This window comes from Candoia aspera, chromosome 5 (genome assembly GCF_035149785.1).
Source record: "Candoia aspera isolate rCanAsp1 chromosome 5, rCanAsp1.hap2, whole genome shotgun sequence".
Classification (NCBI taxonomy): domain Eukaryota; kingdom Metazoa; phylum Chordata; class Lepidosauria; order Squamata; family Boidae; genus Candoia; species Candoia aspera.
In genome coordinates, this window is record NC_086157.1 from 35364134 (window position 1) to 35467455 (window position 103322).

The 103322-nt window shown below is 38.6% G+C and overlaps 3 protein-coding genes across 4 annotated transcripts; all 3 read right to left on the reverse strand.

The window, feature by feature from the left end:
• Positions 1–7744: 7744 nt before the first annotated feature.
• SLC9A4 (solute carrier family 9 member A4) lies at positions 7745–35812 on the reverse strand. The gene is made up of 12 exons (XM_063304357.1): positions 35219–35812; positions 32528–32991; positions 29627–29886; positions 27091–27308; positions 24051–24253; positions 23588–23674; positions 22766–22836; positions 21231–21392; positions 17505–17601; positions 14751–14882; positions 10448–10541; positions 7745–8243 (listed from the first exon to the last, which is right to left on the reverse strand). The coding sequence occupies exons 1-12, from the start codon at positions 35478–35480 to the stop codon at positions 7864–7866; spliced, it is 2430 nt and encodes an 809-aa protein (XP_063160427.1). The 5' UTR covers positions 35481–35812; the 3' UTR covers positions 7745–7863.
• A 1089-nt stretch (positions 35813–36901) lies between these two features.
• IL18RAP (interleukin 18 receptor accessory protein) lies at positions 36902–56611 on the reverse strand. Its single transcript, XM_063304959.1, has 10 exons — positions 56425–56611; positions 54837–55107; positions 53740–53917; positions 51112–51286; positions 49128–49196; positions 47412–47526; positions 45531–45688; positions 43744–43884; positions 38385–38555; positions 36902–37895 (listed from the first exon to the last, which is right to left on the reverse strand). The coding sequence occupies exons 1-10, from the start codon at positions 56492–56494 to the stop codon at positions 37528–37530; spliced, it is 1716 nt and encodes a 571-aa protein (XP_063161029.1). The 5' UTR covers positions 56495–56611; the 3' UTR covers positions 36902–37527.
• An 8629-nt stretch (positions 56612–65240) lies between these two features.
• LOC134498712 (interleukin-18 receptor 1-like) lies at positions 65241–84365 on the reverse strand. Of its 2 annotated transcripts, XM_063304938.1 has the most exons (10): positions 84274–84365; positions 82506–82740; positions 76590–76773; positions 75267–75420; positions 73433–73498; positions 70067–70217; positions 69067–69200; positions 67394–67555; positions 66783–66941; positions 65241–66026 (listed from the first exon to the last, which is right to left on the reverse strand). In XM_063304938.1, the coding sequence occupies exons 1-10, from the start codon at positions 84329–84331 to the stop codon at positions 65626–65628; spliced, it is 1704 nt and encodes a 567-aa protein (XP_063161008.1). In that variant the 5' UTR covers positions 84332–84365; the 3' UTR covers positions 65241–65625. The 2 variants fall into 2 exon arrangements, with proteins under 2 accessions (XP_063161008.1, XP_063161009.1); XM_063304939.1 differs by lacking the exon at positions 84274–84365 and having other exon boundaries at positions 82506–82759.
• Positions 84366–103322: the final 18957 nt, after the last annotated feature.

Consider the following 103322-nt stretch of genomic DNA (forward strand, 5'->3'; position numbering starts at 1 on the left):
AATAGAGTATAAGCCATTAACCTAAATACAGAAAATTGTAAGAGAAATATATAATCATTCAGACATGGCTAGGAAAAGTGACTTGTGTCTTAGTCTATGTGTGTCTATGTGTGATTGAGTGAAACTAAAGTCACTATGAAGCCATAGTAATAAAATGCAGCCTTGGAAATTATTTGTATAATTTGCCACTGTCCATCTGAAGTATTTATTGTATAACTCAGCAGTTTTATGTGCTCATTTTTATTTGTTTTTTATAGTTTTTAACAGTTAGTCACCCAAAATCATCAATTTGAGATGGGCGACCATATAAACTGTACAAACAAACAAACAAACAAACAATCTACCTAGCCTGGTTGCAGAAAGAAACTTACTCACCAGCAAATGAATAAATATGTGATGTCAAGTAGCATTTGAAAGGAAAAAAAAAAGTTCCAATTCTGATTTCATACAGCAGTAGCTCTGGACACATAGAATCACTACAAGATTTAGAGAAAATTCATAGGACAGAATTAAGGTAGTATTCTTTGTTAGGCAGTTGGTGGAGTGAGTTCATGTCACAGCACCTGAGAAAATCCTGACCAAGACAGATTTTGATTTAATACATTTGTTATATGTAACTGGAGCCATACACAATTGACACTGGAGATCTTGAGCAACTCTTGCTTGAGGAAGAACCAATAAAATTCAATGTAATTGTTGCCTATCCCAAATACTCAAACTCACAAGAGGTTGCTAAATGAAATCTGATTTATTAAGGATCTTAAGGCAGATACAGAGAAAGCTGAGAATGATCAAAAGCACGCCAAATACAAACTAAAAACCCTCGGCTACAAACGTAATCCCTTCCCCCTGCCAGCCATAGCAACCACCCCCCTCCCAGGTGCCAGCAACTGTTTTCTGCCCATCCTGGGAAAGCAACCTTGAACACAAGAGATAACCCAAATACATTCCGATCCGGCAGCCAACAGATAAGAACTTCCCAACGAGGAATCTTCCTCCCTTCTGAGATCAAACACGTATCTGGCTAATGACATGCGAAACGTTACGATGTACCAGGCACATTGAAATGGTGAACATGACATACTGCCCCCCCAAAAAAATTAAGGCCCCGGTTTGGAAGGGTAAGCATTATGGAAGCGAGTAACAAGTACAGGGGAAGCGACATCATGAGCGGCCACCCATTCAGGGTGGGGAAAGTGTTTCCAGCAAACCAGGTACTGCAGCGTGTTGCGAAGACAGCGTGAGTCAAGAATTTCTTTTACTTCAAAGTGTTGTTGACCGTCAATCATGATGGGAGGAGGTGGTGGAGGTTGATCATGCCAGCGGTCAGAACGAGTAAGGGGTTTGAGCAAACTGCAATGAAAGACAGGATGTAAGCGCTTTAAGTTATGCGGCAAATCAAGTTTAAAAGTCACAGGGTTGATTTTTGCGACAATAGGAAAAGGACCCACAAACTTAGGAGCCAATTTCTTTGAAGGTTGAGAGGACTTGATGAACTTAGTAGACAGATATACCATGTCCCCCACTTGAAACGCAGGGTGAGGAGCACATTTTTTATCAGCGTGCTGCTTGTAAGCAGACTGGGCATCCGCTAGTGCCTGTTGGATGACCGGCCAAGAGTCCGCCAGCTGTGTTGACCATTTGGACGGCGAGGCCGGCGAAATGGATGGCAGCGGCAAGTCAGGGATAGGGACAAAATCCCTGCCATGTACGGTGCGAAAAGGGGTTTGACCGGTGCTTTGATGAACCGCGTTGTTGTAGGCCACCTCAGCAAAAGGAAGGAGATCAACCCAGTTGTCTTGTTGATAATTGACGAAAGCCCGCAAATATTGCTCCAATGTGGAATTGAGCGCCTCCGTGGCTCCATCAGTCTCAGGATGCCACGCCGTGGACAATGCCTGTTTAGTGCCCAACAGTTTCAAGAATGCCCGCCAAAATTGAGAGGTGAACTGTGTGCCCCTGTCTGAAATCAAGCGGGAGGGACATCCGTGTAACCTGTACACATGTACAAGGAATAGGTCGGCTAATTGGCGTGCAGAAGGAATGGACACGCATGGAATAAAATGAGCTTGCTTAGAGAAATAGTCTTTAATGACCCAAATGACAGTTTTCCATTGACTAGGGGGTAACTCCACTATAAAGTCCATAGAAACCTCTTCCCAGGGGCAAGCAGGACCAGCCACTGGTTGCAACAGTCCTTGAGGTTTGCCCACTTTGCGTTTCGACATAGCACACACAGGACATGAGGCCACATACTCCTTCACATCCTTGCGCAGTGTGGGCCACCAAAACTGTCTGCGCACCAGGTGCAACATTTTCACAAACCCAAAATGCCCTGCAACCTTATCATCGTGCGAACGGAGTAAAACGTCTTTTCGCAAACTGTCAGGGACATAGAGATGGTTGGATTTCCAAGCGAATCCCCGATCAAAAGTAACATTGTCTTTATTAGCTAGCAACCAAGTATCAGTCTTTTGCTCTTTTAGAAACTTTTGTTGCAATTGAGAGGAAATGGACAAAGTTCCTGGCGGCGCTGAATCACTGCCAGCTGGCCGCTGCGCATGGGCTTGGCTGCGAGTCACAGCCACCATCCCCAACTGGGGCTGTGTCCACAGCGTGCTGACCACTTCTGGCACTGAGCAAGAGTCCTGGGGTTGCCGGGACAATGCATCTGCTAAAAAGTTCTTTTTGCCCAGGATAAACTTCAGTTTGAAATTAAATCGATTAAAGAACTGAGCCCAGCGCACTTGTTTAGGGCTCAGTTTGCGGGGGGTGCTAAGAGCTTCCAGGTTCTTATGGTCAGTCCACACCTCGAATGGATGATTAGCCCCTTCGAGCAGGTGGCGCCAAGAGTCCAAAGCCGCTTTGACTGCAAACGCCTCCTTTTCCCAGACGTGCCAACGTCTCTCAGTTTCAGAGAATTTACGGGACAGATAGGCACATGGCTTTAAGCACCCCGCCCCATCAGCTTGCATCAATAAGGCTCCAATAGAATAATCAGAGGCATCTACCTGGACCACAAAAGGCTTGGAGGGGTCAGGGTGTTGTAAAATAGGCTCCTGTGTAAAGGACTCCTTCAGCTTCTCGAACGCTGCCTGACAAGCCGGCATCCATCTCAGCAGCGCGCCGGGGTTTTTTACCCTGCGGGTCTCCCCCACCCCTTTTGTCTGAAGCAACTCAGTTAGTGGCAAGGCTATTTCAGCGAACCCCCTTATGAATAATCTGTAGTAATTGCTGAATCCCAGGAAACTTTGAAGTTGCTGACGGGTGCGGGGTCTTTCCCATTCCAAGATAGCCTGAATTTTAGCAGGATCCATTTCAATGCCCTTATCTGAAATCCTGTACCCCAAATAATCAATTTGTGTTTGATGGAAGGCACATTTGGACAGTTTGGCATACAACTCAGCTTTCCTGAGCTTGCGAAGCACCTGCTTAACCAAGTGTACATGTTCTTCCAGAGGTTCAGTATAAATCAATACATCATCCAAGTACACCAATACCCCTTTAAACAGATGTTCATGGAGTACCTCATTGATCAATTGCATAAACACTCCAGGAGCCCCAGCCAACCCAAAGGGTAAAACCTTATATTGAAACGCTCCCAATGGGCAATTGAATGCCATTTTCCATTCATCCCCCTCCCGGATTCTTACACAGTAATAGGCTTCCCTTAAATCCAGTTTCGAGAAGATTTTCCCCTTAGCCAGATGTGATAACATGTCTTTTATCAAAGGCAGGGGATATTTATTGGAAATTGAGACTGCATTGAGCCCACGGAAATCGGTACAGAGTCTTAATGTCCTATCCTTCTTTGGACGGAAAAGAATGGGTGCTCCCACTGGTGAGCTGGCTGGTTCGATGAACCCTCGTGCCAGGTTTTTGTCCACAAACTCCCATAACAAAGTTAGTTCCTTCTGAGTCATCGAATAAATCTTTGGCTTAGGTAACTGGGTGTTAGGCACCAGCTCGATGGCACAGTCAGTTTTCCGATGGGGGGGCAGTTGATCTGCTTCTTTCTCCCCAAACACATCAGCAAACGCCTGGTACTCCTCTGGTAGACCCTCCAGAGGAGGGACTGGGTACTGCGGAGTCGCAGCTGCCGCTACCCCCACCTCCTCCTCTGGGGCTTCATTTCCCTCTGGTGCTTGGTAAAATCCGTCCCTAAAGGTTACAGTTCGATAGACCCAATTTATTTGAGGATTCTGCTGGACCAACCATGGAACACCTAGAACCACCAATGGACCCCCCACCAGAGCCACTACAAATGACAGGCCTTCCCGATGGCTACCCATTTGTAAGGCCACTGAACTGGTGAAATGCGTGACCGGTTTGCCCCCAGCCATGGATCCGTCCAGTTGGGTGAAAGCAATGGGTCTTTGCAATGGAAAGTTGGGTAGCTCCAAGGCAGCTACCACGTCGGGATGCATTAAGCACCGTGAACACCCCGAATCAATCATTGCCCATACTTCTATCGTCTTCAAACGGGATCCCAATTTTAATTCCACAGTGAGAATGCGATATTTGCCACTCACCGACACAGGCTCACGCCCCTCTTCCACCACCTGCCCTGCGGTGCCCTTTAGAGCAGGTGGCTGGCGTTTCCCGCCGGCTGAAGCAAATCGGGTTCCCCCTCGTCCCTGTAGAACGGCACGCTGTCCAACTCACTGTCAGCCACAGCTGCTTTCATTTTCCTCGGTAGTGAAGGGGACTTTGCAGTCGACTTCCCCTGCCAGTCGTCACCCTTCACCCTCGGGCATGCTGCCGCGCGGTGCCCCTCCTTTCCGCAGCGCAGGCACTGCCCCTTCGCATACCGTCACTCCTTCTCCTCTTCCCAGGAACGTTGTCCGGATCTTCCCAAGGAGCCCGACGGGCGAGTGGGTTTTCCATCTCACCCCGACTTCGTTGCTCGTCTCTGCGCAAACACCTCATGGGCATGCTCAGCCTTTCCAGCGAGCTGGATCCACTCGTACAAGCTGTCAGGGTCATCTCGTCCCAACGACCAGCACAGCACTTCGGTGTTTAAACCATCCTTGAACAACTCTATGACAGTTGCCTGTGACCAATCTTCCACCTTCCCCGCCAGCGCTTTAAACTCCAGCCGGTAGTCAGCCACAGTTCTCGATCCCTGCTTGAGTTCTCTTAGGGCACGCTTCGCCCGCTCCTTGGCTAAGGGATCCTTGAAATGATGCTGTAGAGCCCAGAGGAATTCATCGAATTTCTCCAGTTCAGGGGCTTCCGACTGGCACATCTGTACATACCAGTCCGCTGCCCTCCCCTTAAGCTTGGTGGCAATGGTGATGATCCTCGCTTTTTCCGATCGAAAAAGCGACCCCCACTCCTCCATGTACGCCTTGGCATTCGTTAGGAAGAACGAGAGTTTTGTCGGGTCCCCGTCAAACTTGACAGGAAAGTCCCTCAATCCTCCGCCCGACGGGCTGCGCCCCCCCACTGGGGTTTCAGCTGCTCTGACAGCTCCCGCCCGCCTCCGCTCGGGAATGGGCAGCGACGCTAGTTCCACTCAGTGAGCCCGGTCCCCCTCTCGCAGCCGGGCTGCCCTCCTCCGTTCCGGGGACTGCACCTGGGAGGAAGGGGTCGAATGCCGCTGGCTTGACCCCTCCCGCACTTCCTTCAGCGAACTCAAGTCCATGCTCATTTTCTGCAGGATAAGTTCCAGAGAGTCCATCTTCGACTCCAGCACCCGGATTCGGTCTGGAGTGGGGGAGTCCCCCCTCGGTGGCACCTGAACTACCGTGGGTGACAGCAGGTACCTCTGCCTCCAGGATGAACCCCTCACCTCCGAGAAGTCCCCCCTACTGTCGTCCCAGGTGACCAGTTCACCCGGGGTGGTTACCGTGGTCTCTGGCACGATTTTCATGCCCACAGCTTCGCCTTCTGACCCCGAACTCGCCTCCTCCTGAATTGCTGAAAGTTCGCCCAGGGGGGGTCTGTCGGGGTGCACCACGGTAGAATCGGGCTCTCCCTCACTCGACCCCTCACTCTCCGCCAGTAGCACATCGGGATCGGTCATCACCGGCACTCTCCCTCACAGGATCGGACAAACCTGTCTTTACCTGGAAAGGGGCCCACGGGGTTTGAAGTTTTAGATTCTCAGCTTTATGTAATGGTTGCCTATCCCAAATACTCAAACTCACAAGAGGTTGCTAAATGAAATCTGATTTATTAAGGATCTTAAGGCAGATACAGAGAAAGCTGAGAATGATCAAAAGCGCACCAAATACAAACTAAAAACCCTCGGCTACAAACGTAATCCCTTGCCCCTGCCAGCCATAACAATCACCCCCTCCCAGGTCCCAGCAACCGTTTTCTGCCCATCCTGGGAAAGCAACCTTGAACACATGAGATAACCCAAATACATTCCGACCCAGCAGCCAACAGATAAGAACTTCCCAACGAGGAATCTTCCTCCCTTCTGAGATCAAACACGTATCTGGCTAATGACATGTGAAACGTTACGATGTACCAGGCACATTGAAACGGTGAACATGACATTCAAGCTTATTTCACTGTGCATTGAAACAGTGGTTCAACTTATGCAGTATAACAAGTGCAAGTCAACTAATGCTACTACTCAACAAATATTGCAAAGCAATAGAGTTACAGTTCAGTATATAATGCAAGACAAATTAAATAATACCCTTAAGCAAGTGCTATAAAATTATATGCATTTTCACAGATCAAGCACATAGAGCTACTTCTGTTAACATTAGGACTTTGCAAAGTTCTGAAAGTCTAACTATTCCAAAATGTTCAAGAGAAGTACCCCATCAGAGTTATTTCATGAAGCAATGAAGAATAACATTCAACCAGTTAGTGGAGCTTGACACTCCCAATCAGCTATTGGAAGTATCAAAATAGGCTTCTGCACAAGTACAATGCATGCATTGAAGCCTCTTCCAGCTACTGGAACTGCTGAATGAAGATTTGAGTATGTATGGCATCCTCTTAAAGAGAATTGGAAAGTGTCTGTGTCTCAATGAACTTCATTCTGGCAAATTTTATTTAATAGCTCATTCCTGTTATTTTCATGATCATTGTAGACCAGTGTTTCTCCACCTTGGCATCTTTAAGATGTTTGGACTTCTGTTGGCTGGGGAATTCTGGGAGTTAAAGTCCAGACATCTTAAAATTGTCAAGGTTGAGAAACACTGGTATAGACATTTATAATACAAATATGAGATTTTAGGCCATACAAAGAAAAGTACAAATCTGCATTTAGAAGTAAACTTTGCCAATCTGGTCACAAAGATTTATTCATTTCCCCCACCCTGCAAAGGAGAAAATGTGAAATGCTCATGTGTTCAATGGGACTCTTGCACTTACTTTACTTACAAGATGGCAGACGTAAGTGTATGTGTATGTGTGTGTTCTGTGATAAAGCAAAGACTTCATGAGTTTATTTCACTAGGGCTTTCCAAACTGCTATATATAGTGGCCAGAACGAGTGCAGAGTAAGGAAAGGGTGTGTAGCCAATATAATATTACCAGTACCATCCACCAACTTACAATAATACTATAAGCTAAAAAAAAAACTTTTCCTAAGATTTAAAGAGATTATATCTAAGCACCTGAGATGAGGTAGAAGAAGGGAAATGCCTCTTTTTAAAGAGAAGAACATGTTCTAGAACTTGGAATATATATTTGAACATAATATTGGGACTGGGTTTGTTTTTTACTGAAAACAGTAGATTTAAGATAGCAAGGGACAGATTAAAGGTAATCCTGATTTGAACCTTTTATTTTGCCAAGAGCATCTGAGAATACAGAAATTATCCAGTTATGCCAACAAGTTCTGAAACATTTGGAATGCAAATTGTCATCATGGTGTATGGAGAGGGTGGGAATTCACTTTTTTCTTTGGGAGAAATGTCTTTTGGATCGATAAACATGGTTTTTGCCTCTGCCTTCTGCTGTCCATACAACAACAGGTGCTGTAGGGCATGAGGCCCTGTTGACCTCATCCTCTGGCTCAAGTTCCTGAGTATCAGTTTCAGTCACTGCATTCAGTTGAGACTTTGGAGCTAAGAGCGGTTTTTCTATTCTGGCTCGTTTATCCTGTTGATTTATTCTTTTCTGCCTTGTAAAACTGGCTGGTTTAGTTTGTGAATGTATCTGCTGCATTGGAAGAAATTCTGCTGGCTGCTGGTGTTTCCTTTGAGGTGACCTTGGTCCAGTCTCTGAATTATGCATCATGAAGACAGACTCGGAGTCACTGCTACCATACCCTGAATTCAGGAAGAAATAGCTATTATTGGAGGAGAAGAAGTTGAAGTCAATTATATGGTGGCCACATGTCCTATTTGCGGAGGACAGTCATTGGTTTTCAAGAGCTATCAATCTTCTGCTGGAACATCAGAACTTCTATTTCAGGGATGCACAATTTTTTTTTTGGCAGAGGGACAACACCCCCAAAAGGGATCCAAAAAGAGTGGACAAAGCCAGACAAAACCCTCACTGAGTTTAATTTAGTATAATATAAAGAGAGTTAAGAAGTTATACTTTTAATATTTTTCTTGTGTCTTCATTAAAACTTGCATTAAAAGAGGGCCTTGAGTTGTTAGCCCTGCCCTATTTGAATGCCTGTCCATCCAGGTCTGATTTAAAGGTTGATTATTTATTTATTTATTTATTTAATTTATATGCTGCCCAACTCACAGTGACTCTGGGCAGTTTACAGAGTTTACAGTTTACAGTTTAAAAAGAAAACAACAATGCAAAAAACACAAAAACAACACAAAAGAAACAAAGACAGCAGAGAAAACAAACTCAGATGGGAACAAAGGAAAAGAAGAAAAGGGTGTCAATCATCCTCACCAAAGGCCTGGGCAAAGAGCCGCATCTTCAGGGCCATTTGAAATACCAGTAGGGTGGGGCCACTTGAATCTTGGGGGCCAACTCATTCCAGATGCAGGTGCTGCTACAGAGTAGGTGCACTTCCAGGGTCCCAATGAAGGCATTGCTTAATCAAAGGAACCAGAGTGCACCAACTCTGCCAGATGGAATCCACCAGGCAGATACTATGGGAGGCAGGTGGTCCCTCAAGTAACCAGGCCTTAGGCCATATAGTGTTTTATAGGTAGTGACCAGCACCTTGAATTGCACCCGGAAGCACACTAGCAACCAGTGCATTTCATGAAGCAGAGATGATACATGAGCATACCAAGGCATGCCCATCACTGCCCATACCATTGCATTCTGAACCAGTTGAAGTTTCCAAGTGGTCTTCAAGCACAGTTCCATGTACCAGGGCATGAGTGACTGTCTGATGTATTATGAGAAAGGAAAACAGGAGCTCTAGAAAAGCACTTCAACCATTGGAACCAACAATTGTACAGCAGGTTGAATGAAAGAACAGGTTACCTAGTCACAGTCTTATCATAGTGAAACCCAGTATATTTCTATTAAAACTATAATTATTATACCTTTGCCTTTATGAATATAACTTAGCCATACAGATCTATCTCTGCCTTTGCCCTATGTTTTGTGGAGGCATCTCCTCTTCTTTGGTACCATGTAAACCAAGTTTTACATTTCCACCTCCTATCCATATTTTCCAAGTTTCTTTTTTAACCCAAAGGAATCTTTATTAATGAATGGACAAAACTAGTGTAATGAAGAAGCTATGGTTCCTCATGGATATTTGTTAAAATAGTAACATTTGGTCCAAGTGAAATTGGGCTCGGCTAAGATTCTTTAACTTCAAGTTTAAGAGGAGCACCAACACTGGAGAAAGCCATCAATAGATATCTTCTGATAAACTTCAGCCCAACTCTACTGTATGCATTTCCAGTGTCAAGTCTAGCATTATTCCTTATCTTAACATTCTCTACATTTGCTCAGGCATTTGGGCAATTTGGGAGGTTATGCAAGCTCTTCTATGATGTGGTTTTTATGATTGGGATGCATTGTTTACCTGGGTCATTGCTTCTGGCTGTTGTATGCCACCCAGAGTCACTGATGTGAGATCAGAGTCACAGAAATTATTTAAATAAATACATAATAAATTATCTTTTTCACTAAATCAGGTTGTGCAAAACTTTGGCTATACTGAGTCCAGTGATTCAAGCTAGGGTTCACCTATTTTATTTGTATTATTACCATTTTGGGGCATTGAGCCAACTGCTGGACCATGCAAGATAAAACCTCCAAGATGAGCAGGTCTGAAATTAGTGAATAATTTTGGTTGCCAATGAAAAACAGGATGGGTTTTCGGACATCTTTAATTATCAGGTTCAAAGAAATTTAGCTTTAGGGCTCTTTGAAAAAAAATGTTGGTTGGAGTAAATCTTTCATTTTCATTATATGATCAAGCTAGCATCTTTCAAAGAAATGTACATATCATTTGGCACATTAAATGGATAATAGCAAAATTAGTAAGAATTAGCAGTAATTTCCCATTTTCTTTTATTGTTTTAATTAAAAACCTTACCTGCTGGATCAATATCACCAGTCCTAGTTGCTCTTCTAACTGGTTGAGAATTACCAAAGGGAAGGGACAAATAACGCATGTTTTTAATAGCAGCCTATAGACAAAGAGAAAAAGAAGAAGAGGAGATACTGATTTGCAGAAATGTGTGTGTGGGTTCCATTTTGAATGATCTGACCTCTGGTTATAGGAAAAAATGTGAAAAGAAAAGAAATTTGAAATTAGTGCAATTAACACTAACATTTTTTTTTTAAATCTGTTCAGTCATGTCCGATTCTCAGAGACTGCCTGGAAAAGTCCCTGCAGTTTTCTTAGCAAGGTTTTTCAGAAGTGGTTTGCCATTGCTTCCTTCCCAGGGCTGAGAGAGAGTGCCTGGCCCAAGGTCACCTAGCTGGCTTTGTGCCCAAAGTGGGGCTAGAACTCCCAGTCTCCTGGTTTCTAGCCTGATGCCTTAATCGCTACACCAAACTGGCTCTCTTTTGCTATTAGCATAATAAAAAAATAATTCCAATGGTTCTGATTAACTGTTCTTTCCTATCTATATCTCATAATCATGCTGCATTCTTTCCAGTTCTGAAGATATTAATTCCTCCTAAAGGCAAAATGACTCAACAGATTTAAAAAAGACTCACCTGGCCTAGGCAGGCAAATCAATCAAATCATAGGAGGAGAACTAAATTCTCTTCTGGATTTGTCTCAACTCCCCTGGCTATGTGATCTCTAACCTAAGGCTGCATCTGATCTCCAAAGGAGATGAAAGCAAAGGAATATCCATATCAGCAAGATACAACTCCTCTTTAGCTGCATGCTCTACTTTTTCATTATTCAAAGTACCTACTGTAACTACACTCAGACCCAACAGAGGTGAATAAACAAATCCAGTATCTACAATGTGTTTAGAAACTAAATTACATTTATTCACCAGATCGTTTTTACATCCCGCTCTTCCTTTGTAGATTGCCATCAATCCCAATTTTAAAAAAATCAGTATCACTGGTTTGTCAATCTGGACATCCCAATCCATTCCAAAGTTAACAATCCAGCTGTCATAATCAAAAGACAACCTGACAAACAAAAAACTCTTTCAAACTCTAAAGACAGGACATAAAAGAAATTGGAACTTTATACCATATGTGGTGGACCTGTAAAAAAGTGAAAAAAAATTGGTCATCTATACATAATATAATTTGTAAAATGTTGGCAGTAAACATTGATACATCACCGGATTGGGCTCTATGAACAAAGATTTGGAAAAAAAACTATGGAAAACTTCTACTGTATTTGATTACTTCAGCCCAAATTACTTATGCCGCAAAGTGGAAAGAAGAATTAATCCCATCTGTGGAAGAATGGATACTTAAATCCCTAAACTTGGCACAAATGGCAAAACTAATGGACCAACTAAACGATAAAAATATGGAAGACTTTCAAAAGGACTGGACACCCTTTTTTAAATATGTGGAATGGACTCAAAAAGTTAATATGAACATATAGTATGTAAATAGCAAATTATTTCAATTATATAATCTCTTATTAGAATTAATGAAGGCAATTTAGAGAATTAAGGAAATAATAATAATACGCTAGGATATTAAACTGTACCATCTAGAAAGTTGGAAACCCAAATCTTTCTATTTATTTATTTTTCATTTTATTCTTTTTAAATTTTATATATATATATTTCATTTTCTCTCTTTTCTTTTTCTCCTCCTCCCTTTTTTTCTTTTTCTTCTCTCTTTTTCTCTTTTTTGTATTGTAAGATATTATTAAATAAATAAAGATTCATTTAAAAAAAAATAAAGACAGGACATAAACAGTTTCATTCACTTTCACAACTACTGCTTCCAATGAACCATCATAAACAAAATGACTTAATGACTGCCCTGGTTAGCAACTGTTTGAAGTTACAACAGCACTGAAAAGCTTTACAACTTATCCTCGCACTTAAGACCGTTGTGGTGTCCCCACAGTCATGTGATCAAGATTCGGGTACTTCGCAACTGCTGGGCGTTTATTACCATTGCAGCATTCCACAGTCACGTGATCACCGTTTGCACACTTCACAGCCAGCTTCCAACAAGCAGAGTCAATGGAAAAGCTGGCAGTAAAATTGCAAGTCATGGTCACATGACATCATGCTTAACGACTGTGGGTGATTTGCTTAACGACTGCAGCAGAAGTGAGGTTGTAAGTCTGTTGCAGTCACATGGTGTCTCATTTAACAACCGTGTTGCTTAGTGATGAAGTTGCTGGTCCCAATTATGGTAGCTTGGCAAGGACTATCTGTATGTCTCCATTGATCAGATTTATACTCAAGAGCCTCTGTTGTAGACTCTACAACTAAAGATATGTTCTCCTGCCCTCCAAAGAGTTCATATCCACTATTAGAGATATTCATCCAGCAAACCCAAAGCAAATAATCAAGGCTGACTGAAGTCTTTATTGATACAGTGAGCACCGGAGGGGTCCTCACCGAGATCCTGGGTGCCTCCCTTGCAGACAAAAGAAATGCACTGATATTTATACATTACAGAAAAGGAAATAATATAAGCATACATATTCATATGATGATGCAGACATACATACACATTCATAAGCAATAGATCTCAAGTTACTGCCTGTCCTACTTATCTACTCTGAAGAAAGCCATTGTCTTAGTGTGAAGAAGGGAGGGAGCAAACTTCTTGAATACAGAGATTCATGGGTTGCTGTGGGAATGTCCTGATAAGACTGGGGTGAGAAGCCTGCTTCAAGGCTATAGCACATTCCTTATGTTGCAATTTGGTTTAAGCGAGACCATTCCTGAAAACTCTGAAAACTTATTTTCCTCACACTACTTTCCTATAAAGAAGATGCCCACCAAACTTAGTAGCACTTAACCAATAAAAAATTATTCATACATGGGAATCACACATATTGCAGAAGCATCTCTTCCAGAGGATTAAATTCCTAACATATACAATTGTTCCTTAACTTCTTTGACTATTCCTCAACCTATATCTTGAAGACTAATCTAGAAATGTCTTCCTCAAAGATGCAGGCCCAAAACAATTAAATGAAATTAATTATTAAATGCTGGGATACTGCAACCACCATTAGTATGTGTGCGGGGAGGGTAATATACACCAAGGTACCTGCAAACACTGCTTTGCCAATCTCTGGTTTAGATGGTGGTCCTCAATATTTCACTGATTATGTAACTGTAGACATACAAGAAAGGTTGGGAATCCCAGAAGTATTGGATTTGACACTTCTGCAAACAATATGCTTTGAACTATTGGAATAATACCAATGATTAAATCCAATTCCTCACAACTTTTCTAATGGCAGAACTTCTACTGCTGATTCTACTGTGAGTGAAAGAAAGCATGTAGAAGTACAGATAGAAAACACTATAGAAGCTTCATTTCCTCTTTAATTGGTTATTTCAAAGCAAAATGGAGCAGCTATGAACCTCTAAGGATTGAACTATAGCAGCTCCAGTATCTGGAGAGTCACAAGTCCCATGCCTGGTTAAAGTTCCAGATGGCAAAAGATAACACTCCTTTCCAACAGTATTGTGTTCTACATTGTTGCAAACTTGGTTTCCTATTTACTGAAGATGAGATTTTTAAGAAGAAATGCCATTTTATAACATTTTGAGAATTTTAAAAAAAAAATCTATTAAAATGCTTTCTGACTGAACATTCCTTACTATGACACTAATATTATTGTGTTAATTCCTTTTTAAAAAACCAAGGAGAATTCTCATAGAACAGCCTATATCATCTCTGCCACCCAAAGCTGGATTGGTGCACAGTAATAGGACTGCAGAGGAGGAGAGAAACATTCCTTGGCTACGCCAAGTGCTAAGAAACAGTAGTATACAGGATACTTCGATATGTTGTCTCCATAGCATCTCCTTTGAGGGCAAGCAAAATCATGCAGAACAAAGAAAAAGAGTTAGAAATATAAGCCAAGAAGTTCAAGGGCTGAGTTAAGAAACAAAGGGGAAACATAGCTGACAGTAGTTTATACTAGCTCCATTCTCTCTCCAAACCTTTAAAGCCTTGCTCTCACTCATGTCCGTACACCATTCCATACATTGCCTTGTATACGTTAGCCTAGTGTTTCTCAACCTTGGGGACTTTAAGACGTGTGGCCTCCACCTCTCAGAATTCCCTAGCCAGCATGGGTTCCCCAGCCAGCATGGGTCCAATTCCTAGAATTTCCCATGCTGTATTGTTATTTTGATATTTTTATCCAGTCATTAGATAGCTTCTCTCAAGTTCAATTTATTTTTGCAGAAGCTTCAGCAAAGTAGTACCTGCCCTCCCCAAGGTAAGCTGTAACCTTTCCTCGTGGCCTGCCGCATGCTGTGTTGATGTCGGATGAGGATTTCTTTGGCCTGCTCTTCACTTCTTTCTGAGGCAAGGTTGTATCTGTTGTACGATAGTGTCTGAAATGAGAAATGCATCACTTGATCTTCCTCACTGTTAACTCCCAAACAGTGCATGTAAAATGGCCACCTTCTAATAATGTGCTTTTAGAAAATAGGTACCCTTGTCCAAGTGTGAATTCCATTGTAGCCAACATGGCATGGTGTCTTTGCAAGAAAGGGTGTTGGTTCTCTAATTCTTCCATGAATGCTTCCAGCCACCCAACCCACACTCAAAGAATAATTAAATCGTTCGATTGTGTTCTCTGCCATCGAAGCAATGCATGGGGAGAGATGCTGAGGGTGAGAAAGAATTATGTTTCATATAATGGTAGGGTCCAAGGTCGTACTAGGCGGAGATGGGTAGAGTTGGAATGCTGAACTGTTGAGGGAAAGGGAGGATGAAATATGAAGGGGGTTCTGACATGTCTGTGTGCTTTTTATTTGATAGCCTGTGTGAGAATTGTTTTTAGTCATGGATTTTTGCTTTAATCTGTACACATCATCAATAAATCTGAAATCTGCATTTCATCTGGATGCATGAGTCAGAACTTTATTGAGTCAACTGTGTCAGAACTTTACACCTTGGAGGAAATTCCCACATTAGCCAAAGTCTAAACACCCAGAATTAAAAGGACACATTTGGGACAGAGATTAACTCCAGGGACAATTGACCATACCCAGAGGTTTTAGCATACTGGAGAGCAGACAGGGGAAAAACAGGGGAGTGGAAGTGGATGGACAATCTTGGAACATGGCAGTGTAAAATCCTGGACAGAAACAAAAAATTATGTGTATGGGTAGGTGTGCATTAAAATATTGCTATTTTTACTTTACTCTGACTTCATCTTGGTAGTTACAGAAATACACTACTTCTTAAATCCAGAACTCATAAATAAAATATTGCAGCCTTCTTAAATGGGTGCTCTTGTCTCTGTTGTTACACCTGTATAATATACTAATGATAATCAGGTCTGGCCAGAGAAGCATGTTGCGGGTCCCGTCAGCCAGGGAGTTTAGTTGGGTGGGACCTAGGAGGAAAGGCTTTTCTGCCCTGGCACCCTCTCTGTGGAATATTCCCCCTGAGGTGAGGCTGGCCCCAACCCCATTGGCCTTCCAAAAGGCCCTTAAAACATGGTTCTGTCAACTACTTAGGGGTCCCTTGATAGTGTGGAGCCTGCTAAATGGCTGTCTGAGAGTTAATTAAATGCTGTGTCTGTGTGGCCATTTTGTTTTGTTTTTTAATTTTGTTTTTATCTTAATTTAAATTGGTTGTTTTAATGATTTTTTTAACGTATTTGTTTTATTACCTATGCCACCCAGAGTCACTATGTGAGATGAGTGGATATACAAACATGATTAAATAAATAAATACATCATCATCATCATTGTCCATTAGCTTCATGTCCTGGGACATTTACTATCACATGAGTTTAAGGCTGAGCCTATTTCTTCAGATTCTTGTTGTGATCTTGAAAGATGGGTGGGCAAAACCAGATCTTGGAAGATCTGGTCTGCAGCGAATGGCTCCTCTGGGCAACATAATGCTCGAACAAGTGTGGAAGCAATTATACATGCAGTGAACAATAGTAACTATGTTCCTGTAGGAATAGTTCTCCATTTTTGCTGTCCATTTGTACGGAATACAGGATTACACCCCAAAAGACTCCTTTTTTTTAAATTGCAAATTGACAAACTCAAATTATGATAAAAGAGTTGTATGGCCCCTTACATATTAACAGATGTATTTAAACAGAATAATACAGTCACTTCTATTCATTAAATATAACTCTTTCAGGAAAGATTTTACATCACCGCTCACAAAAATTTGTGCCACAGTAATGTATTGGACAGTTCTCTTTTAATTTTTTTTTCTTGCACATCAGTGATTGTTACAGCTACTGCCAGTGCCAATTTCTACATATTTAAAATCAAGTTTTAAGTGTTGAAACTACTTGGCAATTCTGTTTTAATGCATTTTAACAAAGACAGTAATTAAGGAGTCATGTGTTACTTCAAAAGCTAACCAATGTGTTATAGTTGAGTCTTTGGGGCTAATGCATGCTGTAAAATCCATGTTAGTCTTTAACGTGCAACCAGACCCAACCAGATTCTTTGCTGCCACAGTCTACCATATAATACATACAGCTACCACCTAGAAACTAAACCAAATGACTCTTTTATCATTGAAGGGTTTAAAATAAGGGGCGCCTGCCACCTAGTGCTCACCTTTAGATCATGTTCCATTTCTTTTCCTTTCCAGCCCCTTTTTTCCTAACTCACTTGCCTGATACAATAAAGGCCATGCATTAAAGTTCATTAAAAGATAATTCACGACTGACTTCTGGTGGGGACATGGCAGACTGAACTCTCCCTTTTTGCTATGAAGTATGTTCTGCAAGTTCAGGTTTCAGTGACAGTGATTATGACTGTCCTACAAAGACACACCAGAAGTGTTAGAATGAATTCATTAAAAAAAACCGACCTAATCTTTCCTTAATGTTATTTTGTGCTTCAGCTACAATAACTCACAGCTAGTACTGAGTTCTGCCTTTGCTGACTTTTGCTAAGGTTTGAAATAGTTCAAACATGATCTTTTGTTACGTAACTATGGAACATGTTATCAGAATTAAAAACACACACCCTTTGCCGCACTTGATACAGATTATGTGCCAGCATATTCTGCATAGATTCCACATCTTTAGGGGAAAGTTTCTGAACTCTTTGATTCCTGTACCTCCTGCAAACAGATATAAAGACGAACATTATTTTGACTAAGCTAAAAGTCCAACCATTATTTCACCACAGTAGTTTCACATACATTCTATTATCAGTGATTGTTAACTGTGAGTTAGTTGCCTTATAACAAAGGATGGCAAGAAGTCATTTGTAAATCAGTGGAACAAACTGCTCAATTTCTTTGCAAGCTGCATATGTAAATATATGAGTATTATTAGTATCAGCGACAGCAATCTTCCTAGTAAAAAATAAAACACTTTTAAAGAATTGTAAAGTGTTAAGAAGAAATTCATATAAAATCAACATACTGTATTAATGCCTGTAGAACACACAGAAATGTTTCTTGAAGGGTGTATGTCAACATATTAGAATTACTAAATGTTGAGCAAATTTTAAATGCAGCTCATTTAATTGGTGATTCAGCCTGAGGGATCAGTGGTGCAAATAAAGGGGGGGAAAAACCTTAAACTCAATTTTTAAAAAATCTACTGAATTAATAAAATTCAAATTACACCACCAGATATCTTGGACATTATAAGCAAATACAAAATGTTTCATAGCTCTTCTAGATCCAAGATTTTCAGCCAATGCTACTTATACCACAAATGTAATTTAGAAGTAGTCTAATTGGGAAATAAAGTAACTCGCTGAAACTTTGAATGTTTAAAACTTATATAATAACAGAATGCCTCTAAACAGATATGTTTATATCTACCATGGTAAGACCCAAGTTCTTAAAGCAACTTGGTAGAACCTAAGATATGACTGGTTGACAACCAAAGTTCTAGATAGTGTCCAGGTTCATTTATTTTTCAAGAAAAACAAATTAGTCTACCATTTTAGTCTTGTTATCTCAAACCTACCATTTCATATGCTAAAGAATAAAACTTCAAACTTTTTCTTTAAACAGGGCCAGCCTTGCCACTAAGTAGAGATGGAGAGATATTGGACAACATAGAGAAGCAGCAAGATACTAGATAGCATCATGAGTTAGCCTATACTGTGTCCTCTATTCCTGCTGTCTCAAATGTTGAAGTTGAATAACTCTGCCAGTCCAGAATGGTATATTTGGGATAAGAAGGAAAGCACCATATTGTCCTTTGTTTCAGTGAGCAAAACTTTCTAGCTTAGGCCAACCTTCAAGGTAGAATACTATTACTGTATAGTATTCTTACAATGCTTCTAGACAGGAGTTTCCTGGAAGTATTTTTGATTCTTTAATAGATATTTAGCAGTACAAAAAACTGGAAGGTGACAAATAGAAGTTGTCAACATCAGGGATTCACAAAATGTGTTTGAATCAATGTAATTGTGAAGGCTTGTCTGGAAACAAAGTTTCGGGTGAGCAGTGAGTACAACTCTGCTATCATTATATGAAACTCATGTGTCAGTTGGCTAAAACACAAAGACAAAAAGAGGAAATCCATTCATGAGGTTAGCTATTAACCAAGGAACTTGATAAGAGTTCCTTAAGGGAAAAAAGGCATAGTTTCTGTCCACTCCTTTTACAGATATGCTTATGTGTTATGCAACTTATAATACAAATCTACTTCCAAGTAAAACAAAGGAAATCAGCTAACAAGCCTTTTTTTTTTATTGAAAAGCTTTCCTGGTCATTATGCTCTACAGTTTAAATGCCAGGTGTAGTGGAGATCTTATAGCTATATAAAAATGATTACTTCAGTGATATTTTCTTTTAAAGTGGACTCTAATTTTTCTCTAGCAATCTATTCTTACCATGACAATTTCAAATGTATTATGTATTCTTTTAAAAGGAGATTGAGTGTGTGTATAAGCATGTACATACATGGCTGTGTAATCTTCAGAGTACAAAAGCAACTCAGTTATTAAGGACTGTTACAGATTTTCAGATTTTATTGTACTATATTGCTTGAAAAATGAATTTAATATATGTTCATGGAAACATCCGTTCAATCAACATCATGCACTTTGTGTTCAGATAAAATCTGCAAGCCAGCAGTATAATGTGGGCCTGTGTAAACTGAATTGTGCGTCTCCGTGTCATGTGCAAGCTTATTCCATTCAAATAGGTCAGAGATTATGCAAATACAGGAATGTATGCCACCTCTCTAACTTCTCACCACACTCTGAAGAACTGGACAAAGTTTTGTTCATTCTACTTAATCTAAGATAGGGCTACCAGGTCTAGGCTGCATAAACCCAGTTAACCTTGAGATAGAAGCAAAGAGCTAATATTTTCTTATTTCTCCTTGCTGCCATGTCTAGTAGGCATCTGTATTTTTGCAGCCTAAATCTGATAGACCTCAGCTTTCTACTTCTTTCTGTATGGTACTTTAAAAAAAAAATTAGTAGTGCATCTTCATTCCAAAAAGGAAAAGTCTCAAACACATAAATTCATCAGAGTTTGCTGATAGAAGCAAATGCCTTTTTCCCAGATCCTGTAATCTGGGAAAGATAAAAAATCATTAGCTGGAGTGATCCTGATGCAGTTCTCTATTGCCATTAGCTTTGGAGAAGCAGCACATTTCAGGACAATAGGGGAGGGGGCCGAAAAGGAAGAGAGGAGATTCCTCACCTCACCTGTCAGCAACCAGTTTAGACAATACCGAAATATGGACAAGATTATCACAGATGGACCACCTTAGTCTAAAGCAGTTTTAAATGTTTGCAACGCTTTCAATAAAGGGCTGTTTGCTATTTCTCATACATCAAACACAGAATAAATTAAACCTCTCTCCAAAAACACTTCTTTGATTTGAATGCATTCCAGTTTTATTTGCATTTTCTAAATTGTGTTTTATTATGTAATAGTCTTTTTCTATGGATATCTACTCTAGACTGTGTAAAAGATATTACTCATACTAATCACTTGCTTCCTTGAAAAGGACCATAATGCAATCAGCTCAGAGAAAGAAGGATTTGCTCTGTCTTTCATTGCACATTACTGGTGTGGCTTTTAACAAAGAATTTATTAGAATCCAGAACTATTTTGCCTCAAAGTTCTTTGGGAGACATGGATCACACAGGTCTCTCATTTTGTCCTGAGTTGGGAGATGATGGGAATTGTCTGTGTCTGCAGGGAGTTAGACAAAAGCAATGTCATGATGCAGGCCCCACTCATTCTGTTGCAATGTCACATGAATGTCCCAAAGGGCTGGAACTTGCAGCATGATGCCACAACATCGTTATCATTCTGCTGGTCCTCCCTGCAGATACCTACTGATGGTAATTGTGCATCAACATCTGAAGTGTACCAGGCTGGGAATAACTGGTTTATGGAGGCTTGCAAAAGGCTTAATATAAATACTAATGAAGGCTCTCACTTTGGTCTAAGGACAATATCTTAGCACCATCAAGTTCTATAATCGGAATATAATTTCAGACACTGATCTTTTTCAGTAGCATCAATTCACATATTCAGCTACAAATTACTGTTTGTTTATCAGTTATCTATCAAATGTGCCGTCCAGATGTGGTCTTCAGTTGCTAAACTGCCACAAAAGCCATTATTCCTCACCAACAGCCATGTTGACTGGGATTAATGGAGTTAAAAATATCTGGAGAGCCATATGCTGCCCATTCTCAATATATCCCTTCATTAATCAAAATATTTGCAATGTTCTGACAAATGGCTCTTAACATACTCACAGAGAAGATGATTTAGAAGTCCTAGGTGTCATGGCCCCACTTTCTACCATTTCAACAACTTGTTTGATTTCCAGTTTCTTGTATAAAGAAACAAGGCTGGATTTAGGCTGATGTTTGTGCAGTAGGATCTTCTTTAGAAAATTATTGTCAAACTTCTTAAATCTGGTTAAGAGCAATAATCAAAATGTCATGCATTGTTCCTGTATTAATTACTTTATAAATCGAAAGAATCCCTACATTTTTCAAAAACCAAAAAGCAGCAGCATAAAGGGTGTGGTCTGCTACAATATATCTTGTGTTAAACTGATAAGAAAATGGCAATCTGCTGTTATGGGAGAAAAAGGGTGAAAGAGTGAGCACGCTTTTGACTGTGAGGAAAAGGTAAAATCCAGAATTCTTTTACACAAATTCAGTATATTGACAGGTCATAACAGCCATTGTCATTCAATAATATGACAATAAACTTCTGCTTATTGATCAATACATGAAAATCAAAGAAAAATAAATAAAAAAGAAATATAGTTTAATAATTTAAATAGAGGATTTGGAAGAACTGAAAAATGACATATTCACATGCTGAATGACAATATATTCCAACCCATTCTGCTTTAAATTAAATCAACGTTGCTTATGCCTTCTTTAGTTTTCCCAGTTTCTTTATCTCTGACTAGTGATTTTATAAAGTTTTAGAACACAGCTGTGTTATACTTATGAATACAATTCAGAGACAATTCCCACTAATTCTCACTCATTCTGAAGCAAAACAGATTTATTTGGGTGTGATTTTTCAATGAACTGAGATTTAAGTCTGGATAAATCTGAATAAGTGTGCACTTTCTAGCTTCAGATGTTTAAACTCATCTAGTAAGCTCAGTGCAAAGTGTTTATTGGTTCAATTTTACTTCCTGTGGGCAATAGGAAATATTTAGTCTTATGTATAATCAAATTGGCAGAAGAAGCAAAAATGTGTGGATGAGTCTTGCTCTGTGGGTGAGAAAGCAGCCCTAAAGGCAGATGAACCAACCATATCTGGTCAGTGGCATAGAATGTGAAGAGACTGGGGCCTCATCACATCTTATTATCCCATAGTCAATCATGAGTCAAAGCAGTGGAGCATCATGGTCATCAGCATCCTGGCAGGAGAACACACTTGAATGGAATGGGTAGAGGAAAGTTTAAATGTGGGAATAAGAAATGATTGCTAAGATTTAATGTATAAAATGGGGGAGGGGTGGACCTACAAGAGGTAACAAAGGCCTGAAGAAAAGAAGCTTTAAGGTAAAAACAGCACACTTTATAAGTTGACTGCACACAGAATATTAGGAGAACGCCAGCAGAAATAGCCAGCCCATCCAACCAGTAATTGTCACTGGTTGGGAAATAGCGGGAAGACAGCATATCAAAATGAATTCACAACAAAGAAAATAGGGCAGATTCTTAGTAGGAAGAAGAAAATAAACTTAAGCCATTTCATTATATCCTCATAACAACCATATTTATTTTATTTTGCCTAACAGTGATAGACATATACTTACTTGTCTCTCAGTTGATAATGACTCCAGTGTCCACACATATCTTCAATTCCAGCTTTTAAATGATCCATCAACTATAGATATATAAGATTTTATTATGAATTAAAATATTTCTTGTGTCCTAATATAAGGATAAGACAGTTTATTTCAAAACAGAATGGTGCAAATAGAAATAATGGAAACTCTTAGCATTTATCTTATATTACCTTGATTATAATGTTGGATATACTAAATCAAAACCCACAAATAATAATTATTCTGAAGTGCTGTGTTCCATACAGCATTCCCTAAATATGTATGCATACGAACATAACCTCAGGGTAATAAACAAAAGTATTTATCCTATGATATTCTTTGACTATCATATGGGTAAAAGTCAGAATCAAGCATGACCCTTAGCACTGTGGTTTTCTTTGGCATCAGCATGATCAAATCATAATTCTTCCAAAATCTCAACATATTAAACATTGCATGAGCTGAAATAGCCCTTTCCTATCCCTTGCTTCTGCCCCCAAACACTAAATCAAAATAAAATGGGAGAAAGGTCCTGAAAGACTACATTAAATCAAGGCTGCAGCTGTTCCCATCAGCCATGAAGAAACAGAGGGAATCCTAAAGGTCAAAAGAACCATTAGTTTATCAAGACTCAAGTTTTTAAAATAGTAGAGCACATGTTTCGAGGTAGCTGATCCCAGCTGCAAACACAAAATTAGGAATGGATAGCTATCCCTAGAACTCTGGAGACCCAAAACCAGTAATAGCAGGCAATAATTTATAATCTTCCTATGTTCCTACTGTCAATTAATATTTTAAAATTCATCTTACTCGAACATGAATTTCTTCATTGATGGATTCTTTTTTATTGGTCTTCTTAACATCTAGGTATTTTACCAGTGGTCTAATGGTGATGCCCTTCATTTGAAATAAAGATAGAAGAAAGTGATACAAAGTTAATCCAACCATTAAACTGTGTAACTAAACAGTATAATCTTAGATAAATGGAGATGCCTGTACCATTTGAGAGCTAGTGTAATTCTACCTCCTGACTACTTGACATGCCAAAATAGCTTCTCGGAAGAAAAAGGACCTGGTATTTAAAGAAGCCATTTTTTACCAGTATGATGCATTTACTTATGTGCACAAATTCAGGATGCCACATTTGTAAGAACACCAGAACAAGTTAGATGAATGAATGAGGAAGATCTCCAGGGGAAACACCCATCCAATGAAAATCTGTTTTAAGGTCCACAAGACCCACTGATGCTTTGTGATTAAATATTCTCCTTACCTGAATGAAAACAGTAAAATATATCACCACAATAGTAGAGGTGATAAACATCTTCTTTCTAGGGAAGAGAGTTGTAGGAAGCAAAAATGCAAGGGAGAAGCTGCTGGCTCCTCTTAGCCCACTGTAAATAACAATAAGTTGATCCTTAAGAGTAAATTTGTAAGTCCGGAACTTGTTGCAAATGGAGAACAGTAAGAACACACCTAGGAAACAAATAAAAAACTTAACCACTAATAAAACAGAAATGGAAACATTTATGTTGTACAAACTATCCTAGCTAAACAAAGAGTACTATACAGTGGTACAGTACCTGAACATAGGGAATATATTAGTAGAATAGCTTAGGTGGGAAAGCTAGTTCTATAGTATTGACTTCACACTTTTTTTTTTGTTTTTTGTTTTTTTGGTACCTTTGAGTCTGTCTTGACTCCTGGCCACTGCCTGGACAAGTCCCTGCAGTTTTCTTGGCAAGATTTCAGAAGTGGTTTGCCATTGCCTGCTTCCTAGGGCTGAGACAGAATGACTGGCCCAAGGTCACCCAGTTGGCTTGTGCCTGAGGTAGGACTAGAACTCACAGTCTCCCAGTTTCTAGCCTTGTGCCTTAACCACTAGGCCAAACTGGCTCTCATGACACTTAGATCTGTTTAAATCCTCGAAAAGAAGTCTGAGAACTTCGTGTTAAGATAGCTCAGCATCTTCAAAAATATTGACCATAATGTCTAAAGATTCTATCTTTTCAATATCAGAATATGTGTCCTGTTCAGACTATGAGATGGCTGGACAGATTTACTAATAAAATTCTTCATTGAATTAACTATTTACAATAACAAAAGTCTTTGCAATAGATTAGATTGTAAATCAATCAAGTCCACCCAGGTGGCAAGGGACACTCAGGCAACACTGCAGGGTCAGACCATGGCAAGACAGCGAGGCAGAACTTGGCCAATCCTCCGATTGAAGCTATAAGACTGGAAGGAGCTAGAGTGCGTGGCAAAGGAGAGGCTGGACACTCAGATTTGCACCCTGGCACACAGGCTGGACCAGGCTGGTACACAGAGGCTAGGCAAGGCTGGGCTGGAGTATCTAGGCAAGACTTGGATCTGGAGACAAGACTGGACTGGACTGGAGTGTCTAGGCAAGGCTGAGATCTGGAGGCACACTGGAGTGACGCGGTGAGGCTTGGAGCTGGACCTGAGGCTGTGCTCAGCAGGGACGGCAAGGAGAGCTTGTGCAGAAAGCAGGTCCATGATGGCAGAAGGTGCTGGCACTGGTTCCACGCTGGCTACAGGCAAGGCTTCCAAAACTGGTAAGGACTCTTCCACAGGTGCTGTGAGCTCAAAGGATTGGTTGTCTCCAGCAGCTTGCTCTTGGCACACCTGCCTTTTTATTTGCTCCTTTTCATGCCATTTTTCTTTAGCAGCCAATCGGGCTTCTTTTTCTTTCATGCGCTTCTCTGCTCTCCTCTCTCAAGCACTGATTGGAGGCTTCAAATCTCCCTCCAGTGTTTGTCCAATCAGCATCTGCGATTTCTCCCGCTCTGCTGAGTCACTTCTTGGTTTTAATTCTCCAAGTCCTTGCTGATGAGTTTCATTTTCAGAGTCAGAAGCAGGCTCAAACCTCACAATATGAGGGAGAGGGTTGCTACTCATGACACTGTTAGAAGTTTCATTTTGAGATATTCCATTCACATACATGCATTCCATGTATTCGATCCATATGTGGAGGCTAGGAACTGGGCCCATAACCAAAAAAAAGCATTTACCCACTAAGTAGTTCTGAAGGTATCATGGTCTTTTCACAGAGATTTGACAACTCCAGAGAGCTATAATTTTATTTTGCATTTAAGATATGACAGAACCACAACTTTCTAAGCTACTTATAACAATATTTTATGTATATTCAGTTACATGTGCATCCAAGTTACACAATATTTCCTTTTTAATTACATCAATATCTATTATTAAAAAGATATATATTCAATGCATTGTCAAACATAAATATATCACTGTTTGTAAGTTTATGCCCTAAGGAATGACTCAACTAGAAGATACATTATGTTTTGCAGTCCTATTCTTAGTTTAAAGGACATTTTCAATTCTCTGAATCATTTGGTTCTTGGTGAGACCATACCCTCTCCTGTTGATGCTTTTCTCTTCCATCAACTTGTCACATCAGGCCAAACCAAATCTCAACTACTCCTCTCAAACTGGAAGCAGTTTTTGTAAAACTTTGAGTACTTTTTCATTATACAACTTTAATCCCATGTTCACTGTCACATAGGGTTCTAAAAATATTATTGTACATGTAGGCAGACCATAGCATTTTTTCTAACCTTAACCTAAATTCATATTCTGGAGTTTTAACAGTACGATGATGATGGTGGTGGTGGTGGTGGTGATGATGAAGAAGATGATGAAGAAGATGAAAATTGTTTTCATTCTCAGTTTAATTTCCTTAAGCCAAACAGAGGAATACTGATCCATCTGTGGGTTGTAAGACTTTCCCCACAATTAGTGTTCTGAAATAGGTAACAAGATTTTCCCCAAGAAATGCCATGCTAAAGAAGTATACATGGGGGGAAATGAGGAATGGAGGTCTGTGAGGAGAAATGCTGAGCCTGTTGGTCACAAATTCCTTGGCTGAGCAGCTTGTGCTTAGAAGCATCCTGTTTCTTAATACTTGGGACTCTGAGCCACTGTTTTGCAGATGACTCTCTGGTCAGTGGATCGCTAGAGTCTAACGAAAACAAAATATATACCTCTAGCCTGAAGCCTGCTTATCCTGCCTTAAGCAATATATCCAGAGGAGTTCTATAGGTAATACTTTCTTTCAGCAAAGTAAATTATGCCTCAATCTGTCTTGGCCAACATAACACACCTGAAGTCCTTGTTAAACTGGTTAGACCAGTCAGGTCTGAAAAGTTCCAACATTTCTCTCTCTGTTTTACATTCTCTCCCTCTTTCTGTCTGTCTCAGCTAACACTGTTCAAAGTCTTTTATCCACCCAGTTTGTTTCCAGTGAGACCACAAGTGTAACTTACTTAGTGCCCTCCAAAGCATGCAGAAGAGGAGGGTGAAGCCAATGAAAGCCCAGTTCCACTCATGGTTCCGGCCAACTGTAGACACTCCCATGAACACAAAGATCAGGGTCTCACTGACACTGCTCAGCATTTTCATGAAGTATTTTATGGTTATGTAGGAATTTTGAGAAACATTGGCCTCCACATATTTCTTCATTGTCACTGCACATGCTGTAATCCTGTTGAGTCATAAACATTGAAGAAAAGGAGTATGAACCATTGGAAACAGTGGAGAATGAAAAGAGAAGTCCTGTCTATTAAATGACAGATTTCTACAGTCATCGTGAGGGTTATTTTATGGCTTCAGTCAGAAGTTGGAGTTTATCTGTTGCTGTCATACACTGACTAGCTGCAGCATTCCAGGGTAACATTTTTTTAAAAAAATTTCAACTATCCCCAGAGTTGAACCTGGGGTTTTTTGAATACACAATATACCTCTTCTGAGCTATGACCAGTTAACCTGAAAATATAACACTACTGATTTGGATTGGGATGGTACAAGCAACAAGCCGTCTGGGGCATCAAGATCTTGTTTATGGAAGCTGGCTTTGGTATCATGTTAGAATAGCTACTAATCACAAACCCATTATCCGGAAATGACTTTAGATGAGAATCATATATAATAAAAGCAACACATCTGTAATGCTAATGTTGGTCTGGAGGAACTTGCAAGGAAGAATCAGGGAGCAACAATGCTGTCCTGAAAGTGCCACCCAAAATTTAATTATAATAACTTCTTATTCTGGATAGGACAGAGAAATTGATCTGTAGCACCAGGAGGATTATTTTAGGGAGATTTATGAGAAATAAGTAGAGGTAGGAAAGGTTAAGAATTCATGCTACTTTGTGCCAGTTCTTGCTGCTAATGCCCACCTGTGCATTTAGATTAATTATAAGATGCATATTTAATTATAAGATGTCTTCCTTTATCAAGGGAAATTAATTTATCCATACATACAGAACTGGTGCCAAAAAAGAACAATGAGAAACAACAAGAAGTTGTCAACATGCCTGAAGCAACATGGAGATTTGCAGAAATCGACATCCATTGAAACAAACAAAGCACACACTGGGGAGTTAATCCCTATTCCCTCAAAAATATAGCATGGATTGAGCATGCTCTATGGTCAGGTAATTATTATGTGTCTTCTAGAAAAGAAAACTTGAAAACTAGAGGGCGATAGAACTCATATCCTCCAAGATACAGCTTCCAGGACTTAATTGCTTTTCAGTCTTTTGGCTAAGATCAAGTGTAGTAGAGCAGCCTTCCCTAATCCTCTGATCTCCAGATGTGGGAAAGTTACCACTTAAGGACTTTCTAGTTAAGAATTCTCTAAATAGTTTTTGTGTCACACCTGGAGGCCAACAGAAGTCTGGAGCATAAAATCTTGATTAGTGTATTTATTTATGGCCATTCTTTGGTGCCCCTTAACATAAAGTTTTCAAGGTACTTAGAAACCAAGAGAAAATAAATTTTAAGAGAAAATAAAACATGAGACAATCAGATGAAGAATAGAGTACCTGACATATTGTAATATTGTATAGCTGTGTATCATTGTGTAGGGTAGGGAGGATTAGAGGCTGGAGAGGCTCCAGAAAGTGGCCAAGAAGGAAGAATGAGCTATTACAATAATTCTGTTTCACCAGAGCAGAGAAGATTATCTGCTATTGCCATCCATTGCTGATGATGCAGCTATCTTAATGGGAAGCCAGTCTCTGGCTTGTCCACTGCAAGGGAAGGGCTAGTTGCCACAATTAATTTGGTCCACTCTTTAGCAGAAGATGAACAACTTAACACACATATCCTTTGATACCCTGACACCAACTCCAGGAGATCTCCCAAAATTGTTACCAACTTGTCATATTTAATGTAACAATGAAGGAAAATTGTTAAATACGTGAAAAAAGAATAGTAATCATATTGTCTATGTTTTGTTTTTAATTGTTTAAATGAAACAAATTAAAAAATGGTTTTGTCCTAGCATTTTGCCCTATACACTATTAGCAGTCTTAAGTATGGTCCTTGGCCCCAAAAAAGCTAGGATTCTGCTATGGATCCAAAAGACTGTTCATGATAATATACTTTGGATAAATGGAACTCTGCAACCATTTTCCCATGATTTTATCTTGAAACTTGATCAACAGTAGAAATCACTCCAGTATGAGAATAAGCATCTAGTATGATGATATGCCTGGCTTTGATATAAGCAGCACTTAATAAAGATGCAATTCAGTACTGTACACTGAGTTCATTATTATCAAAGGAGGGAAATACCTAAAAGTATTTAATTAAATACTTAATTAAAGTATTAATTTAATTAAATTAAAAGTATTAATTTAAACTTTGTTTAATTACTGCACGGTGACTAAAGTCCTGTGGTTCCTCAAACATTCTTTCTTATCACCTGAGGCAACTACTCAAGGGTGTAAAACTAGGAAATGATAAGTTAATAAGAGGGCGGCAGCTGCAAAAATCAACATTGCAAGTTCTACTTACGCCAGAATGCCAGATATGTAAAGTGTTTCTGCGGCTAAATAGGACAGGTAACTGAACATGAAGACCAGGAGAGGTTCAATGGAAGAAATGTTTTGGGTGAATCGAGTCATAAAAGCTGCCACAAATCCAAAGACAATGCCGAAGAGCAGCCCCCCAAGACTGACTACGAAAAAGCGAGCAAAGCCAGCCAGGATGTCAACGGGTTCAATTGTTTCATATTTATGCATCTGGGTAAAGTCAATGAATATGTTGTATAGGACCTGCACAGGGGAAAAAAAACAAGACATTTCATCCTTGGCTCTCTGCAAAGATGCGTATTGCCACTGCCCTTTACACCAGCTGTGGCAGTGCACCAGATGCTCTGCAGTGAGATTCCCTGTCCATCATAGCCTTAAATAGATAATTAATTAAGAAGGACTATTCCCCGCTCCCAGCATTCAGTGTCCCAGTGCAGCAAATAAATTCAAATAAATTAAAAAATAAGTAATAAAAAAATCTTGAGAATAAAATTGGGTCTGATTTAATTACATAGCACCACCAACGCATGAGATTTCAGCTGATACAGTATTTTCAAGTGATTTTTATTTGCAAATTTATTTTTTCTTGCAAGTGGTATCTTTAATTCAGACTGTTGCATTTGGTAAAATGATCATCTGTCATAAATTAGTCATACTTAGAGACTTCAAAGTTGCTCTCTGTCAGAGGTGCAAGGGTGTTTTTTTTTCATTTGCTGCTGCATTAGACATGGAAGACACTAAATAAATGGAAAGCATGAAATACTTTAGCAGACTGCATCCTCTGTGCCAGAAAGCAGACATGCATGCTAAAAGGGTGAGCTATATATTTTAAAATGAATGAATGAATGAATGAATGAATGATTTTTGCCCTTGCTACCTAACTGTTTTCAGTCAGCCATGAAGTCAACTTCAGTGCTGTCATTCTAGTCATGGAAAGTCCATCCCAAAGACACTCTTCTGATGCCTTCTGTAAACATGTTTTGGGTCACCATCTACCAGGTGAAGATTTGTTTTAAAAAACAGACCGGTGTTGGATGCATTGCATATTTGTACTGATGGTGGATACAATTTAGATTTTTATTTATGTTCTAAAATTTGGGCTTGCCTTTTTACTGTTCTGTTAGTTTTATACTGTGTGTCTATGCTTTATTGTAGTAAGCTCCTCAGGGAATACTGTTACTGGTGAATGCAAACATTATAACAAAATAAACCAACTAATGAGTAAATTACTCTTTTTATTTGCAACACTCAACTCTGAATAAGTCACTGCTATGATACAAGCTACAGTAATTGGAGAAGCATTAGCATATATTCTCACTGCCTCAGCTGGTGGGAGGACCTGGCTAAATTTGTCTGAGCTAGAAATGGATGAGAAACTAGGAAGAATATCAGGGGCTATGGACTAGACTAGGAAGTTAAACTATGTCCTGGAAGAAGATAGTGGCAAACAATTTTCATACTCTTGCCAAAAAAACCTGTATGTATTTAAAGGGATTAGTCCAAGAGAGATTGTGAGGGACTACCATCTACAAGGACTCAGAGGGGGAGTTTTCCAGTGATGGTCCCCTTCTATAGATCAGACTATCCTGAGACATCCAATCATCCTTCAACATTTTGGGCTTCCAAAAGGCCATAAAAACTAGGGAACCCATTAAAGAAATTGGGCATCACTGTCATGGTGCACTGTTTAGGTGTCCTTTGTGAAGAATATTATGGCATTATGTAAGCCACTTAGAGGCTATGGAGATCTAGCAACTGAACTAAGTAAGTAAATATATGCATACACATGTTTTATATGGCAGATTATCAAAAGCAAGATGCTGTTTTGAAGAATAGAGAAATCTGTTTAGCAACAGGTCAGTTTCCACAGTAGGACACTATACCTTTCCAAGCATCAGGTAGAACTCAACCTCAAAAGGAAAATAGCAAGAAAAAACCTTATACCACCATCTACCATCTTTGAGATCTGAAAAAAAGCAGCTGTAACAGAAGTCTTTGTCTTCATCCCAGCACATAATAGTGTAGTATAGTGGTGAAGGTGCTGGACCAGGAGCATAGATGCTGGAACACTTAGTCCTCCTTTAGACATGGAGGCCAGCTGGGTGACTTTGGGCCAGTCATTCTCTCTCAGCCTTCAATTCAGAAGTAAAAAAAGTCTATTTATCAACCTGCACTGGGCTGGCATGGTAGATTATGCTCCTTAATGTTCAATTAAGAGGTCTTCATGCTGCAGTGGATTGATTCAGCTGATAAATATCTGTCCATACTCAGAGCAATCTCAATTAACAATGGTATCTCGAAGCATAGTTTGAACACCTAGTGAGAATCATTGCTTGGGCAGTAAAAAGATGAGACTAGAATTCTTAGCTTGTGTGAGGTAAACAGAGTGGTTCTTAATTCTTGACGAAATGGTTAGCTGTAAATTAATGCCCAATTGTAAAAGCTAAGTCATGTACTGTTGCTTAGGTGTCATTTTGATTAAGGATCTTTTGCTGTAGAGCCACTAGCTAATTTGGAGGTTCAGTCACTTCTGTTCCTCAACTATAAAGTCAGCATGATCTTTGTAATTAAAGTTTTCAAAAAGCAATACAATGAATGTATGTTTGGTAGTTTGATTATAAACTCGACAGACTGCACTTTAAATCTGGACAGCATTGTGATTTTCACTGTTCACCAAATAACAGTACTAGACTCCATTTGACCAGGGAACTGGTTCTAATCCTTGATCAGCCCCCAAATTAATGGGTTATTGTAGGCTTACTTCAAAAGATTGTTGGAATAGCAAAAAATGTGGGTTGCCTTGTCCTCCTTAGAAGAAAGAGAGGAGTGTGTATACGCGTGCATTAGAGAAGCTCAGTTTTTACAAACGTTGCAACATACTTACTACAGTTATCCCATCATTTAATAAGGATTCTCCAAATATCATCATGTAAAGCTGTTCATTAACTGACATCTCCTCAAAGACAGTTAAGACAGCTGTAGGATCCACCGCTGAGATCATGCTGCCAAATAACAGGCTGTCGAGCAGGTTCACATCCTTGAGGTCAAAGGGTGTGATCTGGCAAATCCCATAAAGTGACAATCCAATGCCAAAGGAATTTATGAGGGATCCCATTGCAGACCACCAAAGAATTGAACCAAAGTTTTCAAAAAAGGGACGGGTGGACATAAAATAGCCTCCTTCCAGGATAATGGGTGGAAGGAGGTATAAGAAATAAATGCTGGTAGTCATAACTGGCGGAGATTTGTGATTGGTGCCAAAAATAATCCCACCAACCAAAGCACCCATGGCAATGTGGAGGCAGTTTTCAGGCATGAAGTGTGGAAGTCGATGGTAGAGATGGAAACCTTGAATAAGACAGGAAAATAAAATCATCATGGTATGACATGGGGTTTGAGGAGAAAAAAGTCTTACTCTACTGTTTGTTCTTCATCTCAGACATCAGCAGTGCATTAGCCTAAGGGAGCCCTGGGACAGGTGTCTCACCCTATTGCTAAAGATGAACAAGTTGTTCAGCAATAGCAGTACAGTTCACCCATTCCTTGAATGAAGGGAAGGTTCTCTGACCAACCAAAATGCATAAGGAACATTGCAACACAACACAGCTAGCTTAATTCTCCTTGTGATGAATAGACTTAAACAGGTTTAACTGTATATTGTAGTTTAAGGGTTTTAAAAAAATCTTAATGCCCTTAATATAAAGGCATTATACCAGCCAATGGTTTGTGATCCCCAGATGTTTCCAGATTGTAATTCAGATTGACTCAGAATGCAATAGGAAAGTTACCACAACACAGATTTTCCTTCTGGATAACGCATATTAATATCAGAAGTTGCATCTCAGTTCATAGTTTCAAGCACTTCCTTTGAATCAGAAGATGACAGATTGTGGTCACACCATTACGTTGTATGTGACATACCAGAAAAATCAGATAAATGGCCTACACAGTTTTTAACTTACTAATTGAAGCCCGCAGGCAGGCAGCTTGGTTTTTTTGCATCCAGCACCCTGCAAACAGATCCAGGTGTCTGTCTTTCTGACTGCTTCAATTAAGTCTGTGAAAATCTAACACTATTCAGCTGGACCTTTTCCATCTGAGTGTTAACGTGTCCTCTTCCTTTCAGTGAAATGGCCTTGTCCTTCACCTATCTTCTGTTTAATCCAACCTTCTATCATCCATTATGCTCTATACTTCCAGCTATATTGTATCTAGGATGCCTTTTATCAAATAGCTTCTCAACTTCCCATGTCACATCCTCTGCCTCCCAGAATCACTTTCTTAGTCTTCAGCACACAAAAAGAGCAGCAGCATTTGTGTAAGACTTTTATCACAGCCACAGCTCTGATAAAAAACTTTTATCACAGCCACAACTGTATCTTCCTGTAACAGCAGATACTTTAGCAGTTTTGTTCAGCAACTAGTAGAAATTGTTACCAATTCTAAGGTATAGGTATAGGTATATAGTTCAATTAAATAGTTATAATTCTCCATGACATCAGAGCAGTTTAAACAATTGGTACTAAAGGCTTCATCATCACCATAAACATAATATAATGTATACTGTTCCTTTTACTGCAAGAAATTTGAAAAAAGTTGTATATTAACTACTCAAATCAATAGATCTTTTAAAAGTGTTTAAGAAGGTTGTATTGTATCGTCACTGTATTCAGGCAAAACAGAACAAGGGCCACTATTCTTAGTGATAAAAAAAGGTAAGCATCGATCAGATTACAACAGAATTCAAATTTTGCATACCTTTGACAATGGGTCAAGTTTTAGAGTTTGATATTTGGGAAGATACTTTTAAAATAGCAACTATTTTTAGTGATTTTAATGTAATACTTTTAAATATTGGTTTCTTAAATTCAGTACTGAACTACATTGGATTTATTTCCAAAAGTAGGGAACTATTTAAACTAAAATATTAACTGAATGTATTTTCAAGTAGTTTGACTGAAACAAATTATTACCCTTCCTTATGAAAATGTAAACTGTTGTTTAAACTGTAGGACTATTCACAACCACCAGTGTAATAAACTTCATTAAGTATATTTACATCCAAGTAAACATGCATAGTATTTTACTTTGTAAAATCATCTTCTTCCCCAAGTGTTATAACTGGAGGGTGGAAAAAAAAACCTTTACATTTAAAAATTGAACTCACAATTGCAGAACCTTCCATACTTTTCCAAAGTTAGTGAGGTGAAACTGTCAGAGCAAATTTTAATTTCTTCACACCCAATGCTGCATATGCTGTTGAAGGTGTCTGAATTAAGAAGTTGCAAGTCGCATCTCTAAAGTGTGTGTGTTCAAACGTAAATTATAAGGAGGTTAATTTTGGGTTCATCACAAAGTAACTTTAAGACCATTAGCACCGTATCTATTTTCACTGGGTGACATTTGCACTGTTGGATTTTGGGTGACAAGTGTACTTAATTTTTCAAGCCTTGAGTAGAATCTTCCTGGCAGCCTAAAATATCTCACTAAATTGTTATTTCCTCGGTAACAAGCTGATTTTTTTTCTTTTTACTCTTTCACGCCTACTTTTATTAAGGAAGCATTTTTCACTCACCTATTTTTGCAAGGGAAGCCAAGAGTATCCAAAGTGTGACTTCGTAGGGGATTTGCACATATTCATAGTCCACTGTGAAAATATGTAGCCTCTCATCTCGTCCTGATTCTGTAACATCAAAGGGGTCAGCTTTATGTAAAGCACTAGAATTCCTGTGAGGAAGTTGCAAATACAGCTCTCCAGCAGCAAAATAACTTCCCAGGCTTGATAGCAGGAGCAACCAGCTGAGAACGTTTGGACACCCAAATATCTCAACAGCCATGATGAGAAGAATTTTACGTATGGAAGGACTGCAAGGCTGGAACGCTTACACTTGATTTACCTTGTTACATTCCCATTTAAGTCAGAGTCCTTAGGATTGTTCCAACTTTAAGTACACTTCCTGTCTGGTTGCTTGGTATTCTCAGATTCATTCTTCGTTAGGTCTTCATTAGAAACTAAACTAAATTTAATTTAGAAAGGCAGGACTTTTTCAATGTTTCACAATGTTCTGCTGACACAGTTTCCAACTGCAGCCTCTCACTCCATTTGAAAGGAAAGAAAGAATACAGCTTTATGCCCAATGGCACAGTTTCTGGACCAAAACTGCTATGAAATAATCCACCAGACTTACGGAGTTACAAAGGTCCTCCTCCAATAGCATTTTTCTCCAGGTTTACTTACACTCAATCATTTCTGGCTTTGTGCCAGAAACATATCAAATGTTATGTTAGAGACACCTAATGGATGTCACAAGACTTGCAGACGTTACTGCACTGGAAGATACCAGGATACGGTTGGGACTATCCAGGGATCACCTTCTTTTGTTTCTTTGTTTTATTTATTTATTTGTTTGTGGATTTCTTTATTATTGTCTCAGTTAACTGCAACTCTAATCAATGTACAACATTCAACTTTGATGAAAAAAAGCATAATTCCATTACAATATACAATAATAACATTAAAACAGCTTAATTACACAAACAAACACACATTATAGCGCTGTATGTGGATCGATCTCCAATGCATTCCAGAAAAGCCAAGTTTCCACAAGCTTCCATAAGGCTATGAATATGGGAGCCACCCTTGCCTGGGAGAGGAGGGCAATTACTCCAAAGGAAGGAAGACCCCACAGAAAACACCACTGTTGAGCCTCCTCCTATCATACCCATAGCAGGAGTTTCCTCCTCACTTAAACTGGGTGGACAGAATCTACCTGGGAGAAAGAGGCTCAGAGATACCTAGGCTTTCAGCCATGTAGGTCTTTATAGATAATTATCAGCACCCTGAACTGCATTTGGAAACAAGCCATAGCCAATGCACCTCCCACAGCATAGGTGTCACATTGTAGTAACAAGACTGTCCCGTAGCTGGTCACTTTATGTTTCTCTAAATTAATGTACTTTCTCTAATACATCCCTCTGTATGTGTGTGTGTGTGTGTTACTTTCAATTACTTTACAGCCAGGGTCTTCTAAAAAGGGATAAATTCAAGTCAAGAATCACCATCACATCCAAGTGGATAGCGTATCTATAAAATAGCTAAGACACTACGACATAACAGTACAATTCCATTTTATTTGTTTATTTATTTATTTATTTATTTGATTTCTATAGCCGCCCATCTCCACAAGCAACTCTGGACAGCATACAATCATAGCAACATAAAACAATTAAAAGAAAATAAATATATATTGTTGCTGAGTAAAACTATTGCCATAGTAGTTAATACAGCTAAGAAACGGGGCCCTTAACACACTCAGGCCCCAGGCCCGGGCACATTTTACAAAATATTGCAAAATACTGCATTAAATAATAATAATATATTACTGTTTGTGAAAAAGCAAATGCAAAGTTGTTAAAATGCAAACTGGGAATGATCACTAATTGACCTAGTAGCTTACAAAGCCCACTTAGAGATGGCTGAATTTGTCCAATTTGGTTTCTCCATACTTCTCATTTTTCTATGCATAAATGTTGTTCATCCTGTTTTCATATCAGTAACTTAACAAACTCATTTCATTTCACAATTGTTATCTAATGTGCATATTTTTCTAATTTCCTCCAATATATACTTTGAATGAGATTTTCCTCAATGGACTTTTTTCCTTAATTGGTAAAATGGATCACAATTACAAATTTCAGAGTTTCAGTTAAAACAGTCATATTAGAAAACTCTGAAATAAGATGCCAATGAATCTTTCTCAGATCCCCAATTTTACCATCTCATAATCATTTATAGCTGGAGGGGCTTGTGTATGACTGAGCTATGGCCCCTACCCTATCATTCTCTACTTGATCGTCCATTTTTTCTCTCTCCCTCATTCCCTGTCACCAACACCAGCAAGAGCTGGGGGAAAATGAAGGCCACTTGTCCCCCCCACTGTTGCTATGTTTCACTGGCAAGTGATACCGTAATTTCTTCCAGAACTGCTTATTAGCTGTAGGAGAGGTAGATGTTCTCCAGGTAATCCTGGGCAAGATCCTGAGGGCTTTCTTCACCTTAGGAGGTAATGAATGTGGCTCCTGATAAGTCTCAACCTGTATTAGGATGGGTTTCATGGTTTTATCTTCCAGGGCAGTGTTGATTGCTGCTTCAAGTTCAAAGAGAGCCTGGCTACTCTTAACGTAGTTTGGACTCAAGATGATGATTGCCCGCCTGCTCTTTTTCATAGCATTTACAATGTCTTCGGTGTATGCTGGCAAAAGAGAGCATTATTAGTAATGTACTTTGTTTCTTTTTCATATCTTTGAAACCATGCCTTGAACTGGATGCATAAAGCCGGGACTTACAGAATTCCAAGTATTAAGATAAGATTCAAGCAAAAAAATAAACTCTGAAAGCAATATAATTAAATCAGAGAAGTAAAAAATGAAAATGTTATTTCTTAGCAGCTCATCTATTGTACAAAAAAGCATACTCTCTCTAGGTCAGGACTGAGTGTGTGCCTTTTGTATTTTCCACTGACCAGTACTGTCAGCGCCAATGACTTTTATAGAACTGCTTTGTTTTACATGAACTGGTAAAATCTCAGTAACCAAGTGATTTGCATTTGGGTTTGGTTTTACTCACAAATGATGCTATGATTAACATAACCCTGATAGTAGGTTGTCATTTTTCTACCAATGGAAAGTATTGGTGCTGCTATTTTATTTTAGCTATTATATGCAATCAGAGAAAATATTACCTCCCCCTGGAAGGATGTCTCTTTCCATGAGACATAGCTTATATCCATAGTCATTTTCTAAAATGAGTGGAAGGAACTCTAGAGCTAGCTGCTCCTCAGTGTGCAGTTCCTGGTTGGCTTCAGCGATCTCTGGTTTTGCATAGGAAACAAAAGCATCAAATTCCTTCCAATCTGAAAATAAATAAATTAAAATAATGATGATGAAAAGAAGCAAGTCGGCATTAAAACTTTAAAAGGATGAAGAAAAGGAGAAGGAAGAGAAAATCCTTTCTGAATCAGTGAGATGGAGATGAATGTCACCCATACTGAGACAATGCAGGCAAGGAGGTCAGGAAAAGCAGCTGTCCTAGAGGAACAATGTACCTGTGCATTCATGAATATGTATGTGTGTATTATATGAGTCTTCTTCTACGTGTGCAAGCGTAAAACAGATAAAACCAGCCACCACAGCTAGGATGTCTTTTCATACTAAAACGGAATTAAATGTTGTGTTAGTCAAATCATCGTACATATATGTATGAATTGAACTCAGTGGGTTGATGAGATTAGAACACTAAACTGGACCTGGATTTCTATTCCTTTTTACACAGAGTCTCACTATCTTCAACCAGTCTCTAAACTATGTATTTAATTCTTGTTATGAAAATAAAATAGTAATAAAAATATAGTGCCTTGAACTCTGTAGAAGAATAACATCATCTACCAATGAGCATGTAGTACTCATGCATGCTCATCACATTTAGCCCACATGTTCAGTGCACTTGAGAAAGGATTCTGTTATAATTCTATCACAACTTTTTAAACAGATGAGGTAATTGATCTAAACCATCATCAAAAAGTGTAAATATAGCCTCAATTCTAAACTATCAAGAAGGCTTTCCATTCTTCAGATCAGTATTGGGGAAATCCCAACAGATTTACTTCAACTTGCCTGTGGCTTCATGTGTTTAATAGTCTCTGTGGTTGGTTTTTTAACCCTCCATTAGCTGTTCAGTGACATGATAAGTAGGTAGCCATACTAACTGAAATGACTGATAAATAAATAAATAAATAAATATCCAATTTTCTTCATTCCCAGTATTCATTGTCAGGGCTGATGAGAGCTGGAAGTCCAACTTCATCCAGAGGGTCACAGACTTTCCATGTTGTCTAATTAAGATGAGACAAGAAGACAAAAAGCAGTGGGGAATGTTCTTGCTCAAGGTACAGGTAGTCCTCATTCAGTGATCACTTGTTCAGTGACCTTTCACAGTTAAAACGGCACTGAACTAAGGAACTTACGACTGTTCCTCGTAGTTTCAGCCATCACAGCATCCTCGTGATCACAGAATTGCGATTTGGGTGCTTGGCAACCAGCACTTATGAGCTGTTTCAGCATCCCACAATCATGTGATCTCCATTGGCAACTTTCACCGCCAGCTTCCAACAAGCAAAGTCAATGGGGAAGGTGGTAGGAAGTCACAAGTGGCGGTCACGTGATATCACGCTTTACAACCACATTGCTTAGCAATGGAGTTGCTAGTCCCAATTACCATTGTTAAGCAAGGGCTACCTGTAATATATGGGGAATGTGCAAATTCCCTCCCTTTGGTGTCACTAATAGTTCTAAGCTGTTTTGAACTTGAGGATAAAGAATGCCTTCACATTTTTCAATTGTTCTACACGCAAAAGCTAATGGCTAAACTGAACATAGGAAGTTTTAATTATTATGCAACATTGAAAATAGAAATCTACAGGTAATTTACAGCAGTGGGTTGTTGAATTGTGTTATTTGCCAAAGCTGGAATTGGCTGTTCTCTGACAGAGACAAGGAAGACTTTCAAGCAATTCAATCAATTTTTTTGAGATACTGCCTTTCTTTCCTCTTCTTTTGTTTTCCTTTTTATCATTTACATATTACATAAGTGCCTCATGGCAGTTTTTATTTTGTTAATTAGTTCTTGTTATCTTATATTATTTGAGGTGTAATTAAATTTTCATTAATACTTGTACTTCCTGTCTCAAGTTTCATTTTAAAAAATGGAGAAAGGTATGGGTGTATCTATAAGGCAAAAGTAGGAGTGGGGTTCTTTTATAACATCATCAGGGAATACAGTGGCTAAAATAAATGCAACTGCTCTTCATTGTTTGAAGCCACATGAAAAATGCATTTTAAACGTGTTTTAAAGAAAGAGGATCTACTCTCCCCATTACCAGTAAACCATATTTCTCCTGAAATGTTTAAAATCACCTGTCTCTCCCACATAATTTATTTAGTTTGTTCTTTAGAAGATCTTACTCATGAAAATAACATTGAAGTTCAAAATGAAAATGCCATAACTATCAAGGAAATAGTTTTTTCTCTCCCATACAAATTCTGTATCTCCAAACAACATAGAAAGGTAATAATTTGCCCACAGCCACATAATGCATTAATGGCCAAAGAGATAATTAAACCAAGGGTTCTGCAATTTCAGTCAAGCATTCTACTATGCCACATTGTTCCTTGACATAAAATATGCTGACCTCTCTCTCCCTGGAGATTGGATCATTTTTCATTTTAACAGTAGAGGCCGCTGTAAAACAAGATCTGTAATCCATCTGAACAGTGGGTTAATTACCACACAAATATTTTTAAACCACTAACTGTCACAAATTCTGATATTGAAGCCATTTTCTTATAGGAAATGAAGTGATTCCCATATCTAGGTTAAAGTACCACATGTGGAACATGTACATGGGCATAGAGCAGTAATGCTTGAAAACTGTAGACAGAAAATTTATAGACAGCAATTTGTTACATGCAAAAATCATACCATTTTATAGTGATTGTGTAAGAATCTTGTGCATATAAGATGCTATAGAACAATGTTTATTATCATTTATTAAATTTATTATAGCTACCTACTCTAAAAGACTCTGGGCAGCTTACAGTATCCAAATGTGCAAATCACAGTTAAAAGCATGAAACAAAACATGGCAGCCCAGACTAAAAACAGCTATACCGATGAAACATGACAGGGGTTCCACAGACATGCTGACCCAAGGCCTGGGAATGCAGCCAAATCTTAAGGGCCTTCCGGAACCCCAGGAGAATGGGCACCATCCATATCTCTGGAGGGATGCTGCTCCAGCGGGGCAGAGGCCACTACACAGAAGCCACGCTTCCTTGATCCCACAAGATAGCGACATTTAATGGAGGGGAAGAATGAATGTACCAGGCAGGCAGAAACAATTGGGGACAGGCAGCTCCTCAGATAACTAAGATAACTAAGGCCTATGCCATGAAAGACTTCACAGGGAACAACCAGCACCTTGAATTGCACCCAGAAGCCCACTGGCAGCCAACTTAGAAGTGCCCCTTGCCATTTGCGCTGCTGCATTTTGAACCAGCTGTAATTGCCAGATGATCTTCAAGGGCAACCCCATGTAGAGCACATTTACAGTAGACGATTCACATTCCGCTTAATCCTATTTCTTTAGCACACAATTTGGCCTAGTGGTGCCTTTTATAAGTTGCAACAAGTTGTTCAATCAGCCTTAATCAACCTGGTGTTCCCCAAGTAAGTTAGATTTCAGCTCCCAGAATTCACAGACAACTGAAGACCAACACATCTAGAGAGCACTCAGTTGGAGAAATCTTAGAAAGGGAAAGGTGATTTAAACCTACATCAGTGCCTGATACTAATATTGTATGCTGACCTACACTATGTAGATATATTACATTCAAATTCCTCTCCTCTGTGAAATTTGGGGCATGAACTTTTCAAACTGGTGGATTATAAGTAAAAAATTGCCATGCTGTTTGTTTTGTGTGCGTGTGTATGTATGTACGTATATGAAATGTTATTATTTTTATCTTCCCACTTTTTAGATCTGTACATTTTTAATCCAACAGATCACTGATAATAGTGTTCGTTTGTTGATCTGGCTTTTCAGGGTTTGTTCTTGTTTCAAAAAAACTTCAGAACTGCTTAACAATAAGAATGGAAGAAATGTTTCTGCTACCAACTCCTTTCAGGTGTCCTAAAGGTTATTATTCAATCCAGTTCTAAAACTGAACATATATTTTTCTTATAAAAACAGCTGTATCAGAAGCTTTGTCTTTAGCCATAAAAATGAGATAGAAACTTTTAAGAGAAAGGATAGAAAAAGAGAGAAAGGGTGAAAGGGTGAAAGTTTTACTAATTTCAGTTGTTTTAGAAAATGAAAACTTCTGACCTAAATTCATTTCCTCAGTTTAATACCTCTGTGACAGACTATATTAAAAACAGCTCAGCTATTAACAGGATTCTGTAACAGACGCTATAGATTCATCTAGGCCAGGGTTTCTCAACCTGGGCCACTTTAAGATCGGTGGACTGCAACTCCCAGAATTCCCCAGCCAGCAATGTCCACCCATCTTAAAGTGGCCCAGGTTGAGAAACCCTGATCTAGGCTGCATCCCTAGCAAATTCTTCCCTCCTTCTTCTTCCTCTTCTCCTCCAATAGAAGAGGCAAGAAGATTTTTGTGGAATCTGTTCAAGTGTTCCTCTGTTGTCTCTATGTTTCCATTAAAATTCATCTTCATATCAGTAAGTTATTTGTACTTTTCGTTTTGTTCATTTGGGTCATGTGGTAATGTTTGAAATGTTTTAAACCTGAAACTTCTATCAACTGAATTTAATAAAAGAAGTGGAAAAAAAGAGTTCATTGGATTTTTCTGATGAGATTGATAAAGATTTGTTTCCTGTGTATTTAGAAGGATTTTGCCAAGCCTGAAGAAATGTGGGTTTGTGCAGTGTTTGTTTTGTTTTTTTCTGGTACAGCCTGATTCATACTGAAAGTCGTGTTCTTCCTAGGACTGACTTTCCCTGGTTTTCCTTTACCATATCTGAGTGATGAGTTATACGCTGATAGCTAAGGGTTATTAATCATACTTTATTTCCAAATGTATGCCTAAAGACTACTATTTAAATTCTACAGAATGTGTTAAATATTATTGCAGCATACTTCTGTACCGAGGGGTGGATTTGAAACATGCTTTCTTGGATTTCAATCCAACACTCTATTTGCTGGCTAATCATCAGATCAGCAGAGATTTTATAATATATGCTGAATCCAACTAACAGGGATTCTTATGAAAATGAATATTTTGTACTTTTGGGGTGGGTTCCTGGGATCCCTGTATGCCACCTTAAGGTATTTAAAAACAATGGGTTAGTGAGGTAGGGCCAAACATAGGTAGGGTGAAGAGAAAGAGAGAGAAACAGAGACAACGAATAATAAGAACCAATGGTATTAACCAGTCTTCTCCCATCAGTAAATTGGCCAGTAAATTGGGGGATTATATCTAAAGAGTGCCAAATGGGGGATGCTATTGTAAATCAAAAGCTCTTACCATTCAGAGTTTCATCTTTGGCTAGGTAATTCCGATAGAACAGTACTAGTTCAATCCAGTGCTTATAAACCAGCAGTCCTCCTGAAACTACTCCAAGTAGTGTTATAATGGTGCAACACAAAGTAAGCAAGAAATGCATTGCTAAAGTGGGAAAGGGAAATAGATAAAACATAATGCAAAATTAATGATGATGTCAATGATTACTGATGAAGTTAGAGATGAAATATAATATTTGGGCAAAGATGTGGTGGTTGGTGATGTGAACTTGTCCACTGAAGATATAGATCAATTTCAAAGAGCAATAGATATTGTTTGAATGAAAATACACATGTTTACACCACATATACTGTATAGGAAGGTAGTTCTATTCAGATGTACTTAAAACATATACTTCCTTATGAAAAGCCAAAAGCCAAAACTTGGTAGAGGGCTCCATGAAGGCCTAGACCTCAGACCTTTAACGCTTCCATTTTAGGCAAACATTTAGAAGATCTGGAGTCCACTTAGATCCTTTTCAGTGGAGTGGAATTTCCCATCTTTCTAGTACTGGAATTTCAGCAATTAGGGACGCGGTGGCGCTGCGGGTTAAACCGCTGAGCTGTCGATCGGAAGGTCGGCAGTTCGAAACCGCGCGGCGGGGTGAGCTCCCGTTGTTAATCCCAGCTCCTGCACACCAAGCAGTTCGAAAACATGCAAATGTGAGTAGATTAATTGGTACCGCTTCGGCGGGAAGGTAACGGCGTTCCGAGTCGTCATGCTGGCCACATGACCCGGAAGTGTCCTATGGACAACGCCGGCTCCAAGGCTTAGAAACGGAGATGAGCACCGCCCCCTAGAGTCGGACTCGACTGGACTTTACGTCAAGGGAAACCTTTACCTTTTTATCCTAAGGCTGGTAAAAGGCACAAGTACAGTGGCCTGCATTTCTATCGGGGTATTTGGGAAGGTAGAGAAAATAATAAGCAGCAGCAGCAGCTGTATTTCTCTAGGAACCATTGAAGTATGGCAAGTTGATGATGCATTAGAGCGCCATTTAATTGTTTCTCAGATTTCTGTTCTGCTGAAGGCCAAATGTGGGATAAAATAAATCTACCCATAGCTAATGCTGTGGTGACAGTTATTCATAAGATTCTAGAGAAGTCTTAGCTACCTTCAAGGAAGATTACTTAATTTTGTCCAAGATAAATATATTTAGCTGTAGAATCTCCATCTGAGAAGCCATATAAGGTAGTTCTCATTTAGCAACCACAATTGGGACTGGCAACTTGGTCATTAAGTGAAGCGGTCACTAAGTGAAACCATGGCTGTGCTTCCAATCTTACTTTAATTTTCCTTTGCTTTACAGACCTGCAAAGGTCATAAATGCAAGGATTGTTTGCAAAGTTACATTTTCTTCACTGTCGTAACTGCGAATGGTCACAAAACAAGGCAGTCACTAAACAAGGACTACCTGAACTTATTCATACTGCATTTCAGGGAAAGAAACAGGAAAAACTTGTTGTATTTGTGTCACTCACATTCTAACTTCGCAGAGGGACCTGACAGCCCCTTTTAGACACTCTGTGTTTGTCTAGGTGGATTGATTAGAGGATGTCATGTTTGTAAAAGGACAACAAACAAACAAATGGCAGGAGAAACAAACTGTTTTTATAACAGAATTTTGAGGCTAAGACTCATTCATTTAGATATTTACCCCATAATTAACATAAAAGATCAGAAAACCAAAGGATTTTTTTAATGAGGGCAAGCAGAGCAGTGATGTTATCTTAGTGGTTTGACAGTTTTACCTTTTTCTGTTTGCCTCTTAAGTTTGATCACTCCAGTGGCATTCCCAATAGAGTTCTGAGCCAAGCAGATGAAGTGGCTGTTTAAATCTTCTTCTGTTACTTTTATCAGTTTGAAGGTAAGAGTAAAGGTTCGCCCTTCCGGTCCCTGTGGATGATACCTAAGCAGAATAATGCTCCCATCAACCATCAACACATTTGCAGCTTTTTGTGATAGCCACAAGCAAATACTTTAAATGTGTACAGAGGACTTCTACAATGGCAGACACAGAAAGAATAAAATGTGTGGCAGGCACATCCACCAGCCACACTGAAACTCCATTTTGTAACGAAGAGCAACTCTACTGTGCTTGGTCAACATGACCTTCCAAAAGCCACCTCATGAATCTGCCACACAAGTATTAATCAGTATGTTTCTTCTATAACTCACCTTTCCAGCAAGGACCTTAAGAGGCCATGCACTGGCCCACTTCATTTTAATCCCACCAATTCCTACGGCTGATTCATACGTTACAGAATATACACAACTGATTGGATACAGCCGACAAAAACTTAAACCCCAAACAAGGTTGCTAAACTAAATTAGCTTTGGGAAAGTCATGGGCCTAAAACCAAACAAGCCACATTAGGGCTTAGCAAGATGTGAACTGAGGGATAATTCACTTAAAAACATAATAAGCCACAAACCATCCTATTATTTGCCAGTCCTAGTTTCATAATCTACATATTTAAACGTGCTGACTTTATATATCACATACAGAATAGCAGTATCATATATAATATCACTTCTATAAGTGATATTGCTATTGTAGCCAAAAGGGCATTATTTGTACATACAGGGAGACAGCAGAATGTTCAAGAAATCCCAAAGTTTGCAAACTTACTGAGGTTCTTTAGTACTTCGTCAATTCCTCATCTGGAGCAATCAAAATGGCCCAGAACGGAGCTTCTAGTTCTTCCCTTTTTATCAGTTAAAAATTATACAAAAGAGTCATTGATGCTAAAGGTGCCTTTTCTCTCTCATTTTCCTTCACCCACTATGGTCTTTAGTTAGGAAATAGAGTTTGTGGGTATATGTCTTGCTTTGTTTTCAGTTTTTTTAGCAGAATGAGTAAAGTGTTTCTATAAGCAGCCAGAGCTCTACCGTTATACCCTCTGCTCGGCTTTAAATTGTTGATAGCCTCCAGCTAAATCAGATGTCAGCATAGCTCCATTTGCTGTATTTACTTGCAAATGTAAAAAAAAAAAAAAGTCCCACTCTCCCCCCTGAAAAAAAAAAAAGCAGAATTAAGGATTCACAGTCTAGGGCAAGTTTAAGAAGATTGAGATGGCAATAGAGAAGTTAATTGCTTACTGGATCAGGTAAAAGAATCTATTAATTTCATCTGCACTTTCACTGGGTTACAGCAAGAATTTCGCAAATGTGTAATATGGCATATATTTTTATGTCTGAGATAAAGAACCATTTCCATGCTAAGGATCACAATTCATCTTTCAGTGACATGCCAGGAGTCCCCAAAATGTTGTGATACGGAGAAGACAAAAATTAAAGTTGACTTCATCTAACTGAGATTGAAAGTATCATTGATTACATTTAATCTGATGGCTCATATATATTTAATCATAATCTACTGTGACATTAAAAATACCTGGAGTTCTGGAATTTTAGCTCAGATATTTCTGTTTTCATTCCAAAAAGGAGTTTAATAGATGTGCCACATATCATAAGAATGTCTCTCTAAATCAATCTTTCTTTCTTTCTTTCTTTCTTTCTTTCTTTCTTTCTTTCTTTCTTTCTTTCTTTCTTTCTCTCTCTCTCTCTCTCTCTCTCTCTCTCTCTCTCTCTCTTTCTTTCTTTCCTGCTCAGACCGTTTCTTTCCCTACCTCTTTTGCTGTATCAGTTGCTTGCTTTTACTGGTTTCTCGGTACCACTGTAGTGAAGAGGAAGGTTTCCTTTCAAAACCAAATTGCACTTTGCATTCAAGATCAATCGGTTGACCTTAAAAAAAAAAGATGAGGGTGGGGGAAAACACTTAAAAATCATTATGCCTATTTTCCATGGAACACAATATGTTTGAGAGCAGTTTGCAAATGGTTATATGATCCTTTACATAGGACTTGAATATTCACAGGCTATTAATATTAAGTAACATATATGAGGGATTGCCAGATATGTAGCTGTGTTATTTTTTTATACAAAAACAAGTCTTGTTGCATCTTAAAGACTAATATACTTACTATTTCATTAGGTTTCTTCACACACCACTTCCTATGTATCTTCAGTGCATTTAATGGAAAAAGGGTGATCCATGAACTTATATGATAATAATTCTATTAGGCTTTTTGGGGGGGGGGGGTGACTTGGAGTCAGTCTTGACTCCTGGCAACTGCCTGGACAAGTCCCTGCAGTTTTCTTGGCAAGGTTTTTCAGAAGTGGTTTGCCATTGCCTCCTTTGTAAGGCTGAGAGACAGTGACTGGCCCAAGGTCCCCCAGCTGGCTTTGTGCCTAAGGCAGGACTAGAACTCATGGTCTTCGGTTTCTAGCCTGGTGCCTTAACCACTATGCCAAACTGGCTCTCTCCTATTAGGCTTTAACACTGCTATATTTGAAAAGTATTGCATTTAAGATGATAAATGCGTGGCTTCCAATGTAATGCTATGCATACATATTAATCAAAGCAAAATTACTATAGAATAATAAAACTGGACATTCCTGTAATGGTATGTGGGAATGACCTTGGCAGACAGGAGAAGAGTGGCAGACTTGGCAATGGTCAGATAAGAGGCAGCTGAGCCCACAGAAGGAATGGGGCATGGCAAACATCTCAGAACGGACCGTCCCTGGTTTCTTGGACTGTAAAGGTGAGAGATGTAAGTTCAGACTTGCAAGATTCTGTTAAGGTAACCTTTCAACAAAGATGGAGTTAGTACTGGTGTGCTTCTTGCCTGAACTACTTCAAACGGCTAACAATTCCACAAACTGGAAAGTCAAACTTCTGTCTTTTTTTTTTTAAAAAAGAAGTTGTTGTTCATGGACAGTTGGAGGAAAGATGACAAATGGGCCTTCTCAATGAGGAACTTATAAATTAAAATATCCACAGAAAAGGCACTTACCTAAATTGTAACCAGTTATATTTCTCCCCTTTTTTACATCTGGCATTAGAAAACCTAAAAAAGAGCTGCTCTCTCAAGAGATCATAATAGCTAGTGTTTAAACCCATTTAGGGTTTTAAAACATAATGCCCAGCCTCTTGAAATGCTGGTAATATTGTCTTGAATCCATACACTGCAATTATTCTGCGAAATTCATATCTTTATGCTGTAGTCATTAATGGGTGAATGTACATATGTGAACCAGCTAGTTAAAATAAAATTTACTTTTCTCCAACTTTCTAGAATAGAATCCTGCTCTTTTGCTTAAACAAAGAAAGCAATAGAGAATCTGTGATTGATATCATAAAATATCAGGTAGTCCAAAAGTACCCATGGCTACTCCATTCCGGCTAAAGTTAAGCTGTAGCTTAGAGTGGAATACAGTCAATGTAAGACACCTATTATCTTCTAGGTTGCAAAATAAATGCAAAAATATAATTATCTTACCAATTTCTACTTCAAGGGTTGTCCCACCACTGGGATTCAAAACCTTTGGAGGATGAATAGTGTCTTCTGCTAAAATATGAAAAATGGCATGTCAGAATTAGGAAATTCCTTTAAAAAACCCTTTGTGTTTAACATGTTGAATGCACAGCCAGGTTAAAAATGACAATTTACAAGAGGGATCCATGAGAAAACACAGACAAGATACCTCTCATTTATTTATTTGTTTTATTTTATTTATTGATCAAATTTATCACCGCCCATCTCCCAAAAGGGACTCTTAAGATGGCACTTAACCATCCATTTGGTGGAATGAAACTACAGTAGCTAGCATTTAGTTAGCTGAAATGTTGCAAGTCATTTCTTTCAAGAACTAAGTAAGAGTGAGTCCTGCAAAGGGCAATCCATATAATACTTTGGTTCCAGGGGCTATAATTTTATTCCAGTTCATGTACAAACATCACAGCTGAAAGTTACTAATTAAATGCAGTTCTTTCTCCAGCTACTGCCTCTACTGTTATTTATCTGAGTGGGAAAAGGTTATTTGACCATCTTTGTGCTTCATAGGTTATATTCCTGATGAATCCATCTTTCCACCAGAGATGGACAGGGTGTGTGTTTGTGTGTACACACACACATACATACACAAGATAATTTCTTTAAAAAATAATCTATTAGGGATGCAATTATGGTACAACTACAGCAAAAAGTAACTGGTGTCTTCATTCTTTCTTGGACAGACCTATTTCTCTTCTGCTGTTCCTCTATCTCTGATAGAACTAAAAATATCATATCTGGTCTTGAAAAATATGGATGACTGCTAGATGGCAGCAAAGAGTAGAGAAAAAGTGAATCCTTTGATGCCATCTAGTATTCATCTGGATTTTTGCAACCCCAATATAGTAGCCCTACTTTTGACATACTTCTCAACCAACTAGCAAAAGAGGGTTATTTCCATGGGCCTTACTGATAACAGAAGGCTTTTGAAATCAAGCATAAAGAAAATTAACTTGCCCTCTCCTACACTATTTGCTTATATAAAATAAAAGTAACGATTTTTCAGAGTGTTTCCTGGTATTCTTACACATATATTTTTGGAATTCATTAAAAAGTAAAAGTGGACACTGAATCTAATCTATCTAATTTTTCAGAATGCCATGCCATTTTAGAACAATGCTTTTATTTGCTTGCTTGGTGAGAGGTATGTTCACACTTAACCATCCTTATACAACCATCCTTTAGAATAGCAGATCAGGGTTTAAATTGGTGCTGTTCCTTCAGCAGACCTTTTCCCTATGATAAATAGGTTTTTAGCTGATATTACCCTAGTATGGCATAATTGGGCTATCATAATGAGCTCACAGCAGATAAACCCCATCAATCTTAAACAAGAATTATCTGAATGTATTCTTGTAAAGTTTTCCAAAATAGAACTCAACCCTTTTTGAAAAAGAAGTGTGATTGCTGCATGTCTTCCAGACAAGTACCCAAAGGAGCAGCTTCACTTTATTTGCTTTGGCAGATCCAATTATTTACTTGTTACATGTATTTTCAAATGTCAGGGTATAAGTAAATATATTAGTCAATGGAAATTGCAGAATAGAAAGTCTAGGACCCTTTTGACCATTTCTGAAAACGATCTATTAACATATCCACAGGTGATGGTCAGTGATTTATTAATTTTTTTTACAACATAGATCTCATTTTTCTAATGTTTCAAAAGTTTGTGAAAAGCACATTTGTATCTTATGAGTAAATTGTTTTAAGGGAGTGTCACAACTGCTTAGACCAGTCAGGAATGACACAGAAAAGCAAATGATTCAAATAGCAACTGAATATTCATTATATTCAAAATATAATTATAATATATTAAGAAATTCTAAATAAGTCTAATATAGTATAATGTAATGTAACACAAGTTTCACTGCCAGAATGTAAAGCATTATATAAAATTATTTATTATACTGAATTAAGTATAGTGACTTACATATAACGTGCACATTTACTATTGTTCTCATTTTCCATTGCATATTGTAGTCAGTCAACATGTAATCACATGTATAAGTACCATTATCTTTATCATACACAGAACGCAACTTCAGTTTATCATGGAGGAATTGTAAGCCCGGTCTTTTCTTTTGAAGTTTTACTTGTATTCCATTCTAACAGAAGAGAAAGAGGAACAACTCAAATATTACAAGAGGTTGAAACATACTAATTCACAAATACTCAGCTTAACAGATCACCCTTGTCATGTTCACCGTTCCGGTGTTTCTGCATCGTAACGGTTCGCTTGCCATGGTGCTGATATGTGTCCTGGCTGGGAGGGTGCTGCTGCGAGCCTTGTACTGAAGACGTGCTGACCTGTGCCAGGAGGAATGTGTTTAGACTATCTCTGAAATGTCAAGGTCTCTTTGCCCGTTGAGCAGCAGAGCTCGTTAGGAGCACCTGGGAATGTGGGGTGAACTGTATGTGAGGGAGGGGCTGGGCTGCTGTTTGTAAAGGTGCTATTTAGTTTGAGTTTAGGCGCGCTTTTCTCATTCTCAGCTTTTTACCTGTTTGCACCCTTTTCTAAATAAACTCAGAACCTGAATTGTCATTTTGAGTCTGAGAGTTTTATTGGAATTAAGGCAACCATCACAACCCTCCACCATCCTGTCCCCCTCACTCTAGGGCAGCTTTCTTCAATTTGATTTCCACGAAGTTGTTTTATATCAATTGTTCTAATATATTTGAAGATATTAAGGTAAAACTGGCTTTGAAAATACCTTCTGCCTTGGTATTCCCTGGTATCTCGAAAATTTCAGCAAGGTTGGATCTTATTAGGACTTGGATATACATCCAAGAAGAAGCAAGAATTTTCTATCGTACAATAAAGTTACGGTTAATGTAGATTTCAAAAACCAGTATGTTAGAAGTGCCATACTCATAATATGGAATAGATATAAGCCCAGAATATGCCGAAAATCCTTTATAGGTCCCCATACAAGAAGCATTTCATAGGAGAGAAACAGCAGGTAAAGAGGAAGGGTTAACTGAGTGAGGGTTGTTAGAACAAGAGCATGGAGGATATAAGATGAAATCAAGGTAGCAATCAGCAGCAGAGGGATTTAGTTTTCAATGGTTTTCATGCACACAGTTAAGAGAAAGATTCACGGTAGATAACAGGACATTTATAGCTGAGCAACAGAAGACAGAAATTGAAATTGAATTATGTACAAATGATGAACATGTAATTGCCAAAATTTGTACAAACTAATTTTTGGTTCAGATACATATACTGATACAAAGCATTTTAAAGACTAAGATTCAACTGAAACCAGAACTTTTTTTGTTGGGGTTAATGAACAGACAACTAGAAAAAAGCCATGGAAGATTGTTTTTATATATGATCACTGCTGCAAGACAACTATATGTACAAAAAATGGAAATATTCTAAAATACCCACAATGGAGGAATGGTTGGTGAAGATGACGGAACTGGCAGAGATGGCAAAATTACATTGTTTGCTTAGAGAAAGATCAACTACTACATTTATTAGTGACTGGAAACCCCTTATGGACTTTTTGCTGAAAAAATTAAAAAATGAACTGATGATGAATGGATTTGATTATTAGAAAGGGTAGATTATGGAAAGAAGGAACCTTTGAAAGAGGATAGAATATAAATGTACTCCTCTTTTCTTTTTCCTTTTTTTTCCCTCTCTTTTTCTTTATTTCTTAGGAGGGGGAGGTCCATAAGGCATTTCTAGTCACTAATAAATGTAATAGTTAATAAGGTCACCTGTCTTCCCCTTGCTTCCATGATCATATTTTTTTCCACTCTTCTCCCTAAATAAAATGGATCAAAGAGATGAAAGTGGCATGGGTAACCAAACATTTATTTTCACACTTCAACTGTCAATAGTGGTATGAAATGAATTTTTGAGGATCTCAGGTGGATGAAAAAACCTACAGGGAGACACAAGGAAAATAACCTGTTCCCATTGTACTTCATGGCAACTGGTATTCATAAGCATATGATTTCTGACCTTCAGGTGAATTATAGAACTCTCATGATTGTCAGCCATGAAGGGAGTGATCTTTAGGTGAAAAAGTCTTAATTTTAAATTGCTATTCTGCAACAGCCTTGCAGTGGACCGGTGCACTCCAGATATGTTGTATTCCAGTTCTTATAAATCCCATGTTGGTTTTGGCCATGCTGGCTGGGAACTGTAGAAATTGTGACATCCAATATAGCCAAAGAGTACTAGATTGTGAAACACTGCTCTACATGAAACCAAAACCTGCTGCCCCCACCCCACTCTTCCAACAGCAGTTAAAACCAGCATGGCTTTGTGTTTGCCCAAACAGTAGCAGCACCTACTTGACTTTGGCTAAACTTGAATGTACATCCAGGTACTAACAAGATCCAACCTTGCTTAGATTTTCAAGATACCAGGGAGTATTAGGGCAAAAGGCTACCCTGGGAGGTCAAAAAAATATTCCAATCGAAGTAGTGGCAAATCATTTCTCTATCGTTGTTCAAACAATCAAAACTACTTGAAAATATCTGTGAAATGTACAGCAGTTGAACTGGACTCAAGGAAGCTGTTACCTTAAAAAAAAAAATTCACCTTGTACCATTTTACTGAAGATTGTGGAAAATTAGAGTAACAACTTTTCCCCGGGCAACCAATAGATCTTCCTTCCTCCACAAATAGGTAAATGTCATTTCCATCGTAATCTGAACAATTAGCCATAACTTTTGTTTGAACAGCTACTAAAATCTTGACACATGGTGATACGTTATCCCTGTATGACACAAAAAGCAAATTCAGGTGAAATTATCCAGAGACCACGTGATTCTGTGGAGGAGGGGAAAAAAACAAATTGCATACATTACAGAAATTGAAATGTATTATTGAAGCATTGGAAAAAGTGCCATACTTATAATGGTCCCAATATATCCCAAGATTGTAAAGGGTATTCTATTTGTGGAAAAAAATGACACAGAGACTTGTAAACTGAATATGGGGCAAAACTGTATGGGAATTTTGAGCCTCCCAGGTGCCTGAGTAAAAGTTCCTGTTCAATCCACATTGGATAGCTTTATATCCTGGCCTAATTTGTCTTGTTTCTCTCATTTCCAAAATAATATAATTCATTATCATATCATTCATGCAGTTATGTGACAATGATAATGCTTTATAACATCCAGGTATACACTTAATAGTTTCCATTCTTTTTCTGAATTATGTATAACATGAAAACAACATAAAATATTGTTTAAGCTAAAAATATTTTCAAAATAATTAGCTACAGAATATATCAGATTAAAATAAAAGGATAGATTGATATTTACTGTAGAAGTTAGGACTATTGGCATAGTTTAAATGGTTAAATAGTGGAACATTGAGTTACAGAATGCACAAGGGAGGTGTTTGAGCACTCTTGGGGACAGGAGGGTAGGATATAATTTTTTATTTATTTGTTTATTTATTTGTCAAATTTATATAGCCTCCCATCTCATAAAAACTGACTCTAGGAGGCATTTAAGGACATGATCCATCCCAGTTAAGCACCATTAATTCCCAGTTGTTTTGGAAATAAAGATAATTTCATGCTTAAATCTCTTCCTCCCCACTCCACTAATTTCATCAAAGTAATTAAGAAATGATTATTTGGATGGTAAAAACACTAGAAAACAAGAAGTTCAGTCACAGCAACTAACCTTTTCATACAGATGTATATTCCAGAATGTTCAGCTTTTATTGGGTTAAACCAAAGTGAGTTTCCCCAAGGAGTAAGATTGGTGGTTTTATTACTGAGAATCATATTGGCTCCTCCATCACTGGATTGCCAGAACCACTTCACCTGGTTTTCATTAAGAAGAGAATGGTTGTAAATTGATGTGGTGTCTTCAGATGGTAGGTCACATGATACAACAAATTTCTGGTTGGTGATGGCCCTATACCTCACATCAGTATGCTTTCTAAGGCATTCTGAAAAGAATAAAAAAAATATTTAAAAAAGAAGACACAATTATTTTAGTTACCATAGGCATGCAGGTTTACATGTAAGCCTTTGCTTTTGTGAAGCAATCAGCTTCTCAGTTAATTACCACAAGGCATCAGATCTGACTGTTAGTGTGTGATATTCTATGAATTTCAGTGCCAGCACTAGTTCTACAGCCATTAACCACATATAGTAAAAAGCTGCCTTTTACTGAGAACATTTTCACAGTGCCATAACTTCCATTCCTCAGTTCCTCGAAAATAGCTTGAAGACAATCCATGAAAACCTCTGAACTCAAAACACTGAGACAATGCATATTCTAAGCTTCTGCAGTTCTCTAAGTTCTGCAGTTCTCTAAGTTCTCCTGAAAGAACAGAAGTCCACTTACCCTCAGGAAAAGGAAAGAAATTGCTTGCATGCATACGTACACACAAGCACGCACATGCCTTATTTCATACTCTGTGGATTTGTCTGGTTGCATATAAAATAAAAACCCTCAGCAATTCCTATGAGGGGAAGCCACCATTTCCCCTCGTACCAAGAGCTGGGTAAAGGCCAAAGTTCATGCAGAAGAGGAAATGGACTCCCCACAAACTCTACAGAGCAGCAGCATTTCAAAGAAAAGACGAGTTTTACTGCAGTTTCAAATATACCACAACTGAGTCATAAATTGGCTGAGTTGTTGAACACGGATCTCACAGAGGTCTCTAGCTGATTCAGCAGCAGTTCAAGGATTTCATAGACTCAACATACATGTTAAAGACATATTGATCCATCAAAATCAACATTGATTGATAACAGTTCTCCAGGGTTTCTAACAGGAACTTCCGGAATGATCAGGAAATGTTGGGAACTGAACTTAGAACCTTTTTTCTCATATGAAGTGTGTCATTTGTATGGAATCTTGGAGCTGAAATCCTTTTATCATCAGAAACTGACAAAAGTGTGTGATAACCCATTTAACAAAAAGATAACCCATGTTTGCTATTCAAGGCTGACTTAGGATACATTCAGGAGTGGGGTGGAATTGTGAAGGGTGCCCAGTGGACAAGAACACATGTATTTCTTGAAAAGCCTTATATTGTCCATTGAGTTGCACAATAGACTTTTCTAGTTACCAAAAAATATTTATATTCCTGTCTCCTAGCTTATGAAGCCTTCCTTATCTAGAAATCATGAAAATCTGCCTCCGTGAAAGATATATAGTCAGGAGAATACCTTCAAAATCATAATCCCTTATATGAAAGCTGGGAAGGAAACTTCAAACAATGAGCATTTGCAGTAAGTGTAATGACCTAGCTTACCAGTAATAGTCATGTCACCAGTTTCTGCTCTTGTCATGAACAATAGAAAGCACCAGAAAAAAAGCACCATTGTCCTCTAAGATTTCATTTCTGCAGTGTTGAATCTTTGGTAGTCAGCTCCCACGGCAGGCATCATCCTTAAAACTTTTTTCATAACTATGAAACAATCAAACAACGAAAGTAACCTGAAAGTATTTTCTTCCAGACAGAAGCTACGTGGAAAGTGTACAGAGGTAAACAGAAATCCTTTGTCACTTATTTCATACATATTTTACAGAAAGGGACTTCTTCTAAAACACCTTCTTTAAATGGGTGCCCTGTAAGATGCATAGACCTACAGCTGCCACTATCACAGTCATTTTTATTGAGAAAAACTGCTGTAAATAAGGGATTATATTATATATCTTCTGCCTTTATTTCTGTGAAATTATTATTATTATTATTTACACTTATATGTCACCCAACTCCCAGAAACTCTGGGTGATTTACAAATTGTTAAAAACATTTAAAAACAAGTAACAATGCAAGAAATACAAAACAAAGGAATAAAGATCACAAAGAAAACAAATAAGGATGGGAACAAGGGAAGGGAAGAAAAGACGAGTCAATCATCCTTGCCAAGGCCCTGGGTGAAGAGGCTCTTCGAAATCCTAGTAGAGCAGAGGCTTTTCAGATCTGGGGAACCTCATTCCAGAGGGCGGACACTACTACAGAGAAGGTGCACTTCCAGGGTCCCAAAAGATGGCACAGAAGATCTTTCTATACTCACTCCAGCACAGTAGAGCTTTGTGGCCTCAGCCTTGTTTCCTTAGAGGATACTCCCTTTAAGGAGTATATTTCCATAGATAGCACCTCATTTTTTTTAAAGTCACCTTTTCTATTTATTGCCTCTTAACAGGATGATAAAATGAGGTGGGTCATTTCAGTCCAGACCACTAAAATTCTGAATGCTGCATACAGTACTGCAAAGTAAGATTGATACTAGCAATAGGTGGACAATCTGTCTATCAAGAAATTAAGGTTACTGCCATTATACCCAACATTCTCCAATGCATAACTTACAAAAAATACTGTCATAGTCAATATATGAAGTGGCTAATATTAGACTGAGATAAGACAAGCCCAGGTTCAAGCGAAGCATAGAGTTCATTGGTCAACATTGGAACAATCATTCTCTCTTCAACCCAATTTCAAAATAAGGCAGATGGGTAGAAAGGCAATAAATCAGGCTAAAGTACATGTTGTACATGAAAATAATATTAGGTTAATTGCTAATATCACTTTCCCTGGATAGAACTGGGAAAGGCCTCTTGTCTAAAACCATGGGAGCTGCCGTTGCTTTTTCTCCAGTTTGTTGTTTTCCAGATGTCTAAGGCTTTCATCCTATACCATCCTGAAATAGATATGATTTGGTACAACACAACTTCTCAGAAGTCTGAATGAATTCAGTGGGTGTTATTGTCAAGTAAGTGGAAGCCTTCACTTATGAGATGAGTACATGACATGTACACATTTGCACTGTTAGTTCTGATAGGAAAATTAAAGTGTGTCCAATTTATGCAAACCAGACCACTATTTCATATTCTGAGTATCTACTACAAAATAAAGTTTGAGTGAAATGTCTAAAGGAAAAGGTTAACTTAGGTTGAAATATGTATGGCTACTGAATAAGGAGTCAGACCCAGAGTTTTTACATTCAAAGAGAAGATAATAATAATAATAATAGTAATAGTAATAGTAATAATATAACATGCAACTATTCCATATTCCCTTTTATACTAACTTTATAAGGAAAAATTTAAAAGAAATATGTAGGAAAGCATGGTTGAGTTACAAACTAAATATAGGATTTTCTACAGTACACCATGAAGCTTCTATGAATAAGATAGAATAAATAAAAGCACAATAAAAGGTTCCTTTGGACCAGTATTAAACTGATTTCACTTGGGACCTGAGAAATGAAAGCTAGTACATTAACCTAAACCAATTAACACAGGAAACTTATTAACTAAATGGAGAAATAGACTGATTTATAGATATCCTTACTGAAAGAAATCTTAAGGTTTTTTTTAAGCCAATTAATTGCATTCAAATAAAAAGCAATTGTTAAATTAAAATTAGAACAAGGCATTCAAAGGAAAGGAAATAAATATGTACATATTATTCACCAAATTCAAACCATTTCCTTAAATATTCTTTGAAGCAGAGTATCTGAGAAATTGTAATTTGAAAAGGGATTATTTTCTGAATGAAAAATCTTACCTTTGAGTCCTATCAGAAGCAGTAAGTGTTGTGTTCCCTTCTAAACAGAATTTCATATGCAAGTTTCCTTTTAATCAGCTTCTTGACCTCATTGTCATCATTTGTTCCTGTTTTACGTTTCCGGTAACATTTTATGAGTGAGAGGTGAATCTGTATTTTCTCATTAGGAAATAGGAGTAGGAAAACACTCCTTTTCCAGATTTGTGTTGATAAAACACAATGTGTTTCAATACTGCCTATGACAATAACTACTCCTTCCCTTATAAGACTCCTCTTTCCTACCCAACCCTCCACCCCCATGCTCTACATTACCCCTTGCTTTTCCTGGCAGATCACTCAAATGATTTATTTTTAGATATGGGTCTGAAGTATGAAACCACAGTCATCGCTACAACTCGTTAAATCTAGTTCAGGATTGTGTTCATAGTGACATAGCAGATGCCTTCAATAAACCACAAACAAAACACACTGCCTTTAAGCGAAGAGTTATGACCTAGTCCTAAATTTTCTGCCCTATTTAATTTAATAACTCTAATTTCTTAAGCTGGTTAGCAGACACACTGAAACATTCACTATTCTGGAAAAAATAAATGAACCTGGACTTGGTTCATAATCCTGATAGTACAGGCTAGGCTCGGAAGGAAAAAAGGAAATAAAAATCTGGGGAAAAGGCAATGATAAATCACTTCCCAGTTATTATAAAATGCAGTGCCAATGAAGATATCTCGGCAATTGAGGCAAACCTGCCCCAATTTCCTATATTGTCATGTTCATCGTTTCAATGGTTTGCATACATCGTAACGTTTCGCATGTCATGTTTCTGATCCGTGTCTATCACCTGCGGGATGGGGAATTTCAGCTCTGCCAGGCTGTTATCTTTCTGTTGCCCTGAAGGAATGTGTGTGTTGGGTTATGACATGTATTCAAGGTTACTTTCCCAGGCAGAGCTTGCCAATGCTGGGAGTGGGTGGTTGTGATGTTGGGGTGGGAGGCGGGATCGGCTTGGAGGCAAGGGTTTTTAGTTTGTATTTGGCGCGCTTTTGCTTATTCTCAGCTTTCTTCGTATTTGCATACTATCCTTTCAATAAATCAGTTTTATTCACTAAACTCTGGTGAGACTGACTTCGTTGGGATAAGGCAATCATTACATATATTTTAGGAATCCAATCCAAAGCCAATCAAGATGTATTAGTAGCTGAGGCAAAACTGCCCCAATTTCCTATATTTTAGAACAGATACAAGAAGCCACTTTTTACAAGCTGAGTAAGCCACAGTTCAGCATGGCAAATGAGCAGATTTTCTGAAAACAGTGGATGGAATTTTTGTCTTCTTCTAGATGGGGAAAACGATGACACATAATGACATAATTGTGAGGTTTGAGTCTGACCCTGACTCTGAAAACGAAACTTATCTTGAGCCAGAAGGGGAAAACATAATTTATCAGGAAGGAATTGGGGAAATAGAATCCAGGAGTGACTCAGCAGAGCGGGAGAAATCGGAGACGCTGATTTGACAGACTTCGGAAGGAGATGTGAATCCTCCAATCAGTGCTCTAGAGAGAAGAGCAGAGAAGCACGCGAATCAAAGGGCAGTCCGATTGGCTGCAAAGGAAAAATGGCACGGAAAGTTTGCTTAAAAAGGCACGTGTGCCAAGAGAAAGCTGCCAGAGACAACCGATCCTCTGAGTCCACAGCATCCGCGGAAGGGTCCTTACTGGAGTTGGAAGCCTTGCCTGTAGCTGATGCAGAATCAGAGCCAGCTCCTTCTGCTGTCGCAGACCTGCTTCCTTCACACGCCACTCCAGTTGAATATAATAATAATAATTAGATATGAAAGTCTAATTTTGTTTCTGTGGCGGTTAAGCTGTTCCTGGTGATTCAAAGTTTGCTCTAGGTCCTTATAAAAACATTTAGAAGTAGTGAAATCCAACTTCTAAGAATCTGTAAGAATCATTCTCCAGGCCTCTCAGGTTATCCCTAACTCCTTGCTGAGACTTGAATTAGGATCTCCTTTCATAATGCTTGGAAAAGAAGTGGCTGAAAGTAAACTATGGAACTGTTTAATTGGCCCAACCTCTTCTTATAAATAAAATTAATTCCTCATTAGAAAAAACCCACACATGGCCCATGATTTTTCCTTCTACAGCCTCTCAGTTCAAGCATTAACAATTATGGGTCTGGAAAAAACTATTTCTCTGTGTGCTTGACCTTGACCTACAGGTCAACAGATCTAAAGTTCCAAATTACTGCAGGAGGGACTTCAAACTGCTACCTTATTTGATGATTATTTTCCCTTAACATCTGGCAGAAAGAATATTAATTTTTATATTCTTCTTTCAGGTTCACACCTTTTTGTGTTCATGGATGATTATTCTAATTTTCCAAACATTTAGCTGGTTTTATCCCCATCTGGTACTGTACTTTCAGCCTATGGCATACCCCAAACATTCAAAACAGATGGCACCCATCTTTTCAATGGCACATTCTTTCCACAGCTCAGTATTTGAGTTCTTATCACTGGAGAGTGGTGGTTCATTCCCCACTGGCAAATAGTGAGGCCAAAAGATTCATGCGCACCATCCAGAAAATGTAATGAATTGCGGAGGTTGAAGGACAAAATATCAAGCAAGTTCTGCACAATGTTCTAAAAAATGACAGTCTCATTCCAGACACTGTACTGCAGCATCTTAAAAACATAATTTCTGGTATATGTGCAACTACCGTTTTACATTACCCATCTATTATTATTATTATTATTATTAAAATTTATTATAGCTACCCACTCCCATAGACTCTAAAGGACATCAAAGTTATGGCTCAATAGGGACACCATAAGATCGCTCAAAATTTACTCATTTCAAATTACTCAGGGGGCATTTTTTTATATATAAGAATTTTATTAAGGTTCAGACAAAGATAAAAGCTACAGAAAAACAAAAAACTACGAAGAGTAAAAATAAACTAAACAAGTGTGGAAACACAAGAGAATTTTTTTAAAAAAATTACAAAAAGAGGTGACTTCCAACTTCTGACAGCAAGGATATACAACAATTTTCCAAAATCAATCCTTTACTCTATATTAAACCAAAATCACATTATTTCTATAAATCATTCCACTGGAACATTATAAAAATCACTAAATACAGTTGCTCCCTCCCCTTATATTAAAAGAAATTTATATTCCTTTTCCTAAGACATTTACCTCCTAAACAACTCCCCCCCTAAAGATAACATTTATTTATTTCCTTTTTCTGGTGTTCTGGGTTACTGCAGTGTGTTTGTACTCGCCTCAGTAATGATCTTACACAGCTTCTCTTGTGCTATGGTTTCTAGATGCTGCATTAAGGTCAGTCCTGAGAGTGGTGGTCCCATGGGTGTTCCTCTGATTTGTTGGTATATTTGTCTATCAAACTGAAAGTAGGTGGTGAGGCAGAGGTTGATGAGGTCCATGATTCTGGGTATTTCGATCTTAGTGTATCTGGTTAAGTCGGGTGTGTTGTGTAGCATTGCTGCCATGGATTCTTTCTCTAGTTCTGGGTCTATGGATGTAAAAAGTGCTGTGACATCAAATGAAACCATAATTTCATCTTCATCTATTTTTAGGTCTTTGGTTTTCTGGAGGCACTGTAGTGGGGAGTTGATAGAATATTTGCTCCCCTCTGTGAGATGTCCAAGCTTTTTTGTAGGTTAGTAACATCGCCTTTATAAGTTTTGTAACATAGCCAAAGAGTTTACAAAAACTTGGACATTGGGCATTGCTATATTTTGTTTTTCGTAATCTGCCAAGCCTCTTCTTACTTTCAAATTTCAGCTATAGAAACCTGTTAAACATATTTCTGGGCTTCTGAAATATCATTTCTAAAATCCAAGGTCTGTATCTGATTAATCTGGGTCTTTTTTGATAATTAAATTTGTTGTCAGTCAACTCCCCCCACCCCGCAATTCATATCTGATTTAACAGGATTTAGACAACTTATAAGGAGATGAGGATGGCCAAGTGAAAAAGCACAAGGTAGTACATGCAAGAGCCTTGAATGACAGCAATAGAAATTTCTAGAATTTCTAGAAACACTGTCTGTCTGTCTATCTAGAACCCCGCAATAATTAGTAAGGAAAACATGTTTGCTATTTGATATATTGAGATTGTATTTTTACTGCCAGGGAAGGAGAAAATTCATCTTGAGCAAGCCAAAAGTCCTATATATGTGAGATAATGCAATTGGAAAGAGGCTAGTTTTGCCTCAACTGATTGACTCAGCTATTTTTCCATTACCTTAGACTGCTTCCTGCCAATGTCTTGCTTTTCAGTTTCAGAGGCTTCAGATTTCTTGCCTTCCCTGACAGGGAACTAACTATGGAGCAATCAATATGACTTTGTATGTATTCCTTCTTTGAAGCAAATAATACTGGGCTATGTGCACATGTTTCAGGCTGGTGATGATCAGGCCTGCAGAAGGGTTTTACCCTTCCATCCTGGGCTGCAGACTGGATGAAAATCAACTTGCCTTTGGAAGAAAGTTATCATGGACACCACATATGCTTGTCCAAATATATTGTATCTGGGTGGCTAAATGTGTTCAGACTGGAATCAGGAAAACCAAGACTCAACTCAACTCTTGACCATGGAGCTGACAGGGTAGCTTTGTGCAGTCAGTCTGTCACTCGATTGCCAGATTGTTGAGGGGAAAAAAATGTGTCACTGAGCTTTTGCTCATCACTCTCCTCCTCCTTTTAATTTCATGTCCCCAAGCCACTGAACTACACACACACACACACACACACACACGCACACACACACACACACACATATATATATAGAGAGAGAGTGCAACTCTTTTAAAGTATGGACTAGAAACAGACTTTTGGTTGGTTATATCATTATACTGAGAGGGGCAGTGGCAATAAGTTTGGAGTTGGGAGACCAATAAATTTAAATAATCAAATAATTAAATAATGTCAAGGTGTGATTATCTCAACATGATCAAATTCACAGCAGCACAATCAACACCGACATACCTATAAAAAGGGCAGGCCTTCAATCATGATGCTGTGACTGCTAGTTTGCCTTTGGGGACTCCCTGAATTGATCATCAAAGAAACAAACAGAAACCCAGATCTGCAATATAGATAGATGATAGATTAGATGACAGATGATAGATGACATATATACACACACACAGAGACATACAGTACAAACACAAACACTTTTGAAAAGAACAATTGTAATACCATTTTTTGTACCACCATTTCTTTAAAAAAAAAAAGATTGCAACAATGTCAGTAAATTTTAAAATCAAGCCATACTCTAATTGAACACGTTTCAGCCATTGGTCCTCTACATTTGGCCATAACTGAAATTTTAACACCACAAAAAGAACAGTCAGCTTGTTTAACAAACATCTAGCACAGAAACCATAGCAAACCAAATTATCTAGAGCACTTTCACTCTTAGGCTGGCCTTCATTCTGCCCAGACCTGCATTCCCTGGGTTGTCTCCTTGCTTCTCTGCTGCTTAAAGGCATCTTTTTATTTTGTGTAAGCTGAGACCTGACCACGCACAGGGGATTGCTAAGGGGTAGGTAATTTTTCCATCACAAATTGGAATGTAGGATTGAGTAACCAAAAAAGTCATGGGTCCAAGGTTAAAAAGTGGGAGAAGCCAGGGCCAAACCTAAATCTAATTCAATATTTATAACTTTAATATTATTTTCTTTCTGACACAGTAAAAAGGAACCTTTCAAGGACCTGAAGGTTCTGGAGACCTGCGATCTGAGGTTATGCATCTCTTCATTGAAGAATTCTCTCCTAGAGCAAATACTTTATTTAAAGAGAAGTTCCTCTACTGGTGCAAGAGCACCCATTACACAATCCATCAAAATTAATGTGTCATCCCATGCAACCCTAGGAGTTCCAGGCTCATAAATTGTTATAGATTGCAAATGTGTTTTAGTCTCCTTGCAGTATCATTACATTAGATGAATTTGTTCAGGTTGACACCAGCCTGATCTAATAATCTAAATGTGAGTTATATGCTAGTTGGAATACAGCACTCCATATGTGAAGGCCAAAAAGTTGCTTCAGAGCTCATGGGATACATATGTAGCACTGGTCTGCAACTTCTTAAAGCAACTACAGCCTTTCTCAGGACTCTTTGACTGCAGAAGGACCCCAGGAAAGGCACCAGGACTTTAAAGAGTTATAGACAGATGCTATATTCACACCTATGGACACCTAAGGGTAGTGACAGCATGAAGGTTCTGTAAAAGTGGAGTATGGCTATGGCAGCTAGTCCTTTTAAACCTATTTCATGTAAGCAACGCCCAGATGAAAAGTAAAACTGTGGCTGAGTCAGGTTACTGATTCTTGCACTAAGTAACACAAGATCCAATGAATTCTAATATAATTGATGTCATTCAGTGTTTTTTTCCAGTGTCTGTCTCACACACACACATACACAGAGCTGAACTCCAAATATAGTTCTTGCTACTAATTGGGGACAATGTAAACAGTAAGTCAACCAACTCTCAACAGTGCTATCATGAAGCTTACATTTTGCAGTGTTTTGATTTGTTTCTCTTGCATTTCATTGGGCTTCTTATTCTTCATCAGCATCTGCTGCACTTAGGTACAAAGAACAATAAAATACAAAGGAGACATGCTTATTCTTTGACATGTTGACATTGGACCCCATTTTGCAAATATAACTGTAAGGCAGAAGTCTTGTCTTTTGACGTATCTTGTAAAAAAAGGACAATGGTAAGGAATATCCATACTGAGTCAAAAAATATAAAGAGACTACTGAAAACAAGCCTATGACATAGATGGAGCAACCTGAAGCCCCCAGGCCCAGTTCTGCAGCCCCTGAGTATCTGGAGCGATGTTCTTATCTTTCAAGTTTTGCTTCCAAAATTAAGCCAGCTGAAGCAACAATGATGAAAACCTAGTAGCAGGCAAGTGATGGCTTGGATGTGATACAGAAAGTGCTTGTTCTTTTTCTTCTGTCCTGCAGTGTTACCCCTTGACAAACCGCTGGCGCGGTTGGCTTGGCAGGCATGGCATAGCGAAGCTTTTTCCAAAATTTAGAATTTAAAGGCAGCGATTTTTCTTCTTTCCATTTCACCACTTGGCTGGAAGAAAGAAGTTCCAAAGACTTGGGCAAGAAATCAGAACAACTTTTGGGCATGTACTCTATTAATATGACTTTGATTTTTCTCTCAACCAAGGCTTTATGCAGTCCAACCTCTAACTCAAACATGACTTGGTCAGAGATATAGTTTTGGCTCAGAATAATAATTAATCTTCGACTTCTGTCAATGAATGATTGGATATCATCAACAACAGCTGTAAATAGAAGAGGTTGTGGTTACAGTTAGCTGAAGAAAGAGGGAAAAAGTTACATATTCATAATAATACTTTGAAATAAGCATGTGTGATCTACAAGCGATAATGTAATTCTCAGCTTGTCTGCCAGTAAGCAGTTTGAACAATAATAATAAATTTACTTATATCTTCCTCATTAGCCAATATCAGGTAGGTGCTGTCTATTCCAATACAAGGTGATTTGCTTGCCTTTGATCACTAGCAAGATTTATTTTATTTCTATGTAATCTCACTCACTCAGCTTTTACTGGTTTTTAGTTAACATTTTATGCAAAAAAAGGCTGTAAATATATTAGTTAAACAATAAAATTATGCTAGTGTCAGTCAGCAATGGCAAACATAAAACTGGATCATTTCAAAGGAGAAATTCAGATGAGAAGTAGGAAGGAAGACAGGAAGAGAGGGAGGGAGAGGCCTATAAGATGTTATCTGCAGTATTTTCAGAAACAAACATAAACCACATCTAAAACCACTACTTAATTCATCCCAATGTCTTTTGATTTGAGCAAAAGAACAACCCAGGACTTTCCTCACTTTTCTCCAAAATTAAAGCAAACATCTTTTTTTAAAAAAAAATATAAGGAAGAGAAGCAAGGCATTCTCTAATCTCAGTAGTGGTATTTCTAGGAAACTAAGTGGCTGATATATTTTAAATTTAAGAAAAGAAAAATGTATTTAACCAATATATTTAATGATAATCTCATCCCATCTGCCTACCTCCTCCAGGAGAAATATCTCGTTCACAAATGCATAGCTTGTATCCAAAATGATCTTCTAATGTTTTAGGTAGTATCTCCAGGGCAAATTTTCTTTCTTCACCACATATTGGTGTAGAGTCTTTCAGGTAAGACACAAAAGCATCATATAGTTTCCCATCTAAAAATAAATAAATAAATAACTCACAGAGTCAGGGTACTTCTCTGACATAATTATTTATAGGAATGGCATTCATGTAAGGTCTCCTATTTCCTTGTACAAGTGCCTGAGCAGCAACTTTGCTTCCACTCATTTATTTTGTATTTATTTCATTTATTGTACCAACAATCAAATAATAGATTGTCTACTCAGGACTAAATAGGGAGCCAGTGGAGAGCAGAAACCGAGTAGATAGAATAAATAATTGCCCATTTCGGAGACCTATAGAACAATTACTTATTTCCATTACTTCCAGAAAGTAACTCTATATCCCCAGTTCCTACCTTCTTTCAGAGTAGACAAGGATTGCAATAATGAAAAGTGAAGGAGTTACAACTTCTTGTATCTTCTCCACAGATACTTATGGATTTAAATCAGCACAATTCATTATTAAGTAGAACCAGCCATTTTACCTTCCAGGGTTTCATCCTTTCCCATTATATCTCTGAACAATAAAACAAGCTCAATCTTGAATACTAAGCAGAGAATCACCATCATTACAGCAACAAAGGAAAACATTATGGCCATTATCATTCCAGTAGTAAAGACATGAACTGGTAAATCTGGATTAGATTCTGGGAAGGAAAAAGAAGAGAATAAATTATTGTTTATGAAGGCAAGCTTCTCCAATAATCACAAGGAGAGGTTAAAATATTCTATAGCCAAGTGGCTGTCTAGTATGCTTTGAGACAGAAATATAAGTAATAATAGCTGTTTTGCCTTATACTTCTATGTTAAAATAGAAAAATACTCTTACAGTCTATAAATATATTTTAAATTGACAAATTCAGAACCAGGAAATCTATTTGCTTTCACTCACTTAGGGTCAATATTTGGCATTAAAGACTCAATCAAATGTCAAGTCCATGGACCACATAAAGGTGGGAGTACTTTTAAGTGGATAATTAGAATGCTTTATCCATTCTCACCAATTCTCCTTTATAATCTATCAAGCCAATTTTATGCCAACTGCACTTCAGATTAGCTGTAAGCCTCACTTGAGTAAAAAAATCCTTTAAAATAGAATTGGAAAGGAGGATTATAGAGGAACATTGGCAGGTAGCTGGAGGCAAACACAGTATAATAATTCTAGATAGTGCTAGAATATAAATCAAATTTACACCATTTTTATTTGAATATGTAAGCACAAGGATGCTAGTCCCAAATTAGGAACCAGTAAATTATGTCAACTAAGAAAGAAATTTACAGAAATATATTTTTTTAATTATTATTTCTAAGAAACATCAACAAATAGGTTGATCTCTTCATTTCTGGCCTTTATTCCCAACCTGAATAACTCTGGTAGCTAAACTTCAATTTGTAGATATCATTGATGAATACCTGGCCAATGAACAGCAAATTATAATCTCTGTTATTCTATATGAACATGTCAACCTGTATTACAAAAGTCATTTTGATAAAGTAGATGAGTATAAAGTATTTTCAACTATGTAGTCTTTATATCAAAAGTTGTCCTGAGAAAGTCATTACATTAAAAAAAAGACTTAAAAATATAATCAATTAACAAAAGACGATCAACTTTTTCAAGCGCTGGGGAAAATCATATGATTTTGTGCAATGATATGGATGTCCTCCCCTTTTTTAAGAAAACTGAATGCCCAACTTATTAAAATAGTTCATAAATCTCAGTCCTGAGATCATTTCTTTTACCTCTGAAATTACATAAAATATTAGATGACAATTCTAAAATATTATGGCCATTCAAAAAAAATGTTTTCATTTCATTAAAAGATGGGTCTCAAAGTAAGAGAGTACTATCTAGAGATACCATGAATGTTTTTATATAAGTGGGTATTAAGTTGCTAACTCTGAAACAAACAATTACGTCTACAAATCTCAAATTCAGATTAAAACAGAATACAACTACTGTAGTAATTAGCCTTGCATAATTTTCCAGTTGTATTATCAGCAGTATCTAAAACCATCTCTTCACCTATTCATCTTAGTCTTTTACAGGAACTATTTTTCCTCCACATGAATTTAACCTCACTGCCACTTCTGGGTCCTATGGAGACACCTGTTTTTATACAAGTTAATTTTTACACTAGATTAAACTACATAGTACCTTTTTGCAATATAAATGTTTGTTTTTCAAACCCATTTTCAGAAAAGGTGCATGTGTATGAAGAATTGATGTCCTCTTCTTTAACGCTTTTAAACCACAGTTGTTTCACAGCATATTTTTTTCCATTTTCATCACTGTTAAGAAAGGCAAATTGACACAACAATCCTATGAGCATTACTCTGGAGCAAACCTCAGTGTATTCAAGGAATTTTACTTTTAAATAAACGGAAGAAGAGAGCTACAGTAAGTTTATTGAATTCAATTAATTAATTTGCTTTTCAGTCATAAACGGTAGCCCTCCTGCTCTCTTCTTCAAGCATTTGATGTATCTGGAAGGTTTCCAGATTGTGCTTTGAAGAGTTCCCAGGAATGTGAAGGGCAGTTTTTCTGTTGGTCACCTTGTAAATCTTGGGAATACATCCCTTAAATTGGTTTCTTTATCCTCAACTTTACTCTTCTCTTTGAAGTTGTCCTACTGACAACTTAAAGTTTGACATCCATACCTATTTAATACTTAAAACTACTCACTACTTAAAGTTCCAACATCCATAGCATGAATTCTGGAGATTGCAGTTCCAATATATCTGCAAGATACTAGTTTGAAGAAAGTTGAGCTAAATGGAGTGTCGGGGAATAGAATCATAGAAAGATTAGCTTAAGTAACTAGATTATTCCCATCTTTTAAAAATAGCTGGTTTATATTTTTTGAATGAATAAAATGGGAACAATTTCACTTATCTATAAGTCACATTCTTATCTTAAGGAATTTTCATTTGGTAAAAATGCAGAAATAGTTGTAGCTCCTCTCAAAGTAATAGGACTGGCTATTAAATCTCTCTTTTGGGGTGGGGGTATTACAAATATGCCTTTTGATTATATAGGATCTCAGTTAGTTACAGTAGATCATATTGCAAGATCTACCAAAGAAAATTAAAATATGTCCAATTGTCAAAGAAGTGTAAACACAGATACATAATTTTTGGTAACGAATATTACTTACTATTTACGCTCTTCCATTTGACACAGTGAACTATTCTTCTGACATGTTTCAATAGTATCACCATGCCCAATCCAATAAAGCTCATACTGGAATTGAACAAAGTTCTTCAAATAACCTAAAAACACTGTGCAATTGAGGATTTCCTCTTTACCTAATAGAAACATTTATTAAAAATTAATAATTTGGATGAATTAATGAAAGACTAACTTATAAAAATTACAAGGGAGAAATCACAATTTCCTACAATGATTTGCCAACCCAGAGATATTCTCCCTTTGGATTCTTTTAAGAATTAAATTTTAAATCCTTTATTAATAGCCTTGCTTTCAACGAATGCATCCTACCGGCTGGTATTTGCTGAATTGGTGATATGTTACTAATAAATATAATTTAACAACTACAACAAATAAGCAGTTGGAAGTTTGAAACAACATTCATCTCACTGACACTTCAAACTGAAAATATTAGAATTCTATTTATTTATTTCTCATATTTCTGCACTGCCCATCTCGCAGGCAACTCTGGGAGGTTTACAATTCAGTTAAAACAACAAGAGACTAAAATCATAAAAACAAGGACATCATAAGAATGTAAATATAAAACATAAAAAATATCTAAAATTTATATAAAATATAAATTCCTCAGGGCCACATCATGGCACCAACCACTCCCGATTGACTATCCCCCCTCTAACCCCAAGTGAGGTGGAAAAGCCAGGTTTTCACTCCCTTTCGGAAGGCTGGGAGATGGGGGCCTGCCTCACCTCTGAGGGTAATGTGTTCCACAGGACGGGGGCCATGGGAGAGAAGGCTCTCTTCCTGGACCCTGCCAATCAACAAACTCTCATGGACAGGGTCTGTAAAATGCCCTTTCTGCCTGAAAGGTGGGACAGGTCAATGTAATGGGGGTCAGGCAGTCCCTCAGGTAACCTGGACCCATGTCATGTACGGCTTTACAGGTGATAACCAACACCTTGAATTAAACCCGGAAGGAAACTGGCACCCAATGCAGCTTGTGCAGCAAGGTGTTATATGCACCATCCTTGGGCTTCCTAAAACTGCTCACGCGGCCACATTCTGAACCAGCTGCAGCTTTTGGATGCTCTTCAAGGGTAGCCCCATGTAAAGCACATTGCAGTAGTCTATACGGCAGATGACTAGGGCATGAGTGACTGACAGGAGGGCCTCCCGATCCAGGAAGGGGCATAACTGGTGCACAACATGAAGTTGTGCAAAGGCTCCCCTGGCCACGGCTGCCACCTGCTCTTTGAGCAGGAGTTGTAAGTCCAGGAGAACCCCCAGGTTCTGCACTGGAACTGTCTGGGGCAGTACAACCCCATCCAGAACCAAAGGTGGTAAGTTCCTGGATGCCGAGCAGCCCCCAACCCACAGCCACTCGGTCTTACCAGTGTCCGGCTGAAGCCTGTTGTTCCCCATCCAGAGCCCTACATCCTCCAGGCACTGAGAGAGGGTGGCCACAGCTTCATTCAAGTCACCCGGGATCGAGATGTATAATTGGGTATCATCAGCATACTGATGATACCTCATCCCATGGGGACAGATGATCTTACCCAGTTGTTTCATGTAGATGTTAAAAAGGAGCGGAGAGAGTACTGAACCCTGTGGTACCCCGCAAAGGAGGGGCCGCAAGCCAGATCAACACCAATTGGGACTGGCCCTGAAGGAAGATGAACTAGCACAAAACTGCACCACCCACCCCCAGCTCCCTGAGCCGGCCCAAAAGGATACCATGGTCGATGGTATTTCCACAATCTTATTGGTTACAAAATATGTATAGGACTAGTCTATGTATAGGACCTTCCAGCAGTGACTTAATTCCAGTGTTCCTTCTGCTTGACCCTTATCATCTGATTCTCAAAAAAAGAAAGGTATTGGAGGGAAGGAACAAAGGAAATTGCAATGGCACATAAAATGGGACAGTATATATTGGAAAAAAATGTTATTTTTTCTTCCAAGTCTCAATATTTTTAATCATATGATATTATTTATTGTATTTTCTTTAGAGCATCCTTTCTCAACCTTTGACCCCGGAGGAACCCTTGAAATATTTTTCAGGCCTCAGGAATTCCTGCACATTCAGGCTCAAATATAGGCCAGAAGTTACAAAATCATTATATTTGTTTCATGTGTAGGCCTGTATATATGCCTTAACAGTGTTCTTAAACTAAAAATAAAGAATGAAGCTTACCTCTTTAATGTGAAGTTGGTCAAATTTGAAATAATTTTTTAATAAATCATGATCTCCCAGGGAGCCCCTAGTCAGGGCTGCAACTGGGGGGGCAAGCGGGGCATGTGCCCCGGGCGCCGCACTGGGGGGATGCCAAAATGAGCACTGGGGGGGCGCCAAAATGGGCGCGGAATCCATGTTTGCCCTGGGTGACACAGATCCTAGTTGCAGGCCTGCCCCTAGTGATCTCTTGTGGAACCCTAGGGTTCCACAGAACCCTGGTTGAAAAACCCTGATTTAGAGGCTACCTTAAGCTTTCTAAAAAATTTTCTCGTAGTACAACTACAACAGAGTAACTATAGATTGTTGTATACCACTGTCCTACACATTACACCTATTGCACACTTAAACATGAATATGGTTTAAAAAAAATAGTTTACATGCTATGGGACTACAGAACTACCGAATTGTTAGAAAACTAAAGCCTTTGGTCTAAACTGTTAATGGCCACTTGGATGCCCTGAAAATCTCTGAAACCAGCTATTTTAAAAAATGGCAGTGTGTACAGGCATGTACTTTGACCAGAAAAATAACCAATTTTTTAAATTGAATATCACTCTTCATTTTTCTCTACAATTTCTTCAAAGGTCTTTGGGCCACTGTTTGTTCTTATTCTTCTCTTCTAAAAGCATGGTACCCCGGTGGCAGCTAGTGCTAAGTGAAGCTGATGAGGCAGGATTATACCTCCCCCTCAAATAATCTCAAGCTGTAACGCAAACACAATTTGAACAAACCAAAAAGGTGCACGTTAAGCAGGAGCAGATTGCAGCAAGGTCATCCATGTTGCTGCACTGGCTTCGCCATGTTCTCTTAGCACAACCAGAAAAGCTCCACTGTAGCTGAGGTTGGAATAACACCACATGGGGGAGCTTTCTTGAACAGTATGGAAAACAATTATGGGTAAAGAAGGAGTCCCACTAGAAGGAATGCTGAGATTGAGGAATAGATGCTGGATTTAAACCCTAAACAGGTAATGCACAGTAATGCCATTCCAGCCCAAGCACAGACAAGTCAAAGAGATTTTAAAGGCAATGTATATTGCCAGCTTTTGAAAAGACACAATTTATTCATTGATAATATTGCAAAACTTCATCATAGGTGAGTAATAAAGAGAAGTACCTATTTCAGTTTTGAAAACATGATGATCCGGTCCAATTAGCTTTGGGATTACATTTTCTTCAGCACCTTAAGAAGAGAAAAGAGTATTACTTAAACCAATTTTCCTAAGGAGTCCATCATAACAATAAATGTAATGTGTTTGTCCAAACATAAAACTTTTTTTTTAATTTTTAAGTATATTGGCCACTTAATCAAAGATTATTCTTCATCTCAAAGGAAGGACATTTTTCACTGTCCAAGGCCATGGTTCAATGGAGGTCAAAATAAGGAGAATGATGTGAAGTGGGAAGATTTACACATGTTTGTTTGTTTATTTCTGGGCTTGGGGAAGAGGTTCAAGGGTTTTCCTAGTTTATCAAAAAGTGCTAGGCCTATTTTAGGAAATTGTTTTGTGCTTCCTCCTCAAAATGGCAAAAAACATACCACTGATTGGCAGTAGAAGGGAGTCAGATAGAATAAGCTACATAGGAATGCATACATCTTTCAAAAACATTTTTTATATGATTGCTTCAAGATAAAAGGAGTGAAACAAGAAAAATCAAGACTGAACGGGATGGGAAGGGAAGGGAAGGGAAGACAAACACATATTACCCTAAGGAATTCATTTAACATACTATTGGGTACTGACCACATGGAATAAATCTATCCATTACATTCCTAAACAGTGAGCTCATAAATAGAAGTAAACGCATGTTGGGGTCCAGGTTTGTAAATCAGAGAGTATACTGTCTTTCCAATATTAATCTTTTCTTTTCTTTCTTTCTTTTTGCTTATACCACGTTCAAGAACTCCATAATTCTTCATACAGTGATAAATCCCAATTTTTTGATATATTAGTCAACCAAAATTGGACAACAGTGGAAAAACCCATATCAGATGAATGGACACTTATTCACCCTTACCCCACACTCTGAACATAATGAGGTTGACATCCAATCCTTTTGAAACATTCTCTGATGTGTTCAGTGGAAAATAATATTTTGTTGAGTTGCTTCTCATATTAATAAACGTAGTATTTTAAGATCCTTATCCATTGATTTGTTAATATAGGATATCCCAATTTTTTATTTCAAACTTCTTGCAAATAACTACAAAATTGTTACACTGGCTCTTGAAGGCAGGGCTCCAAATTAATTTGGACCCTAGAGCTGGAAATGTTCTAAACATTCTTATGGCACCCCAATTTCAATATCCTCATATCCACTCCATACAAAAGGAAAGAAGACACATTGATCTCCACCCATCCATGCTTTTTGTTTATCTGATAGCACATAAAAAGAAATGAGTCATTTTCAGTTACATTGGTCTCATGGCCTTCTAATATCATATTCAAAATAGAAATATAATACATTGTATATAATTTAAGAACCAAAATGAGTGGTATGCATGCACAGGAGCAAGCTGACAAGGCCAGATGACAGCCAACAAGGAGTAAAAGTGACTATCAAGCAGTAAGACTTACTTCACTCAGTCACACAACCAACAAGCATGAAGGACTTGAAAGCTGAGATGACGTGGGATGGAGGGCTGCTGGCACGAGATAAAAATGAGGTGCTGTACAGAGGACTTGTCAGGAGACCCTGTCTGTGCACACAACCATCTATCGAGCCTCTGGCTTCTCCAGCACCGCTTGCATTACATAGCCAGTACATGTATGAGTGTGTGCAGCTTCAGCAATTATAATCCATAAAGCTAAGAGGATAACAAAGATTCTCTCTGCTGTTTTCTTGAGTTCTCCATTACTGCATAAGATCTCAAAATTCAAATCTGCAACAGTAGAGCGAGAACATCACTGATTGTTGTCCCAAGTCATGTAACAATTTTATAGACTCACCTTTAACATTTAAACTGGTGGTACTTGTCCTGTTGTATTTCTTTCCTTCATGAAGAATTGTTTTTACACATGTGTATTTCCCACCATCCTCCTCTGTTAACTGATCAATGTGCCATTCTTCTTCTCCTCTTTTATTAATATTCTCTGTGCAGTTCTGTTTAAATGAAGATATTTACAAGAGGGCTTCTGATAAACATAAAATATCCAGATTAAAAAAAGTGAACAAGTATACCATATTGTAAGACAAAGCTCCCCTTCCACCCCCTTCCAAAAATACATTCATTACTTTGCTCTAAGCTTCTGGGATAAGCATAATGATTGCATTCAGTTTTCATTCTTTAAACTTAGAAAATTAGGATCATTCCTCCTACAACCCTTAATCTTGGAATAAGTCCTACAGAGCCCAAGGTGACTGGTATGTACAGATTTAGGTGCTTAAACTAAGTCCCCAGCTTTAGTTGCTTAAAAATCAGTTCTTTGTTTTAAATACACTCATTAAAACCTTAAGATCTTTCAGAAAGAATGAGTGTAACACAGTTGCAACCTGCTCATGTCAATATTCACTCTTTTTCAGTGAAATGAAAGGAATAGGTGTTACTAGAAATGTATTGCCATCTGAAATTTGTATTATAAAGCAACATTCAGGGAATTAACAAATTAAAACATCTGGAAACATTAATCAAATTTCACATTATACCAATCATTGTTCAAAAGAAGACTAAAGAAGGATGTATTAAAAAGGGAATTATTTTTTGACAACAGACAAGTTGGATGAGAGTTGCCACCAAGCTGTACAGGATATCGGCAGTGAAGTTTAAAACCCTAATCAGCTTCAGAGTAGGGTCTCTGATGTATTCAGTTCTAGCAATTCATGGGAACAATAAGATGAACTTTATCCAAGTTCAAGATTGTACTAATTCCTCATATGAGTAGTGGTCAACAAAAGTCCTCTCTTTAGAGTTGTACACCTAATTCTACAAGCACAATGGAACTGTCTGCATTGGGGAAGCTTCACCACAGTGACAGGCTCATGAACTGCTATCCAAGTAATGCAGCATTTAGGATTGTCTGGAAGATTCTGTATGCCTAGCTCTACAGTTGACAGCCCCTGCTGAACACAGTTATGCTATACTTATAGAGACTGAGTCTTCACTGAAGCCACCAGGGCCACCTTTCAGAGAGGAGGACAATGTTCACTGCAACTCAGGTAGTCACTTGTGTTTTTTATTGTCATAATGTATGAATGCAGTGAATGACAATTTCCACTGTGGTACTTTATCTCCATCCTCCTGACTCATTTTATAAACAAGAAATACCTTATACCTTATACCATGCTATGTCGACCACATTTACACTGTCATCTGTATCGCTGCATGTGAAAGCATAGCTCCTCCCAACTATGCCATCTATTCCAGTAAGCACATGCTCTTCGGTGAAACAATTTTTTTTATTTCTCTTGATGACATTTAAGGACCATTCCTTACAGGGTGTCTCACGGGTCCCATTTCTGCAGGGGGACAAGAAATGTGACGTTTAGCCAGAAAGCAGAATAATTGTGTCAAGGAGAAAATATTCCTCCAGGCTTTTCACATCATAGAAATAAACCTGTAAAATCTATGTCAATAAATTAGGGGTTATTTAACTTAAAAGTTAAAGAAACATACCCATATTTTTGTTATCTGGCCACACTTTTAATAAAGGCTTAAAACTTGGATAAAACCAGCTATTTCAATTGCTGACCTGGACTGCCAATCATGGCTTGCTCACCACCAGAATCAACTCAGTCTCACTCAGAAATGACTATTTAGAGTAGCAGAACAAATTAGGGTCAAGAAAAATAGGACCAAATTACCATCCATGTTGACATGGGTATGCCTTCTCTTCTCTTTTCCTTCTTTCTCTTGTAATAATTTATAATCGGAATTTAGATAGCCAAACATGTACATAAAGATGTATACCGACTAATTTTAAAATTGTATTACAGGTAGTCCTGGCTTAACAATCACTCATTCAGCAACCGTTCAAAGTTACGTCAGTGCTGATTGTGTGCATTTATGACCAGTCCTCATAGTTGTGGCCATCACAACATCCCCACAGTCATGTGATTGCAATTCAGGTGCTGGGCAACTGGCTTGCAATTATGACATCACAGCATCCCGCAGTCATGCAATCACCATTTGCGACCTTCACTGCCAGCTTCCAACAAGCAAAGTCAATGGGGAAGTCGGCAGGAAGTCACAAATGGCAACTATGTGACATTGCATGGGATTTGCTTAACGATGGCAACCAGAATTGCTGGAACTGCCATTGTAAGTCAGCATGGTGACGCAATGACGTGCTTTACAACCGTGCACTTAGTGACAGAGTTGCTGGTCCCAATTACTGTTGGTAAGTGAGAAGTACCTGTATCCTTTTCTAAAACAAAGCAATGTTTATTTCCAATTAAATGTGTTCAGTATCACAGCAGAATATTCTTGAAATCACAATGTGCTATGATTTAAACAGAAGAAGAATGACATTTTTGGTGGTTGTAAACATGGATGTCTGGAATGCGAGGAACAAGACAATCATTGGTTAGAACTACTGTACAAGGCAGATTATAGCTTTGTTTGGTCTGTTTTTCCTCCATTCAATTTTGTTTTTGTTTTTTGTTTATCCACACATGTTGTTTCTTTTTCAATTCTTTTTAGAGGACTGTATTATAAATAATACTAATAAAAACACTGTAAATGGTACTACTACTTACCAATATACAAGGCTATTATTTTCCCTTTTTTATCATTATTTGTGGAAGGCAGGCATTTTTCCACTATTTGAGGGCATACTCTACTTCAAACTGGGAAGAAACGAGACCACTCAGGTTTGATCAGAGCCTTAGAAAACAGATATATAATGCCTACCCCGATTCTTTAAAATAGTGGGGGGGGGGGTGTTCAGAGGATTACTTTTTCATGATTGTCAAATAGTTTAGGTTTGGTTTATCAGGAATGTAGAAGCAACTTAAGAAATTGGAATGATTGTAGAGAAAACAATCATAACTAATACACATAAGAGCATTCGGAAATCCCACTCTAAAACTATGATAGGCTGAATTCCGCATTTTCCAAAAATGCAATTGCTGAAATATATATACAGATCATAGCAGTGAGGTACTTAAGTGCCATTTAAGTAGATAATGTGTGATAGATTTACTCATAACTTGTGTAACACTCTTCCTGTTGTAGACATGCCAAGTAAAGCTTAATTTGCAACACCCTTCCTGTTGCATGCACACACTTACAGTGAAAACCATGCCATCACCTTTGGAGCTAAGAAATTTACGGCTTGATGTAATCAGGAAAATGGAACAAACAAACCACAATCTCTATAGCAACAAGGTTGTTATCTGTGTTCGGCCACAGAGTTTGCTGACATTCCATTCAAAGCTTCTTAATACCTTGACGTTTTGAAGACTGGTTGCATGAAGAAGATGATGATATCCAGAAGACTTTGGCTATCTCTCTTTTTCAAGATTCTAAACTGATTTTGGAAGCTCTAAGCTGTTGTCTGGGCATAAGCCAGTGACTGAGAGGGGATGAATAAATTGGGGCTTCACATGACAAACTCTTTTTGATCAACAAGCAGACTAATCTGGGACTGGGGCACAGCCTGTCCTGGATGAAGTCATGTGAAAAGCTTGAACGAAAGGGCTGTTGAATGTAATGGAAGCAAATAAGTTGCTCCTGGAAGGTCGGGAAGCAGCAATAGCCTCCCAAAGTGCTTTTCCCGAGATTTCCCTGTGGATAAGTTGCTCTATTTCTTGGAGAAGGAAGTTAGACTTTAGTGATTCATTATTTAATCACTTCCAGTTTAGACTACTGTTAAGGACTCCAAGTGGGGCTGTTTTTGAAAATGCAAGCATTCTATCACTGATGCTCAGTAGGGTTGCACCTCCCCCTTTGAGGTTTGGGCACAATCTAAGGGACCTCTTGAACTCTCAGCTCCTGCTCAAAGAGCAGATGGAAGCTGTGGCCAGGAGGCCTTTCCTCAGGTGCACCTAGTGCACCAACTGTGTCCTGTCCTGCATTGGGAGGCCCTTCAGATGGTTGTTCATATCCTAGTCACCTCACAATGGGATTACTGTAATGCAGTCTACATGAGGCTACCTTGAAAACTACCTGGAAGCTACGGCCCATCCAAAATGTAGTGATGCGGGCACCGGCTTCCAGGTGTAATTCAAGGTCCTGGTTATCACATTTAAAGTCTTTCATGGCATAGGGCCTGGCGATCTGAGGGACTGCTTGTCTCCAGTCATCCCTGACCTTCTGATTCAATCCAGCAGGGTGAGTGTGCTCTAGGTCCTGTCAATTAAAGGTCATCTGGCAGGAGGCAGGAGATGCACCTACTCTGCTGCAGTTCCTGACCTCTGGAATTAGCTTCCCCCAGAGATTTTTGTGGCTCCCACCGTTATGTCATTTAGAAAATTGCTAAAGATCCGGTTGTTCTCCCAGGCCTTGGTGACAGTTGACTTTAGAGCCCCCATTTTATTTTGTTTTTTGGTCTGATTTGTTTTGGTTTTCTTCTGGCATTTTGCCCTTCCAGTCAGTTGTACTTTCTATATGTTGGTATTTTAGTTGTAAGTTGCCCCAGAGTCATTTGGGAGTCAGGCAGCCTATAAATTAAATTAAATTAAATAATTAATTAAATTAAATTAAATTAAATTAAATATACTGTAAGCTCAGAGCTGGGGCAAAATGTAGCAGCTATGATTCTAACAGGAGTGCCTTCTGCAGATCATATTACACTGATCCTGAAACAAGATCATTGATACTGAATTGGATTCTGGACCCACATCAAGGAGCTGGTTTTGATGTAAAGCCTAAAATGCATGGGGATACCCTAGTGTAAGGGCTGGTCTTCTGCAGTAACCTGTTCATAATTTACAGTGCTCATTAAGTGTCCTATTATATGTCCCCTCATTTAGTAAGTTAGATAGGTTGGCTTTTGAAATAGTACCGCCTTTTATAGTAATAGCAACCCAACTATGAAAAATGCTCCAAAGGAAGAGGTGACTTGTTCCTTACATGTATTACATGGACAGGATAACTTCGTAATGGTGAACTTTTAATATTGTGTAACATTTTGTCACTCTTTAATTTTAAATGCCACAAATAAACGTTGTTGAATGGATTTTTTTTTCTCCAAGATTTCTTGTTTTTATATCACTCCTGAGAAGGAAATTATTTTTAAATTTGCAATGGGAACATACAGTATTACCTCCACTGCAAAGAGATGGTATATCTCTGATTGGTAAACTGGGTAAATGAATATCATGTAAATGTAATGGCTGGGAAAAAATAAATACTTTAGAAAGGAATGCTTTGCCATGCAGAATTTATACCATGTGTAGCATTTCTCTACATGTACCTAAAGTGCATTTTCAGAACTGTAATGCACTATTTCAGAAGTTTATTTAGAATAAAATTCCCTTTTTTGATTCAGGAAGCTTCAACTGTCATTTCAAGAAGGAAGTTTGATTTCAAGATTAAGTTTATCTGATAGGGTTCATTTTCTGGTTTATGAATGGCAAGTTTTACTATTGCTAATTTTCTCCTGGTAGCTATATTGGAATTCTTCTGTTTAGGTAGGAGAGTATTAGTGTTCAACTATCTTGGAATGTAAGAGGTTCTCCTTCCTTTATTTTAATTACTGGGATTTGTTCCTTCTGCTAATGCTAAATTTATTTAATTTATTTATAAAATTTGTCACCACCCATCTCCTCCCACCAGAGGGACTCTGGGTGGTTTACAACAAAATAATCACAAAGACAATAAATATATAAAAATGCACTATAAAATTACATATCGCTAGTAAATATAAATAAGAGTAAAATCCCGATGATTGTGATCTTGTTCAGTCTTTATGTAGAAGGGGTCATTCAAGGCACTAGCCAACCCCAAGCATGACTATTCTCCTCCCCGCCCTAGGCCAGGTAGCAGAGCCAGGTCTTCAAGTTCCTCCGGAAGGCCAGGAGTGATGGGGCTAACCTCACCTCTGGGGGCAAGATGTTCCAGAGGGCGGGCGCTACTCCAGAGAAGGCCTGCCTCCTGGACCTCTCTCACTCCCTATCATCACCGATTGGGACCGGCCCTGGAGGAAGGAGGTGAACCAGTGCAAAACCACGCCGCCCACCCCCAACTCCCTGAGCCGACCCAAAAGGATACCGCGGTCGATGGTATCGAAAGCCGCTGAGAGGTCAAGAAGAGTGAGGATGGATGCACTGCCACCATCCTGCTCCTGCCAGAGATCATCCATAAGTGTGACCAATGCCATTTCCATCCCATATCCAGGCCTGAAACCTGACTGAAAAGGGTCTAGATAATCCGCTTCATCCAGAACCCTCTGGGGCTGCAATGCAACCACTTTCCCCAAAAAGGGGAGGTGGGAGACTGGATGAAAATTGTCCAATACAGTATTGTTAATATTATGAGGGAATTAATTATTAATATTAATAATATGAATTAATTATTAATATTAATAATATAATATGAATTAATTATTGGTATTGTGATATTAATTAATTAATTAATTAATTAATATTTATGCAGGGGCCCAAACTTAATAACAACAAGGCAATCCTTCTTTTGGAGAACCTGTGTAGTGTATGAAGTATATACTTTAAATCAATACATAGCTTTAAATTGTAAATTTGTTATTTGAGGAATTGCACCATATATATTTGCCAATGCATGCAAAATAGCAATATATTCAATTAACAACCTTGTAAGATGGGCCAGCAACACTTGAAACTCCCTCTAGTAATAAGGGATTTCCCATGTAATATTCAGGGTAATAAAATAAATAATTACTCCTAAACAGTTGTTAGGAAAGACTAAATCGGTTGTTCAAATGCAAAAGTTGCCCCGGTTGACTTCTGGACTTGCCATAGATTCCATTTCTACTTTTCTTGGCAACCAGAGGCTAGTCACCAGCTGGCATCCTTCCCCCTCTTCTGCTGCTATGCAGGTATTCAGCCGTGTGACCAGCAGAAGGCTGCATCACCCAGCTGCCATCCTAGAGACTTCACTAATCTGGCTAACTTGTGCCCGTTCTTCAGCTAACTGGCCTCAAGGTGTGGGAAGCGACATCCAGGAAACTGAGGTTGGACCATAAGGCTGAAGAATGGAGATAAACAAGGAGACAACTTCCTTTTTAAACATGTAATAACAATCCTTGTATCTAGCTACATAGTGCACCTACCTGAGACAGCAACTATAGATTCCAGTATCATTCACTACAACTGGCCAAAATCGCAAATTAGTCCCGTTCAAGTCAATTCTTCTGTCTCCACGAACTAGCACTTGTTCTTTTTTGTTGGTATCTCTTTTATACCAATATGCAACTTGTCCTTTATCTTGGGGTCCCATAGAGCAGCAAAATGAAAAGTATTCTTCTTCTAGCACATTAATAGGTGAGTGCCATTTGCAAAGCTTTCCTTCAGAAAATTGAAACATATATAGAAATATAAAATAGGTAAAAATAAATATGTATTTTCTAGAAAATAGGAAGAAAGCCTAGTTGTCATTATTAGAAGTATGCTAACACTGGAGCTGATATAGTTCAGCTTTATAGCACAACTTGTCTATGGCAGCCTTTTCTTTTAATTGTTAAAAAATGCTGTGTGTTTATATGCTAGATATATGTTAGTAGATATGCTAGAGCAGTGTTTCTCAACCGTGGCAACCTTAAGATGGGTGGACTTCAACTCCCAGAATTCCCCAGCCAGCATGTTGGAATCCACCCATCTTAAAGTCCCCAAGGCTGAGAAACACTGGTCTAACAACTCCATGGCATCTGGTAAAGTGAGCTGTAGCTCACAAAAGCTGAACCTTTTAATCAAATGTGTTACTCGGAACAAGTGCTACCAGACTCCTTTTGATTTTGGTTACCATACACTGGTAACAAACTGTCCTACAACTTTTATAACTTTTGAAATTCAAGAATCACCATCCACTAAGTCTGCTTGATTGATTGATTGATTGATTGATTGATTGATTGATTGAGGTCACCCAATTCGGCTGGACTCTGGAGGCCTGCAGGTGTATCCGCAAAGGGGCAGGCATCAAAAAAGTCAAGATGGCAGCTGCAACTAGGTGATACAATTCCTGTCCCATTTTTACATGCATTGCAGCTGCCATTTTGACTTTTTAAAATCTTTCCTCTACCCACCTGCCAGATCCCCTGGGAGGCCTGTCATATCCATACTACATGTTGGTGTTTTTCAAGGGATTTCATGAATATTTCATGCTTCTGAAAGAGAATACTAAGCCTCTAAAGGATGTATATGTTCAAGCATTTATGTCACAAAATCTTGAAGATTACAGGTGGGAAGGAGAAATACATCTTAGTGATAGTGATGCCGCAGGAACTAGCAAAGTTTGGCTCACAGTATCTTCTTGCCTCACTTTAATTAAGAAAAGATCCAGTTCAAAGATCCACCAAAAGGATGCTCATGACACTCTGAAACTGCTATACTTCACACTGTGTAATGTCACAGTGGGACATAAGCACATGCACATTCTCCAGCATAGTTCTAGAGCAATAAGATACTGTGGTTTGAGTATGGGAGAAATACTGTGTCTTAAATGGAATCAAATCCTTGGTAATACTGTGGTGACATTTATTTTTCATTAGTATTAGATCATTTTCATTACTTAGAAATATTTAGATGCTGAACCTCCAAACGTTTTTGACTTATTGTTCTGCTATACAGTATGCTGCATTTCTACATAAAGTTCACAATAGACTATGATGAAATGAGAACAAGCAAATTCACAACTGCCAGCTAAACTTGTCCAACACGCTTTCTCAAACATTACCAATAACTACTTTCTATTGTTTTAGTATTAACAGTATGTCAAACTCGCAAGTAACATCCAGCCTCTGGTAGCATAGACAATCTTCAAAAATCGACCTTAATATATCATGCTTAAAGATAAAAAGAGAAAGAAAAAAGAGTTATGCTTACCTGAGCTGATAAAACTAAGGATCAGCAATAGCAAAACTGCCAGATTCTTGGAATACATTTTAAAATGTATTTCTCCTTAGCTTCTCCTCTAGACCAAAAAATTTTTTTAAATTCTAATTAAAATGTAATTTTAATAGTATGATTCACTAGTCTTTAATGTGGGGATATGAGTAATACACAACAAAACTACATCTGGATATAAGATTTTGAACTGGGAGTGAGACTTAAGAAAAGTAAGTGAATATTTGCATAACTGAGGTGGTGACTCCAGAATTTCATCTGGTGCAGCTCATTCTTATAATCATGGGTGTCCACAGGCTCTGGTCAAAAAAGTCAAGATGGTAGCCACAATTGTGTGAACGAAGCTCCACCCATTTTTATGTGTGATGCACATTAAAAATAGGCAGAGCTTTGATTGCACCATCCAGGCTCCCACGTTGACTTATTTTTTAACCATACCTTATGGATATCCCTGCCTATATTAGATTTAATTTTCCATATTAAACATAATTGACTATTGCTGTAGAATTATTGGGCAATCATAAATACTTGATGTCTTTTCTAGAGTAAAGACATTAACTTGCAATGGAGGTTCCCATGAACCCTCTGGTCATTATTTCCAAGTAAATCTGAGTATTTTAGTCTTGAACTGGCCGTGCACTGCATACAATCCACAGAGAACTTATTTTTATTGCATATATGTATATACAATCCCACTCCCATTCTATTTATATGACATCTTACTCATGCATGCATATATATACATATACATATACATATACATATACATACATACATACATACACTCAAACTGGAGAGAGAACATTCATGGTAAACCACACATTACTTTCAGGATAAAACTGGCAACTGTGTCTATTAAGTGTATTGTTAAAATTGCCAGTTCTCACAGTTCTATCATAATTCAATCACTAATGTTTCTAACATGAAATAATATTGCCCCCTTTCAACTCAGCACTTCAGACCCTTGTAATCTTCAGAGAAACAAAAATTATGATATCACTATATCATAGCATGGGAGAACAGCTTGTATCTACTTAGTATATAAGCATGGCCATGGCCTACCAGCAAGAGCTGAAGACTCCCAGATGTTTGCTGCTGAATCTGTTTCAAGGGTCACGGCAAGGAAAAGCCAACATAGTGTAGTGGTTATGGTGCATGGGAAATCCAGGTTCAAGCCTACCTGTAGCCTTGGAAGCTCACTGGGTGACTTTGGGCCAGTCAGTCTTTCTCAGCCCACCTCCTGACAGGGTTGTCACTTGAACTCCTAAAGGAAAAGCAGGACATAAAGCTAATAAATAGAAGCCTGGCACTTCTAAGAGTAATTGACTCCACTGCATATCGAACTTACCTTCAGAAGCCCATCCTATTGTTCAACCAAAATCACTGGCATGTAATTTAAGACTATTAGCTTATGCTTTTTGATGTAGCAGAGGAAGGGGAAAGTTGTCATCTTTGCAGTCCTTACTGTGTTTGAAGAGTGTTAGGATTGTTTCCTATGTTCTCCAGACTAAGTTACTTCAGCACCTTCACTTCTTCATGCTGTTGACTACCTTTACACTCTTCAGGAAGCTACAATCTATGTGGTCCTACAGTTGGCAACAACTATCAATCAATCAGGTACAAGAGAATCTGAATAGGGACAAAGCAACTCTCCATAAAGAATACCAATCAAACGGGAAGAAGCTCAGCAGAGTAACAGTCAGAGACAAAAGAGGCCATTGCCTCTTAACCAAGGAGATGATGTGAATAATTGTTTCAAAGCAAACTGCAGATATTTCAGAGAGGGATAAATCAATAATGATAGGGGATTTCAATTCTCCACCAACTGTTGGGAAACGAAGTCTTCATACTGAATTAGTTTAAATCTCCAGGGACAGATGAATTGCATCCTATGGTACTGATGGTACAGTTAGGATGAACTCCTAGGCATTATCTATAAGAAGTCATAGAGCACTGACAGATGCAAATGCCTAGAGGGCAGCAAATGTCCCTATTTAAAAAAAAAAAAGATGAGGACTAACTTAGGACTGATACTTGAGGTATTCCACTTAATGCCTTCCTCCAGTTTGATGAGGAACTGTTAACAAAAGCTTCACAACTGCAACTTTCAAGCCAGTTATGTGCCACTATAAGGAATATATAATTCCTTACTTAATCTATTACCAAAGTACCAATTAAAAATGAGATAAGGTGATTGCTGACCAATTCATGCCGACTTCTGGTAATTATCACATTGTTTTTGAGATGCTTTCAGACTGTTCTCTTTATGATCTACTCTAGAATCTTTCCAGGTATCAGTGCCTGTAGAGGTAATCCTGTCCTAACAGTCAGGAATCACGCTGAGACGAGGAATAGGTCTCTAGTGTTTATTACTACTACATAAGACAGAAAATCCTAACAAACTGAAGAAGCGTGAGAAAAACCCAGACAGATAAACTCCAAAAGTTAAGGCGGTTCTGATCTGTGTCTCTTTGAATGGCTGCTTAATTCCTCAGTACTACGCATGCGTTTTTCCCCCTGGATAGAGGCCCCCTCCTGCTCGCCATCAGTACTCATGACAAATCCTCACTTAACAACACTAATCGGGACTGGAATTTCCATCACTAAGCAATGCAGTCATAAAGCATGACATCACATAACCACACTGCTTAGCAATAGCAGTTCCGGGACTTCCAGTTGCAGTCATTAAGTAAATCCTACGCTGTCAGTAAGCATGACATCACACAGTTACCATTTGTGACCTCCTGCCAGCTTCCCCATTGACTTTGCTTGTCGGAAGCCAGCAGTGAAGGTCACAAATGGTGATGACGTGACCGTGGGGGTGCTGCAACTGTCGGAAGTACGAAGACCGATTGTAAGTACCACTTGCTCAGTGGCATTGTAAGTTCAAATGGTTGCTGAATGAGTGATCATTAAGCGAGGACCACCTGTAATTCCTCAGATTCTCTTTTTCCCCTTTTTGAAGATAGGGACTTGGATGATGCAGAATACAGAATAAATACAGAATATTTATCAAATTTGTAGATGATACAAATTGGATAACTAATATGCACAAGATAAAAATAAAATTCAAAATAATATTGATAGAGAAATGTGCTTTAAGTTACAATGAAACATAACAAATAAAAAGTTATTCACAGAAACAAAAATTAAATGGAAAAGTTCTAGGATGGGGATACCTGATCTGGTAAGAGACTTAAGAAAAAGTCTTTAGAATAGTAGTTTATTGCAGAAAGAAAGTGGGTGAGCATTGTAATGTGGTTGCAAACATTCCAACGTATCTCCAAATCATGGAAATAACAGTTCTACTTTATTCTTCTTTTGGTCAGAACCATATAAAGTATTTAACCTTCTCTGTGGTGTGAATGTTGGGGGAAGGTAAATTTATGGTTCATTTAGGAAAGCGATTCTGCAATTGTGGTCTATGAAGGTCTAGCAGGTGACGGGTCCCAGCCTCCTCATGTTAACCACCTGTAACCTAGCCACAGTTTGTTGGCTGCCTCTGCCCTAGCAAACCAGGATTAGTGGCTGAAAACTGGATCCCTGAAGCACAGAAGTTATAATACAAGTAGCACTGGAGTACTGAAACTCAGAAAACTGACACAAGTGAAGAGATCTCAGTTGCCACTAATGTGAGTCCATATGTGCCATCCTAAGGGGAACCATGATCTCACACAAACAAGCCCAAAACATACATGCGGATAGGAAATATGGTTATGGGATTTCATGGTGGTGGAGATCCACATGCCCCCTAGTAGAGATTTCTACTGAAGAAAATTTTACACAACAGGTTTCTGCTTAGTGTTGCTACTATTATGCCATCAGGTACATAGGGTTATGCAAGTGCTGAATGGATTAATATTTTTGATGCAACATTTAGTTTTAAAATGCCTCCAAGAATAGAAAGGATGGGAAAGCATACAGAAATGCAACTATAATCATCTAATACATCGAAAAGAATGAACCACAACGGTTTTTAAATACACAAACGTAGAGAGTTTGTCTAACTGTGCGGTCCCTGCATCTCTCTGCACCCGTACTTGCTCATCCACGTCTGGGAAACACTGATTTCGAAAAAATGAGATTGGGGCTGAAACAGCCACAGGACTACAACATGGTAACAGAGTTTTCTGTCTCCTTTTGCTGCCATCCAGTGGTCCTCCGAATTTTTGCAGCACAAATCTAGTTGCGCCCGTGAGTCTCTTCAGTCCCGAAAAGAGAGATAACTAATATATCCCTGTGTCCCAAACAGCGCGCGGGCCGAGAATTCTGGAAGCTGTAGTCCCAGCACCTTTGCACGGTTGCATTGTGGGAAAGATGGTCTTTACCTTAAGCCGGCTGAAGGTGCAGAGGCGCTGACAGACGGGCTGCCAATTCAGGCGCCCTGGAGGTGGAGGTCTGTCCCTGACGATTCCGAAGGCGAGGATTTTACGCTTCTGCCCTAGAGCTTGGCAGCCGGGAGCGATCCCATCACAGCCGAGCAAGGCTGCAAAAGAGCACCATCGGCGGCAAGTTTCTTCCTGCAAACGCTTTCGATCGGCAAGGATTGACTTCCTGATGGGAACTCAAGATCAGAACCAGAGTGACGAGAAAGAAGAGTCTTGACTGAAAGCCCCGCCCTTCCACCTGCAAAAGTCTCCGTCCCGCCCCCGCCCCTGCTCCCGCTCCCGCCCCCGCCCCATTGTTTAGACGAGAGATGTGAGCGCGTGCGGATGTTTCGCGAGACGTGCTCCGACTCCGGGGAAACGGGGCTTCGGTTCCTTCAATCAAGCGGGGAAATTCTGGGAGGAATTGCTTTCAAAGCAAGAAAGCGGTGCAAGCAGTTTTTAAAAAAATGATTTTAAAAAACGCACTCGTCTACACACCCTCACCCCGGGGAAAGACCTGTCGAAATCCTTTGGAATATTAGTTTATTGCAAATAGAAAGTGGGCGAGCACTGTAATGTGGTTGCAAACATTCCAACAAATGTCCAGATCATTGAAGTTAACAGTTCTCCTTTATTCTTCTTCTGGTGCTTTTGATTCAGATTGTATAGGAGCTGGTTGCAACGTTTCCGTTTGGAAAATGAGGAAACGATGTGGTGGTATCAACTTTTTCAGTATGCTGGTTGGTTTATCGGCGGTGAGCTGGGGGGAGTCACAGAGCCCTGACGGAGAACAAGCTGAAAAGTTTTTGCTGGAAATCCTGTTCTGTGCTCTGTCACCAACTTGACCATACTTTTAGAAAAATAAGGTGGTCTGAGAGTGTAGACTGGGCTATGTATTTGCTTTTTACGGGCAGACACCTACTGATAAGAGTCCAGTTGATTTTCGTTATTCATTATCAAATAACTCATGAAAAATGGAATCAGACATAGCAGCTCCCATAAAAATATTTTATTTATTATTTATTATTCACATTTCTATCACTGCCCATCTCCCCCCAAAAGGGGCACTCTGGGCAGTTTACAATAAAATTCACCTTATATATACGCTTCTTTCTCACACCAGTCCTGGATCCAGCAGAAAATATAAATTGCTCTGCCACCCACACCCCCAGCTGTCCCTGTCATATCATATCCCTGTGCTGTCCTTACTTAAGTTATACAGAATACATTCAGGGCAAGAATTCAAGGATACCTCAGTTTTTCCCTCACTTCCCTCCAAACATCACCAGGCAGCAGGAAAACATCTACCAATACTTGACATGAGTTTGGGCGGTAAAGGAGGTGAAATTTGATAGATAGCTAGACCAGCAAAATCAAAGTCATTCTAGTTTTGCCTAAGTGCTTTTAAGGGTATGTTCAAAGGGAACTTGTCAGCTGATAGCCAGGCTCTCTTTAGATATAGTGTTATTTTAGAAGAGCATTAAATCCATGTTCAAAACCCACCCAAGTGATCGATGTGCGGAGAGCTGTGTGAGAGAGAGTCAATTGTCTCCTGCTTCATTGTGGAGCCCCCATATCATCCCTCCTGGTCAGCTGCTCAAATGTGAATGTCTGTGGATCAGCTTGGAGGCCTGGTGTGTACAGAAAGAATCACTTTCCTGCTTCTCCATGCCCAAATGCCAGGGGATAGATGGAGATAGAACATGTCCATGCCAGATAGAGCAGTTAATAGAACCTGTGCAATCCCACTTTTCAGGGGTCTTCTGACTTTACTGCAGACAGAAGAGTTGGGAGTTGGTATCCAGAGACAAATCTGCTGCAGCTTGTGGCCTGCATAAGGGAGAAAGCACTACTTTAAAACTGGAACAACTAAGGACCACGAGGCTGCCTGAGATTGGAGCTGGGATGAGATGAAGGCAGCATCATGAGGATATTGCAGAAAAAAGAGGTTGCTGAGGATAGGTGGAAATGGGAAACAGTTCACAGACACTGGTCTTCTCATTTCCCTTTTTAACTCCAGGACTGTCATGACTTCAGAGAATGAATAAGGACACCTGTGGAGTGTCCCCTCCTATCAGGAGGTATGACAGGAGAAAGCATGCTGCTTAGGAAGTTCTGGGAGTTGAAGTCCACACATCTTAAAGTTAAAAAAACACTCCATTTAAAGCATCTTTGACAGATGACCATACAGTCTCTGTTTAAAGACCTCTAGTACAGAAGAAAACCAGTTTGGTGTAGTGGTTAAGGCACCAGTTAGAAACTGGGAGACTGTGAGTTCTAGGCCCACTTAGGCACAAAGCCAGCTAGGTGGCTTTGGGCCAGTCCCTCTCTCTCAGCCCTAGGAAGCAGGCAATGGCACACCACTTCTGAAAAACCTTGCCAAGAAAACTGCAGGGACTGGTCCAGACAGTTGCCAGGAGTCAAAGCTGACTTGAAGGCACAAGAGGTGGAGTACAGAAGAACTCACCACTTTATATGGCAGCATCTTCCAAGTTTTCTTGATGTCTAGCCTGAACCTTTCGTTTTAACCCATCAATTCTGGTTCTTTCCTCTGGGACAATAGAAAATTATTCCACTTCCTTTCTTATGCCACCCTACAGGTATCATATTTCATCACCACATCTTTTTCGTAGGCTAACTATACCCAGTTCATTTAACACTTTCTCATAGGGCTTGGTTTCCAGAACGTTTACCATCCTGGTAGCCCTTCCCTGAACTTGTTCCAATCTGTCAGTGTCCTTTTTGGACTGTGGTGCTCAGAACCAGGCTTGTATATCAGAGGACTCAGACAGCATTTCTTTTATCATTTAATAAAAGGGGTAGGGGGGTGGGATGAGAGTGTGTGTGGTGTGGTTTAACTATAATTTCAGGGAATAGTACAGAGACATGTGACAAGCCTGCTTTCTGGAAAATAATCTTATTTTCCCAGAAACAAAATTCTATGTAAAGAGGAGGAGGAAGAGAAGAAATCTATATCCTATGGAATACATGGCATGTGGTGGGTTAATTCTTTGCTGATAGCATGTAGACAGCCTCTTTTTGCCAAATTACAGTTCTCTTTGCAGTTGATTTATAACACAATAGGAAATGATAACAGGATAGGAAAAGAATAAGCAAATTAAACCTGCATTGTTGAATTAAAATGAAACCCACCCAAACAAGTATTCTGTGTCCTATAAAGCTACCAGCCAGATATCTACCTTTCTTGCTGTTAGAATTCTTATGCAAGTAACTGTTCAGTCATCGTGGTAAATAGCGGTTACCTGTTTACAGCGAAGTTTGATGTGAACGCAACCCACAGATCACATGAAAAGCCAGAAAAAGCACAGTGAAGGATAAATTCAGCTTGCCTTCCTGTAAGGGGTAACAGGAATGCTGAGTCTACCAGAAAGACTATAATAATGGGAGGGAGGGGTTTTCTCATGGGGTGTTTTTCCAATGTTAATTTTTTTAAAAAGGAATCTATTTTGGCTTGCAAATAGATTTGCAACCCTACAGCAGCCCTACAGCAAGCAACTGAAAGAAAAGTATTTCCTTTCTGAATGAAAGTGTAATTCTTAAAACATGAAACTGATGCAATGCAAAGGATGAACCCTTTTTCAAAACTACTAATCTTTAGTAATGAGGTGGATAATTCTGACTGTATACTTTCTCGTAGAAAATGGAGGGAAAGTGTCACCTGCAGGAATTCTTCTTTCATCCAGCTATTAACAGCCAAGAAATGTCCCATGTCTTCATACAGAAGATGCTAGTCCCCTCTGTTTCTAGTATTTGGAGGATTGTTGCCTGCAAATATGCAAATCATGTCTAATAGTTATTATAACAATGAAAACTAACTCGCACTGAAAATACATTAATCCAGTAGAGTCATTGTTGCCTGATAAAGTATAGCTGCAAAAAAAATAATAATGCAAGGCTTTCAACTTCAACCAAGAAGTCAAATGGTTGAGGATGAAAAATTTACACTGCTTCAATTATTTGTCCAAGATAGTTTCTAAGATTTTTTTTAGTTACTTTCCAAGTACTTTTTAATTTTTCATTGTTTTACTAACACAAATACAGTACTGGAAGGAGAAATCTACAGATTATTTGCAGAATTATCTACAGATAATTTGCAGAAGTAGTTTGTTAATTTGCATTGCTGTCAACCTTTGAATTAGTCTTTTTTCAACCAAAGGGCAAAAAATAATGATTTTGAGAATATGGTGACATTTTTTTGCCATTTTTCTGCCCCACTCTTTTTTTCCCTTTTTAAAAATGTTTTATGCTGATTAGTTTTGAAGGTGTGCTGCTCCTTTAAGGCAGTTGTATACATTTATCATTTTAAATTTATTTGGACAAAAAGACAAAGAGAGCATCCTTGACTCATATCTTGGTATAAATTGAAGTAAAGAGAAGGTACTTCATAAGTAATTGGGAGTTGAATAACTCGTATCAGTCAAAATATAGAACTTTACAGAAACCCCAATATATATCAGTATTCATTTTAAACATTGCTAAGTTTCATCCATTCAATAGTTTCCAACTATTCAACATCCATTTCAAAAATCACTAACTAAAAATCACCTTATTTCTCATTGTCCAAAGATATTATAGCCGTTCGGTCCTAACTAAAATATGAAATCAAAAATATCAATTAAATGTCTGATATTATCAGAAGCTTGATGTGTCAGTCTGTCAGCCTCATCTTAGTGTAGCACAGCTGAAAGAATATCCTGTAATCTGTGGGTTATCTTATCACCTACCATTCTTGTCCAGCTGTATCTCTCAGAGGCCTTAAATACTGTTGATCATAGTATCTTTCAGGGTCATTTGCAAGGGTTGGAAATTGGGGGCCCAGCTGATGATTATAAGGAGGAGAGTCAGAGACATTCCAGCAAAAGGGAGCATTATGTATACTTCATTTTGGTCCTGAATGAAAAATGAGATATAAATCTAATTATATCTATATATACATCTATCTATCTCTCTTCATTAATCAGTTTAGAAAATTTAACTACACCTGTTGCACATTTGAAAATGGCCACTTATGTAAAGCTCATCCACCCAAATTCCACCCCCCCCCAAAGTTTCCTTTGAACAAAACTTTTTTGTGGTTAGTAGGAAAACCCAGATCTTTAATATTCCATGTTACAAACAACTCATTTACATTATTAATATTGATAACAACAACAAAACATATGTATCATATCAATCCAATCCAATGTTTTTGGACTGCATCCAAAAGACAGTTCCCACTTCCCCTAAAAGTTGGAAAAATATAAAATAATAAAAGTAGTGCTACAGTGCTAAAATTAAAATTATAATCTCTGAATCCCAGTCAGTGATAGTTAAAAAGATTACTATGTATCTCTGCTCTTCCTTATACAAATTAATAAACTAATCAGGTAATTTTTATTGTAAAATTTATTGTTGTATGAACCGATGGGAAAGGAAAAAAGAAAAAATATTTAATTAAAGGGATAATCTGAAATAAAGTCCAATTTAAAGATGAACAAATTAAAAATGGGAAGTTGAGTAATAAAAGCAAGGAAGGAGCTCAGTTGTAAATAAAGTAGCAATTCATAAACTTTCCCTAGAATCAAAGTCATGCAGAAATAAATACAAATGCATAATTAAGAACCAGAAATAACAATAATACCAAAATATTAAAAAGCAAACCTTTACAAAGAAACTTAAATTTCAGTTTCCACATGAAATGATTTGAGCTTCATTTGATAATTTCAAAGATGGCCAGAAACCTAATAATATTATTTTCTCAAGTGTTATTTATTGTGTTATTAAATATTTTTCTGCATTGTTTGCTTTGTAAAATCAGAAAAAATATATCGTGATCTTGTTTTCCCATGTTTAAAATGACAAATCTAAAGATCCTCATAATATATAGCAAGGCCACATCAGCTATATGAAAAGGAGAAGCCAGCATGTGGATTACCTAGTTTATTAGCTTCCGGTGAGCTGATACTTTTCAAATCAAAGCTTTGCCAAAACTTTGAAGACACCTGGATTAAGCTACAAAACAGATGTTGCAAAGAAAACATAAAGGGGATCAGGACTCTGTCAGTCATTGTAGTAACGTTCCAAACATTAAACATAATGGGACCAAATTTAGAAGGGAGAGGAGAGCAAAAGGAACATCAGATTTGGAAATGGGTTGAATCAAGCTGTGAATTGCAGAGGAAAAAAAAGATACAGAAACAATTCCCATGCAGGTAGTTTGGCAGTGAACAGTCCCCTGTTCTGAGCCCCATGTCTCCTTCCTCCAGGTCCAGAGTGGGGGCATATGCAGCCTACTCTGCACTACCCAATCAGCAGCAACCAATTTCTGCCCTTTCCTTAATACCATTTTAATATGATTGTCAATTTTAGGAGAATGTCCACTTCCATGATCCCAACTTGTTTAACTACAGCTTTACAATTTATCTGAGAATCAGTTTTAAAAAAGTAAATCTAAACCACGTCTGAAGGTGAGAGAGTTTTATTTGTAACTGTCACCATTCTAATAAATATGGAGACTACACCAAGTGGAGCTTTCTTGAAGAATGTATAGAAAATATTTGATATGACAATTATATGATATGATAGCCCTGGCAGCCAAAAAAATGGTGTGCCCATGATGCAGCTTTGAGGTAAATGTTAAATCCCCCTGCCCCCAATAATTATGCTAGAATATTCCAACACACAAGACCATCTTTGCTATCTTAAAGGCATGATGGACAACAGTGGAATCAATACCTCAGGAAATTTCCAATTTGTCAAGCCTATCATTAGATACAAGCATTGAAGATCAGCATTTAATCAAGCTGGTCTCCTAGACAGAGAGTTGGAGGTCTAACAGTGACCTCCTGTGGAAAATGATGGTGCTGCAAGGCATACCCAGAAAACAGCTGACAAAGACAGCTCCTCCCATTTCATTCACCCAGGCAGAATCAGTTTTTCCAAAAAAGGAATAGCCCAACTGACTTTGTATGAGGCCAGATAAGATAAAATTTCTTGAAGAAAACCAACATCTGTCTACGGTAGATATTACCAGGCATTAGTCTGATCCAATTCACTCCCTTGAAGACAGGGTGGGTAACTTCTGCTTTTGTTTCACCCCTGGAGCCATGGAAGCCATGGCAGATGCATCAGGAGACCACCAGTGGGCAGGGTTGAAATTTGTAGCCAATTTTTAAGCTTTGGGAGGTTTAGGAGGGAAATAGGTGCCAAGTCCGGCAGAGGCTTAAAGCAACAATATCGTTCCTCATACCTCCATCCCTGAAGTTAGAACAACTGGGCTTATTCTTTGCACATTTTAGAGCTTTTATGGTATGCAGTGGATGACTTAAACCTTTGCACAGTATTCATTTTGCAGCTCTCACAAAAGGGTTGAATAAAACCAGGTTGCTTACCTAGGGAAGGAGGCAAAATAAGGTACCAAGGGAGTGTATATAGTCTGTGGTCTCTCAGAGGAAGTTCTCTGTAGTTGATACATGTTGACATCAGTTTGCACTGCTATTACAGATTTCTAGAAGAAGATATGCAAGCCTAAAAATACTTCTCAATGCTTGGAGTATGCCAGATTTGAGAGAAAATGAACCTGAGATCACCAAGAAAAGCAGCATGCAAATATCTATTCTGAATAGATTATCATTGCCTGTCATTAGGCAGAAGTGTACAAACGCAATCATAATCATGTCTAGAATAGATGCTAATCTGAAGTTATAGTGGACCAGAATCAGAATATATTATAGAAGCATAGGTAATGTATAACTTGCAAAATGCAGAGGCTGAATTATTGCATCACTCTCAGTGAAATGTCCTGCTGCTTTCTCAGAAAAACCACTTTTCTTTCCTCTATTCATAGAAATTGCAGACCTTAAACCACAGTTGATAAACATAGGACTAGTAACAAGGACTTAAATTGTGCAGTTAGCTCAAGAGCTGTGCTAGAAGACAGATTTCAACAACTGTCGGGACTATTTTGGGAAGTGTTATCCAAATATTAAGTGGTGGTATGCCTTATGCATCTACAAGGCTAAACTTACCTCTTGTGCACCTTAAAACTGGGCCCACAGAATCCACCACTATGGCAGAGTCTGGGGGCAAAAGAGAGAGACAAAAATGTTCAAGTGAATATTTTGATCTAAGTATTCTTTTTAAAGTGGGAACTGTGAGCTTAGAGCACAACAGAAGTACAAAGGGACAGAGGAGTGGCAAAAACAACCACCCCAAAACCCCAACCTTCAAACAAGGCATTCACATTCTAAACAATGAAGTCTACAATTGTGCTAAATTTCAAACCAACACAGTGAAAATCTACAGGTCTAGAAAGTTATTTTTATTCTAGTTTTGATCATATGTTCTTTCACGTTTTCTCTGTCGATATATTTTATGCAGTCCTGTTGAGAGAAGCAACCTCTACTCTGAGAAAGTTTTAACTTATGACCAACAAATCAAGACCAATTACAACTAGTCTTGGTTTCTTCCAAAAGAGTGAACTAAAAGCTAGATTAAACATGAGTCAGAAAGGCCTTCTGCAGACAAATGGACACTCTCCACCATTTTCCACATATCTATGAGAAGCACCATCTACAAATTCTCAGAGTGCCTGAAAATTTTGCTTTGTTATCTTTGTCATATGCAGTAAATCCATCCACACCTAAGGAAATAGGCCAGGGGCTTAGACCTTTTAGCCCAGCTATTGGGACCAAAGTTCTAATTTAAAACCCTAATTTGTTGGAGCCCTGCACATCTGAAGGAGACAAGCTTGTCACACAGCCTATATATAGGCAGAGGTCTTCCCTCCCTCTACCACATGTATACACATTGTTTTTATTCTTATCTATCAACCCTACTCCCATGGTCTATTTAGAGGCTCTGCATTACATTTGTCAGAGTGCTATAGTCAAAGGGATGTCAGTAACACTCTGCTTTTGGCAATGGCAAAGGAAGACCTGTTTGGCTAATTCTTGGTTTCAAGGTAAGACTGAAGTGGATCTTTGCAGTTGAACCTTAACAGTATCTAGACAGCAAGCCAAAGGAATGGGAACCCCATTGCACATCAATTTCAGCACTGCATCCTGATGCCCTTCAAGCCCAGGGATAATTAGAGATGCCGGCTCTGGAGCTGGTAAGTGGGCAGTCTGAATGAACTTTGCTTTATCCTGCCTCCCTGTTTCTGACACTTTCCCCTTTCCTTGGGGGAAACATCTCATTGCTTTTCCACATTCTTCCCAATCCCTCTGTATTCGTCTGCTTGTGCTTCTTTGGGTCAGTTGCTTTCTCTCCTACAACAAGCTAGAACAGAAAAAGAAGAGCCAAGACAGGGACAGAGCATCAGCTAGTGTCAATTTTCACACTCCTTTCTGTTAGAAGTATTGGCAAATCCAGCATGCCTCATTAACATGTAAGTTGCCCCACAATGCAATTCAGAGGAAGCTGTTTGTTGCCACTCCCACTTCTTTTTTCCCTCTCTTTCTCCTGTCCACCCAGGGGGAAGCAGCATGGATGCTGCTCTCTTCATCAGGGCCATGTGCTTGGGCCTTGATGAGGGATTCTGCCCCTTTCTTTCACACACCTCTTGGCAGCTGTAGGGCTGAGAGTTTAGGGCATATATGTAATTAGTAAGCAAAGAAGAACAAAGGAACTTCATCTTTTCCACCAAGTTGGATGTAGCAGAAGCAACAAAGAATAAAGTCAGTAAGCTTCTTTTTACTTCTTAACCTAATGTGTCTAAGCGTGTGATTCTTTATGCTTGGGAGGGCTGAATGTGTAAGAGCAACAATCTGTGTTTCTCTGGCATGCTCATTGAAGCTATCTAAGATAATTTTCTTTTTCTGTGCCAGCTTCTAAGCTGTGTTAAGCTCTGCTCCATTTCAGTGGTTCTAGCAGGCTGCTGAATTGGCTTCACTTTCTTGGCTGGCTGGTAGCAGTGATGGCCAGATGACCAGGAGTGTGGTCTACAGTTGGGAGTGAGAGCATTGGAAGAGCAGCCTGAACTGCTGTAGATGAGTGACAGACCGGTGTGGAATTGTCCTGAATAAGCACAAAGAACACCTTCCTCACAACACCAAAATGCATTGCACTTCTATTTAAATAATGGTTGGGTAATTATTTTTATAGTTGTATCTGTGTTAATCAGCACATGCAGTTGTATGCAAATTTCTCTCCTTCACCTCTTCCTCCCCCTCCTCTTTTGGGGCGGGGAGAAGCAATTCATTTCCTCTCTTTTGGCATTTTGTTGAATGGGAGTTGAAGTCCACACATTTTAAAGCTGCCAAGTTTGAAAAACACTGCCCTGCACTCATCAAAAGGGAGGTGCATTGCTGGAACTCAACACATTCACAGAGGTAAAACTTAAGGGCTATCTTTCAAGTTTGAATTGTTTTGTCATAATTTTTTTTTTAAATGCAGCTTTTGAAATTAGATCTGTGAGTTTTCAGTTGCTCATAAAATTGATGAATTTACCACATTGCATTTAGCTTGATAAAGCCAGTTTGGTCTAGTGGTTAAGGCAACGGGCTAGAAATCAGGAGACTGTGAGTTCTAGTCCTGCCCTAGGCGTGAAAGCTGGCTGGGTGACCTTGGGCCAGTCACTCTCAGCCCAACCTACCTCACAGGGTGGTTGTTGTGGGGAAAATAGGAGGAGGAAGGAGTATTAGGTATGTTCACTGCCTTGAGTTATTTATAAAAATAATAAAGGTGGGATAAAAATTAATAGAAATAAAAAATAAAGGACAGAATGCTTCCACACAGAGGGTTTCAAATGCTCATCAGTCAAAATGTTGTGTAGCAATTCCATCTCCACCCTCTTAAATCACCACCAGTGCAATATATGACATTTATGTGTAGTGAGTGCGTGAAATCCAGCCCTCCTTTTACTTTTGCTCATCCCCTTTCTTATTTTCTGAATTTCTTTTAGAGACACTGTATTCATTTCAGGATTATTTATTGCAAATGGATTCTGCAAGTTCTTCCAGACATAAAGGAATCTTTGGATTTCAAGATAACATGCCACGTAGACTTTCAGGTCATCTTGGTACATTCAGCACCATCAAGGAAACTTGACATTCAGCAAGGCAATGGGGGTGGAGATCAAAACTGGCAAGATGGCAGGCAGTTTATCACAATGCAACCCCCACCCATTTGTACATGGGTTGATGTCTCATGCACATTCAAAATGGGTAGGGCTCACATCACAACACTCTGCCATCTTGCCAGTGTTGACCCCACCCTACCCTCATGGATGCTGCTGTCCACAAGAGCTGTAAGGCAAGCAGCATATGACCATAGAAGCCTTCCATATAATTATGATGTGTTGATCAGCCCTGATTACCCTCCAGGGATTGAGTTTTGTTTTCCTAACTTATTAGGCTTCAGAAAATTACTAAAATGTTTCTGTAGGAAGGCTTTTGGTTTATTAAATCTGATTGATAAATAAATAAATAAATAATCTTTTGTTGTAGTTATTGTTTCTATAATTTTGGGTTAATGGTTTTAATTTTTCATGATTGCTATTTAACATGCATCTGTACCATGAACATTTTGCTGATTATGTTTGCAATCTACTAGAGTAGTTGGATTGGGGCAGGAAAAAAATTGAATGAATGAAAGGAGAAATACATTTCAAAGATAAAACTATTCATTTAGGTTCTATGGCCAACACCCCAAATTACTTTCCTCTCAGTATAGATATTTCACAATTACAATGAGCACTGAAATTTAAAAAAACCCACTAATATTAAAATTTTAGTGAAGCTTTATTAAGAAGATTACAAGGATAACTGGATGTTTTGTAGTAAAACATTTAATTTAAAAGGAAGCAACAGGAATCTTGGCATTCTGGACTCTTGGCAAAGAGCTATTTTTAAAAATCTATTATTTATATTTGTAAATCCTTGAGCCTTATATTCATCTATTGTAAGTGATTTTAAATGAATTAACAAACCCTATCATGCCTATTAAGCCATGTAAAAATCAGACTTATGTTTAAAAAGTAAATAAACATAGTAAGTTTAAACAAAAGGGGGATGGGAAGCTAAAAACTTAGGTTAACATAGAAAGGCCATGATTAACCAATGGCATAATAGTTCAAATTTAGTCCAGATTATTATAAATAGACTTCATTCTTTTTAAATTCATTCCCAGCAACCACAGTGGTCTCATCTAGATTTGGATGGGAAGAGTAGTCAAACTTCATCATCCTTACAGTGCCATTTCCAGTAAAATTATCTTAACCACCAAGTTACTGTTTACCATTTTGTCTCAATTTTTCCAGCATACAAGAGCAATATTTAAATGCTTAGGGCAAAAACCTTCAACGGGGTTTGTAAAAAAGTACCTAGCCCTTCTTTAAAAATTGTATTTGGTTAAATAAGTGGCATGCACACAAGGATTCATGTTGCATTTATTTTGCCTTGAGCAAGGAACAGAAATCCAGTCTTGTGTAATGCCAAAAAAAAAAGGTAGTTCTGTAATACTTGCTCAATACACACTATAGATCAAAGCTGCCTTTCTGACACCCCACCCATAATTACAAACCGCTTGCATCATTACATAAATATTTGTTGTAAAATTAATAAGCAATATAATCAATACATTGTTGAATATAATGACAAACTGACCTGTAAAATCTTCACATGAATATTATAAAGTCAATTAAGCAATGCTTTGTTATATTTTTGTTCACCATGGTATCAAGCCTTTTTAATCTTTTGCAAACATCTTTGGCTTCAACCAATAAAAGTAATTATCCATTCATTGGTTCATTGAACAGGTAAGTATTTAATTCTTGCTGATAACTTCTTATATTCCAATATACTGGCAAATATAAGTGATATTGGATTCTAATGTTTTAATTATCTGCAGCCATTCTGTAGATCATTAGTATAATGAGCTATCACTAAAATAAAATCGTTTTTAAAAATCCCTCTGTTACTTTTATTTGGAAAAAAAAATATTTTCTGAGGATATTTTAATATCATAATACATTTGTCATTCAGATATTGCAAAGAAATAAAACCTTATATGCTACATTGGAAAATAGCAAATGAATTATGTTACAGTATAGCTTAAAACAGCCAAGTGGGGCGCAGAGTGGTAGGGGGCAGTATTGCAACCGAAACTCCCCCCACAACCCGAGTTCTATCCCAGCAGAAGCTGGATTCTCGGGTAGCCGGCTCAGGCCGATTCAGCCTTCCATCCTTCCGAGGTCGGTAAAATGAGTACCCGGCTTGCTTGCTGGGGAAGGGGACAACTGGGGAAGGCAATGGCAAACCACCCCGATATAATCTGCCAAGAAAACATCGCAAAAGCGGCATCCCCCCAAAGGGTCAGACATGACTCGGTGCTTGCACAGGGGACCTTTCACTTTTTCACCTTTCACAGTATAGCTTATCCCTAATATGTGCACATTTGTCAATCTATACTAAGCACATACACACAATTGTGCCTGGATGTTAAGGAAAAACAGTATTTATTTAATTCATCTTAGGCACCACCTGGTTTCAATCAACTCTGGACAGCTGATGTTATAAAAACTATACATGTCTGTGTGTGTGTGTGTGTGTGTCTATATCTATCTATATCTATATCTGCATCTATCTATATGAAATAAAAGCCAAAATGCAAGGAAAAAAGCATTTTATACATGTACTGCTAAAAATAGACTTCCAGCTGTGTTAAAAATTTAAATGCATATAAAATAAGTACACTGACTGCTTACAAAGCAGTGTTGATACTGACACAGTCACTGTTTATATGTTCTAAAGATCTCATAAAAATAGCGTGTTCCAAGCAAAATGGCTTTTTACAGCTGTTGAGCATAAGCACAAAATAACCCAGCCATCTTGCACATCAGGCGGTGACTACGGCTGTGTAAAGCAGCCCAAAGAGGTGCTCTGTGCTAAACAGGCGTGTAACAAAGCAACTCTCTTCAAATTATGAAAGCCTCTTTTTCCAGCTTTTGCAGGAAAAGTTGTTCTCAGAAGTTGCTTCTGGGAATCTCTACATGTGTCTCCTGATGAAGCAAAGTTGTTGTGCATGCCCACAGGGGAGGCAGCCAGAAAAATCCTCCAAAGCAGCTGCGTGAGCCTTGCAAAAAGGCTTGTCCGCTTAACACACTGGAAGAGAAATGCTTTGCATTGCCACATGTAGCGTAGGGCCGCTTTCAAGTGTTTTGCACAGCAAAGGAAAGGGAATATTAATGAAACGGTATTCAAACGATTTTGGGCCTGCAAGCCTATTTTGGGGGTATAGCTGTTTTATGCAGCCTGCAAAAAATGGAGTGGATCATATCAAGGGCTTATCTAACGCTTCGTTTAGTCCTCACCAGGGGAGAGGAGGCTCAAAAGCGAGATGCCAGGGCAAATGCTACCTCCCACATGTCTACTCCAGCAACTCATACTAAGAGATTTATGATACAGCTTGTAACCTGTAGCCACCGCTGATAGCTCTATGTGCGTGTATGTATTCTCCCTTGAAAATGAGAAAACCTCAAAAAAAAATGTATTAAAAAAATGTAAGCGAGTCAAAATGAAGTATTTCTTTCAGTCATAGACCAGCATAAAGAAGAGGGGTGCAGTCATTAAAAAAACTTAAAGGCTACATCAAGAGTAAAAATAAAAATCTAAAACAATATATATAAAAAGCTAGAAGATATAAAAGATATATAAAATAAAA

Excerpts from the sequence above, each read along its gene's own strand:
- SLC9A4 (XM_063304357.1), bottom strand. The coding sequence starts at position 35,480 with ATGGCTGTTGAGATATTTGGGTGTCCAAACGTTCTCAGCTGGTTGCTC. Across the intron at positions 17,602-21,230 it reads ACTTCTAAATCATCTTCTCT|GAGGTACAGGAATCAAAGAG; the intron begins GTGAGTATGTTA and ends ATCTGTTTGCAG. Across the intron at positions 8,244-10,447 it reads TGGTGATATTGATCCAGCAG|GGTATGGTAGCAGTGACTCC; the intron begins GTAAGGTTTTTA and ends TCCTGAATTCAG.
- IL18RAP (XM_063304959.1), bottom strand. The coding sequence starts at position 56,494 with ATGGTGCTTTTTTTCTGGTGCTTTCTATTGTTCATGACAAGAGCAGAA. Across the intron at positions 47,527-49,127 it reads AACCCTTGAAGTAGAAATTG|GTCAACCGATTGATCTTGAA; the intron begins GTAAGATAATTA and ends TTTTTTTTTAAG. Across the intron at positions 45,689-47,411 it reads CAACTGATACAGCAAAAGAG|GTATCATCCACAGGGACCGG; the intron begins GTAGGGAAAGAA and ends TATTCTGCTTAG.
- LOC134498712 (XM_063304938.1), bottom strand. The coding sequence starts at position 84,331 with ATGTATTCCAAGAATCTGGCAGTTTTGCTATTGCTGATCCTTAGTTTT. Across the intron at positions 73,499-75,266 it reads CACCAGTTTAAATGTTAAAG|GTGCTGAAGAAAATGTAATC; the intron begins GTGAGTCTATAA and ends TCTCTTCTTAAG. Across the intron at positions 67,556-69,066 it reads AACATTTATATTGCAAAAAG|AATCTAATCCAGATTTACCA; the intron begins GTACTATGTAGT and ends TTTCCTTCCCAG.